Below are 144,179 nucleotides of genomic sequence, written 5' to 3'. Positions count from 1 at the left end.
ATTTAAAAAAATACTATACTAGACCTATTCAGACATGATTTAGCAGTTCAACAAGACCTATTCTACAGTAGAACACTTTGGTTGAGATTCTGCACTCTTTTTTCAGGCCTGGCTCTCCTCTGGCCAGATGTCTGTTGGGATTTCTTTGACTACTTGATCTGATAATGCTCTGCTGGGGGCACTGACATCTTTAGAAGCTCCTCAGATGACAGGCATCAGAGCCCTTACCTAAGACAATTATTTCTGGTTTATTTATCTATCTTCTCTTGATGTGGCTCAGATGGTAAAGAATCTGCCTGCAATGCAGGAGACCCGGGTTCAATGCCTAGGTCAGGAAAGATTCCCTGAAGAGGGTAATGGCTACCCACTCCAGTATTCTTGCCTGAATAATTCCATGGACAGAGGATCCTGGTGGGCTACAGTCCATGGGGTCACAAAGAGTCAGACATAATTAAGTGACTAACACGCTTTTCTTGAGGGCAGGGACTGTGTCATACTCTGCTCTACATGCTAGCTCCTAATTCAGCAAGAAATGTCTTCTAAAGGAATTGATGGGTGGCATGAGCCAGGTCAGTGATTCACATCCACCAGCCCTGCCCTTGAGAACATCACAGTTAAGTGAAGGATACAGATACCTGCAGATAAACTGCAGGATTAAGTGATAAAATGGCTGTGATTACCTAAATCCAAGTAGCATTTGATGAGGGCACAGGGAACCAGCAAAAGGTGCTGCATAGGTGGCTGTATGGGGTGGGAAACCATGCTAGAAGAGCAGGCAGGGAGCTTAAATGGGCTGAATTGTGTCCCCCTCAGAAATTCCTACATTGAAGTCAAACACCCTCCTCTCCCCCACCAGAGCACCTCAGAATGTGACTGTATTGGAAACCGGGTCTTTTTAACAGGTAATTAAGTAAAAAATGAGATCATTAGAATGGGCCCTCATCCAGGAATCTGACTGGTGTCCTCATAAGAAGAGGAAATTAGGACAGAGATGCACACAGAAGTAAGGGCATGTGAAAACTCAGGGAGAAGACAGCCACCTACAAGCCAAGGAGAGAGGCCTCAGAAGAAACCAGCCTTGTCAGCACCCTGATCTGAGACTTCTAACCTCCAGAATTGTGAGAAAATAAATGTCTGCTCTTTGAGACACCCAGTCTGTGGTACTTTGTTATGACAGCCCTAGCAAAAAATATAGGAGCAGATTGTGAAAATTTACTAAGTCAAACTACAGAAATTAAACGCTATCCTTTAAGCTGTCAGAAGCCTCGAGAGAGGTCTAAGCATCAAGGTGACATGAATAGGTTTGGTTCCAGAACATGATTTGGAAACAGTGGATATCAGGAAGTGGAGAAGGAAGGTGGAGTTGGCAGATCCATTGCTCCAATGAAGAATAAAACAAGTTCTAAGGGCCCTGGACAAAAATCATTGACAATGCGAATGGGTATCAGAGGTCCTATCAGAGAGATATTTGTGGGGCATAAGCAAGACAGTTTGGGGAAAATGAAGTGTAGGAGAAGAGTAGGTAGATGAGGATAACATGAAGAAGTGTAGTTTGGGGAGTTGAGGGATGCCTCAGATCGCAACCAGTGATACAGAAGGTGAAGCAGGCTTAAAGAAGAGGTGAAAAGATAATAAATGTCGTTTGGGATGAACGAAGTTTGAGACAACTGCAGAGCGTCTAGCTGGGTGTGTAGGATTCCACCAGTCACGGGCGGTGGGGTGGTGGGAAGGGGTCGGCGGACCTCACGCGGAGTACCACTCATTCAGGAGCCCCAAGACCATATCCTTGGGGTCCCCACAATGTGTGGAGAGAGAAGCCAACCAAAGAGCCCATCCAAAAAGCAGCAGAATCGGGGCGAGGAGGGCCGCCCTCCAAAGGCCAAGGAAGTCAGCGCTAGGAGTTTGTCGGTATTGGTAGTTTTCAAACGAAGGAAAGATTTTGCCCCTGCTGCGGACATCAGTTCAGGCTGGATCGCGTTTTTTCTCACTATCCCATAAAGTGGTTTACCTCTCTCCCGCACTTTGGTCAATCGAGGTAGAAGTGGCTGGCGGGTAACGGGCACCCAAGCATTATCTCAAGTCACGCAGGCAGTGACAGCTCCTGAAGCCCTTTGCCTGCGGGCAGGCAAGCGGGCGGGTCAGCGACTCCCACCCCGCCCGCGCCCTTCCACCCGCATGGAATGTGGGCGCCCGCGCCCGGGCTCCGGCTGCACTTGGAACTCCGGCCCGGACGCCGCTCCCCGAGCGCGCCGGCCGCGGGGGCGGCCTCCTCGCGCCTCCCCCTGCAGCGCGCCGCGGCCGCTGGGCGAGGCGAGGCGAGGCGAGGGGGAGGCGGGCCGAGGGGGCGGGAGAGGGACGCGGGACCGCGGGGAGGTCGGGGGCGGGCCGCGGGAAGAAAGGAACATGGCTCCTACGGCAGGCGGCGCCGAGGACGGCGCGCGGGGAGGGCGCCCCGGGCACCAGTGACCGTGATGGTGAACTCCAGCCGCGTGCAGCCGCAGCAGCCCGGGGACGCCAAGCGGTCGCCGGCCCCTCGAGCGCCGGGCCCCGGGCGGCTGATGGCGGGCGGCGCGACGGCCGGCGCCGGCCTCGCTGCCCCGGGCGGCCTCCGCGAGCAGAGGGGCCTGGAGATCGAGATGGAGCGCATCCGGCAGGCGGCCGCGCGGGACCCCCCGGCCGGAGCTTCGGCCTCCCCGTCTCCTCCGCTCTCGTCGTGCTCGCGGCAGGCGTGGAGCCGCGACAACCCGGGCTTCGAGGCCGAGGAGGAAGAGGAGGAAGAGGAGGTGGAGGGAGAAGAAGGGGGAATGGTGGTGGAGATGGACGTCGAGTGGCGCCCCGGCAGCAGGAGGTCGGCCTCCTCCTCGGCCGTGAGCTCCGCGGGCGCCCGAGGCCGGGGGCTGGGGGGCTACCACGGTGCGGGCCATCCGAGCGGGAGGCTGCGTCCGCGAGAGGACCAGGGCCCGCCGAGTCCCAGCCCCGCCGGCGGCGGGGACCCGCTGCATCGCCACCTCCCCCTGGACGGGCAGCATCCCCGAGTGGCCTGGGCCGAGAGACTCGTTCGCGGGCTGCGAGGTAAGAGCGCGACCCTCAGCGGCTGACGCACAAACCAGAACTGCGGGCGCTGTGGGAGCCATCCCCGCGGAGGGCAGCTCTCCCGGGCTCCAGCTCGCATCCCCTGGGCGTCCCCGCCTCCCTTGGAAGCGTCTTCCCCACCTCTGCTAATTCTGGTCTATTTCCGGTACCTAGCGCCGAATTCCACGGCGCCCTTGTTGGTGCAAATGTATTGGATACCTCCTTCTAAAAGAAAATTTGTCAGCTTATGTTTGCCTTTGGAAATAAGTTGAAAGTCGTATTAGAGTGAAGAGGGTACATCTGAAGATTTTTATCTTGTGGGGGAAAGATATTCTAAGGCTGCTAATGGTGGTTGCAACTGCATATTTGCTAATTTCACGAAATAAAAACGAAAATTCTCTGCTAGCACCCATGGTCCTCCACTGGCCTGGATGCCCTGTTGCCCCTTATCCCGTTCTGGAAAGGGTAAGCAACGCAGTGTCCCGGTTATGGGAGGGGTGTCATTGTGTAGTCACTGATGTTGTTTTGGTGATGTCTGTGGTTGTTTAGGGGAGAGGGAGCTGTTGAGAACACTACGAATAGAATAAAATGCTTAGGAAAACAGTTATTTGGCCATTTCTAATTCTAGGCATTTTTTTCCCTAAACAGTTGCAAAGTAAATGTTAACATTGTTTGAAAAACTTGAAAGTATGTTTTTTAAATAACTAAATTAATGTTCTTTGACATTCCAATGAAACAGTGAAGTCATCAGATACCAGCTGTGTGGAAATATGTCAGAGTTCGGTGAACCCAGCTCTCCAAAAGGCAGAAAAGGAATTTTCAAAAATTGCCAGTGCCTTTTAAGAGGACACACATTTTCCAGGAGCAGATGGGATCCTGTTTTTGCAAAGTTTTGTCAGAGGCATCCTTGGAAAAGAGTTGCATTCGATCTTACCATCCAAATGATTTTAATCTCTGCTTTTAAGAGTTTTTTCCATTCTCAGTCTTTTGAAATTCCCCCTTCCCTTCCGTTCCTGTCAGTTTTGAAAATGTTGCACAAAAAACTATCCAGGTATTTTCATAGCAACATGATTAACAACACCAAGTCAGGCTTATACCCGAATCCCAGTTCTACCACACGTTGACTGAATGACCTTTAGCAAACTGCTTAATTGCTCTGATCTCCAATTTTTGAATTTTGTTTTAAAAAAGAGATAATCATAATACTTAGCTCTTAACATGGGAGAATTAAATGAGATGAGACATAAAATATGTAGCAATGTTGTTGTGATTGCTTCACAAGAAGAAATTAAATCGTGGATTCTAAAAGTGTACCTTTTGGTGCTCTTACATAGTGATTGTACTAGTTTAATTGATTCAGAGCGTGGTGGGGACCAAAAGATCCTTTTTAGTCACCTGTGTGAGAAGATTAGTAAGAAAAAACTGATTAGTACTTTTTTAAGGTTCCAAATTGTATTCAAAGTTTATTTTGTTGAATATTTTTGAACTATATTCAAAGTTTATATCACTTTGTATTAACTGTGCTTTTTAAAATCTTCACTGAAATGAGAGGTTTCTTATAAGTTAATAAGTAATGGAAAGTCATGATTCTTTTAACTCAGCTTAAGTATTTAATAACACATTTCATATTGTCTGAAAAGGCTCAATAATTGAATATAATTAAGTGAAATATGTGAGTGCATTTATAAGTTTATTTCTTTTAGAGAAAAGTTTCAGAAAATTTACAGTGAATAAAGTAATAGTAAAATTTCTGGTCCAGCCTTATCAGTGGTTGATAAGATCTCCTAACCTTATCAGTTAGGAGAGTAGAATCATGAGAATCTTTTTTTATAGAAAATTTTACAAATAAATTTTAATTCTTTGTGAAGGAATATGATTGATATCCTGTCACTTATTAAATAACCTTTGTTAGATAATCAGTAGTACCTACTGTGAAAATAGACTGCTAGTTGCCACAGAAAAAAAAAAAAAAAAAAGAACTAAAATAACACATCACCATTTACCTATGGACAGAAACCCAGAAATGTGAAATGAGTAACCGTGAATGAGTTGTGATATTTTTTTCCCTCATGGGCTATTGTTATTGTTGTTTAGTTGCTAAGTCATGTCTGACTCTTGTGACCCTGTGGACTAGCCCGCCAGGCTCCTCTGTCCGTGGGTTTTCCCAGGCAAGAATACTGGAGTGGGTTGTCATTTCCTTCTCCAGGGAATCTTCCCGACCCAGGGATCAAACCTGAGTCTCCTGCATTGGCAGGCAGATTCTTTACCACTGAGCTATCAGGGATCAAACCCCCGTCTTGGGATACAATGATAGAAATCTTTAGTGCATTATATTAGTGCCCAGAGTCAGAAGAGAGAGAGTGACTTGGAATTTCTAAAGATAGGAGCCAAACTCAAGTTTGGCGTTTTCAGGCGCTCCCCTGGAGGTCTCACATCAGACTTCCTAGCCTTAGTCTGTCATTTATAAAATGGAAGAGTTGAACCTAATCTTCAAGGTCCCTTCTAGCTTCAGCATGTTGTTTAATGACACGAATCTGAGTTGGAAAACAAATTATCATTTCTCCTTGGACACTGAATAGATCTGTTCTCTTAGCAGGAGTAAGAAGGCAAAGAAGAAGTTTGAGGCCTAATTATGGAAAGCATTGTGTCTAACCAAGGAATTAAGAAATTACCTCTAAATATTAGGAAGCAGTTGAAAGTTTTTGAGCAAGAGCAGAACATGCCGAAAGGGAATATGAGTCAGGCCTGGTGTTGTGCAGGAGAGCTTACAGAGGGAGGTAGGGAGGCAGGAGACCAGGTAGGGGGCAGCCAGTGAAGGGGAGATTGGTGACCTGGACCAGAGGCAAAAAAAAAGAAGGCTGAAAGATTGAAAGACTTCTCCAAGCTTAAAAACATCTCCAACCCAATGATCTTGTTTACTTTTTTCTTAGCAAACACTTTTTAATGCAAAGATAAAATTTGAGATTCTATATGAGTTATCAGATTTTCTGAATTTCCAAAGTTGAATGTGTTTTATGGATGTATCAGTTTATTAAAGTCATTTTCTGTTTACTGTTTCAGACAAATGTCATCACTGTCCACGTCCAGAACTTTTTCATCATCCCAAACAAGCCTGCCCATTAAATACTAACTCCCAGCTCCCCTCCTGTTCCCTGCCCTGCAGCCTCTCTGTCTTGATGAATTTTCCTGTTCTAGGTACCTCATATTAGTGGAATCATACAGTACTTTCACATCTGGCTTATTTCACTTAGCGTAATGTTTTTAACGTTTACGTATGCTGTAGCATGTATCTGAACTTCATTTGTTTTGATAACTGAATAGTATCCCCTTGTATGTATACACTACATTTTGTTTATCCACTCATCAGTTGATGAACATTTGGGTTGTTTCTACCTTTTGGCTATTATGACTTTCCCTTTATTTTTAATCCAACCCTCACTCCATAATTTCTTCCTTTTTACCTTTTTATTTGCACTATAATTGTGAACAAATGAGACTTTGTATTTTCATTGTGAAGGGATTTTGTTTGAGGGAGGGCTGCTACTCTGTGGGGTATGATAAGACTCTGCTAGTAACAGAATTTGTGCAGGCAACAAACATTTATGGAGCATCTCCTTTGTGGTAGGTAGTAGGGATACAGAGATGAATAATATAAGATCCCAACTCCCAAGGAGTTTAGAGTTTAGTAGGGGGATCACAGGTGTAAGTAAATAATTGCAGTGCCAGGTCCCAGATATGGCAGGTACCCAAAGAAGAGAAGACCAGTTCTATCTGGGGAGGTTAGAAGTAAAACTTGAATTACGTTTTGAAGAATTCAGTGCGGGGAGTTGGGAAGGGAAGAATAGCAGAAGTAAAACCAAGATGGCCAGTACCTCACTGGTATTAATACTTTTTCCTATAGACAGAGACAGTGAGGGCTTCAAGCAGGGGGCTGATACAGTCACATGCCAACCTGAAGATGATTCTAGCAAGGATGTAGAGAATGGGGTGTGAAGGGGAACAGGTTAAGAAAAGGTGACAAAGGCTGCAGCCAAGGATTGTGAGCTGGGATGGAAGAAAGCTAGATTAAAGAGAGGCAGAAACCATCAGAATTGTGGACCAGCCCCATGTGAGGGTTATGAAAAGAGCCTATTCTAGAATGAAACCTATGTTTCTGACTTGGTACCGTTAACCCACCTATTTAGCCACAGGGAAAACAGTTTTCTAGACAAAAGGAAAAAAGAGAGACATCTCGGTTTGGGGCATGTGAGTGTGAGTTGTCTGTGGAATATGCGTGTAATCTGTGACACATTCCTGTCTTCACCTCAGGAGGAGGCTGCCTAAGAATTGGAGACTCAAAAGTCAGTATCATTTAAAGTAGCAACTGACTGTTCTATAGAAAATGGACCAATAATAAAAAGTCACTTCCCTTTCTGAAGATCTCCGAGCAATTCAAATGACTATTAGGAAGGATTGTATTCATCTTTCTAGCAAGGTCCACATGTGTCCAAGCACAAAAATGGAATTCTTTTATGACATGAATCCAATGAGAATTCGGTCAGGCTATTCACAGTGACTTCAAAGTCTATATGGATTTGGGTCTTCACACCAACTTAGCATCAGAAGTAGGATGTCTCACAAATTTGAACCTATTTCTGAAACCATAAATGGGCCTCTTCCAACCACTCTAAATGCTGTACATATATAAAATTTCTTATTCCCAGAGCAACCACAGAGAGGTACTCTTATCCCATTTCCAAATGAGGAAGTGAAGGCTCATGGTTTGAGGTAAGGTCTCATAGCTCCTAAGGGCTGATTCTTCATTTAAACACAGCTCAGACTCCAGATGGAGAAGGCACGGGCAACCCACTCCAGTACTCTTGCCTAGAAAATCCCAGGGACGGAGGAGCCTGGTGGGCTGCCGTCTATGGGGTTGCACAATCGAACACGGCTGATGCGACTTAGCAGCAGCAGCAGACTCCAGACCCCCCACCACACCTTGTCATGATCAAGGTGTCCTGAGGGGTTATTGCATTTCAGATGAGACAGGGTTAATGTGAGGCAAAAGATCCACACTGAATCTTTTTACCATAGTACTGAGAGATGTTATATTAACAAGATGAGATGATATGATCACTGCAATTAGTTTCAAAATAATTGAGGAGGACTTCCTTGGCAGTCCAGTGGTTAAGGCCCAGCCAGTGCTTACAATGAAAGGGGCGTGGGTTCAATCCCTAGTCGGGGAACTAAGGACCCACATGCCCTGTGGCATGAGCAAAACAAATACAAAGAAACAAAAAAAATTGAGGAGTCGGTGAGGGTTTTGAATAATCAAGGTTAGTGTGGAGTTGATGGTAATTGTTAAAGCTGGGTGAGGAATACCTGAGAGTTCATTATATTGTTCTCTCTGTGGTACTTTTTATAAATTGCAAAATAAAAAGGGCTTAGAAGCATTTGGGCTTCCCTGATAGCTCAGTTGATAAAGAATACGCCTGCAATGCAGGAGACTCCGGTTCGATTCCTGGGTCAGGAAGATCCTCTGGAGAAGGGACAGGCTACCCTCTCCAGTGTTCTTGGGCTTCCCTTATGGCTCAGCTCGTAAAGAATCCACCTGAAATGCAGGAGACCTGGGTTTGACCCCTGGTTTAGGAAGAGCCCCTGGAAAAGGGAAAGGCTACCCACTCCAGTATTCTGACCTGGAGAATTCCATGGACTGTATAGTCCATGGGGTTGCAAAGAGTCAGATATGACTGAGCGACTTTCACTTAGAAGCTAAGTGAATAAAAGAGTTGCAAAATGGCATTTTTTTCAAAATCTTTTTGTTGGCTGTGCCACACAGCCTTTGGGATCTTAGTCCTCCAACCAGGGATCAAACCCATGACCCTTGCATTGGAAGCCCGTAGTTTTTTGTTTTTTTTTTTTTAAGATTTTTTGGTAGACTTTTTTTTTTTTTTTTACGTCTTTTATTGAATTTGTTACAATATTGCTTCTGTTTTATGTTTTTTGACTGCAAGGCAGGTAGGATCCTAGCTCCCCGACCAGGGATCAAACCTACATCCCCTGCATTAGAAGGCAAAGTCCTAACCACTGGACCACCAGGGAAGCCCCATCAAAGTCAGTTATGTTGGAGACTTTTTTGGTGTTTTGGATTATTCATCTCAGAATTCCCCCATATGCATATTAATAGGGAACACTATTTAGGTAATGTGCTCTGACTTTGGGCTCTGGCATTGACTAAGCAAGCACCTTCTCACACAGGAAGGAAATTGCATATTGCCCCGTGTCCTCTTAGATCATATTCTGCTAACAGATGGAGACACGTTATCTATAGAACGTGAGTGCCTTCAGGCACTCCCTCCACAGCTGGGACAATGATGGGAAAAGACAAGAGTTACTTTTGAAGAATGCTGCCATTTTGGACAGCTACCCTTAACCATTCCTATTGTATCATTCCTGCTAAACATGGGAAGTAGTTGGCTGTAGGACAGCTATTTTTTCCATTTGTAGTTGTAGCCATTTCTCACCCATCAAGATGTGAGGGGGTCCCTGTATCCGAAGACTGACCCTACATATACCCCCAGTGGGGAAACTCTGAAATTTTTATAGCAATACATATTTGAGGAGTTAGCTGTAGTAATTTAGAAAAAGCAAATGCATAGAAATACACTTTTATAGAATATAAATAAAAGGGCTTGTTTCGTTTTTTTTTTGAAATGTTTCCTTCAAGGGCTAGAATTAAATTACCATTGACCATTACAAATTTAGCTTAAAGAAAATTTGATAGGAGTTTGGTTTTTCTATTTATAGGTCAAGCAAAACCATTTGTAAATATTAAGAACTATGACTTTTCCTTAGTGCATAATTGTTTATAAACCATGGGAAAGAGTGAACTCACTGACCAAGTGAAGCAAGGCAGCCGTCTCTCCTGATGGTCAAGGGACTAGCAATTTCCGCTTAGGTGTATATTTTAGGCCTGGCCTCCAAAAGAAATACACCCAAAGAAATGGTGTGGTCGTGTCCAGGGCTACTGAGCCTAATATTTGGCTGCCTCTGTGTTATTCTGAGTTGTAATTTTCCATGTCATCCAAATTTGTAATAATTCTTTAATATGATAGAGCTTCAGCGAACAAACATTCTACTTGCTGCATTTCTTCTGAGTGAGTAATTCCCTGACAACTACCAGATCTTGGCAGAAGCAAACCTTGTCATAAGTTATGCTCCACTTTCGGCGTGGTGAAACCTGGGACGCGTAACACAGTGTCTTTGAAGGCAGATGCTGATTTTTCCAAAAGAAGTTTGGGAGAGAAAAAGAGAAGGAAATGAAATACCCCAATTTAGGAGGAGAACTAATGTATGATTATAAGACTTAAAAAGTACATAAACACTAGCGATGAAGTCATTTCTTCCAAGTGCAAGACCATATACCATTTCCCCCCGTTCTCTGTGGCTTGATTGTGGCGTCAGTGGCTATGTGAGTTTCCATGAGGAAAGGGTTAAAATCTGTATACTCAAGTGGGAGGCAATTTGCCATTAACAGCCGAGTTAATCTAACAAAAAGGATGGAGAGGTTTGTCTTTTTTGGAAAATGCTAAGGCTCTTCCAAGTAACCAGTAATGTGACTTGACCACACTCTTCACTAGCGGGGGTTTGGACGGCCACCATGTCTGTCTGCTGGCCGCGTCCAAAACTGCGGGATCGCACTCCAGCCAGCTCACCAAGGCTTATGTCATCTTTGCTCAGCCGGCCCAACACTTTTTCCATCTGCTAAAAGTGGAGCACGGTTGCTGATTTTACTCTTTCTCCAAAGAGAGAGAGAAGGCGGATGAGTTGTTGCTTTTAATTCAAAAATCATATGCTACTTGAAATTTTAAAAATCTGTTCAACTAAGCATGTTTAGTGTAATCAGTCAGCATTGAATTTCTTAAAGGGCAAAAATGGGTACAGAGCAGAGATTTTACACCAGTATGTTAGAATATTGATAGATGTTTCCACAATGAAGTGATGCTTCAACCAGGACTTCTTTTTATCAGAGGTGACCTAAAATGTATCATTTACAATGCAGTTACTTAAGAGGATAATTAATTTAGTAGTACGAAAGTTCCTCCTGCATATAGGAAGAGCTGATGTGTATGCATAATTATTTAACCTCCTCTCATAGTCTGCCCAAATTTCCTCTTCTCTTTCTAATTTTTTACTAAGATATTTTCTAATGAGATTGGGAGCTTAGATGGTGATCAGACTGTTGCCTTGTGTTTTGCACATCTTGTGGGGGTGAGACAGTGGAGACTTATGTGTTCCCAAATTAAAGGTACTTCTACTAAAACCATTTCTCAGTTGTTTTTAGAGCATGCTTAAAAAAAAAAAAAATCAGGAGAACCTCCCTTAAAGTACACTATTTTTTATGTGTTTTTTTCTTTCGCCATTCATGAGATTTTTGAAAAATAAAATGACATCTTTTATTATTATTTTAAAGGTCTCTGGGGAACAAGACTCATGGAGGAAAGCAGCACTGACCGAGAGAAATACCTTAAGAGTGTTTTACGGGAACTGGCCACATACCTCCTTTTTCTCATTGTCTTGTGCATCTGTAAGTAGAACATTTCCTTCCAATAGAGGAAAAGTTTTCAAAATAATTGACCTGTCAAAATCATGACTGAAAGGAACTAGGGATGCACCTAAACAGTTACTTCAGAAGTCCTCTTCTCTGTTATTAATTCTAGTTTAGAATTTGGTAAAGTTCTCATCTCTCCTCAGATAAACATTGCTCAAATTTTGGCATTATCTGATTGGCCACTTCATTATCAGTTGTGACCATTTTCACTATGACATGCACGGAGCAGACGCCAAGATTCCCAGACATCAAGAAACCAAGTAAAAGGACTTTTGTATTAGATGTTTTAGCAACAGTTATAGTGTCAGTATCATTACATCAGTTAGTGTAAAGTCTATGTAGGAATTAAGTAGAGTATGTAGTTTAACTTTCAGAAAATACATATAGTGTCACCTAATACTGCTTTTATGGTTCTATGTATTTAGAAGTCCCCTTTTTCTGGATTTGGATGTGTTGTGTGAATGCCTTCATTCTCATTCTTTCTTCCAAATCTTCAGTAATTGTGGCTTTTCACTCTACTGGAAACTTAACTGCAGACTCATCTCCTTCTTTCAATACATACCCACATCCTCGGAGAACTGGGGAGGGATGCCTTAGCTAGAAACATGTCTTTGAAACCATGTGCCTCAAAATCCAGAAAGTCACGGGTAATGGATTACCTCTGAATCAAAGGATGTTGGATGATAGAGTGTTGTCCTGTCCCATATAAAACCCTTTATGAGAACAGAGAGGAAACAGGTTTATGACCAACAGGCCCTCTTGCCATATTCCTCAGGGAAAGGAGTTTGTTCTTACAGTGTCCACTAAGAAATGCTTAAAAACCGACACCACCTTTGGAAAGTGTTCCCTTCTTTGTAAATGGACAGAGTTAGGATTTAATCAATACTTTAATAATGCCATTCTTATTATATTAAAATTGACCACCTTGAATTTAACTGAGTACTAAAAGCTTACTTAAAAAATGGTTTGTTTTTTTTTTTTTACTAGATTTATAAAAAGATGTGTAAGTTGAACATAAAAGATTAAGAAAACATTTAAGTTTTGATATTTATAATTTTAAGAAATTAAATATTGACTTATTTAACATCCCCACACTGGTTTTTATTACTACTAGTAAGCTTTTAATGAGCTTCAACAGAGCATGACTTCGTCTTACACTTTTGGAGACTTTGCCTATCTGAATGGGAACTTAAAGGGGAAGAAAAAGTTAGTTAAGCTAAAAAGTGTATATGTATGAGGGGCTTCCCTGGTGGTTCAGTGGTAAAGAATCCACCTGAAATGCAGGAGACACGGGTTCGATCCCTGGGTCAAGAAGATCCCCTGGAGAAGGAAATGGCAACCCACTCCAGTATTCTCACCTGGGACATCCCATGGATAGAGGAGTCTGGTGGGCTAGAGTCCATGGGGTCACAAGAACGTTGGACACAACTTAGCAACTAAACAACAACATATATGTATGAACAACATCCATCTTCTTGCTTTTTTCTACCTAATTATCTGAAAATTTCTGTTATTTGTTTAGGAAAAAATCTTTCATTACTTTTGAAAAAACATGTTATCTAGCAGTGCTGAAAATCTAGAAATGATCTATTCAGTTCTTTAAAGGTTATAAAGCAAGAGATGGGATATTTTGAACTTTTATGTTCTATGCTGTTAGAATAAATACTAAAGTCAAGTTTGCTTCCCCTGTAGAAATGGTGCTTAAATATTAAACTGTGTTGTTTTTGTCCAGTCACTCAGTCATGTCCAACTCTTTGCAACCCCATGGATTGCAGCATGCCAGGCTTGTCTGTCCTTCACCATCTGCCAGAGCTTGCTCAGACTCATGTCCATTGAGTCGGTGATGCCATCCAACCACCTTGTCCTCTTGTCATCCCCTTCTCCTCTTGCCTTCAATCTTTCCCAGCATCAGGGTCTTTTCTAATGTGTTGACTCTTTGCATAAGGTGGCCAAAGTATTGGAGCTTCAGCTTCAACATCAGTCCTTCCAATGAATATTCAGGGCTGATTTCCTTTAGGATTGACTGGTTTGATCTTGCAATCCAAGGACTCTCAGGAGTCTTTTCTAATACCACAGTTCCAAAGCATCAATTCTTTGGTGCTTAGCTTTCTTTATGGTCCAACTCTCACATCCGTACATCACTACTGGAAAAACCATAGCTTTGGCTAGACAGACATTTGTGGGCAAAGTAAAGTCTCTGCTTTTTAATATGCTGTCTAGGTTTGTCATAACTTTTCTTCCAAGGAACAAGTGTCTTTTAATTTCATGGCTGCAGTCACCATCTGCCATAATTTTGGAGCCCAAGAAAATAAAGTCTCTCACTGTTTTCATTGTTTCCCCATCTATTTGCCATGAAGTGATGGAACCAGATGCCATGATCTTAGTTTGCTGAATGTTAAGCTTTCAGCCAACTTTTTCACTCTCCACTTTCACTCTCATCAAGAGGCTCTTTAGTTCTTCTTCACTTTCTAGCCATAAGGGTGGTGTTATCTGCATATCTGAGGTTATTGATATTTCTCCCAGCAATCTTGATTCCAGCTGTGCTTCCTCCAGCCCAGCATTTCGCGTGATGTACTCTGCATGTAAGTTAAATAAGCAGGGTGACAATATACAGCTTGACGCACTCCTTTCCCAATTTCGAGCCAGTCTGTTGTTTCATGTCTGGTCTAACTGTTGCTTCTTGACCTGTATACAGGTTTCTCAGGAAGCAGGTAAGGTGGTCTGGTATTCCCATCTCTTGAAGAGTTTCCACAGTTGTTGTGATCCACACAGTCAAAGGCTTTAGCATAGTCAGTAAAGCAGAAGTAGATGTTTTTCTGGAACTCTCTTGTTTTTTCTATGATCCAACAGATATTGGCAGTTTGATGTCTGGTTCCTCTGCCTTTTCAAAATCCAGCTTGAACATCTGGGAGTTCTCAGTTCATGTACTGTTGAAGCCTAGCTTGGATAATTTTGAGCATTATTTTGCTAGCATGTGAAATGAGTACAATTGTGAGGTAATCTGCACATTCTTTGGCATTGCCCTTTCTTGGGATTGAAATGAAAACAGACCTTTTCCAGTCCTGTGTCCACTGCTGAGTTTTCCAAATTTGTTGGCATGTTGAGTGCAGCACTTTAACAGTGTCATCTTTTAGGATTTGAAATAGCTCAGCTGGAATTGCTTCACCTCCACTAGCTTTGTTCATCACTATGCTTCCTAAGGCCCACTTGACTTTGCCTTCCAAGATATCTGGCTCTAGGTTAATGATCACAGCTCATGGTTATCTGGGTCATTAAGATCTTTTTTTTGTATAGTTCTTCTATTTATTCTTGCTACCTTTTCTTAATATCATCTGCTTCTGTTAGGTTCATATTGTTTCTGTCCTTTATTGTGCCCATCTTTGCATGAAATGTTCCCTTGGTATCTCTGATTTTCTTGAAGGGATCTCTAGTCTTTCCCATTCTGTTGTTTTCCTCTGTTTCTTTGCACTGATCACTGACGAAGGCTTTATCTCTCCTTGCTGTTCTTTGGAACTCTGCATTCAGATGGGAATATCTTTCCTTTTCTACTTTGCCTTTCACTTCTCTTCTTTTCCCAGCTATTTGTAAGGCCTCCTCAGGCAACCATTTTGCCTTTTTGCATTTCTTTTTCTTGGGGATGGTTTTGATCACCACCTCCTGTACAATGTCATGAACCTCTGTCCATAGTTCTTCAGGCACTCTGTCTGTCAGATCTAATCCCTTGAATCTATGTGTCACTTCCACTGTATAATTATAAGGGATTTGCATTATGTCATACCTGAATGGCCTAATGGTTTTTCCTACTTTCTTCAATTTAAGTATGAATTTTGCAATAAGTAGTTCATGTCTGAGCTACAGTCAGCTCCCAGTCTTGTTTTTGCTGACTGTATAGAGCTTCTCCATCTTTGGCTGCAAAGAATATTATCAATCTGATTTTGATATTGACAGTGTGGTGATGTCCAGGTGTAGAGTCGTCCCTTGTGTTATTGGAAGAGGATGTTTGCTATGACCAGTATGTTCTTTTGGCAAAACTCTGTTAGCCTTTGCCCTGCTTCATTTTGTACTCCAAGGCCAAACTTGCCCGTTACTTTAGGTATCTCTTGGACAAGGAGGCCTGGCATGCTGTGGTTCATGGGGTCGCAAAGAGTCGGATACGACTGAGCGACCGAACTGAACTGAACTGAACTGACTTCCTACTGTGCTTTCCAAATACTAAACTATAGTGGCCTTAAAGTTCAACAGGTAGATTAGAATCATTATTATTATTGTTGTTTTTTTCAAGCATGACACATATTCATACACATATGTTATGCAAAATACAAAAATTTGTATAAGCAAGTCTAAAATTTCAGTGTTCCCCAATTGCCTGAACATCAGAATCACTGAGAGAATTTTTTTTTATATAATTATAGCATGCCCAGATCTGCTAAGTCAAAGCCTTCCAGTTGTGGCTCAGAGAAGTGAGTTTTCAGATACACTGACAAGGTTTGGGAACTAGGCCAGATAAATAAACTAAATAGCTAGCTAGCGTTTTAGGAAACAAGCTTGTCGTATAACTAACTTGTCATTTCTTGTTTATTTTAGAATTTTTATGCTTTTTATTCATTTTCATACTCATCACATTTTTTTCTTATATCAGCTACCTTTTATTTATATCAAAGTTTTATTTTTACATCAAAGTTTATTATTTTTAGTTTTTTTATTTTTACATCAAAGTTTATTGTAGAATCTCTGGGTAAGAGGGAATTTTGGCAGTCATGGATCAAGCCTCCTCTGAATGGTAAAATTCCCTCCTCTGCCTGGCAACATCTTTCCTAAAAGGTCAGTCATCCTGCCTCTGACTGAGCAAGAGTTCCAGATTAAGGAATTGACTCCTTTGAAATAGTTCATTTCATTTTTCTATGACTGTGTTGGAAAGTTTGGAAAGTTCTTCCTTATGCGAAGCCAAAGTCCATCCTTATCTAACTTCCCCTCTTAGTTCTGCTCTCCAAGCCCACCTAATACCAAGGACTTTTTCCTTGTCTCTCCTTCAGCCCATCAGAAGTTTGGAGACAGACATTCTATCTCCTCCAAGTCTGCTCTAAGTTAAACCTTTCCAGTTCTGTTAACTATTGATCATGTGATTGGGGACATGCTTTTAAACAACCCACGTGATAGAAATTCCCTCCAGTTTATCATAGTCTTTGAATGTACAGCAGGAGCCTCACCACGAAAGAGTGGAGACGTGCGGCCATGGGCATTCTCATCCAAATACTACACAGCAGTCTGTGCATCCCACCATTGCCTGACTCTTCGGATACATCATTCCTTAGTCTCTTCACCACAAACTATAAAGCACTGTGTCCCCTAGCTAGTATTTGAGTATTTTTCCTGGAATGTAGTGAAGGCCTTCCCTTTCAGCTCTGTTCAATTTTAGCTCATTAGGATCTGCTCATTCCAATCTGTTGAAATTATCTTGGATCTAGATTCATCCATCTCATGTATCAGTTAGCCCTCTCAGCTTTACAGCATCAACAGAGTTGATATTATCCAAGTCCTTATCCTAGTAAATTAATAAATCAAAAAGGTTTGGTCTAAGAACATCAGTCCATTAGTCAAAGCTTTTTGGGTGGAGTTCACTGAATTATATTATCCTCTAGCTCAGACTGCTCATGAAATAAGATAAGAAAGATTTTTTTCAAATGCTTACCTGAGAAGCATTACTCAGAAGAACATTACCGTTCTTCTGATCTGTTAGCCAGTCTATCCGCTGTTGACCAATTTAAAAAGGAAGTGAGGATAAGTAGGCATGATTTACTCCAAGCAGAGCATTACTGGCTCCTAGTGATTGAGTCGTTTCCCTTTTGTTCAAAATCATGTTTTTAATTACCAGTTTTAAAACCTTACCAGCAATATCAATATCAAAAGACTACTACTAATATCCATCTCTTTACTCTGTGGGTAAATAAGATAAGTACTTATCCTTGTGCCTTGCATATTGGAAGCCCTTTATATGAGGTTGATAGGGTTCGAGAAGGCAGCCTAAATGGTAGGAAATGTGATTCTTCGGCATCACAGAGATCTAGGTTCAAGTCCCACCACTTACACACTAGGTGAACCTGAGCAAGTTATTTAACCTTTCTGAGCCTTTGTTTTCTCATCTGTAGAGTACTTATCTTGAAAGATTCTTGTTTTAAAAGTGGCAATTAGGAGTAATACACAAAAAGATCTGGGATGCTGTCTGTCATTTATTATATTAATAATAGTAAATAAGAGCAAGATTTGTCCCAAAGATTGTTGACAACGGCTGACTTCTCTCATCAGTAGATTCTACAGAACTGTAGGTTCTAATAGATTGAACATTCATTTGGAGCAGTTAAGTGCCCATAAAGAGCTTATTTTCCACCTTAGCAGTGTTGGTTCTAGCCTCTGTGGCTTTAAAATCAGTCTGATTAACCAAGAGGATAGGAATACCATGGAAATACCAAGTATTCCCACTTTCCCTGTAATTTAGGTTTTATTCTTACATGAAACCTAAGACTCCTATGAATTGGTCATCAAAGTACTTCCTTATATATATGCTGTTGTTCACTCCCTAAATTGTGTCTGACTCTTTGTGACCCAATGGATTGCAGCCTGCCAGGCTTCCCTGTCTTTCATTATTTCCCAGAGTTTACTCAAGCTCATGTCTGCTGAGTCGATGATACAATCTAATCACCCCATCCTCTGCCTCCCCCTTCTCCTTTTGCCTTCAATCTTTCCCAGCATCAGGGTCTTTTCCAGTGAGTTGGCTCTTTGCATTAGGTGGCCAAGACTTGGAGCTTCACTTTAGCATCAATCCTTCAAATTGTTCAAATCTCTTATGTTTAAACATAATAACAGAAATCACACAAGAAGTTGAGTCAACATCATAGAAATTAATAATTTCTATATGTCAAAGGAACAGACAGAATTAAAAGCCAGGAAACAGTTGTAAAGAATACTTACAAGAAATATAACAAAGGATTAACATTTTAACATGTTTCAGTTCAGTTCAGTTCAGTCGCTCAGTCGTGTCCGACTCTTTGCGACCCCATCAATCACTGAGAAAAACACTAAGATTACACTAAATATTTTGCAGAATAGAAAATAAAACCTATTTCACAGAGTAGAAAGTATAAACAATTAGTTTGGGAAAGTCTTTAATCTTAACTCTCTAGTAGCTAAAGAAGTAATGAAAATGGAGAGAGAAACAGCACATCATAATCCAGTATGCTATGTCCTAGGATGGGCTTCCCAGGTGGTGCTAGTGGTAAAGAAGCTGCCTGCCAATGCAGGAAACACAAGAGCCAAGGGTTTGATCCCTGGGTTGGGAAGATCCCCTGGAGGAGGACATGGCAATCCACTCCAGTATTCTTGCCTGAAAAATCCCCATGGACAGAGGAGCCTGGCAGGCTACAGTCCATAAGATCGCAAAGAATCAGACACAACTGAAGCCACAGCATGCCCTTTTAAGAAGAAACCTAGGAACCTCCATTTCTATATCTTTGAAAGAAGGAGACTTTGCCTTATATTCTATAAAGAGAAATAAATAGTATCAAATCCACACATTGTACGCCTTAAACTTACACTATAGTATTTGTTAATTATATGTCAATTTAAAAGGGAATGAATGTTTTATTTTACTTGTAAAAATCTTGTAAGCATGATAGTATACAGATAGGTTTCTTAATTCATAAGAGAACCTATGCAGATTAATTGTTGACAACCAGGTCAGTGAAGTGGAAGTCAATGGGTTAATCATCACACTGGCGGGAGCTAATTCCATTTCTGGTGACAGTCAGCTCCCCATGGAGGTCCCCATAGCAAACATGTGCAGTTTTAAGTTCGCAGGCTTCAGTCTGTGGGAAGTTACTACTGAAGACCCCCTGTGGCTAGAAAGCTGTTTGTCATTTTTGGTAAACTAGACAAAAACTACAACAGCAAGAAATGTATATCTTCATATAAATATTACTTTAAGCACGGCCTTTACGTGCATAGCTTTCTTCGTGGTAACTTCTTTGTAAATATTACATATCTTTCTCTCTTGTTTTTTTTTTTAAAGTTACACTACTTAATATAGGCATTCACTAAAGCACTTGCATTGACAACCTCTATCCCTCAGAGATTTCCATCATAACTTCTTACTTACAAGTTCCTTTGAATGTTAACCAAAACTGGATTAAAATATTTGGGAGTTGTACTAACTTTAATTCACTAACATTTTAGTGACTGAATTTTACTAACTTTTTCTGCAGTTTCACTCTGCCTCCTGAAAGGCCCTCACCCAGGTCACCAGGAACCTCTTAATCACCAAATTTTATGGGCTGCTCTTAGCCTTTCTCTCACATCTGGTCCTGTGGCATTTGGTACTCTAGAAACTTCCCTCTCTGGCTTCTGTGACTCCCTCTCTTTCTGTATTCCTCCTTGCTCTATTCATTTTCTTAATTTTTTTCTTCCCAGAATGTGTCTAGACAGAGGATTTTCTGTGACTGAGTCTTTGGCTTTCTCTTTAAGGGATCTTTTCCACAGCTTCAACTGGTCCTGTGTGCTGCTGTTTCCACATCCGTCTCAACCTCTCTCGTGAACTACAAACCTCATGCCGACTTTTACTGGACCCTCCCCTGCTGCATCTCACAGGCATCTCATCCTTAACATTCCTCAACCTGGACTCATTATCCTGTCCTTCCAAACATGCTTCCTCACATTCTCTAACTAGATTAAAGTTAATTTGATTACTTAATATTAATCTAATTGGATTAATAATGCCTGAACATGGGTATCATCCTAGATGCTTTCCCTCACTCTTCTCCTGAGATTGTTCCACATAATTCTTCCTCTATGGTGCTTCTCAAATCTGTCTTCTTTCATACATTGCTGTTATCTTTTTTACCTTAATCATCTCTTTCTTCACTCATTCATTTATTGATTCAATGGACTGTTTAGTAATTTAATTAAAAACATATATAGCCCTAACTTTAGATGTGGTAGTAAGTGATAAGAAAGACAGTTGGGGAAGAGGGTTTCCCTACAGGGAAGGCCTCTCAGACCTGAAGCAAGAATGGGAGCCAGTCAGTTGACGAAGGGACAGCAAGAGTGAATAGTATGAGGCAGGATAGGGTTCAGAACATTCTGGAAGCTGAGTGCAGTGACTGGAGAGAGTGCCATCAGATGAGGATGGAAAGGTGGTCAAAGGTCAGGCCCTGCAGGTCCAGTGGGCTTTGGTAAGGGAAAACCAGGGTTTTGAGTTGGGGGCTAATAAATATACTTAAATTTTAAGAAGATGGCCTTGAACACCATTGGAACACAGGCTGGACAGCACCCGATGTCTGGACTTTCAACTCCCAGGTACTGCCTCCAGACTTCCGTCTCTGACCCAGGTTAAACCAGGTCATTCTTCCATTGAACATGCTATAATCACCTCACCTTCCAGATAAAGTCCGAATCTTTATGTAATAGATTTCACTGTATGGTCTTTGCTTACTTCTTCCAGCCTTCTATTCCTTTTGAATATCTGGTATTTTCAGTTCAGTTCAGTTGCTCAGTCATGTCCAACTGTTTGCAACCTCATGGACTGTACCACGCCAGGCCTCCCTGTCCATCACCAAATCCCGGAGTTTACTCAAACTCATGTCCTTTGAGTTAGTGATGCCATCCAACCATCTCATCCTCTGTCGTCCCCTTCTCCTCCTGCCTTCAATCTTTCCCAGCATCAGGGTGTTTTCAAATGAGTCAGCTCTTTGCATCAGGTGGCCAAAGTATTGGAATTTCAGCTTCAACATCAGTGCTTTCAATGAACACTCAGGACTGATCTCCCTTAGGATGGACTGGTTGGATCTCCTTGCAGTCCAAGGGACTCTCAAGAGTCTCCTCCAACACTGCAGTTCAAAAGCATCAATTTTTCCGCACTCAGCTTCCTTCACAGTCCAACTCTCACATCCATACATGACCACTGGAAAAACCATAGCCTTGACTAGATGGACCTTTGTTGGTAAAGTAATGTCTCTGCTCTTTATGCTGTCTAGGTTGGTCATAACTTTTCTTCCAAAGAGTAAGTGTCTTTTTATTTCATGGCTGCAGTCACCACCTGCAGTGATTTTTGAGCCCCCAAAAATAAAGTCTGTCACTATTTCCACTGTTTCTCCATCTATTTGCCATGAAGTGATGGGACCAGATGCCATGATCTTCGTTTGCTGAATGTTAAGCTTTAAGCCAACTTTTTCACTCTCCACTTTCACTTTCATCAAGAGGCTCTTTAGCTCTTCTTCACTTTCTGCCATAAGGGTGGTGTCATCGGCATATCTGCGGTTATTGATATTTCTCCCAGCAGTCTTGATTCCAGCTTATGCTTCATCCAGCCCACCATTTTGCATGATGTACTCTGCATATAAGTTAAAAAAGCAGGGTGACAATATCCAGCCTTGACATGATCCTTTTCCTATTTGGTACCAGTCTGTTGTTCATGTCCAGTTCTAACTGTTGCTTCCTGACCTGAATATAGATTTCTCAAGAGGCAGGTCAGGTGGTCTTGGATCCCATCTCTTTCAGAATTTTCCACAGTTTATTGTGATCCACACAGTCAAAGGCTTTGGCATAGTCAATAAAGCAGAAATAGATGTTTTTCTGGAACTCTCTTGCCTTTTTCATGATCCAGCAGATGTTTTGACAATTTGATCTCTGGTTCCTCTGCCTTTTCTAAATCCAGCTTGAACATTTGGAAGTTCACGGTTCATGTATTGTTGAAACCTGGCTTGGAGAATTTTGAGCATTACTTTGCTAGCGTGTGAGATGAGTGCAGTTGTGCAGTAGTTTGAACATTCTTTGGCCTTGCCTTTCTTAGGGATTGGAATGAAAACTGACCTTTTCCAGTCCTGTGGCCACTGCTGAGTTTTCCAAATTTGTTGGCATATTGCGTGCAGCACTTTCACAGCATCGTCTTTTAGGATTTGAAATAGCTCAACTGGAATTCCATCACCTCCACTAGCTTTGTTCATAGTGATGCTTCCTGAGGCCCATTTGACTTCACATTCCAGGATGTCTGGCTCTAGGTTAGTGTTCACACCATCGTGATTATCTGGGTCATGAAGATCTTTTTTGTACAGTTCTTCTGTGTGTTCTTGCTACCTCTTCTTAATATATTCTGCTTCTGTTATGTCCATACCATTTCTGTCTTTTGTTGAGCCCATCTTTGCTTGAAATGTTCCCTTGATATCTCTAATTTTCTTGAAGAGATCTCTAGTCTTTCCCATTCTATTGTTTTCCTCTATTTCTTTGTACTGATCACTGAGGACGACTTTCTTATCTCTCCTTGCTATTCTTTGTAACTCTGCATTCAAATGGGTGTATCTTTCTTTTTCTCCTTTGCTTTTCACTTCTCTTCTTTTCACAGCTATGTGTAAGGCCTCCTCAGACAGCCATTTTGCCTTTTTTGCATTTCTTTTCCATGGGGATGGTCTTGCTCCCTGTCTCCTGTACAGTGTCACAACCCTCCGTCCATAGTTCATCAGGCTCTCTGTCTATCAGATCTGATAACTTGAACCTATTTCTCACTTCCATTGTATAATCGTTAGGGATTTGATTTAGGTCATACCTGAACGGTCTAGTTGTTTTCCCTGCTTTCTTCAATTTAAGTCTGAATTTGGCAATAAGGAGTGCATGATCTGAGCCACAGTCAGCTCCCAGTCTTGTTTTTGCTGACTGTATAGAGTTTCTCCATCTTTGGCTGCAAAGGATATAATCTGATTTCGGTGTTGACCATCTGGTGATGTCCATGTGTAAAGTCTTCTCTTGTGTTTTTGGAAGAGGGTGTTTGCTATGACTAGTGCATTCTCTTGGCAGAACTCTATTAGCCTTTGCCCAGCTTCCTTCTGTACTCCAAAGCCAAATTTGCCTGTTACTCCTTGTGTTATTGAACTTCCTACTTTTGCATTCCAGTCCCCTATAATGAAAAGGACATCTTTTTTGGGTGTTAATTCTAGAAGGTCTTGTAGGTCTTCATAGAACCTTTCAACTTCCGCTTCTTCAGTATTACTGGTCGGGGCATAGACTTGGGTTACTGTGATATTGAATGGTTTGCCTTGGAAACAAACAGAGATCATTCTGAATTTTTTGAGATTGCATCCAAGTACTGCATTTGAGACTCTTTTGTTGACTATGATGGCTACTCCATTTCTTTTAAGGGATTCTTGTCCACAGCAGTAGATACAATGGACATCTAAGTTAAATTCACCCATTCCAGTCCATTTTAGTTTGCTGATTCCTAAAATGTCAACATTCACTCTTGCCATCTCCTGTGTGATCACTTCCAATTTGCCTTGGTTCATGGACCTAACATTCCAGTTTCCTATGCCGTATTGCTCTTCACAGCATCAGACCTTTCTTCCATCACTAGTCACATCCACAACTGGGTGTTTTTGCCTTGGATCCATCTCTTCATTCTTTCTGGAGTTCTTTCTCCACTGTTCTCCAGTAGCATATTGGGCACCTACCGACCTGTGGGGTTCATCTTTCAGTGTCCTATCTTTTTGCCTTTTCATACTGTTCATGGGGGTCTGAAGTGGTTTTCCATTCCCTTCTCCAGTGGACCACATTTGTCAGCACTCTCCACCATGACCCGTCTGTCTTGGGTGACCCTACACGGCATGGCTCATAGTTTCACTGAGTTAGACAAGGCTGTCCTCCATGTGATTAGATTGGTTAGTTTTCTGTGATTGTGGTTTTCAGTCTGTCTGCCCTCTGATGGAGAAGGATAAGAGGCTTATGAAAGCTTCCTGATGTGAGAGACTGACTGAGGGGGATACTGGGTCTTGTTCTGATGGGCGGGGCCATGCTCAGTAAATCTTTAATCCCATTTTCCGTTGATGGGTGGAGCTGTGTCCCCTCCCTGCTGTTTACCTGGGGTCAAACTATGGTGGAGGGAATGAAGAGAATGGTGACCTCCCTTAAAAGATCCCAGGCATGTACTGCTACAGTCTGTGCCCCCAACCCTGCAGAGGCCACCACAGACCCACCCCTTCGCCGGAGACTCCAGACACCCACAGGCAAGTCTCCTGTGGGGTCACTGTTCCTTTCTCCTGGATTCTGGTGCAGACGGTTCTGTTGTGCCCTCCAAGCGTCTATTTCCCAGTCCTGTGTAAGTCCTGGCAGCTCTGTGCTGGGGTGAATGGCGACCTCCTCCAGGAGGACTTACGCCATACCCACACCCAGAGCCCCTGTCCCTGCGGCAGACCACTGCCGGCCCGTCCCTCCACAGGAGACGCTCAGACACAGTTCTGTCTCCGTCTCCGTGGGGTCCCTGGGCCCTGGTGCACACGAGGTTTGTTTGAGCCCTCTGAGCGTCTCTGGCAGGAATGGGGTTTGATTCTAAACGCGAATTCGCCCCTCCTACCATCTTGCTGGGGCTTCTCCTTTGCCCTTGGACGTGGGGTGTCTCCTCACAGCCGCTCCAGTGTCTGTGGTCTTACTGGGGTTTTTCTGACCTTGGACGTGGGGTGTCTCCTCACAGCCAGTCCATCGAAGTGCAGCGCCTGCTCCTGACCTGGGACATGGGTTGGGGGGAGAGGTTCCTCTGGTACTTTAACCACATCAAAATGCTTACAGGTCTCAAAAGGGTTTGGACTGTGCTGTCCCCTTCCTATCGGTCTGTTTAGTTCCTCTTCATCCTTCAGGATCAGCTTGACAGCCAGATCTCTGGAGAAGCCTTTATCAACCAGCCCCCTCCGCCCCGTGTCTGCCCCTCAGGCTGGGTCGTCAGACTCGTTCACACACCTCTTCCTCAGTGCCGGGAGGCAGCAAGGCAGCGGGAAGGTGCATCTCAGAGATGGCACATCAGTGTTCCCACTCAATGTGGATGACTTTGCCCATTTTCATTTTCTCTCACATTCATTAGCACTTCTTTTCCTTCACTGCCTGCTAAGTCACTTCAGTCGTGTCTGACACTTTGCAGCCCCATGGACTGTAGCCCCCTAGGCTCCTTTGTCCTTGGAATTCTTCAGGCAAGAATACTGGAGCGGGTTGCCATTTCCTACTCGCGGGGATCTTCCCGACCCAGAGATCAAACCCACAACTCTTACGTCTCCTGCATTGGCAGGCAGGTTCTTTATCACTAGTGCCACCTGCGAAGCCTCTTTCCTTCACTAATACAGAGCTTTTCCTAATATAACAACTGAAACTGTGCAAGCCTAAACTTTCTTTGATTTCTGTGTAGTACTTTGCGTTTGTAAGCACTTTTTAGTTTGTAGAGTCCCTTCAAATATCTGTTGCTATTTAATTTCTACCACATCCCTGTGAGGATACAGTACAACCAGAGGTAGCAGAGAAGTCACGTTTCCTGTTATTCATGATGGGGTTACTCCCTCTGTGGTAGATGATCTGGAATACTGAGACTTGAACACATTGGTCCTATTGCCTTTACATCTGGTATATTTATATTTGTGTGACAGTTTTTTATTTCCTCTTTGGCTGGCCCAAGAATTATTAAGAGAAAACATTTTAATTTCTACGTGGTTTGATTTTATCTGTATCTTTGTTCATCCTTTAAAAACAAATTTCTGCATTTATGGTCTAAAACCATAAATTTGGTTGGTTTTGGGAGGTTTCTTTGACGGGGGTTGTTTATTTTAGAGGTTTTTCTTTGCTTCGGGTTTTTTGGCTTTAAACAACAAAGCTACTCTGGAGGATAGAAGTCTGAAATCAAGGTGCCTGCAGAACCATGTTCCCTCTGAAACCTGCAGGGAGTTCTCCTTGCCCCTTCCTCACTTATGATGGTTTGCCTGCAGTCTCTGGTAATCTTGGCATATAGCTGTATCATTCTAATCCTCCACCTTCACAGGCCTTCTCCCTGGGTCCCTCTTTGTTCACATGGCCATCTCCTTGTAAGGACACCTGCCTGGTTGATCTTTTTTTTTTTCCATTTATTTTTATTAGTTTGAGGCTAATTACTTTATAATATTGTAGTGGTTTTTGTCATACATTGACTTGAATTAGCCATGGATTTATGTATTCCCCATCCCGATCCCCCCTCCCACCTCCCTGTCTACCCAATCCCTCTGAGTCTTCCCAGTGCACCAGGCCTGAGCACTTGTCTCATGCATCCAATCTGGGCTGGTGATCTGTTTCACCCTAGATAATATACATGTTTCAAAGCTGTTCTCTCGAAACATCCCACCCTCGCCTTCACCCACAGAGTCCAAAAGTCTGTTCTGTACATCTGTGTCTTTTTTTCTGTTTTGCATATAGGGTTATCGTTACCATCTTTTTAAACTCCATATATATGTGTTAGTATGCTGTAATGGTCTTTATCTTTCTGGCTTACTTCACTCTGTATAATGGGCTCCAGTTTCATCCATCTCATTAGGACTGGTTCAAATGAATTCTTTTTAATGGCTGAGTAATATTCCATAGTGTATATGTACCACAGCTTCCTTATCCATTCGTCTGCTGATGGGCATCTAGGTTGCTTCCATGTCCTGGCTATTATAAACAGTGCTGCAATGAACATTGGGGTGCACGTGTCTCTTTCAGATCTGGTTTCCTCAGTGTGTATGCCCAGAAGTGGGATTGCTGGGTCATATGGCAGTTCTATTTCCAGTTTTTTAAGAAATCTCCACACTGTTCTCCATAGTGGCTATACTAGTTTGCATTCCCACCAATAGTGTAAGAGGGTTCCCTTTTCTCCACACCCTCTCCAGCATTTATTGCTTGTAGACTTTTGGATAGCAGCCATCTGACTGGCGTGTAATGGTACCTTATTGTGGTTTTGATTTGCATTTCTCTGATAATGAGTGATGTTGAGCATCTTTTCATGTGTTTGTTAGCCATCTGTATGTCTTCTTTGGAGAAATGTCTGTTTAGTTCTTTGGCCCATTTTTTGATTGGTTGATCTTTAATTTTAAGGACTTGCAGGTGTTTTCTTTGTGGCCTAGAATATTCTTAAATGTACCATGGAGATTCAAAAAGAATGTGAGTGATCTCCTTTGACACAGTATTAAGTTTTATATATATACATTAGGAATTCTCCTGGAAAGAATACTGGAGTGGGTAACCGTTCCCTTCTCCAGGGGATCTGCCCAACCCAGGGATCAAACCCAGGTCTCCTATATTGCAGGTGGATTCTTAACTGAACTCCAGGGAAGCCCATACATTAGGTAATCTATCCTGTTAAAACCCCTACTATCCCTTGATCATTTTTATCTTTTTTTTTCTCTGTCAAAGTTTGAGAGAGAAAAATTGTTAAGTTTCCAACTACTATTGTGGTTTTGGTAATTCCCTTCTATGTCTCTTGATATTGTATCTTATGTGTCTTGGTATTGTTATTCAGTACATAAAAGTTCACTATAGTTAAATTATTGTCTAAAGTATCAGTTATCAACATAAAATAATCTTTCACTTTAACTCAGTACTCACCTTATAATCTCCTTATCAGATTATTGTACCACTTTACACCGTTTGTATATATAATGTGTATTTTCTCACTCCTTTATTTTTTAATTCCTTTTGAATGGGTCTCATAAAAATTCTAAAGATATATTTAAAAATTTTAATTAATATTTAAGACTTTGTCATCTGGTAAGTTTAACCTCTTCACATTTCACGCTTTTGTCCAATATTTCTGCCATCCTATTTTTCCTCTTTTTTAATGCTTTCCCATTACTTTCCATTTTCTTTTCTTGTTGTTATTACATTGGAAATTTTCTCTTTGCTTTTTATTCCACTGATTTGAAGTTTATACAGTGCAATCCCCTTTATATAATTGTTAGTATTTGAGCCAATATTGTTTCAACCATATTAAGAATAAAATGGTATTTATAGCCTATTTTGAAATGCAGCCATGTTTTAAGAGAGATTCAGTTAGTTTACAGGCTGATTATTTGGTGATATCGTGATAATATTTTTTATTCTGGCTTATTTCTTAGAAAATCGAATTTGAGAATTAAGGACTAAATGGCAGAAAAAGATGCATGCACATGGGGTGTATATGTGTTCTTTACCTTATATTTTAAAATATTTTCCTCTCTTTTCTGAGCTTCACTTATGGTTGTTTCAGGCTATAACTTTTTTTTCTTTACAATTCAGTTCCCTTAAAGAGCATATGTTACCTTCCATGTGGGCTTTCCCTATCAGAAACTGAAAGGAGATAAGTCTTACATTTCTGTTATATTTAACAGTATGCAAAATGTGTTAACATGCATTATTCCAGGTAAACTACACAAAAAGCCCTAGATGTTGTTATTCCTATTTTCTAGATAATAAAACTCAAGCTCAGTAAAGTTTAATACTTGTCCCAAGATCCCAAGATACTGAAACCCACAATTAACAACATAGAGGCTGACTTAAGAGTGAAGCAAATCTGAAAGTCACACCCAAATCATTCTAACTCCAAATCCCAAATGTCCTTTAGCTACAGCCTAGGTAGACTTAGGGGGCAGCTGACCCCTGGAGAGTGTGGAGCTGTCCCCTGAAGATAACCAGCCCACTGCCTGGCACAAGGGAGGGGCTGAGTTCCTGTTTGCTGATTCAAGGTGTTAGAATCGTCATCCCCTTCAATGCTGGGTGGGCTTGTTCCTCTGCATGCCCAGCAGGTGGCGCTGCGTAGCCAAGACGCTGTATTACTTCCCTTTAGTTAAACTGTTAGGTTCCATACAGGTCCTGAGAATTTCAAAAGCAGTCTATTAAAAATAGAGGCCAATAAAGCAGATACATTTAAAAATCAATGGCTAGATATATATACATATCTATATACGTATATATATATATATACACGATATTTATAAATAAAAACATTTAAATAGTTTGTCATAATTCTTTTTCAACAACCAAAAAACCCATATGTAAAAAATTTAAGCATGATCTACATTAACCAGCCAATCCAAAGCAAATTGTGATTTTAAGTAAACTGAAAAAAAAATCAGTTTAATAATTGTTTAGTTGACTTTGGGGAGCCTTCACACGTCCTCTTGAGTGTGGTATCTGCTTTGGATCTGAAGGCCTTTTGTAGAGTACGTTGTACTTTGTCCACCCCTGTGTGGGGGCTGGTAGACAGCATGCCCCTTGGGGACACCATGAGCTCCTCTTCTTGAGGACAGAGATCACATGTTGCTCATCTTCATGTACAACATCTTGTCCCATCAATGTGAGTGGATTAAAAGTCCAAACCTGTAACTCTGGTCCAATATGGTTTTTAAGAGATGGCAAGCCATGTAACACTGAAAGAGGAGTATTCTTGTCCTAATTAGTGGGTCATAGGATGACGCGGAGGGAGACTAAGGGAAGGGACTGGAAGATGTCCCTACCCGTCTGGATATAGCACATGAGCCATGTGGTTGTGTGTGTTTATTGTTCCACTGACTGCTTGAGTTGGACTTGCAGACTCATTCATGTTTGGATCACTGTTATCCACTCCTCTTTTAATTCTCTGTTATGCTTGGGTGGGAAAGGGACCTAGGTGAGGGAAAGATTTTACTAAATACCATTTAAACCCCTAATCACTTACTATGAGGTTTTAAAATGCATTTTATGCTGTCCCGAAGATTATTACAGAGTCAACTAAGTATTCATCACTTCCTGAGTGTTGAGAACTCTGGTCAAAAGACATATAAAACCTCTGTGATCAAAGGAAACATAAGAAGTATTTCCTTCTTCTTGAAGTATATAGGCATGCTTAGGTATTAGAGCGTATTATACCTGTAGTCATTAGGGTTCAGCGCAAGACAGCACTCATTAAAATGTTGAGATTTTTAATAGATTTGTTGTAGCGGTTTGGTTAGGGAGGAAGTGGCACCATTACTAGACTCTTAAGTGTCAACCACTGTACTGGACAAATTTTAGTAATTTTTTTTTAAGTACCAAAAACTCCCATGAGATAACTCATTATCTCCATCTTATAGAAGAGGAAATTGAGGCTTAGAAAGTTTAAGCTACTTGTACAGGTCACAAGCTACTTGTACAGGTCACAGACCTGATTTGTACAGATCAGATTCAAATCCTAATCTCCCGTGACCTACTCAGACTGTGTATGATCTCCCCACCTTTCTCCAAGACCATTCAGAATGGGCTGGTAAGATCAGCAAGTCTTCATGGCAGGGCTGTGGCTTGAGTTTAGAGTGTGCCGTATAAGATCTGGTGGGTGGGTGGGTGGGAGGCAGATGTGTCTGTGATAGTCAGCATCCCAGAAGGAAAGACATGGGAGACACAAGTGGTAATTAAAGAAAGTTTAACAGAGGGGCTGTTTACAGAGGTGTGGCAAGGTTGCAAGAGTCAGCAAGGGGACATGAGGTGCTGGGAAGGATTCCCACCTCCAGGCCTTCTGAAGAGACAGGAGAGGGAATGGCATGGCGTGAGGCCAGCGTGACTGGAGAAGAGATGCTCCCAGCAGCTATGGCCACAGTGAGAGGGTCCTGCCAAACTGCACCCAGGTAGTGAGGGAGAGGGCGGAGGGGGAAACCCAACTCCTGGGCCCCCCCCGATCTCCTGTCCTGCCTCCTGTTGACTGAATGCAGGGGAGCCCAGTGGTGCGGTCTGTAGGGGTCAGCCGTGAGGCGCAGAGTAGAGCAGAGAAGAATGGAGAATTTATCTGAGAACAAAGGGCCTGCCCATCCTATTGTGGAGAGAGTGAGCAACAGCCCACAGCAGGGGATGATAAGCTCCAGGTGGCCTCTGCTGGGGGCATCAGGCTCACTGGTGTGGAGAGTGTTTCGGGAGGTGGTGGGAAGTGAAGTTGCAGGGCACGCTGGAAGTCCCATGTGTCAAGATCAGAGATGCCCGATCTTAATCTGATATTCAGTAGTAAGCCAGTTATGTTTCACATAAGCCAATGTTAATTTATTTCTTTTATAAGCCAGAGAACTGGGGAGGAACCCTGGAGGAATGATGAAGGGAAGGAAGGCAGGATGGCTATCAGCGTGGCCACTGGGATGGTGTGAGCAAGTGTGCCGGGTTCTTTGCACAGTTCATTTGGCTTATTCTGTCTTCCAGTGACCTATGGGATGATGAGCTCCAGTGTGTACTACTACACCCGGATCATGTCACAACTCTTCCTGGACACCCCAGTGTCCAAAACGGAGAAAACTAACTTTAAAACTCTTTCTTCAATGGAAGACTTCTGGAAGGTATTTGCAAATGACCTCTTTATCATTGAAAATCATTCATTTGGCTTCATAAATTCAGTTCAGTGGTGTCCAGCTATGCACTTAACACTGGGTGAGATGCTCTAAGTTATGGTGAGTTGTTAGCACTTCCATTGAGAACCTTGCATGTACCTTGTCTCATACCTTACCTTATTTAACCCCCATTGTAACCTAATAAGATAGGTACAAAAATCATGTCCCAGATTGTAAATGAAGAAACTAACATGCAGAGTGTTTACATGTGGCTAAGAAGTAAGAAGAATGGACTTCTCTCTAGTGTGGACTTCCTCACCCTAGGTTGTCATTCATTCAGTCATTCGTGATGCAGTAAATATCTGTTGAGTATCTCCTAGGATATAAGGCCCATGAGGGCAGAATTTGATTGTTTTGTCTTGTCTTACTTCTGTTTTTGTCTCTTGTTGATGGTGGCATGTACCCCTGAACAGGGATTCATGTGCCTAGTACAAGGCAGGCACATTCTTTCAAAGATCTCTAATGTAAAATTCAATCCAGCCCCTCCCCAAATTGTCACAAATTCCAACATTAACATTAGAGGATAAGCAATGAGCGATATTATAGGAAAAATATTAAACTGATCTCAAAGATATATACAAAATCTAATATGGGGGGGGCGGAATTTGGAGAGAAAATGCTTGTTACCTCCTGGGGAAATAGTTTCTAACATTCTTCTTAAACTCTGGCGTCACAGCTGTTATTTTAAAGATAGAGGAACAGGATCACAAGAACCAGAGTACACTAAATAATGCCTAAAAATTCTTGGAATCAAAAAATCACATATATAAATCTTCCCCATCTCAAGAAAGCAACGCATTCCATCTCAGTTGACCATCTGATAAAGATAAGATATTGAGAAACAGCTGGGTTTGTCATCCCTAGAGGCAAACTAATAAGAGATACGTCACATATACACAGTTCTGTGATGATGAATGCCAAACTCTAAAAACAGAGAGGAGGAAGAGGTGGTGGGCAGTTAGAGAGTTCACAATATGACAGAAAACTCCAGACAATTTAAAGATCCACCAGAAAGCAGGCTGGTAATCAAAGCGATAGTCTTTTTTCTCTGCAATGATAATGAACCATGATTACTGTGTGGGATGCTGTTTTAATAAGGGAAAGTGACATTGATGATGGTTATAGATTTATGCAAATGACACCATCCCCCCCAGCCTTTAGAACTCAGGTAAAAATCCAAGTTACTATTTATGAAGTGCCCACTCTGCCAGGTATAGCAACCACACAAAAGATAGATATTACAGGGACTTTCCTGGTAGTCCAGTGGTTGGGACTTCACACTTCCACTGCAGGGTGTACAAGTCTGATCCCTGGTCAAGGAACTAAGATCCCACGTGCCACATAATGTGGCCAAAAAATAAAATAAAAAAAAAAAGATAGATATTACAGACGCTCAAGTCCTCGCAGCTAGCAATTAAATGGTGGAACACGACTGGAGCAAGATCCAGTTTTTCTGACAGCAAAACCCACCCTTGTCACTCTACCCTATTCACAGAGTTGTCAAACTATGGGTCACACAAGCATTCCAGGAAGAAACAAGGCAGCCTCTGAGCTTGAAGCTTTTCAAAAACATTGCCTTTGCTTTCAGTTCGCAGAAGGCGCCTTGTTGGATGGGCTGTACTGGAAGATGCAGCCCAGCAACAAAACGGAAGCCGACAACCGAAGCTTCATCTACTATGAGAACCTCCTGTTAGGGGTACCACGTATACGGCAACTCAGAGTCAGAAATGGATCCTGTTCCATCCCCCTGGACTTGAGAGATGAGATTAAAGAGTGCTATGATGTCTACTCCGTCAGCAGTGAAGACCGGGCTCCATTCGGTCCTAGAAATGGAACTGCGTAAGTGTCTGTGACTGAGGACCTGGGCCCTGGCTTCTCATGGACATTCATTCCATCATTCTCTGACCCCTTCACCAAGGAGAATATGCCTTTAACGCTTATATTTAAGACTGTGGCCAAACTTTGGCTTCTTAAGTTTTCTTTACTTTTTACATGCTTCAGCTTCCACATACATATTTTTCAAAAGAGTTAATTATTGACCACATCCCCACAGGCACAAAGCTACCTGGGCCTTCAGAGGTTTCTTTTAAGATGCCGGGATCCTGTGTTTATAGTTCCAATGCCATGGTTCACTGGGTTGTTACTAGGAAGTTCTTTTGATACAGAAATTCTTTTTTATTAGCTGTTAGAAACAAATTTGTGTTCAGAGTACAATTATTTAAAGTGTATAATAAGTTTTTGAGGCCGTTTTTCTGTCTGGTTTAAAACCTGTCCTCAAATGTGTGTTTATGATTTTGAGTACATATCTACGTTGTGTGTATTTGCAGGGATTTTTTTGGTGCTCTTTGATAACCATACTTAAAACATCTTGTGTATTAAGGGAGTGCAGTCATTATTTCTAGAATTATTATAAAAAGTGAGAAGAGCTCTTGGGCTGTCCCAAGGTGGATCTCTTGGGTCATGGGCCCTGGGTAAGTCACTATGGTTAGAATTTTCTCCTAAGCTTTATTAAACTCTTTCAGTTTATCTAGATCCCTTTGTTGGGAACTAAGACACCAGAATCCATATTAGTTGACACATATGAGGGCAAACACCTTTTCGATAACCATGTTCTTTGTTATCCAGTGCACACCCTCTTTAATGCCCCGGCCCATAAGAAACAAACTCACTACACATCAGATGTAGAGAAAAGGGACTGAATCCTCAAAACACAATTTTTCCAGGTGGTGACAAATGAGTTTGTTCTCTAATGCTTCATTTTCTAGTTCCTGCAAAACACAAGCATGAGTTTAAACTGTGGCTCCTTATATTATTTATTTATTTATTCTTATCTCATATTTTATTTCATGTCATTGGTAAGAGAGATGTATGCAACCTCTAGTCCATGCCAGATGCTATTTAAAAAGTGAATTCCTGCATTATCTCCTTTACTTGTCACAGAACAACTTTGAAATAGGTGTCAGCTCCACTTTATAGGTGAAAAGATGGAGGCTCACTTACCCAAAATGTTTCTGCTAGTAAATGGAATCATGCTAGGATCTAACCAGCTTGACTCCAAAGCCCATGTTTCTTCTGTGATACCACATTGCTTCTTCCATATTAATTATGTTACTCTGGTCGCTGCTTGTTGCCCTAAGCTTTCTGTCAGAATTCAAGCTTCTTGATGGCAGGGACTCTGCTTTGTTCAACCAGTATATTTCCAAAGCTTTGAACAGTACCTAGAACATCCAAAATGTTCAGTAAATACCTGTTGGATACACAGTGAATTAGTGATTTTCTATGCAGGGTGGGCTAATGAAGGGATCCTTCCTGTGTGTAGTTCTAAACCATCCCTGGTCCTGCCAGAATCTGAGTTATTCCCATTTCTCCTTCCCTTCATCACCATACTTCTTGAAAGAAGAGTCTTCACGGCTTCCTCCTTTTCATTACCATTAATTCACACCTTAACGCTTAAGCCTTTGCTTTTGACATCTCTCTTGGAAGCTACTAGTGGGTTTGTTCTATTTGCCGATCCACGGATCCATTACCAGCCTAATCCTCATCAACTCCTCTGCAGGATACGGTCTTGTTAATTGCTTGTTCTTTTGACTTTGGTGAGTGATAGTGAAATAGAGTTTCTCTTAATTCTACAACCCCCTTCCTCTCTCTTATTTCCAGGTTCTATATTCAGATATCTATCTTTTCTTTCTTTATACTCTCTCCTTTGATATTCAGATGGCTCCCATTCTCATCTCTGTTTGATGATTCATTGTTTCTTCAACAAATATACTGAGTGTTAACATGCGCCAGGCATGTTCCCAGTGACTTCTCCCTTTTCTAGGAATGCCCTTGGTGCTGGCTGGAGTGAAAAAGCAGCAGTAAACACAACAGAAGCATACGCGTGTCTTGGCACTGCTAACATTCGAGTGATAGAAGATGAGTCTGCATGCCCCCTGTAGCTCCTGTAGTTCAAAATGCCCCAAACTGAACTCATCACTTTCTTGTTGGAGCTGAACGCCCTCCTGTACGTGGCACCACCATCTTTGAATTGTCCAAAAAGAGACTCAAGTCATTTTTCAGAGGTCCCTTCTCACTTGCCCCAACTTCCAGATCAGTGCCAGGTTCTGCTGACTGCCATGGCCCTTTTCCTTCCCACCTAGTTCAGGCCTCGTCACCTCTTGGTTCTTGTAGGGACAGCTGACTCAGCTGTGTTGGGGTCCCCGGGACGACCCCCAGGTTCAACAAGCTGCTTGAAGAGCTCCCTGGATTCAGCTTATATTCACAGCTGAGGTTTATTGCAATGAAAGGATAGATGGAAAAGCAGAGAAAGGGATAGGCACCTGGGGCCGAGACTGGAGGAAACCAGGTGTAGTCTGCGAAGGTCCTCTCCCAGCGGAGTCACACGGGGCATGCGTCCTTCCTCCAGGAACACACGGGGACAATTCATAGGAAACGTTGTCTGTTCAAGATGCTCATCAGAGACTTGGTGCCTGTCCTCTTTTACTGGGTACTGGTCACATAGGCAGGCTCTGCCTGGCACATCCTCAAATCCCAGACTCCCAGAAGGAAAGCAGGCATGCAGCATAAGCCATCTTGTTTGTATAGAAGCCTCGGTACCTCAAGCCACTGTTTCTGGTCAGAGAAAGTTTTTTATCAGTGTAGGGAGCTATTTATCACCTAAATTCCATATACCAACTGAGGACCAACCTGGCAAGTAGGGCTTTTTAAGAAAAGGTGGTCTAAGAGCCACTATATTGACTCTTTTCTGCCCATGAATTCTCTGTTCCTCACCACTTCAGGCTTGTCCTCACCTCAGCCCCCAGAGTAACCCTGTTCTGTGCCTCCCAGAAACCTTCTCTTTGGTGACCCTGTGAGGCCTGCCCCTCACTACCTGACCACAGTCTATCTTTCAGCCTTCTCTTCTTCATCATATGGGAGCCAAACCAAACTACTTAGCAGATACCTTGTACTTCCTTGGCTCTGCCAGGCTCAGGCTTAAAAATACTATCCCCATCTCTCTGTGTAAGTCTGAATCCTGCTTACCTTCCACAGCCTATGTTCAACATGTTTTCTTCCCAAACTTTTCTCTCATTCATGTTTCTCTTCATCATTGAAGCTTCAAAGAAGGCTAGCTTCCCTCAGATTGGTCCAGGCAATCTCTCTATGCTGCTTCTTTGGTTCTTATTATCTGCTACCTTGTATTTTCATGGTTTAATTCCAACTTTTCTCTCCCTACTTATTATAAATTGGGGAGAGAAAGGATCTTGGTTCATCTTTCTATCCTCATTAATGCCAAAGGATCATCTGCTTCCTGAGAGCCTCTGTAAATGTCTGTGGATTAAATTCCCAATGCTCCGTGGAGTCTCACTTAGTTCGGTGGCTGCCGGTGGCACTTGATGAATTTGTACCTGTTTTGGCTGCAATTTGGGGGAGGCCTTGGGTCATCTAGTCCCAAAGTTACCCTGGGAAGGCAACCATATCAGCTGAGGACTAAAAGAATAGACCTCTGAATACAGACAGTTCTGGGGTAGGTTTCTGACTTTACTGTAAAAACATTTGAGACAGAGCTGACCTCACTAAGCCTCAGGGCCCTTATTCCTAGAAGGGGATAATAGCTATGCCAGAATTATGTAAGAAAACACAAAGCACAGTGGAAAGCACATTACCCAGCTTGATGAGACTTGCATTTATTTTTTATCAATACCTATTCTGTCTTACCAGGAACCAGTTGTCTCTGTAATTGCTCCAAGTGTTCCATTGATTTTACCTGTTTGTTTTGTTTTTTAATTAGTTGGATCTACACAAGTGAAAAAGACTTGAATGGGAGTAGCCACTGGGGAATGATTGCAACTTATAGTGGAGCTGGTTATTACCTGGATTTGTCAAGAACGAGAGAGGAAACAGCCGCTCAAGTTGCTAACCTCAAGAAAAATGTCTGGCTGGACCGAGGAACCAGAGCGATTTTTATTGACTTTTCAGTATACAACGCCAATATTAACCTGTTCTGTGTGATCAGGTGTGTATGAAGGGCACTCATTCCTTCTGCTTGTGTATTTGTAAATACATCCTAGTCTGGATTTTAAGTCAGAAAACCATTGCCTGCAGTTGTCTGCATGAGAGTGTCAAGGATCAGAACTGATAACAAGGAGATGAAAACCAAAAGCTTATTGGGATGGGGACATTTAGGGGAAAGGAGTTAGGTTCCCTGAATATTGCAAGTTAGGAAGAACCTTAAGTCTGGTCCAAGTTCATCCCAAAGCTAGAACTTTCTCAGATAAAGCACTGTGTTTTGCTAGCATTTATCCTTTCCCATTATGAAGATGCTCTGTTACCAAGGAGCCCTGGGCATCAAATCTTGTCTCACTTTCCTGAGTTTCCCACTCTCATACGATGTGCCTGCTACCAGAACATAAGCCCAGTAGTCAAGGGCTATGCCTGGGTTGAGCAGGATACCTAGGTATCTGCTCACACTTAAAAAGATTTACCAAAGACACATAAAGTTCCTTCTACCCATTCTGTGATGTCACCATCATGACCACTCTGCTGATAGTGAGGAAACTAACAAAATATCTCACTGGCTTGTTTGGACCTCTCATCCATTCATTCAACAAACCTTTATTAGACACTTAGTATATGCCAGGCACTGTTCAAGTCTTTTGGCCTGCATCAGTGAACAGAATAAATTTCCCTGTCCTTGTAGAGTTAGCATTCAATCAGGAGGAGATAATAAATGATAAACAATAAACAAAATAAACAAATAACATGTTAGAAGGTAGTGTGCTATAAAAAAGCAGAACTCTGGAGATTCAGCATCCACCCATTTTAATCCTCCTTGTGAACATGGTGGCAACATCCAGACACTGCCAACATGAATTACTTCCGCATACGTTTGTTTGTCTGTGTTGTGTGCTCAATCACTCAGCTATGTCCGACTCTTGCGACCCCACCAGGCTCCTCTGTCCTTGGGATTTTCCAGGCAAGAATACTGGAGCAGGTTGCCATTTCCTACTTCAGGGGGTCTTCCCAACCCAGATCGACCCACATCTCTTGAGTCTCCTGCCTTAGGAGGCAGATTCTTTACCACTGCGCCATCTGGGAAGCCCTGCACATATGTTTACCCACCACATCATAAGGATAAATTGTTGTAGTAGCTTTATTTTTGAGACTAAACTCAAACTCTACATTATATAGCCAAGTGGATTTTCTCAGTCTTTATATCTAACAACTTTTATCACGTTAAATCACACTGTGATTTGCATTAAATCAAGTAACAGATATTACTAGAAAGGAATGAACATTTGCTGCAATTATTATTGAACATCTCCTAATGATTCTAGTGAACACAGAAAGAGGATAAACACAAGCAAGCAACTCTGGTTGACATTTAAGGAAATAACATATATATAGAAAGTATAAATGAATATGTCTCACTTCCTCCCCATACTTCAAGAGCGAATATTGTCAAGACAGTTGCTTCATTTTTCTGCATTGTTGCCTCAGTGTCTGGAGGGGTTGACCATGCAGAACCACAATGGGCAGAGAGAGATGACTCAGCACACAGGCCACTTCCTGCCCTTGTGAGTTTACACTGAGGCTGTCACAAGGCTCTTCATTTCAGTATTGCTCTCTGGTTTGTGGTTCTCACCCCTATTCTCTAGCACATCAAATAGGAAGGAAACAGGATACTGATACTACGAAGGAAGGAAAATGTTTCACGCTTCTGTGACCAATTCTAATTTGCTATAGTCCCTGCATGGACTTGAGTGTTGCTCATGCTTGAACCTTAGATACTCAGGTTCTAGAGGTCCTGTCCTGTCCATCCTGTAATGGGACAGATATGCCTAATAGCTGACTGGAGGTCTTTTAAAAAAATCTTAGAGTTAAGGGTCTAGAGAGTCTATTTCTAGTGTGAAGGGAAATTATACTATTAAGTGAATCATTTAACCTTCTCACTGTGACACCTGCAAAGGTGAATTTGGCAAGAAGCATCTTCATTTCAATTATGATAAAGCACTAAAGACCAGGGCCTTCAGTGTGAATGTAAAAACATATGTTACTGTTTCAGACAATCAGACATTTACTAAGCACCAATTCACTATAAGGTTCTAGGAAGTTCCAATAGCAGAAAGGTTTTCCTAGGCAAATATTTGATGCTGATTCACCAGATGCATGAATGAGAAACTCGGTCCCTATCTTTATCTGTATACAAAATAGACATCCTACTTCTCAGCTGGGCCATAGGTGTTTTGAAAGATGACACAAACTTCTTATGTTCTTCATTGCCCAGTTGAATGACTTACATTTAATAGAAGTCTGAGAAAGGCTTGTTTGATTAATTTCTGCATTTAAAAAACAATTATGCAGCATTCTGAGTAGTATGAATACCAGAAAGGTAAATGGGAGACTGAGGAGAAATAATCTCTTTGGTCTGGGAGGATTTGGGAAGACAAGATTTGTTCTTCTTGTGACACAGAATTCTATAAGGAGGGGGTTACTGGCTGTGATAAGAACATTTTGTCACTTGTTTGGAGTGACTTGTAGTGGTCATCCCAAACTAGGATGACTAGGGCTTCCCAGGTGATGCTAATGATAAAGATCCCACCTCCCTATGCAGGAGATGCAAGAGTTGCAGGTTTGATCCCTGGTTTGGGAAGATCCCTTGGAGTAGGAAATGGCAACCCACACCAGTATTTTTGCCTGGAAAATCCCATGGACAAAGGAGCCTGGTGGGCTACAGTCCATGGGGTTGCAAAGAGACACGATTGAGCACACACACACAATTGGGGTGACTTGTGGTTGCAATTTTATTACCTTCTAGTGCAGGGACAGAGTAGATGATGTTCTTCCCTGACTGCATCCATGGGTTGTTATTGATGTTATTGTTTTAATTGTTCTTATCACAATGCAGGTTACTGATCGAATTCCCAGCAACAGGAGGTGTGATTCCATCTTGGCAATTTCAGCCTGTAAAGCTGATCCGCTATGTTACAACTTTTGATTTCTTCCTGGCAGCCTGTGAGATTATCTTTTGTTTCTTTATCCTTTACTATGTGGTGGAAGAAATATTGGAAATTCGCATTCACAAGCTACACTATTTCAGGAGTTTCTGGAATTGTCTGGATGTTGTGATCATCGTGGTAGGTTGGAGAACAACACCAAATCTCCTCTCTGTTATAGAAACATGTTAGAGTCTCTGCTGTCCTCACTATTGTGGATCTTTATATTCCTGAAGGAGAGTCTAAAGTTCTCCTCCGTAATAACAGCTTCAGTGTTCCTAATTGTCTCATTTTGCATGAGTAACCCTTCTGCATATGAAGTGGAGAGGCATTTACAATAGGCTGTCGTTTGGCCACACTAATAATAAGAATAGCTTAGTAATTCATATTTGGCTTTGGCATGCCATATGAGATGGAGAGAAAACAATATTTTGTTTATTCTGTTTTGGTAGTGGTGTAATAAGTACATTTGCAAAATCATACACATCATAGAATTTTAAATGTTTGGATAAAAATAAATACAAACAGAATTCTAACACTTTATTATCACTGTGTAGGAGTTTTAATATTTTATTTCTTGTTGATATCATGGAAGTTGAGGCTAGTTTTTTGGCTCAGCAGCCACAGAATTTTGCAAGTATTTTCTTGGAAACTTGCTTCCCTATGCTATTGTTGTTATTTTTTTTAACTCTTAGTACTGACAAGACAACAATTCAGACAGTGTGCTTTTTTAAGTTCAGGAAACAGTTACTGGAACTCTACTTCTCCTTTGAAACCATTTCTGACCCTGTAGAAATAGGGCATGCTTTCTGTGAAGCTTATATCCAAAAAAGAAAATTCTTCTGTAGATAGAGCTGAGAATCTCAAAATTCAGAGTCACATAATGACCCAAACTCTCATAAATTCTCTTTCTTCCCTTTACTCTCTCATTCTCTATTTTGAAGGAAGAGTCTCAAGGAAATTCAGTGTCTTTCTATGATATGATATTAATGGGCTTCCCTGGTGACTCAGCTAATAAAGAATCCGCCTGCATTGCGGGAGACCTGGGTTCGATCCCTGGGTTGGGAAGATCCCCTGGAGAAGGGAAAGGCTACCCACTCCAGTATTCTGGCCTAGAGAATTCCACGGACTGTATAGTCCATGGGATCACAGAGAGTCGGACATGACTAAGTGACTTTCACTTCACTTTACTTCCAAACTTTTGTAAACATTTGCCCTGGGCAGAGCTAAAACAAAGGGTACCTAGTGAGAGTTGATAAAAGTTATTTTTAGATTCAGTCAGTCAGCCATTTTTTTTCAGGTAAGTCTATGCAGAAAACACTTATCTGTGTATTCTAAAAAGCTCAAAGGAAATATTCCTACCACCAATGCTAAAAATACTAGGTTAAGACTGGAACTCCTTTACAGAGAAGAAAAGGAAGGTGGTGAGGTGGTCGTTTTCATCTGTGGCTGGCAGCCAGTCAGGTCTTGACTCTGATACAATCACCAAGACAGCCACCCCCGGAAGGGCTGATGAAGTGGTCTGTGATCATGAGAAAAGAAAGAGAATGAACAGCAAAGGTCACGGCACTTGCCACAGCCCAGCTGCCATGGATTCAAGATCTACGTGAGGGCCAGACATTTATGGTTGACCATTAGCACTTTCCACACATACATGTTCGTCCATTGATGATGGATGCAAGTAGGGCCCAGTATTCCCCTCAAACCTGGTTTTATAGCCCAGAACCAAAGCAGATATGAAGAATTGTATGGTCGTGAGTTAAAGGACAGAAACAGGCAAGGGGGACCTCTGGGCTACATCTTCCCACTGCAAGCTTTCTCAAGCCCTCTGTGCCCATCATTCCCACCATCTAAGACCAAGCTCCTTCTTTCTTCTCGTGAGCAGTCCTTTTAATACGTCTTGATTCACCCTTCACCTGTGTTGTATGATGTCAGCTTCTTCGAAGGTTTTTGTACTATTTGTCTTTGTGTGTTTATTTGCTCTGGAACCAGAGCTTAAGTTTCTCGAGGACAAGGTTTGTACTTCTTACTTCCATTTGTTCCTCTTGATCCCTGCCACAGTGCTGTATGTGCAGATATCTATGTATTTGTTGAATAAAGGAAAGGATGGATGGCTAGAGAGTGAGGAAATAGCCCCACAAATGAAAACAGAGAGTGAGATGAGGCCTGAGAAAGAAGAGTAAGTGATTTAAAGGAAGGTGGCAGAAAAAACAGAAGGCGTTCCTGTGTGATTTGTTTTGTAGTAAAGTGACATCTCGGGTGGGTGCACACACGTGCTCTCACTGAAATTCTGTTTCTAACTAAGGAAGTGCAAGCAGTGTATTGTTTCACTTTTTATGGCAGTGCTTAACACCTTCTCTTTGGGTATGTGAGTGACTTTTATGAATGCCATTGGGTGAATAGAGTGGTGAGCCCTGGAAATAATACACTGATGAAGGAAAATAAACTAGTCATTTTAAGGTGAGCTATAGATTTCTAGAACACTGTAATAATATCTTTATTTACTCTTTTGTTTTCCAGCTATCAGTGGTCGCTATAGGAATTAACATATACAGAACATCAAATGTGGAAGTTCTGCTACAGTTTCTAGAAGATCAAAATACTTTCCCCAACTTTGAGAATCCGGCATACTGGCAAATACAGTTCAACAACCTAGCTGCTGTCATAGTGTTTTTTGTCTGGATTAAGGTAATTTATAAATCTCACCTTCAGATTTTTCATATTTTTCTTCTTTTTGTTAGTGTGAGTCACAGAAAATGTTGAAGGACCTGCATTTGTTTCTGGCCAGATTGAAGTAGCCAGAGCTGCTCCATGTATTATGACTGAAACAAATGAGCAGGACTCTCATGATCTTTTATCTCACTGTTGAATGAGGCTCCTGGTTGCTTGTACTCTTGCAAGAACTGTCTTTGTAGGTTTTGTTTAATAAATGCATCAAGAGCCCTTTTCAGCGTGTCTGCTGGCCTAGGGCCCCTGGCTTTACGGAGACAGAGACGGGTTCAAATGTTACCTAATGTGGGGTGACCAGGTGAAGTAAAAGGAACTAAGAAGGGGGAAGGGTGGGGAAGTGGAAGGGAGAGAGACTGCATTGGAAATGTTCTCTGGAAACACAGCCTCCTTTCCAGGTGGAGGTCTTAAGGAAGCTTTACCTAGAATTGAGATTGGACGGACACCACCTCCAAGTAGTGCCTTCAGGACTCATTTCCTTCTAACGCATCATGTGCATTTCCTTATATGTGAAAGCGTGAGTCATGTCATATACAACAAGCCTCAATTCTGGAGATGCAGGAAATTTTAGGTCTTAGACAGCTGCCGGACTGTCACCAGTTAAGTTCTATGATTGTGCCATCCAGATAGTAGCTGCTATAAAGTCACAAGTGACTAGATTTTAATTTAAATTTTAGAGTTCTATTGAAGAGCACCTTTACAGAAGGTACTTTCCAACAGTTACTTATTTTTCTGGATGGTATTCATAGCTGGAAGGCCTGAGATTTATCAGGGGGGTTAGACCTTGTCCTGAGTCTCTCATGCCATTTTTTCATTTACATATTTGTTCAAGAGAAACCATCACTAACATACCAAGCCCTTATCACAAATTGCAACAATGATCACAATCTCATAGAAATACTTCTGGGAGCTGTATTAAGTAATGTTTCAACAACCATCAAAAATGTCTTGTTATGGCCAGAAACAGTTTATAAGAGGTCTTTAAGTAAAATGCTAGATATTTTCTTTCAGTATGTGCCTCAGGCTGAGTGTTGAATTTAGTGCTTCACCTATGAATATTTTATTCCCAAGACCATGGGAGCCATTAAATTCTTTAAGGCAGGGATTAGAACTCTATTTCTGATGGATCTCTCCACGTCCTTCCACCAGGGCTCCTAGCTAGAACTGTGTGGGATTCATGCCCTCTGGGCTGGAGCTGCCCAATTGGGGCAGCATCCTCAATGCTTTGTCTACAAAAATGCACAGTGTGGCTATACAGTCAGAGCCTGGTGCAGATCCTTACTCTGAGCCCTGGCCAATGCCTGGCACACAGCTGATGCTCAGTAAATAATAGTTAATAATATTCAATAAGTATTTTCTGGAGTTTTTTTAACTAGTGTTTTTTTTAGGTTAACTCTTTTTGTTTTTTTGGACTCTAGTTAATTTACAATGTTGTGTTAATTTCAAGTATGTAGCAAAGTGATTCAGTTATATATATTTATTTTCAGATTCTTTTCCATTATTCCTAGAGAAGGGAACAGCTACCCACTCCAGTATTCTGGCCTAGAGAGTTCCATGGACAGAGGAGCCTTGCAGGCTGCAGTCCATGAGGTTGCAGAGTCGGACACGACCGAGCAACTTATACTTTTCCATTATAGGTCATTGCAAAATATTGAGTATCACTCCCTGTGCCTTACCTAGCTAGTTTTCATTTGTGGGTTTTTTCTTTTTTCTTTTAATCTTTCTAGGCGAAAAATGTCAATGATCATTTTAATTATAATTGAACTTGTTTTCTCTGTGTTTTAACCAACATGTGAACTATAAGTGACATGAGGGCAGGGGCTTTGCTCTGGTCACTGGTGTATTCCCAGCTCCACAAACAATACCTGGTGTGTGGTAGTCCCTCAACAAATACTTCACGAATGAGATTTGGGGAAAAAAAAAATCTTTCTCGTCTCTCTCGTTTTTTGTTGTAAAATATATGTAAAAAGTTTACCATTTTAACTACTTTTAAGTGTATAGTTCAGTGGTATTAAGTACCTTCAGAGTCTTGTAAACCATCACCACTCTGCATTTCCAGAAGTTTTTCATCATCTACACTGCAACCTTTTTATCCACTCAACACTAACTCCCTGTTTCTCGCTTTCTGCAGCTCCTGGTAACCTCTATTCTCCTTTTTGTCTCTGTGAATTTCCCTATTCTAGGTATAAGTAGAATCATGTAATATTTGTCTTTTTGTGTCTGGCTTATTTCACTTAGCACAGTGTTTTCAAAGTTCAAATTCATGTTGTAGCATGCATCAAAATTTTATTCCTTTTTAGGACCAAATAATGATCCATTGTATGTATATACCACATTCATCTGTGGTATATTTTGTGGTAATGGGTAATGTGGTATATTACCCATTCACCTGTGTGTATTTTCCCTCTCTTTTGCAGCTCTTCAAATTTATCAACTTTAACAGGACCATGAGTCAGCTCTCTACAACCATGTCTCGGTGTGCCAAAGACCTCTTTGGCTTTGCGATTATGTTCTTCATTATTTTCTTAGCATATGCTCAGTTGGCATACCTTGTCTTTGGCACTCAAGTTGATGACTTCAGTACTTTCCAAGAGTGTATGTAAGTATATATGAAATTAAGAAGACAAATTGAATCAGAGAAAACACTGCCTTCTCAAGGTTAAAGAAACCTTCATGGTGGCTGTGTAACTACCAAATATTTAAAAGTAGTGGTTTAAAATGAGAATTAATTGTCTTTCCAAAAACATTAACCCACCAATGCAATTAGGACAATAATTTCTGAAATGCTAATGTTTAAAATAGAGCCTATAAATACCATAGTAAGATATAGAATAACAGTTATCATAAACCAGCTCTGTCCCAAAGAATGAGGTCTTCTCAGCACCAAATGCAGATGGTAGCATCTAAGACACAATTTGCCTCTATTTTTATACCTATCAAATATTGTTGCCATACGTTTAAACTTCAGCTTATTTTCTAAGAAAAAAAGCTATTTCCAATATTCGAGGAGAAGCACAAACCAATACTGGAATTTTCAGGTTTTTTCTCAAAATTCATAAATATTATGTTACAAACAGGTAAAGTAGCCAGTATCATACTTCCATGGCCTGTAGAAAGGAGTTAGTTAGGAAAGATGATGGTAATGATAATAGAAGTTAATAGGGCTTTGTGTACAAGAATGCCTAAATAATGTTATTGTTTCATGAAAGTTGGGAACGAAAACAATTTTACTGATTAAGACCCAACATCTGGCAACACACAGCAGTTCTTGACCCCACTTTAAGTGCATTGAGAATATTGGATCTTCAAACACGTACAATTTTGGCTATCCTTCAAAAATCTTTTTTTCTTAAGAGATTTAAAATTCATATGCAGGGTGACCATTGTGAAGGTTTAGAGTTATCATCTTTTACCTAGATTATGTATTAAATTCTTATAGTCAATTGCTTTATAAGTCATCTAATAATAATTATTATGTTTTCTTTTTAACCAAATGAAAATAACATATTTTGCATGAAAGCATATTATTTTTATTCTAGAAGGTTTTTAATTGCTCATATAAGTAGCAAAAGTTTTCCCAAGGGGTTGACAATTTTCTGTTATTTGGCAGCTTTCCACATTGATTTTTAAAAAAGTTCCAAAAGTATGAAATTATCTTTTGGGAAATGTTATGTCAAAAGAATGCTGGACACTCTTTGTTTTTGTATTGTGGTGTTGTGTTTTGTTTTGTTTTTATAGCTTCACTCAATTCCGTATCATTTTGGGTGATATCAACTTCGCAGAGATTGAGGAAGCTAATCGAGTTTTGGGACCAATTTATTTCACTACATTTGTGTTCTTTATGTTCTTCATTCTTTTGGTATGTACACTTTTGTTTATAGTGAGGTGATTTAAACTTCATAAATCACCGTCATAAATCATCATCTTTTCTTTTCTCTCACACTTTATTCTCTATCAGTTTTTTAAAGACCTGAGAAGTAGAAAAATGTAGATATTAGAAAACATGTTTTGTTTTATTTCTCATTCATTCACAGTTTTAAGTCTTCACCAACTATCTTTTCCATGATCTTTCATCTCTCTCTCTCTCTCTCTCTATATATATATATATATATATGTACTCAATTAAAAAAAAAAGTAGTAAATCAAGTGCAGATTTAAAGTTACCTAAAATAGTGCTTTGCCTAAGAAGTAGAATATGCTTGCATGCTTTTTTTTTTTTTTAACACAAATGTCAGCACTTTCATGATCACTTGCTTGCATGACTTTTCATTTCTCTCCTTCTTCTTTTCTTTTTTAAAAATAGAAAATGAAAGAGCAAGCCAGATGCAGGGTACCAGGAGTGACCTTTGAGTGAATTGTTGCTTGTTGAGGTCAAGATAGGTTGTTTTAACTTATTCATATTTCATATATCTAGAGACTACATGCAAAGACTATTTCAAATTTTAATTTAAAACTAAATCTCACAATGAATGGAAGTTGTTTTAAATTTTATTTTTAAAAATATTCCTCTTATTCTCTTGGTTTGGTACAAATTCAGGTTTTTAGCATTTTGGCCTTTAATTAAGTTTTTTGAAAGGCATTTTGTTCTTCACCTTAGCATTTATACATTTATTTGTCCACTCTACTAAGTTTTAACTTAGCTTAATCTGGGCAGTGAGTATTTTTCATTTTAAACACTATCACTTAAGATTTTCCTTATATTAACTATATCTTAAGAAAAAGCAATGTTTCCATTTTTAATTGATTTTGTAAAGATCCTTTGTATCAAGTTCATTAATTCAGTTGTAGGAGCTCCGGAGTTGGTCCAGGTATTTAGTGGTCAAGTATATGGTGTTTACTGATTGAGAATTAGATGTACTTTAATTGGACTGAAAGAATCAGGAATAGCATTTATATCTTGCTGTCTGTATGTATCATGATTAGTTTTAAACTTAAGCCTCTTTAAAGTTTCTGTTTTCTGTCATATATTAAAGAAAAAAATAGACAAGTAAGCCTTTGTCACTCTCTTACATTAGTAATATTTTGAATTCTGAAGCATCTGAATCCAGAGTCTCTACTAAGAGAACAGAAATCAGGAATTGAGAGTTCTGTGGCAGACCCTTTAGTTTACTTCAGGCCACTAAGTTTTCTCTGTACCTCAGTCTGCCAGAGAGGGACATGATCATGGCAATTGGAAATGCTCAAACGCGGACATATTTGAATGTTGGCGTCTAACAGGAAGTGCCTCCTAAATTGTTCAGCCATTTTATCAGATCAGTGCCTGGAACATGAAAAGCTCTTAGTTTTTGTCTTTATACTGAAATATTTATTTGTACTGCTTCACAAAAAGGAATTGTTCTCCGTGTACCTTCCAGAGAGAGGGGAGGCTACTATCAATACAAATCTTTTTTTTTTTTTTTTTTTTTTTTATTCCTTGTAAATGTTAAGCCAAGGGCAGGGCTGGCCACCGTTCTGAGATGACTGCCAGGTCTTAATCTATTGCCCCCTCTTAAGAAACCACAGTGGTGTAAGCTGGCTTGGCTTAGCCAGGAGCAAAAGCCCCTCCATCAACAGGGAAAGACCTCCTATGCAAGTCTGCCCCTCAATCAAGTGATAGGGAATACAGAGGCCGTGAACCTCCTTTCCCCACACCTTCAAGAACCATTCTAGCCACTTCCCATTTTTTGAAATCTCTTCAGAAGACGCACACTGTAATTTATTTCAACTGACATTTGCAGATGTTAGTTATTGATCATTTGGAAAAGAGACATAAAACATTAGATGCCTGTGTGGGAAGAATGAAGGTGGGTTACCGTCCACTGACTGCAGCTGTCTGCCCTTATTATTGAGCATTAAGCCACAGACGTCTGTGTCTTTTATATTCTGTTCTCATTTCTGATACAGAATCCTAAATGATGTTCCTCCTTAATTCATAGAGATTTAGTAGCTCATTAAAGTAATGGAGCTCTGATTTGTTTAGTCATCAGTCATCAATATTTATGGAGCCACCACATTTCAGGCAATATACTAGGTACTGGGGATGCAAGTAATAAGGAAAATAGATACCAACTCTCCTCTCATGAAGATTCTGTGGACTTGTATGGAAAACAGACATAATACACAATTGTATAGTCACAAACCATAGTTACACGCTAAAAAGGAAAACCAAAGGAAGAGCATGTTAAAGAAGGACCTTATCAATTAGGTGTGATACTTTGAGAAAATCCATTGGAAACAGGCATTGGAAATGCAAATCATTATAGTGGGGGAGGGAAAAGTCAGGAAAATGGACTAACCACTACTGAATGATAATTGCTATAAATAATGTAGCACCTGCCATCTGTTAGATTCTGTCTTAAGTACTTTACATAGATGAACTCATTAATCCTTACCACGAATCTGTAGTGAAGATACTACAATTTCTCTCATTTTATAAGTGCAAAAACAAATTTTAGAATGAAGAATATAAGAATGAATACAGTCTTGGCAGTGCCATGGTAGAAACCCAAGTTTGCTTGACTTCAAAGTCTATGTCTTTTCCACTGAGCTTTTCTTGACTGTCTTTTCTGCTAAGCCTACCATGTTTCCGTTTGCGGAGGTATTTTTAACTACTTAAAATATGTTCTGTGAACCTCAACTATTATAACAGTATTTGAAATGAGCATAGACTCCACTTGTCTGGCTTGACTACTGAAATTTGAGAACCTATTTGGAGTTCTACACCTCTAATAACTTATGTCAAGTGAAAAATGTACAGAACATAGATAAGCAAAAGTAATAAAATAACCCCACCATTCCTAGGTAAATATGTTAATATTTTGTTGTATTTAATTCTTGTATCTTTCTGCAAAAATGCATTTGTAAGCAAGAATATATATTGCATTTTTATTTGCCATAACAAAGGAAAAACTAATTTTCTCAAAGAATTTGGTAGCAAAACTATTCATTGATGACTTCTTGAAACACTCAGATTGTTTTAAAAAAAGGTCAAATGTATCAAGTTTTAGATTGATGTTTACAAAATATATTTAGGTTTCTTCTTTAATCTCTACATTTCTTTGATTTACAAACAGAATATGTTTTTGGCCATCATCAATGACACTTACTCTGAAGTTAAATCTGATTTGGCCCAGCAGAAAGCTGAGATGGAACTCTCGGATCTTATCAGAAAGGTATGACAAGCCCTAATTCTCAGAATCATTTTCTTTTCTACATGAAATAAATGTCTTTTCAGCCAGATTGCCAAATCAACATGATCCACTGCCTAAAATAAAGAGTAGGTTGGTATGTTCCAGGAATAAGTTAAATGTTCTCTATGTTGGAGATAGAGATAGATATACTGCTATCTTGGACTTAAATTCTGGGAATCCTTTAATGCCCTAGAATCGAATTCTCAATAATCTCTTGCCTCTTAAGAGCTTAGCTGCTGGGTTCATCCTCTTTATTTATTTTGACACCTTCTCTAGTCAGCTCTCACTTTTAGATCCAGAGTTCAGAATAAATGGGAAGAGAAGATTATATAAAGACATTTTCCCTTCTTCTATCTTAATTTTGATTTTTAGAAAAAGAAAAGAAGTTTTAGAGGCAAATATTTTGTTGTTCATGCTTTACCCTTGACCTTCCAGGGAAGTTTTAAAATAGTCAAAGGAAGAAGTCCTTGGACCAAGTCCACAGCCTAAGGTCCTGAGAACTTTCACTTACGCACCTTCTCAGGAAGTTTTTAATTGTTAAATGGAAGGGCAGGACAGGAAATCTGGGCAACTTTGTTCTTCTCCATGTGACTTCTTTACTTGATTTAAAGTATAAAACTTCAGCAACAACAAATAACTACATCTGAGATACACAGCTTGTTGCCAGTCCTCATTCTGCTGGATACAGTGGCTCCTTGACCATAATATTTTTCTGTTTGGTTCAACCCACAGGACAATGTTGTCTGTGAATCATGTTGAAACAGAGAACTTCCGCTTTGTAAAACAAAGACCTTTGGACAACACCTAACATTTGTGTTATCCTGAATTTTACATAACAGTTGATTATATTCTAGCAAATCCCCAGGGTAATTACAAGCAGTCTTCACTTTGCTCTTTGGGTCTGATGTGACTTCAGTTAAATAACACCAACCTTTCAACACAGTTCAAATTTCAGTTATTGCAGTATACTGACCAAGTAACAGCATACAGTACAAACTTCACTTTCAGTTATCATAGTATATTTCAGTTATCATAGCATATTAACTGTGAATAATAGCAGGAAGGACAAACTTCACTACCAGCTCTGTAAGTCATTATATAAATAACAAATGTGCATCATCATCAGTGACTCCTAATGTCACTTCTTTCAGAGTCAAGGGTTGGTCCCTGATCATCTGCTATTCAGTTTATGCACAAAGTTTATAGTCATATTGCCTCCTAATCTCCCAGTGATAAACCCATGTGATATTTTCTAAATATGCATAATTAAAAGAATAGGCCAGCAAAGAAGAAAGTATAACAAACAGACAAAGAATGATAACACTGGAAGTGAAATTAAAAACAAGCAATGGATTTTTAAAAGAAATACGTAGCTGGCCATGGGAGTGTTGACATTGCTACCTCTCAAAAGCTTGAGAGCAGCCAGAAGGACTAGTGAAGGTATATTTATCAACATAAGTGAGGAAAGAGATTGTGACAAATAGGATGAAGATGTCTTGATGCTGGCAAACTAATTTCACTTTAAAGGGACTCTCAGAGATATTTCACAACTTTGGAAGTGCAAGGGATAAAATATTGGAAGCTGAGCCAGGTTAAGAAAGGATTATAACTCACCAAGACGTAGAAAAGATGTTCACTTAATAGTGTATGTTATACAGTAACAAGAAGAAGGCAAGTATTGTTCGGAGTACTCTGAAAAAGTTTCTTACAAAGGAATAAAACTTCAGTTTTCAATGTTTCTACTGTTTAAAACGTCAGTATACTAAAATAATCATTTTACTCTTTTTAAAATTTCCCCATAAATTTATAGCCTACACTGAGGGAGTTTTTAATGTTCTAACAAGAGTTTCAAAGGTCACAGAACAGTCATAATTTTTCTCACTGATTACTTAACATTGCCTCACACAGTTGCGCTGTCCTTTGTACAGCCCCGCATTGCCATGTATAGCAAGGACTGCAGTGTATAGTGAAAAACCCTCATCTCCTTGTCACTGAAGTGTTTTTTACACTCATGACCTACGAAAGGAAATTATCAACTGTAAGATAATATAGAAAATAATTAATCTATGACTCAGATTTCTTAGTTTTCTTAAGAACTATTGCACATTCCTGCATACTCTGAGGCAGACAGCTGTGGAATGTACTGACTTTCGTTCTGTACACTAAACTTGAATACAAACCAAAAGATCCCTAGTTCTTCTTCATTTACTGAAAGACCTGACTCTTGCCACATAACTCTCCCACATGAACTTCATGGAAAACTCAGGATGCGTTTGTCGTTTATCCAACCCGCACCTGTTTTGTGGTCCATTTATGTCAGATACTGTTCTGGTCACTTTGTTTACATTAGTTACCACTGTAATTGACAGACAGAACAGATGAAAAAGGAGGATAAACTAAAACAGTCTTTCTTTCTGGCAGGGTTACCATAAAGCCTTGATCAAACTAAAACTGAAGAAAAATACTGTGGATGACATTTCAGAGAGTCTGCGGCAAGGGGGAGGCAAGTTAAACTTTGATGAACTTCGGCAAGATCTCAAAGGGTAAGAATCTCAATTTGCCGGTGCTGGGAAAGTCTTTATGTAAAGATAAATCCTTAGTGCTAAGTCTCCTTCTAGCCCAAGTACTCATAGAGACACGTTTGTTTCAGAGGTGGGTGTCTTTCTGAAATGTATTGTAAGAGGAGGACTGGCCCTGACTCAGCAGTTTCTCCTTTCCTCCCGAACGTGAGTGTGTCTGTGTTTGGGATGGATCGTGTGCATGAATGAGTTCATCTGTAACCTCTCACTAATTTCAGGAAGGGCCATACTGATGCAGAGATTGAGGCAATATTCACAAAATATGACCAGGATGGAGACCAGGAACTGACTGAACATGAGCACCAGCAGATGCGAGACGACTTGGAAAAAGAGAGGGTGGGTCTGGTTTAGGAGAACGTGATTGGTTCAGCACCTGCGACATTTCAAACCGGTTATTAAGTAGTGGGTTATTGGGAGCATGTGTGTGTGTGGCTCTCGCTCTCCCCTCTCCCCCTCTCCCCTCTCCCCTCTCCCCTCTCCCCTCTCCCCTCTCCCCTCTCCCCTCTCCCCTCTCCCCTCTCCTCTCTCCCCCTCTCCCCTCTCCCCTCTCCCCTCTCCCCTCTCCCCTCTCCTCTCTCCCCTCTCCCCCCGACCATTGATACAGTAGTACCCTGCCTACTCCAAAAAGGATATATAACACCATAATATATTGAAATGCATTACGTTAGCATAAATGTAGAAAAAAAAGAGTGAAGCAGAACAAAGCTGAGATATAAAGGCAAGCCTGAATGAAACTAAAAAATGCACTTCACAAAAAAATATACTTTTTTAAATTTATTTTTAATTGGATGATAATTACTTTATAATGTTGAATAGGTTTCTGCCGTACAGAAGCATGAATCAGCCATACGTATACATATACCCCTCCCTCCTGAACCTCACTCCTGCTCCCCATATCCCACCCCTCCAGGCTGTCACAGAGCACCAGGTTGAGCTCCCTGTCATGGCTCATAAGATTGAGCAGCAGGAAGCTCTAAGCTTTCTAGTTACCCACTTGAGGAAAACTTTCAGTAGTTACATACTTCACAGTGTCCAGGAGAATAGGGAAAAAAGATTTCTCAGAAGAGATAAATTTAGTTGTTCTTTAAATTATCATGTATAATAAAACTAACCACTGCCTTCCATTTGAATACTTACTATGAAACTGTTAAAAATAAGCTTACATGAGCTTTTTTTTTTTTTTACATGAGCTTTTATAATCAGGAAAAATAATTTAAAGTTTTAACATTAACTTTAAAAATAAATAGTTAAACACACCCCAGAAAATCCATGCTAATTGAAATACAGAGAATACAAATGAATGTTACACAAAAGTTAGTTCCTATGAGGAGACAATATGGAACAGTGGTGTCAAAATGCTACTCCACAAAACAATGTCCATAAGTGGAAAAACTTCACCAGTCATAGTGAAATATGAGCAAGAAGACAATGAATAATAGTTTCACATGGCTGTATTCAGTCAAAATTCTTACTCTGAGATGGTATCCTTCCTTACTTTTGTAGCTATTACATGTGTTCACTTTTATGAAAAGGTGAAAACATATTTCTTCATTTGCTTTTTTCTTTGCTTTTCTGTATTTTTACTCTTCTTTCTTGTCCAGACAAGAAGTTAGCAACTTCTTGCTGGTCATTAAAATCTATTTGGAACATTTGCCAATACATGAAATTGAAAAGTGTGAGGATCACAGTCTGGTGTTAACCTCACGGGAATCCTAGGTAAATGGCACACACCCATTTCCCGTTTGCCCCAGTCCTCCATGAAGCTTCTGTGGGGCCGAGGGGTTCCTGCCCGTCACTCAGTGATCCCGTGTTGTTCAGGAGGACCTTGACCTGGATCACAGCTCTTTACCACGTCCCATGAGCAGCCGAAGTTTCCCTCGAAGCCTGGATGACTCTGAGGAGGAGGATGACGACGACAGTGGGCATAGCTCCAGAAGGAGGGGCAGCGTCTCCAGTGGGGTTTCTTATGAAGAGTTTCAAGTGTAAGTATTGAGGAAATGATAATTTGAGTTGACAAGGGGCTTCCCGTTTGGCTCAGCTGGTAAAGAATCCACCTGCAATGTGGGATACCTGGGTTTGATCCCTGGGTTGGGAAGATCCTCTGGAGGAGGGCATGGCTACCCATTCCAGTATTCTGGCCTGGAGAATCCCTTGGACTGGGTAGTGTGTGGGGTGGTAAAGAGTCAGATACAACTTAGCGACTTTCACTCACTCATTCACTTGAGTAGACAAGAGTCAAAATGACACTAACTAGCTTCTCCCACCACTCTCATTTTGTCTTTTCCATGACTAATTGTCAGTTCTTTTTAATAAATATTATTGGTGTTCTTTTCTCTTTATGAAAGTAATTTGTTTATTATAGGAATTTTTCATTTCTTATTCTTTTCAACTCCAGAATTTCTGTTTAGTTCTTTTTAACAATTTCTCTTCCTTTATTGATACTTTCTATGTGATGAGGCAGTGTCATCACAGTGCCCTTTATTTTTTATTTTTATACATGACTTAGTTTAGTTCTTTGGATATATTTATAATAGTTATGTGGACTGCTTTGTCTACTGAGTCTATCTGGGCCCTCTCAAAGGCATTTTCTGTTGCCTGCTTTTTTTCCCCCCTGTGCTTGGGTCACATTTTCATGTTTCTTTGTGTGTCTCATAATTTTTTTTGAAAACTGGAGATGATAATAAATACTTATAAATTCCCCTTCCCCTCGGAGCTTGTTTTTGTTGTCATTTGTGTATTTGTCTTTTAGTGACGTCTAGTTCCCCCACATTGTGAACCTCCAGTGTCACTTCTCAGAGGTCACAGCCTGGACCACGCACACAGTTATCCTGGGGAGACAGGACTTGCAGGTCTTCCCCTGGTCTCTCTGTTAAGCCTTCTGCCTCTGTTATTTCTACGTCTGCCTCTTCAGTTCTCATAATTGTTGGCTGATTGGTCTGTGATTTTCATCAATGCCTTGGGATACAAATTGCTTCACAGTCTGATCCAGTGAAATTCAGGTGCCTTCTCAGGGGGAGTTTTTGAAGCCAGTCTTTGGCTGACTTCTCTTTCTGGTTCTCTCTGGCAAACTAGCTGGTAAATGGTTTAACTTGATGATCTCGTGAAGTGACCAGCCTCCTCTTAACTGCTTATCACCATAGTCTCCATTGTTTTCAAGAACACCTTTAAGCTTAAATTTCCCGAAAGTTTGTTCCAAATAAAGCCAGTTCATTTGGGGAAGCTTTGGAGCTCCGTTCTGTGGCCTGACTCTCCTTCCAGGCAAAACCTTGGTGTCACTGCTCCAGAGCTAATGGGCCATTTCTCTCACAATGACACCCCTGCTTCATGAATAAGGCATGAGCCTTTGGTGTTCTCAGCTTACTTTTCTGGGCCTGGAACAATCTACCCTCCAGCTGGAAGTTGAGTGGAAGAAAAGAATCCCAACTCTTCAGCCATTCTTGTCTGAATTAGAGTCTCTGCAGTGTAGATTTGGAGGTGGAGATACAGGAATGAGAAATACTGACAGCCTGACCTTTCCTGGGAAATAAGTATAGCCCTCCAATAGGAGCTGACACTAGAGGGGTGGGTGTTCTTTGCTGACCCACCCTTGGAGGTGGTAAAGAATCCCTTTGCTGACTCAGGAGACACAAGTTCAATCCCTGAGTCAGGAAAATCCCTTGGAGGAGAGCATGGCAACCCACTCCAGTATTCTTGTCTGGAGAATGCCATGGACAGAGGAGCTTTTCGGATTTGAGTCCATGGGGTCACCAAGAGTTGGACATGACTGAGTGAGCACGCATGCGCCCCTAGAAGAGCTCTGTCACGCTGAGCTAGGGAGCAGGAGAGAGAGCAGATTGTAGTTCAAATATTACTCAAAAAATAAAAGCTTCTTATTCTATGCCCTTAAGAAAATTTCCAGCAGTTTTTTAAAAAATTAGTAATTTTCAACAGTTATGGTTGTTTCAATGGGGAGAGGTCCTCCAGGGCCCTCATGCTACCATTCCAAAAGTTTTGTCTCCTTTTTTAAAAGTATTTATATAACATTGTGTTTATTCAAAAAAATGGTATCATAAGTGAGCATACTATTTTCTAATTGCTTTATTTACATTATAAATAATGTCATTCTATTTCATGATGAGAATGTGAACACCATTCTATTGCATGAAACATTCTGTCACAATATAATTTCTGGTGTCTTCGAATTTTATTGTGTACAGAAACAATAATATATTTAAGCAATCTTCTATAAATGTTTAGCCATTTTAATGACCTACTATTAATAAGCAGAACCCCAGAGAATATCCTTGTAGTCAAAAATTACACATATACTTATTTCCTTTAAAACTTCTCAAAGGACAGCCTGGATAGGAAGAGCGTTTCAAGGAGAATAGATACATGTATATGTATGGCTGAATCCCTTCGCTGTTCTCCTGAAACTATCACAACATTGTTAATTGCCTATTGTTGTTTAGTTGCTAAGTTGTATTGGACTTTTTTTGTGATCCCATGGACTATAACCCACCAGGCTCCTCCGTCCATGGGATTTCCCAGGCAAGAATACTGAAGTGGGTTGCCATTTCCTTCTCCAGGGGATCTTCCTGACCCAGGGATCGAACCCTTGTCTCCAGCATTGGCAGTTCCCCCAAAATAAAATAAAAAGTTAAAAAAAAAAAAACTTTTCAGAAAAAAATGGAATATCTGAAAGAAAGGATAGGCATACCTTCTATGGTAGACATACTTCTGATAAAATCTTGATTTGCAAAAGAATTGTGCCAGTGGGCATTCCCACCAGCAGTGTATGAAAAATCTCTAAAGTTCTAGACTATTTAGAAAGTGTTTTAGATTATAATGTTGTTTAAGGAAAAAATCTTAGCATTTCCATTTGATATGCCAACTGGGCTGCTAAGTCAACAACACAAGATGTTTTTGTCCCTCTCAACTGTGGTTTCCTGCAGCCTAGTGAGACGAGTGGACCGGATGGAGCACTCCATCGGCAGCATCGTGTCCAAGATTGATGCTGTGATAGTGAAGCTTGAGATCATGGAGCGAGCCAAACTGAAGAGAAGGGAGGTGCTGGGAAGGCTGCTGGATGGAGTGGCTGAGGTTAGTGGTCATCTGAAACAGAAACACCCTGATTCTATAAAATATCAAGGTCATAGTTTAAGTAACCCTTAATCTAAGAGGATGTTTTTCTCCATACGTGCAAATCAGTGCAGATAAAATGATAATCCAGAGGTGTTGCTTTCTTAACACTCTTCACACTGATGATACTGCCTTCACTGGACCCTCCTCCCCCCAAAAAATTGCTCCAGTGATTCTGAGAATTGCTGTTAAGACTGGTTTTGTTCTAGCCTTACCTAAGTGGGATTATTGGATCCCCAGACTTCCGAAGGCAATTCCTAAATCAAAGAGTATACATCAGTCCACCTCAACATCTTGTTTTCTTTTTCCTTCATTAGGATGAAAGGCTGGGTCGTGACATTGAAATCCACAGGGAACAGATGGAACGGCTTGTGCGAGAAGAGTTGGAACGCTGGGAATCTGACGATGCAGCTTCCCAAATAAGTCATGGTTTAGGCACACCCTTAGGACTAAATGGTCAGTCACGCCCCAGGAGCTCTCGCCCTTCTTCCTCCCAGTCTACAGAAGGAATGGAAGGTGGAGGTGGAAACGGGAGTGCCAATATTCATGTGTAGGACATGTGTTCTTAATAGGTGAGAAGGTGCCTGTCCTGAGTTGCCATAACAAGTACACTATTTATATGCCCTGACCACCATATGATGCTGGTCTTTGTGACCAATTATTAATTCTTCTGCACTTTAATTTATTTTAGATAAACTTTGCCCATGATCAAAGAAGATGTTTCTTTTTCTCATGTAAGAAATCCAGGTGTAAATATTGAGTACGGAAAAAAATTCTTTGTAAAGTATATCGAGTGGTGTGCCCACTTGTTACCATGACTGAGTCTCCTCAGTTGACAATGAAGTAGCCTTTTAAAGCTAGAAGAGAACTGTCAAAAGGCTTCTGAGTTTTACTTCCAATCACGAAAATCAGTATTGTCATTTTTGCTAAGTGTGTGAAGGGAAAATAGGGGCATTCCTTTCCACTCAGGCTTAGCTCATAGGCTTAATGCATAGCTTTCTTTTAAGAAAGGAGGCTTCTATTTTAACTACCTTCCTGGGGTACACTTTTCTAAAAGACTAATTGGGAAAGAACCCCAAACCATAGAATGGGTATGTAGTCATTATGCTAGAATTTGTATGAATGGTTATGATAAATGTTGAACACTTTTTTTTTTTTTGTTATTTTATCATATCTAATGCCTGTGGGACTAACCATTTCACTTAATTTTTACACTCTTTTCACTCTCATTTAAAATGAGCTGCATGAAACCATCAAAGATCAATTGTGAGTTAAATGTCATATCTGACAATAACAGGAGAATTTGAAGGCACCAAATCATTAAATTTGATGTTTTCCTAATAATTAGTGTAGTATAAAGATTTATCTGTATAGTCTTTTGCTCATGTGGCTAAACTTATTTGCAACTAATCTAGGAAGATGAACTTACTAAAATTTTTAGGATGTATCAAAAGTTTTGATTCAGCAAATATGCTCATTTTAAACAAAATATTAAGAAATTTTGAAATTCATATAAAATATTATAAATCTAAGACTTGAGTTTTAGACTGTTTTAAGAATACAGAACTCAAATACTCTTGATCCTGCATTTCAAAATTAGAATTTATAACCTAAGTGGGATTCATTTTAATGAAAAGGAGTTTTGGTTATTGAAAGTTCAACCATCATCAGAAGGTATCAGCCAAAGTTTGAGTTTGCAGGGGTTTTTTTCCTCTCTTTTTTTCATTAGGAGAGGGGCTCACCAAATTTATGGGGAATAAATCTGTTTCTTAACAAAAACTAAAAATCTTATTTTTCAAAATTGTTATGTATGGTGACCTTTTGAGAGCTAATGAGACAAGCAAGAGAGAATGCACTGGTGAATAATTCTCACTTGGAGAATAGCAAAGAGACCTGTTTCTCATACTATAGCTTAAATTCACATAGTCGCTTATTTAACTGGTAGACTTTGTCAGTCAAATTTTCAAAGAAAACATGAGCGAAAAAACCTTTTTAGCTGTCTTTTACAGAAGTGATATAGGTAGCGTTTCTTTAACAGTTATTTCTTATGGCTCATCTCCATCTTTGCTTTCTTTTGAATATTTTTTTTGAATAAAGTTCTTTATTATTAGGTACTAAAATTTGCATTCCAGGGATATTGAGTGTACGTATTTATGTATGTGTACCATGTTGTTACATGTAAACAAGCTTCAATTTGAAGTGCAGCTATTATGTGGTATCCATGTGTATTGACCATGTGCCATATACCAATTATGGTCACTAGAAAGTCTTTTTATGATACTTAATATTATTCTGTTTTTTCACCTGTAAAAATTTGCAAAGTTCTTTCTTTTTTCCCATAAGTTACACATTTTTCTTCTTTAGTCATAAAGAATTTCCACCTCGTCCCTCCCCTATCATCTTCCTCTTTATATTGGTACTATTAAGAAACTGTTACATATGTAAGTCTCAATAATTGGGAATTTCATTAATGTGTAATGCTGAGCACTTTACTTCTTAATAAAGACTTGATATAATAGCAGATATAAGAGTTGGTCTGTTTCTTAAGTAGAAGCAGTTGGGTAATTTGTCTTCTGTCATGAGACTAACAGTAAAAACTTAAACTTTGAAAAAGGTATCTTTTTATGTTCAAAAACAACAATGGACACATTACTTTTTCTGTAGGATGTACCTCTAGTAAATTATTCTAATGATTACATAATATTTCCTAGTGTACAGCCACCACAGTGTACTTAACCATTCTGATTGGCGCCAATATTTCTGCTATTTCAAAATCTGTGTTCATAATTCCCTTGCTGACTTTTCACTCTTTCCTCAGTGGCTACATGAAAAAAGTTGGAATGTTGAGTCCCCGGCACATATTTAATTTTACCCAGGACTGTCAGGTTGCTCTCCAGAATAACTGCAGTAGTCTACAATTTCACTACAAGCATGAAACTACAAGTTCTACCCACACCCTTACCAGTATTGATACCATCCAGCTTCCCAAAATCTTTGTAATGGAATGGTTTTGAAATAGGTCTTAGTCTATTTGGCATTTCTCTGATTCTTAGTAAGACTGAACACTGCCTTATATAGTTGTTCAACATTTGGATTTCCCTTTTTGTAAATTGCCTGTTCAAATCTTTAAAATAGTACACTTTGATCTAACAGGAAACAGGTGTGTTTTTTGTTCAGTGCCCATTTTTCACTGAGTCATGATCTTTTTTGTTGATTAGCGTAAGTTCCTCATGTGGTTTAATTATTAATCCTTTATTGGTTTTGGACTCTTAATATCTCTCATCTGACTGATAATTGTTTCGAGGTTTCCTTAGTTTTCATGTAGTGATGCTTGTCACTTATTTGTTAGTTGCTCAGTCGTGTCCAACTCTGTAATCCCATAGACTGTAACTCACCAGGCTCCTATGTCCATGGAATTCTCCAGGCAAGAATACTGGAGTGGGTTGTTATTCCCTTCTTCAGGGGATCTTCCCAACCCAGGGATCGAACCCAGGTCTCCCGCATTCCAGGCAGATTCCTTACCATCTAAGCCACCAGAGAAGTTACTTATCACTACATGTAGTGATATCCATCAAAAGAAATTTCTTTTTGCTTTATTGTGTTTGGGGATTTTAAAGAGACCTTTGTAAGGTCACAAACTTATTAAACATATAGTTTTATTTTCACATTTAATAAATCTTAAGAGTAAGTTTGCATAAGGTCCATAGGAGTTTTTTACTATATAACTGAGCCAGTTTGTCAACACTCTACTAAATTAATAAAGTCATTTTCCTCATTATTTCATGGCATCACTGATGTATTTCAGGTCATGTTAATATACATGTGTCTATTTTTTAATCCTTTAAACTGATCTATGAATGTTCCTGTATAGTAGTTTTTATTATTGAGTTTGTAGTGTATCTTCCTTCATATGTACTAAGGTTTTCATATATATTCTCCTCTTTGGCCCTCATTTTATCAACTAGACTATTTTCATCAACAGTTATTTTTCCATATAAATGTTAGACAGAGTTTGATGGGTTTCTGGGCATTTGAGTTGGGGAGGAGGAAAGAAAGGGGGAAAAGTCCTGCTTAAATTTAATTGAATTGCATTGAACTTATTGATTAGTTTGGGGAGAACTGGCCTCTTTATAGCATCAGAAACATAACTCTCCATTTTTATTTATTTATTTGGCTGTTCCAAGTCTTAGATGTGGTGTGTGAACTCTCATTTGCAGCATGTGGGGTCTAGTTCCCTGACCAGGGATAGAGCTTGGGTCCCCTGCATGGGGGCACAGAGTCTTAGCCACTGGACCACCAGGCAAGTCCTGATGTAACTCTTCATTTATTCAGAACTTCCTTAATACCCTTTGTTTCTTTAAATTTCTTAAAGATTTTATGCATTCTTTAATGAATTTATTGCTACCATGAACAGTATCTTACCTTCCATTAAATTTACAAGTTTGTTATTGATGAGATAAAGGAAAATTGCTACTTTTTTTTTTTTACAAATTAATCTTACATATATCATACTTGTTGAACAGTTGAAGCACTCTTAAGTTGAATGCAGGGGTCTGCAACCTTTTCTTAAAGGGCCATATAGTAAACATTTTAGGTTTTATAGGCCATAATGTTCTCTCCATTGCAACTACCTTGCCATCATGGTGCGAAAGTGATCACAAACAATACAAATATGAATGAGCAGAGCTATGTTCCAGTAAAATTTTATTTACAAAAAATAGGCAATGGGCTTGATTTGACCCTGATTTGATGCATAGAACACATCCTGGTGGATGGCACTACTCCAGTCCCTGCCACAGAGGTCAGGCATGATCTGGCATTAGCATGATGCCAATAACCATTGTGATGTCCTATGGAATATGATAGTAATCACTAAAATGTATTGAGCACATCCTATGTGCCAGGTACTTCTAGTCACTTTACATGGATTACTTTATTTAATCTTCACACCTCTATGGAGGTAGATGCTATGAGGATCCCTATTTCATGGATAAGAAAGATACAGACTAAGTTAAATTAATCAAGTCCACAGACCTGATAAATGGAGAAAGGACAAAGGGGGAAGTAGTGAAAAAGTTTGCATAAGTAATTGTAAAGATAAACAGTTTTGCACATGTTTGGCTTCTGCATGTATTTGCAAAAGTGACACCCCGCCCCACAGACTGGGTGCTGGTACTATTGTAGTATGTTCCAAATCTCAGCAAGGAAATATTGCTCATCTGTCACAAATTATTGGGCTAGTCACAGTTTCTGAAACTCAAATTTCCTCATCTGCAAAATGAAGACAGAACAGCTTGAGATTTTCTAAACAGTGTGCGGCCAAGCCCAAAGTCCTTAAATCATTCCCTTTAATCATTGAGATGATGCCTCAGCTTTACTGCTTGGAAAGGGGGGCAAACCGAGAGGCCACATCCTCACTGAACTAGAGCAGTCCTCCTTTCAGCTCTCATGATCAGAAACCCATACCTGCTGTTCTGTGGGGTTTCCAGGTAAAAGAATGATCCTGCAGGTTAAAAAGATTTCTGAGCTCACTTAGTTCTAAATGTGATTCTGATACTTAGGTGGATACAAGATAGATGGCTTAGAACACAGACATTATACAGTGATTCTTGCATCAAAATTAAATCATCACAAATGTAGGTTAAATGGTCTTAACTCCTTATTACAACCCTCAGTATTTCCCGAAGAATCACCTGGAATTTCCAGGTACACTCAGAGAATCTAAGTCAACAGGGGAAAAAAAAAAAAAAATAGTTCTTCTTTCCTTTTTTCCTTTCTTACATAAGCATCTCAGATGATCTTGATTCTTATCAGGCAAGCTTGGGAAACCCTGCCCTGCTGCTGCTGCTGCGTCACTTTAGTCGTGTCCGACTCTGTGCAACCCTATAGACGGCAGCCCACCAGGCTCCTCTGTCCCTGGGATTCTCCAGGCAAGAATACTGGAATGGGTTGCTATTTCTTTCTCCAATGCATCCATCACACTAAGTCGTTTCAGTCATGTCCGACTCTGTGCAACCCCATAGACGGCAGCCCACCAGACTCCTCTGTCCACAGGATTCTCTAGGCAAGAATACTAGAGAACCCAGTATTCCCCAGGATTATTTTATTTTATTTTTTTGCTGTTACCCTAAGTAACAGCAAATAAATAAATAAATAAATAATGTCAAGAAAATATCTAGAAAATGAGTTATTTTGATTTAGAACATAAGTATTCTATGTTCATATTGCTCAGACAAAAGGTTACAATCACCATGTGAGTCAACCACTTTTTTTTAAATGTGCATATAGAGACAGAAGGCCAGGAGGTACATTAGGTTGGTAGCCATGTTTGGTGGAGTTCCAGGTATTTTTCCTTTGGGCTCTTTAGTCCACTGAGGATAAACACATACCTTTGAGGGTGAGGTGAGGATACTGATTTTCTCCTGCACTCTTTTCTTTTCTTTTTTTAAAGATGCTCAGTTATGTCTGACTCTTTGCAATCCCATGGACTGTACAGTCTGTGGAATTCTCCAGGCCAGAATACTGGAGTGTGTAGCCGTTCCCTTCTCCAGGGGATCGTCCCAACACGGATCAAATCCTGGTCTCCTACATTGCAGGTGGATTCTTTACCAGCTGAGCCACCAGGGAAGCCCAAGAATACTGGAGTGGATAGCCTATTCCTTCTCCAGTGGATCTTCCCAACCCAGGAATCAAATCGGGGTCTCCTGCATTGCAGGCAGATTCTTTACCAGCTGAGCTCCCAGGGAAGCTGTTGCAACTATTCAGGTTAGCTTAACGAATTCCTATGAATGGAGTCGATATCCCTTGAATTAGTCTTTTTTTAAAAATTAGTCTTAAATCCTCAGGAATAAATGAATGTTGGCTATTATTTTTACTCCTTCATTTGCTCTGTGGGGCTTTCAAAGAAGAGTGCGAGATGACTTGCTCTAGAAGGTTCTGTGGCATGTTGGATGTTGTTATAAAAAAAGGATGGAAGGAAGAAGGCTATTCATGGGTTTAACAGCCTGGTGGCTTTTATTTTAAATGAAAGTAATTTATTTATCCTTTTCATTATTAACTAGTTCTTCTGACATGCAAGAAAATAAAATCAAAATTCAAAAGAATATAGACATATTCTGAAATAAACCTCTGTAAAAAATTTATTTTCTACTTTATAAGACTTACCATTTCACTACATTTTTAAAAAGTGTTTATTTGACTGTATTGGGTCTTAGTTGCAGCCTGAGGGATTTTAATGGTGTGCAGCTTGCGGGTTTGTGGGATCTTAGTTCCCTGACAAGGGGTTGAACACATGTCCCCTTCATTGGAAGGTGGATTCTTACCCACTGGTCTACCAGGGAAGTCCTATACTTTTTAAAATGTTCCTCAACTTAAAAATGGTTAAGATGGTAAATTTTATGTGTTTCTTACCATAATAATTTATAAAAGAAAAAAGATAATCGTAATACAAAGGGAGGGTAAGTAGGACAAGATATATTTAAATTCTTACTACTTTTAGAAGTAGGTATTAATATTTTGGCTTTACTCTTTTATTAAGTATATTTTGTTTATAAAGTATAAGTATGTATTTCTGTCTGTACACAGAGAACTGTGTCTATATGTTTCTTCCTGTGTAAGGAAGAGTATATACAGAGAACTGTGAGTAAGCCAGGGTTATGTAAAAAGAAAGAACTATACTAAGAAGAGGAAAAAACTCACTAACCCTATCAGTTCATTCATGCACTCAGCTGTGTCCAACTCTTTGCGACCCCATGGACTACAGCACGCCAGGCTTCCCTGTCCATCACCAACCCCCAGAGCTTGCTCAAACTCATATCCTTGGTGTCAGTGATGCCATCCAACCATCTCAACCTCTGTCGTCCCCTTCTCCTCCCAACTTCAATCTTTCCCAATCAGGGTCTTTTCTAATGAGTCAGTTCTTCGCTCAGGTGACCAAAGTATTGGAGCTTCAGCATCAGTCCTTCCAATGAATATTCAGGACTGATTTTCTTTAGGATTGACTGGTTGGATCTCCTTGTACTCCAAGGGACTCTCAACAGTCTTCTCCAACACCAGTTCAAAAGCATCAATTCTTTGGCACTCAGCTTTCTTTATAGTCCAACTCACATCCATACACAACTACTGGAAAAACCATAGCTTTGACTAGACGAATCTTTGTTGGTGGTCCTATAGTCACACAATAATCAGGTAAAAAGGGGGTGTGATGATGTATTGCAAGATGATGTATTAATCCAATGTCATAAAACAAGAAAAAAATTCCTTAAAGTTCAAAGATGAAACTATAATGCTATGTCCCTGGATTGATGTTGCAACAACATGGCAGGGCACCCACTGACATGAACTGATATTCCAAGATGACCAGTCATAGCAGGTCTACACACTGTTTCCTCAGCTTCACTTACTCCCTATAACACTGAAAAGTATTTACTTTTACAAAGGGAATAAATTAAACAGAATATCCTGAACTGCATCCTAGAACAATTAAAGAATACTGATAGAAACGTAGTGAAATCTGAATAAAGTGTGTAGTTTAACAGTAATGTATCAATGTTAATTTCTTAGTTTTGACATGTATCATGGTACACAAAATGTTAACATTAAAGGAAGCTGGGCAAAGGATATACAGGAACTTTTTGCATGATTTTTGCAACTTTTCTATAAAACTAAAATAATTACAAAATGAATAGCTTATATTAAAGAAGTAGGGGGCTTAATTAAGGATATATTTATACACACAGAAACACAAAACTGAGCTGTAGTGATATTCGGATAGTAGCAACAGACAGGAGTGCACAAGTGTCATTTCAAAAATAATCCAGAAAGAAAGGAGAAGTAGTCTTGGGAGAGAAGCCCAAGGTGGGCTTCTGTGCACTGATAATGTTCTATTTCTTGATATGGATTAATGCTTGTACAGGTCTGTTCTTTTTATAATTCACTGGATGGTACCTCTCCCTATAAAAAATGTTTAAAAATACTCCCCTATTACTGGTAAATGTTAGAATAAAGAGAAGCTGTGTAAATATATGAGGTGTATATGTAGGAAGGTAAAAAACCTGGATAGAGCCAGTTACAACAGTTCTTCTATCATAAGTCTAAAATTTTTAGAGCTGGGAAAGATCATGGGAATTACCAAATCCTGCAGTGGACAGTTCTTTACACAGGTAATCCTGGCAATTACAATCCAGTAGGGCTCATAGGACCCTGAAATCTATGTTGGAGCAAAATTCCTCAAGAGATTATGATGCACACCAAGATTACAGACTACTGAACTACTCAAGAAGGGTAAGTTGCCAGAATCCTGGCCCTCTATACCTGGGGTACAAAACCCAGCTAAGACTCTTGAGATACTCTTAATTCCACTAGAGGGAAACCTCAGTAAATTCTAATAACTTTAAAAAGCTTATTAAAGTGCTTTCTATTATAAAGGCTTTTTTATCCATATATGACACCATGTTTTTCCAGCATGGTTTGGATTTCATACTTCTACCATGGCATCAATGTATTTGTTATTTATTATTTATAAAATAATGGAGGACATAGGTTTATATAATATTGAAACTGGAGGGCCACTAGCCTGCCTATTCATTTTCAAGGGAAGGATACCAATACCAGATATATTAGTAACTTAACACAAGTTTCTAGAACTCATTTCTTTTTCAGGTCAGTAAATTAAATTACATTTCTTTCCTATGGTTACTGTCTGACAAGATAAACTAATATGTAGGACATAATATCACTAGTTTATGACTTGGGTTCTTTCAAGTATAATTTAGTTCATTGTGATTTCTATAAATGTTTCTGTTGAAAATAATTCTTGCTGAACAACAGTATGAGGCAAGTGAAAAGAAGACAACCAAAAATAATAAAACACATGGGCATAATATAAATAAATAAATAAAAAGATGAAAACAACCAAAAAAACTTTACTGGATATGAAAATCAAGATGTCCCTTTTTAATGGGGGGTAAATCATTGAAATTAAAGAGGAATTTAAGAAAATTTTTTAAGGAATAACAATTTCAGGTAGGCAATTGTAAGGAAGACAATAATCATGCATGCCAAGGCTACGTGATTCTTCCATAGGCCCCAAGGCGAGATATCTATGCCCTGGTCTGTCAGGAATTCTTCGCCAGTACATCTGAAATTCAACAGAAAAAGAATATGACTTCATTTTTAGCATCTGTCAAATTTTACTCAATATATTCAGTGTTCCTTAAAGAAACCTACAGGTTACTAAGTCTTAAATAACCATCCCTTCATTTATAATAGAAAACAGTTTTAGAGGGGTTTTGTGGTGTGAGTGTGTGTGTGTGTATGTGTGTACGTGGTTTTAGCTTCATCATTCTATTTTATTGGGATATAACACGGGTTCATAGGTCAGTCATATGCATCATAAAAATATACAGAAAACAGTCATTGAGTGCTTATAATTCTGTTAGATACTATGAAGCAACCTGCACATAATAGTTTGTGTGTGTATGTGTTTAGTTGCTAAGTTATGTCTGGCTCTTTGCAACCCCATGGACTGTAGCCCCCCAGGCTTCTCTATCCATGGGACTTCCCAGGAAAGAATACTGGAGTGGGCTGCCATTTCTTTCTCCAGGGGATCTTCCTGACCCAAGGATAAAACTCACATCTCTTGTATCTCCTGCATTGGCAGGCGAATTCTTTACCAGCGTGCCACCTGGGAAGCTCCCATATAACAGTTTAGTTAATCCCTAAAACAATCCAAATTTAAAAGATAAGGAGACTAAAGTTTAAGAAATTTGGTCAACTTCACAGATTCACACTTTGAATCAAGTTGCTAGTCTCCCCAAATAGGCTGGTTTCCAAGTCTATGATGCTGCCTCTCTTCAAAGGACAGAAACATTTATCAAGTAATTTTTCACTCACCCCTAATGGGGAAAGTCTCAGCTTTAGCAGATGATACTGAAGGCAGTTACAAAGATGACCAAAGCTGTTTATAGGGCTCATTAATCACAAATCAGCCATACCAAAAAAAAAAGAAAAAGAAAAACCACAGGGTGAGAGTTCTAAAACTAGGGGAATAGGTGAATAGAGGTTTCCTACCAGAGTTGCACTCTGTCAGCTCTTACACCAAGACTGGAATGAGTATCATAGATGTTCGGCTCTAAGACATTACCCGCACGTCAAATTATCAGGTATGCCTTAGTGGGAGCTGGAACAGAGCAGAATAGGATGGAGTGGGCCTGATAAGAAAAGCACCTGGTGTTAAAAATATCTGGCACAACCATAATTATTACCTGATTCCATTTTTCTGCTACTCTTGGAATTTAGCAGATTGGAAAAAAAAAAATGTTATACTCAGATCAAAAGAAAGGGAGTAGGCAGGATAAGGAAAGCTTCTCTTCATAGAGGTTTTCTGGCAATACTTCTAAATAGCAATTTGTCCTATTATTAAGAATTACTTCTAACCCACTTGAATATTCATGAGATTTAGGATACCAGCATTCTCTTTTCTCTCATTAATTAACATATCAAAATCAAACCATAAACAACAATCATCAAAAGGAAGTGTTACTTAACTTTAAAACAATAGCTTTATTTCTGTTAAAATCTGGTTTTGCTTATTATACCAAAAAAAATGAGATTTCCTTCTCAAGCTTACTGAAATATATGTTCCTTTCTTTAGAGGAAATATCCTTCAGTAGCGAGTATTCCAAGCCAGTCAAAAAAAAAAAAAAAAGGTTGTGAAGACTTTGATTTCATGTTGTCTCCTGGATACTGGAGGAAGAGGCAAAAGCCAGACTGAGGCAGGAAAATGTTCCCTCCTGCTCCTAATGCCCTTTTAGCTCTTACTACTAGCCATGGGTTGGGCTTCCCTGGTGGCTCAGATGGTAAAGAATCCACATGCAATGCAGGAAACCTGGGTTTGATCCCTGGGTCAGAAAGATCCTCTGGAGAAGGGAATGGCTACCCACTCCAGTATTCTTGCCTAGAGAATTCCATGGATAGAGAAACATGGCGGGCTACAGTCCATGGGATCGCAAAGAGTCGGAAATGACTGAGCGACTAACACTTTCACCCTGGCCGAGGGTTGAGCTCACAGGAATCCTAAATTCATGGGTCCATACACTTCATGTAATCCATACAGTTCCAGTACTGTTAAGCCTTGATAAAAATACCAAAGCAGCTCTCAGTTCCAACTCAAATGTTCTGAAAAATAGAAATCCAAACCCATAATCCAATCTGCAAAAGGATCTTTCAAAAGACCCCAAACAAATAAGTAACACATAAGAAATGATTCTCCAAGTAAAATACAATTTTGACCTAAATAGAATACCCAGGAGTTGTAGAGCACTTTCACATGCATTAATGTATAACTCACTTTATCAATGAGAATATTCAGACTCAGAGAAGTCAGTGTCCGTGAAAGGCCTCAGCCCAGTGGTATTTCTGTATCATACCACAACAGTAAGCAAACCCATTATGACACTGTACGCAAACTTACGTTGCATAGTTACAGGTATTGTTTGTTGTTACATTGACTCCTGGGCAGAAGTTTTGTCCCAAAAATTCATTATGCTGCAAAGCCTATAACATAAGTGGGAGCAGGATAAAGAAAACAGTTTTAAATTTCAAAAGGTTCCCAAAGAATTATTACAATTATGTCCACTAAGTTTAACCTCTGTTGTTATCTCTAAAAACAAACTTTCACATTCACAGTCTTTGTCATACCAAAGCTAAAATTATTTTTCCTGGCAATCAAGAGGCCTAGGGTTGGGATTTTTGGCTCTAATACAAAAACCAAGAAGAGAGATCTCTGGCTATACTATCCCATAGCTCTTTCCTTCTTCTCTCCCCATTTTCATGGGTACTGTAATTAAAATGATACAGTGATACTCAATGATTATTGTTAATTTATAGTAACAATCTTTGTATTTTTCTTGTTCTCATCAAAATCAGTTACAATTCTTAGGAGTTAGAAATCTAATTTTACTATATTAAGGCACATTTTTCTCTGGAGTTGATTAGCTTTCTAAAGTCAATAGTAGCTGTGAGTATGATATGGTTTTTCTTCTAATTTCCCTTTCAATTTAAAATATGTATTCTAGGCCCTCATCTTCTCATTAATTTCTTTGATGAACTGAAACACTATATTTTTTTATATCAATTAGTCAATCTTTGTCCTTAACTATGAGTTATCTCCCAATCCTTCAGCTCCCTCAGACAACAAGGTGACTGGAGAAATCCCAGGTGATTATCAAGTTGACCCAAGGCTTAATAGGAAACTCTCCTTCATTGTCCTAAAACTTGCACAGCTCATGACCAGGGACATGAGAGACTTTATTCTGGTTGTTTCCAGCATGGGGACAATGAACCAGCACAGTGACAGACAGGGAGAACATACCGCGTAGCCGTAGCGAGGAATGCTCAAGTACTGAAGCCAAGACAACCAAGGCACGACGGTTTTGAGATTTACCAACAGCCCTGCAAATATCTACAAAAAACAAATACCAAGAATCAGATCTGGGGCCATGATTTCATGAAGAATTCTAGCAAATAGCCTCTTTAAGTCCCTGACAGTCTCAGGAATATTTCTGCTAAGGCCAACTCTTCTTTGAAATTCTTTCCACTACTCTGAAGACTTACCCTATCCTCTTTGTATGTGTATATCTCTCTGGAGCTGAGGTTGTTTAGGGTTCTAAATATATTTATAATATGCATTTTATTTAATTGGGAGATTTCTAATTGTTGAGGCTTTTACTTTCTCTGTAACTGCACACAATGGAAGGTGAATAGTACTGATTTGCAATGATACAACCAACTATATATTCCCACCAATAAACACACCCAAACGTAATCTGAGCAACTCGCGCCCTGATTTCTGTAACTCAGTAATATTTGTTATTTACAAGGGTTTACATTCTATCTCTGTATGACTTCAGGAATAATTTTGGGTTCAGTTCGCATGCTTAAAATAACCCAAAGACTGGAACTGGTACACAGCATAAAATATGGTCAATTCTTCATTTAAAGCTGCAAAAAGGAGCATTACAATGAAGATTCCAGAAATGACTGCTGCAGCAAGAGATGACTACATGAGAAAATGTTCTCATAAAACACTTCCTACCTGGCACAAGGTATGCTGGGATGGACATAACAATGACAATGTTCCTGGTGTGACCACATAGCTTTAAACTTCACCTAACCAAGTGCTTAATGCATAACACACAATATCTGAGTAAAATACGGTCTTATGGCTAGTTTCTGAAGTTTTATATATAATACAAATCCTTAAATAATAATAAATCAAAGTACCTAATATATCAAATAAAACATTTTAATTTTGAAGAACACCTTATTTATTACATGACACTATAGAAAACATACATAACATTGACCATTTTCTCAATAATGTTTAGATTGGTAGTTTTCAAACTCAGTAATGGAAGAATTAAACTTTGGCAAGAGTTTGTGCTAATACCTACCTTTTAAAGACACGTACTGCTACTCTAGCAGAAATGGCATGTGTATGAAGTAAAGAGGCTACACATTTCTGTTTATTTGATGTTTGTGGGAGAAAGTAGTAACTGGTTCCCTTCACCTACTGATTCATCATTGTGTGTGCAAAATGTAGGGCCATGTAAGGTTATGATTAAGTAACTATTTTAAAAGGTAAAGAGAAATATATTGATATAAAGAAATGTCAGGAACTCAGAAAGGAGAGGTCTTAATACTGGAATTTTTTAGTATTTTTAAAACATTCCTTTTCAAAATATAGGAGGGGCCCAAGACAGACCCATGCACATGTTGCTCTATTTTCATGGGACTTAGGTTTTTCCCTCGGAGAGTAGTAGATTCATCCAAACCATCTCAGCTGCCACTTAAACAAGCCAGCAGTTCTCTCCCACCAGCAGAAAAGTCAGACAATGGACCTGTCATTTCAACATTTTTTTTTAATTCTAAAAATAAAAATTTTTTCTGGTTTTCAAAGTTCCAATTTATTGAGCTTTCATGGTATGTCACCAAGAGGCCTCTTTTTAAAGCCCATCAGTAACAATACATTGACTAATGTTTTAATAACTGTATTAGAACAGTAGCAAAATTAGCTGGGTGAGATCAAGAAAAACCTGATACATTCTCTAATAATGTAAGCTATATTTCAATATACAGCCTCCTTGAAGCAAAGAGCCCAATGTACAGAATCCTCAAGCAGATCTTACAGGATAGGCAAGTTTGGGGGGAGGAATAAGGGGCAATGATAATGCCTCAGGGAAGCACAGTTTGTACTTACCATCATAAACACAAAAGAGATGGTCATGAGCAGAGTTGCTATGGATACCACACTCTGACCTGCTGCTATAGCCAATGCCATCGAACTAGCTGAATAAGCCACCATCATCAGGGTAAACATCATGATGAAGAAGGCCTCCACCTTTGGTTTCAGTCCTTAGGGAACAAAGAGCGGGTTAACCCAACACTGTGTATCAGGGATGGTTTGTTATGCAAAAAACATTGTAACACTTCGAGAAACTACTATCACAGTGAAAAAATTCATCCTTTATCTAACCACCCAATATAACCATACAAAGTTATATGCAGTTTTCTTCTTTATGCTGACTTGTATAAGCACTTTTCCATGTAGTGCTCTTGCTTCTTTATTGTAATTATTAACAATTTCTGAGTGTCTGAGATGGAGAGCTGTAGACAACTAGCCAGAATTCTACTGCTTTCTCTTCTAAGAAGGAAACCTGCCAAGAGCACATTCATTTTACCTAGATATCACATTACTCACTCTTTGCTATAAAAGCATTATTGCAGATAACTGGTAAGGTCAGGATTATATGACCACTCAGTGGTTTTAAAATCTGGAGGAGTGGGTCCATAATCCACAAGACAAATCACCCTATAACTCTGGGATTGAGGATGGGGTTAAATAAGCTTCATAAAACTGCTTTATAAACTAAAATGGGCTAATCAAACAAGAATCTGAAGACTTCAGAACAGCCATAAGAACACCAGATAGGAATTTAAGAATCTAGGTTCTATGCCTGATTCTTGATGACACACCCTCTTATTTGTAAAATGGAAGTTTAAACTCAATCAGTAGTGCCTTGTCAAAAAAGAAGTATTTCTGGAGTGTGTGTATGTCTGTGTGTGTGGGCATCTGTGTATGTGGGAAATAAAAGAGAATTCTGATACAATGAGCCTGGGGTATAGGCTAAACAAAATATACAAATCAATCTTTCTATATCTATCAAACAAATATTTTATTACCAGTAAGCCCCAGAAGTCACTATCTTCATTATCTTTATATATTCATACACAAAAATAAAAACATAAATAGATAAGTAATAAATATCCCAGCTCTAGCTCCTCCTATATAGTGTAAAGTAGTTTTAGGAATTATTTCCATGTTTATATATAACACACAGTATGTCTATATATATAATTTTATAAACTTTTTTTTATATAAACAGCTTTAAAAGTTATTTTGGAGAAAGCCTTGACAAAAATCTCTTCGGAGAACAATTATTTCAGAGTGTGCATAATGAACAGATGCTTCCAAATCTCAGGACTTGCTTTATAGTTTTGAGAACCAAAGCATGTTTACAGAAAGTCCCCTCCCATCCAAGACTAAAGACACCCATCTTTTGTCTTATTGCTTACCTAATAGGAAGTATGTTATACAAGTAAATAGAATACTTGGTAACATCCTCATGGGGAGTAAATCAGATAACAGTTTTCCAAAGAAGTAAGATGACACTCTATAGTATCCACTGATATATTCATGTCTAGAAACAAAAATTCACATCATACATCCTACATTAGTTTAAGACCAGGAGATTAAACCATTTGCTATACAGATGTCCTCCCTGCTATACAGATGAGATTGGTAAAGAATCCTCCTGCAATGCAGGAAAACGGGTTCAATTCCTGGGTTGGGAAGATCCCCTGGAGAATAGGGGATGCATCCCAGTATTCTCGGGCTTCCCTTGTGGCTCAGCTGGTAAAGAATCTGCCTGCAATGCGGGAGACCTGGGTTCTATCCCTGGGTTGGGAAGATCCCCTGGAGAAAGGAAAGGCTACCCACTCCAGTATTCTGGCCTGGAGAATTCCATGGTCTGTAGAGTCCACAGGGTCGCAAAGAGTCATACAGGACTGAGTGACTTTCACTTTCACTTTCACACAGATTTCCACTGCTACCAGAGGTCTAATAAGCACCGCGTCCCCATCTTCAAGGTTAGCCCACCACCCTTCTTCCCGGTCAGCATCAGGCATGTCTCACGTGTGCACCTCCCCTCGGACATCACCCCCGAAGGCTCTGTGCAATCACCCCTCTTGTCGTTGCAGAATTCCCTCCAAATGCTGGCCAGTTCACCTCTGAACACCCACTCCGGGGGAAGAGGTCCTGCATCGCCTCCCTTTCTCCAGACACTGGCTCTCTTTGAAGGCCAGCCTGTCAGGAGCTCATTTCAGTGGTTCCTTTCTCCCTGCTTCTAACTATGAAGAAGGTGCTGTTGCTGTTCTCTAAGCCTCAAATGCAGCTTTGAGTCACTCATCTCTTTTACTTCTTCCACTCTCTTGATAAAAAAAGAAAATGGCACTTCTCTCCATGATCATGCCTGCCAACCACAGTGCCTGCCAACCTGTCAGTGATCAAATTCTCTTTTCACCCCTCTTAGATTCTAGATCCCTCCTTTTCCTGAGATCTTCCTCCTATAATTTCTAACTATTCCACCAAGATCTTCATTCTTTCCCTCTCTAATGATTCCTTTCCTCAACATGTAAATATGCAAATCTCTATGAAAAACAGAAGAAACAAAACAGCTTACATTTTTCAAATCTGCTCTCTGGCTCCTTCACTCCCCCTCCCACTGAAGACTTGGTCTGTATTCTTGGTCACCTTTACCTCCTCACCTTGAATATACTGTTCAACGCACTACCTTCTCTCTACCAAGTCCCTCAAACTTTTCTTGTGACAGTCATCACAACTTCTTATTTGCTAAAAACAAAAGATCCTTTTCAGCCTCTTATTGCTTGCTTTCTCTGCGGCAAGATTTCTCTGTAGATTTGTGGACAGTGCCCTAATCTTGAAACTCCTTTCTCCCTTTTGTATCAGGCCCCACGTGCTCATGGTTTTCATCCCAGACTCTGGCTGCTCTTTCCCAATCAACACTGGTAACCCCCAGGAACCAAGCCACGGCTCGGTTCTGGATGTGACCAGTCTGACCAGCAGCCGCCTTCCTAAAACAGAGAGCTACTCACATAAAGAGCTTCTTCTCCACCACCAGGAGCTCCACGGCTGACACACTGGTGAAACACTGGTTGGTCGTCAGGAAGAAGAGCACCCCGGCTCTGTGACGTGAGAGAGGAAACCAAAGCCAAAGCACTGCAGTCAGTTAAACATTCTCAGGTCATTTCTCTTCTTGCAAAATTCTTCCCTCAAATGATATCTCAACACGTTAAACACACAACTGTTCTGGTTAAAACAGAGAGGGAAGCATGAGCCCCATCAGGTCACTCCCATACCCCTGCATCTCCACAGTGGTACCCTTGGGACTCCACATAGCACAGTCTGAAATTCATGACCAAGTCTGCTGTAGATTGAACTGCATCCTCCCCAGTTCCTGTGCTGAAGCTGGAATCCTCAATGTGATGGCATTTACACTCGGTGACCCTGGGAGCTGGTTGGGTTTAGATGAGATCATGAGGGTAGGGCCCTCACTATGGATTAGTGCCCTTAGAAGAAAAGGGAGAGACATCAGAGTTCTCCTTCTCTGCCATGCAGGAACATAGCAAGAAGGTGGCAAATCAGAAGAGTATCCTCTTCAGAACCCGACCATACTGGTAACCTTATCTCCAGAACTGCGAGAAATGAATTTCCGTGGTTTAAGCCACCGGGTCTGTGGGTCTTTGCACCAGGGCTTCCCAGGTGGCGGTAGTGGTAAAGAACCTGCCTGCCAATGCAGGAGACATAAGAGACATAGGTTTGATCTCTGGGTTGGGAAGATATCCTGGAGGAGGGCATAGCAACCCACTTCAGTATTCATGGCTGGAGAATCCCTGGGACAGAAGGGCCTGGCAACTACAGTCCATAGGGTCACACAGAGTCAAACACAACTCAAGTAACTTAGCAAGAACACACAGTCTGTGGCAGTCAAGCCGATGATTATGTATTCCATAAAAATACTATCACCTTGGATTTTAACTAACAAAATGCCAATTATAGTTCTTAAAGTAGGAAATGAGAAACAGTGAGCCAAATAGCCTGCAAAGGTTAAAAACCTCTATCAGCCACTTTTTTAAAAGTCAAGTAAAGCAAAAACTAAGACAAGGCAAAGTGAAAGCCAGAGGAGGGAAACATTGACCACCACCTGATCATATACATCCATTGCACCACCACCAGCACAGACTTGATACTCTCCTTGACCACCCCCTGCTAATGGGGTCTCTTTCTAATGAGCTCAAAACAGAAAACAAAAAAGAATGCTCATAAAGAAAAAATTAATCTGTGTACCTGTGAGAAAAAGGAGACTATTAATGCTTGTCTCTCAGTAAAATAATCTAAGTTTAAAAAGGAAAGTACTCAGTTAATCTACGCTTGGGTAGATATATGAATTTAATGAAAGCACGCCAATATTCCTGAAACATTGCTGAGCGTTCCTTCCTAACCAAATGATTTAATTGACATTGAGAATGTGAGTTGAAACTAAAAGAGAGAGGAAAAAAAAAAGAAACTAAAAGAGATACGGTGGCACATCATTTAAATGATACAAGAGAATTTTGAAAAAGGTAAACCCAAGTGTATGACCTTCTTGAAAAAAGAGTCCATAGACAGTCAGTAATTGTTTTTAAGACTTCTTTCTCCCAAAATAAAGAACTTGGGGAATAGGTTGTTTTAAAAGTAAATGTTTATACAATAAAGAAATGGGAAATAGCCAGGCCTACGACACAAGCAACTATGCTACTTGCTATACACAAATAAGCCTAACATCAACATGAAAGCTGATTTCAGAAAGTGGGACATAGCAATGTTCAGCTCATTTGTTAAGTGTAACATCTAATAGTACAATAATGTTCACAATGATTTTGAACTAGCACATAATGAAATTTCTTCTAAATCACAGAACAATTTATTTTATACTAAGCAGATTTTATTGTTAAAGAATTTAATGTAGTCCAGTTCTTTCCCAGGTGGTAATTCATGTCTGTAATACCTATTGATTCAAATATTCTTAAAGTAACTTTTCCCTTAATTAATTATGATTTGTTTAGCTATCTCCACAACTCTGTAAGGTAGTTGTTAGGTCACAGAGCTCATATTCTATACATCATTATACGGGTTAAGAAAAAGAACAGAGAGAATTTTTCTGGAATAATTCACTACCAAAAAGGAGAACCAAACCACAGTGGCCTCCAGGGCAACTTCAAACGATAAAAAGTGGCAGTAAGCTTAGGTCAAAAGTACAAATTAAAATAGCTCCAATGCTTTATTTGTCCAGAAAACATTTGAAGAAACAGTTAAGGATCTTCTATATTTCTCTGCATTCTTTTACCAAGAGCTTTAATAACCAGATTTCTTAAATCCACTTGAGGACAGGTTTCCCAATTTTTTTTTTTCCAAATGCTTCCTGCTACACAACACAAAAGTCCCACAGGCTCTAGAGTCCTGTGATTACAGGAATCTGCTCTGTGCTTCACAAAAACACAGCATCTACAAAGGGTACACACTGCCTTTTACTAACAAATTTCCAAACAGGTCAGAGAAGAGCACATCCTTCAGGAAAGATAAAAAGAAAAACAATGACATAACTCTGGAAAAAAAGAAAACGAAACTCCAAGAATTATCTCATGATCTGCTGCCACATAGGAGATATTTTACTTTACGAGGCACTGACCTTTATGCTTGTTCCTTCTTAACAGTCACCCTTTTCCAGATATCAAAACAGATTCAACTTAAACCACTGCAACTTTGCCCAATAGTGAAATGGGGATAAAACCATCCAGCCCTCTGGCTGGAAGGGTAACCTGAGGACCCCAGATGTAAAGCCCAGAGGACAGTGCCTGGCCCAGAACAGCTCTCAAAACTCAAAGCCAAGGAGAACTCTACAGTCTTCCACTCTGCTCAGCTCCTTTATTCAGACTATACTGCAGTCCATTACAGAGTTTCATCAGGGAATATAGCTTTAACAGCATGTTGTAACCAAAACCAGGTAAGGTAGTACTAACCCGACAACAGAAAAAACTTGAGTCCCAACCACCAGCCCATGTCAAACAAATCAAAAATCAAAAAGAAATTAACTCACATGAAACAAAAGAAAAAAAACAGATAAACTGGACTATGTCAAATTTTAAACTTTTATGCATCAAAGGACACACCAATTGAAAGAAAAGACACCCCACAGAATGGCAGAAAATATGTGCAAATTTATATCTGTTAATGGTTCATATCTAGCATATACAAAGAATTTTATAGCTCAACAATTTTTTAAAAGCCCAATTAAAAAGTTGGTTAAAGAACTTCAATAGGGCTTCCCTGGTGGCTCAGTGGTAAAGAATTGGTCTGCTAATGCAGGAGACACAGGTTCTATCCCTGGTCTGGGAAGATCCAACATGCTGTGGAGCAACTAAGCCCATGCACCACAACTACTGAATCTATGCTCTCAAGCCCAGGAGCCACAACTACTGAAGCCCGAGTGCCCTAAAGCCCATGCTCCACAATAAGAGAAGCCACTGCACCAAGAAACTCACACATCGCAACTAGAGTAACACCCCCACTTGCCACAACCAGAGAAAAACCCATGCAGCAATGAAGACCCAGAAGAGCCAAAAATAAATAAACAAATAAACAAAATTTTAAAAAAGAACTTCAACAGACATTCTTCCAAAGAGGATACATAGATGGTCAAGGCACATGTGAAAAGATGCTCAACAGCACAATAATCATTAGGGAAATGCAAATCAAAACCACAATGAAATACCATCTCCCACTAATGAAAACAAAACAAAAAAATAAGTGTTGGTGAGGTTGGGAAAAAACTACAAGCCTGAGCACTACTGGTAGAAATGCATAATGGTACAGCTGCTATAGAAGAGAGGATGGCAGCTCCTCAAAAAATTAATGGAATTACCAAATGATTCAATAATTTCACTTCTGGGTGTATATCCAAAAGAATTTAAAGCAGAGACTCAAACAGATATTTACTTGTATATCCACATTCATAACAGCATTAATCACAACAGCCAAAAGGCAGAAACAGCCAGTACCCATGGTCAGATAAATCAATACACAAAATATGGTATATCCATACAATGGATATTATTCAGTTTTTAAAAAGAAATTCTGACACATGCCACAACATGGATGAACCTTAAAGATACTATGCTAAAAACAATAAGCCAGTCACCAAAGGAAAAATATTCTAAGATTCCAATTATATGAGGTACCTAGAATACTCAAATCTAGAGACAAAATGTATAACAGTGGTTTCCAGGGGCTGGGAAAAATAGGGAGTGGGGAGTTGTTATTCAATAGGTACACAGATTCAGTTTGGGAAATGAAAAAGTTCTAGCATTGGGTGGTGGGGATGGTTGCACAATAATGTAATTAATGCCACTGAAGTGTACACTTAAAACTGGTTAACAGGGTAAATTTTATGTTCTGCCTAGTTTAGCACTATATATATATATACATGTTATATATGAATATGAAAACTCTCATTTGGCTTTCAATTCACTGACTTGTCCTACTCCTCAGTTTACCCTGTGCTTGTTTCAAATTCCAATTCTTAATGTAATTTCATAAACCTGAAAGAAAAGTAACCACACACTCTCAAAATCAAGACCCAGATTTACTCACCTGTTCTGGATTCCTGAAGGATCATTTTTTAGACGATAGAAAATGGCACCTAAAACCAGTCCCAGGATGACTGTCACAATTATCTTTTCAAAAAGAAAAAGGAATTTCAATTAAAGGTAAAAACTTAATACAACCTTTATTATTAAAATATATCTGGCTACATAATCAAACCTCTCCACTGATACAGATATTTTAAGTGGCTTGAACACAGTCCTCAGGAAAACATAAAATGTACATGTTACTAGACTGCTTTTTAAGTTAAAGTAAAAATAATTTATCCATGTGTTCAGGAGACTGACAGGAAGACAAAGTAGAAAAGCTAAGATTCCCAGCGTTTTAGCAGGCACTGCCAGTTCAGGTCCTGTTCAGGCTATGGGGCCTGGGAGTGACATACAATGAAGCAGAACAACGCAAGCACCCAGAAAAGTAGTTTGGGGAGCAAAATAAAGCCCGACTGGCTAAGAGTTGTGGCTTAAACTCTCAACCATTGTGCTAATGAACATGCATGGTGTGATACTTCAAGAGGTTCCAATAAAAACAGGATATCCTTACTCTTAACATGAAAAAACAAATAAAAATAAATAAAAACTTTAAAGTACACTTAAAAAAATTCTAACAATGGAACTTCGCACAGTAAGAAAGGAGGGGTAAGCTGAGGTCATCTATCCAAGTTGGGGAGTCCACACCTACAATGGAAAAGTGCACTGCTGCTGTCACCAAAGCATTCGGCCAGCTCTCTCTGAGGGCACCCGAGTGCTTCCATTACCCACCCTCCTGTCACTGCTTCTCCAGCAACCTCAGCCCTGAGTGTCACCACCAACAGCTGGACTAAGCTGCCAATTCTTTGCCATTCTTACCCACCTTCACTGACTCCTAAGAGTGTTTGATGACTCCTAAGACTGGATAAACATCACTTTCATTTTTAAGATTTTTAAGGCTGATAAAATATCTCTTAAAGATACTTTTATAAACAAAGGTTTAGGGTTATGTTATAACTTATACAAGGAAATTATATTTATTATACTTTTAATTAAATTTTATTAAATGTATAAATATAAAGATACAAGATATGATCATCCAAAGAAAACAAAATATCCTACTATATACCTTGGAACCTTCAGAGTTAAAAAAAAAAACCACACCTCAGCACTACAACAGTGTAATGGTATCAAGGCTTATAGTAACCTGTCAAGACACTTATGGCATGAGGCAAACAAAATTGGAAAACAAGATCATGATCTGTGAAGACTAGCTTGTGAAGACGAGTCTGGAAAGAATATGATTTAAGATGTACTTAAAAATTGCCTTGCTAAAAAACACAGTCAGAAATTTGAAAAAAAAATTTACTACCCTGGCTTATCTTAATTACCTTCAAAATGTATTATACTTCATGTCAACAGATCAACTCCCAAAATAAATAATGATGACCCCATTAGCATGTGTGCATGCACATGTATACAAATCTATACTTTCACACTGTAAAACTCCAAGAATATTCAGACTTTTAAAAGCAGACACTCTACATGCTTTGCTTCTTTTGCATTCAAACTTAGTAACATTAACAGACTGTCAGTTTTATCATTAAGATGTTTCTTAAAGGTTTCAAAGCACTAAAATACTTTCAAGGAAAGTTTTCAAACACTGACAAAGTGATTAACCTCATAATTTTAGCATGCTTTTACAAGGTGTGTCTATGTTATCCCTTTTTCCATTAAGGAAAAGAAAACAAACAGGAAGACTAAATTTTTCTCATTGGAGCAAAGAGACTCTATCCTATGAGTTCTGTGCAGCTGGAGTCTTTTGAACAGAAGGGGGAAGAAAAGGAAATTTCCTAAATATGTAATTCTAATTTTGTTCAATTCTGTTTACCAACATTTTTCAAGGTGAATTTTGAGGGATGTTTATGGCTGTTGCTGAAAAAATTAATCCATAGTCAAATGTTAAATGTGCTAATAGAAACTATGACTCTCCCAGAGACATGCTAGTGTTTTCCAAATTGATTTGACCAGGAAAACTTTGGGACATTAAATGAATATTAAATCTTATCAACAGGAGCCAAGATGGCAGAGGGATAGGACCAGGAGTCCACTTTCTCCCCCTACAAATTCATTGAAAGAACAACTGAACGCTGAGCAAACTTTGCAAAACAACTTCTGATCGCTAGCTGAGGACATCAGGCGCCCAGAAAAGCAGCCCATTATCTTCGAAAGGAGGTAGGACCAAATATAAAAGATAAAAAGAGAGACAAAAGAGCTAGGGACGGAGACCTGTCCCAGGAAGGCAGTCTTAATAGAGGAAGTTTCCAAATACCAGGAAACCCTCACACTGGCGGATCTGAAGGAAGTTTTCGAATCTCGGAGGGCAACCTAACTGGGAGGAAAAATAAATAAAACCCACAGATTGCGTGCCTAAAAGCAACTCCCAGCAGAAAAGTACCCCAGACGCCTGCATCCGCCACCAGCAAGTGGGGGGCGGAACAGAGAGGAGCGGGCGGCATTGCTTAGGGTAAGGACCGGGCCTGAGTGCCCCGAGGACAATCGGAGGGAGCTTTTGTGAGTTACCAACTTAAACTGTGGGATAGCAAAAGAGAGAGAGAAAATTAACCGGCCGGAACACACTGCCGGCCGTTCGCAGAACAAAGGGACCGAGCAAGTCCAGAGGAGCTAGCCGACTGCGGACCGGCCCATCCCTGCCAGAGGCAGGAGGCAGTGGGGAGGGGAAAGGGGTAAACTCGGCCCCAGAGACGGCATCCTCTACCGCACTGCAAACAGGCCTCCAGTTTCTAACCAAAGACCTCCTGAGATTCTGGATGGTCAACATCCGCAGGGAGGGTCGCGGCTAAACACAAGGCGCACGCACCCGACTGGCGCGGGCGGAAACTGAGGCTGGGGCCGCGGAGGGGAGAAGGCGCGCCGCACCGGGGAGAGCGCGCCCGTCAAGCTCCTGGCTGCCTGAGCTGCTCGGCCCGGGAAGGCACAAAACGCAGGCGCAACCGAGTCCGCGCTTTTGTGGAACACCCGAAAACTGGAACCGCGCGCATCGCAGGGCCCACTCCATATGGAGCAGCCGGGAGCCTGAGCAGCATAGATGGGGAGAGCACACACCCAGGAGCGGGGCAAACCCAGTGTGGCCAGAACACTGCGAATGCGCCCCACACACAGCGATATCTGCCTGCAGCGCGCCCCTCCGTATCCACAGCAGGACTGAACTAGCGAACCTGAACAGGAGACCACCTCCGCCCGCCTGTGTCAGGGCGGAAATTAGACACCAAAGAGACCGGCAAACAGAAGCCAAATAAACAGAGGGAACCGCTTCAGAAGGGACCGGTGCAACAGATTAAAATCCCTGTAGGTAACACCGACTACACCGGAAGGGGCCCATAGATATTGAGAAGTGTAAGCTGGAACGAGGACCTATCTGAAACTGAACTGAACCCACACTGACCGCAACAGCTCCAGAGAAATTCCTAGATATATTTTTACCTTTTTTTTTTATAATAAAAAAATTTTTTTCTTTTCTTTTTTATTTTTTCTCTTTTATTTTCTTTTAAAATTCCCTATTACTCCCCCATTACTCCTTAACTTTCATTTTCATATATTTTTACGATTTTTTTAATTAGGAAAAAAAAATTTTTTTTCTTTTTTTTTTACTTCTTATTTTCTTTTAAAGTCCTCTACTCCTCTACTACTCTTTGATTTTCATTTTCATTTCACTATAACCTTGCAAAAAAAAAAAAAAAGAGAAGCCCTATTTTTAAACCGAACTTCATATATATTTCTAAAATTTTTTGTGATTTTTTTTTGTTTTTAATATTGTATTTTTAAGAGTCTAACCTCTACTCTAGATTTTTAATCTTTGTTTTTCAGTATGTGATATAAATTTTGGACATTTAAGAATCCAATATTCAGTTTACTCAGGAGTGTGTTGATTACTCTCTCCCACTTTTGACTCTCCGTTTTCTGCCTCAGAACAACTCTATTTCCTCCTTTCCCCTTCTCTTCCCAATCCAATTCTGTGAATCTTTGTGGGTGTCTGGGCTACGGAGAACACTTTGGGAACAGAGAACTGCATAGATGTGTCTCTCTCCTCTTGAGTCCCCCTTTTTCTCCTCCTGCTCATCTCTATCTCCCTCCTCCCTCTCCTCTTTTTCATGTAACTCTGTGAACCTCTCTGGGTGTCCCTAACGGGGGAGAATCTTTTCACCATTAACCTAAAAGTTTTATTATCAGTGCTGTATAGTTGGAGAAGTCTTGAGACTACTGGAAGAATAAAACTGAAATCCAGAGGCAGGAGACTTAAGCCCAAAACCTTAGAACACCAGAAAACTCCTGACTACACGGAACATTAAGTAATAAGAGACCATCCAAAAGCCTCCATACCTACACTGAAACCAACCACCACCCAAGAGCCAATAAGTTTCAGAGCAAGACATACCACGCAAATTCTCCAGCAACGCAGGAACATAGCCCTGAGCGTCAACATACAGGCTGCCCAAGGTCACACCTAACACATAGACCCATCTCAAAACTCATTACTGGGCACTCCATTGCACTCCAGAGAGAAGAAATCCAGTTCCGCGCACCAGAACACCGACGTAAGTTTCCCTAACCAGGAAACCTTGGCAAACCAATCGTCCAACCCCACCCACTGGGTGAAACCTCCACAATAAAAAGGAACCACAGACCACCAGAATACAGAAAGCCCACTCCAGACACAGCAATCTAAACAAGATGAAAAGGCAGAGAAATACCCAACAGGTAAAGGAACATGAAAAATGCCCACCAAGTCAAACAAAAGAGGAGATAGGGAATCTACCTGAAAAAGAATTTAGAATAATGATAATAAAAATGATCCAAAATCTTGAAAACAAAATGGAGTTACAGATAAATAGCCTGGAGACAAATATTGAGAAGACACAAGAAATGTTTAATAAAGACCTAGAAGAAATAAAAAAGAGTCAGTTAAAAATGAATAATGCAATAAATGAGATCAAAAACACTCTGGAGGAAACCAACAGTACAATAACAGAGACAGAAGATAGGATAAGTGAGGTAGAAGATAAAATGGTGGAAATAAATGAAGCAGAGAGGAAAAAAGAAAAAAGAATAAAAAGAAACGAGGACAACCTCAGGGACCTCTGGGACAATGTGAAACGCCCCAACATTCGAATCATAGGAGTTCCAGAAGAAGAAGACAAAAAGAAAGGCCATGAGAAAATACTCGAGGAGATAATAGCTGAAAACTTCCCTAAAATGGGAAAGGAAATAGGTACACAGGTCAAAGAAACTCAGAGAGTCCCAAACAGGATAAACCCAAGGTGAAACACCCCAAGACATATATTAATCAAGTTAACAAAGATCAAACACAAAGAACAAATATTAAAAGCAGCAAGGGAGAAACAACAAATAACACACAAAGGGATTCCCATAAGGATAACAGCTGATCTTTCAATAGAAACCCTTCAGGCCAGAAGGGAATGGCAGGACATACTTCAAGTAATGAAAGAGAATAACCTACAACCTAGATTACTGTACCCAGCAAGGATCTCATTCAGATATGAAGGAGAATTCAAAAGCTTTACAGACAAGCAAAAGCTGAGAGAATTCAGCACCACCAAACCAGCTCTTCAACAAATGCTAAAGGATCTTCTCTAGACAGGAAACACAGAAAGGTTGTATAAACGTGAACCCAAAACAACAAAGTAAATGGCAACGGGACCATACCTAAATCTTATCAACAAAATCCATTCATTCCAAGACCTTCCAAAGACAACTTTTGGTTAAATGCATTACCAGAAGCAAAGTCTAGCTCATGTAAATGACTAGTTCAAAACTAACTATGGCTATAAGACTATCTACACCAGATTTATCAACAGGAATCCATAAAACATTTTAATAGCTCCACATTAAAATACTTAGAGAAGTAAAAGACAGACTCCCAAGATTAAAAAACCCTAAACCAAAGTCAGCAGCTATGGCCCCTAGGCGTATTTCTATTCAGTCCAGGAGCTATAACTGGTTTGTGGGGTTTCTTGACCACTTTTTTAAATGGCAAAAAAAAAAAGAACAATATTTCTTATCATGTGAAATTCATATACAATTAATATTTCAGTGTCCATGAATAAAGCTTTATTGGAACACAGTCATGTTTATTTTTTAAATGTATTTATGGCTACTTCCTTGCTAAAATGGCAGGGTTGTGATCCTTTACAAAAAAGTTTTGCCTATTTCTGGCTTAAGCTAACTTTTCAGTACTGACTCATCTGAAGAAGTTCCCGCCCCCCACAGGCAGATGCTCAGGGAGATGCAAGATTCTGTCCTTGTTCTGTGAGATTATCACTGCTGTGAACATTGTTGGGATTCCTTTGGTGGAGCTGAGTTCACTGAAGAGGAAAGTAGGCTGAACATGCAACCTGGAGACACTAGGCCTGCCTGGAGCTGGAATCTGAAGAAAACCTAGCATCAAAAGATGCAGAAACCTGGTGTACTATTAAACACAGCCCCACATTCTAATCACCCCTGCCCAGAACTACCACATAGAGTCATTTCCTGGTATCAGCAGGGGGATTCCCTTGGATATCAAAATCTACAGATGTTCAAGCCCCTCATATAAAATGGAGTCATACAGTCAGCCCTCCACATCTGTGAGTTCCTCCAACCTCAGTGGGTGCAGAACTTGCAGATACTGAGGGCTGACCATATGTGACTTGGACAAGATATTTAGACCATGTTCAGAAATAAGAGAAATTTCTTTTCCAAATAAAAAAATCTAATGCATAAATCACACTAAAGAATCAACACTCTTATATCATTTTACTGTTAAACAATGTTGATAATGAGGTTGACTTTATTTACAGAAGTTGTTCCCAAATGACATCAAATCTACTAAAAGAATTAAAAAGTATCCTTGATTGAAAGTACATAAAACTGTTCATGTTCTGACAAATGCCAAATAACAAGTAAAAAGTGTCTGGAACAGTATGTCTCGAGGGATATAGGCTCTCGAAATTAATATTTAAAAGGCAACAGTACCACAGTGTGAAAATGATGGTATGTATAGTAAGAAATCAGTGATATTTCATTAGAGCCAACAACACGCCATCTTTCAGTACTCAGCAGAAATTCAATGAAAATAAAATCAGCTACTCCAAAAATAACTGGTTAAATTGACTTCCTTAGAAAGGATGAAAAAACAAGGGTTTTGGATGACAGAGGGTTTAAGAATAACAGAAAAATCAAAAGGAGTAATCATCAACAACTATCAATAAAGTCAGGTAAAAGAGAAAAAAACATTAATTCAACTTAATTAAGAGAAGGTGAGTCTGACAGTGAAGAGTCTTATTGAACAGAATTCCAGTCTGCTTGCTACCTTTGTGCTAACTGCACACTGTTTTAGGTATTTAGTACTCTCCTAAGATCAGAACCCCTAAATGAGGAAGGTTGATTAGAAAGGACAGCATCTGTAAACAGGCTCTTTGAGAAAACAGTGAGCGGCCCACTGATTCCAGGGGCATTCAGCTACACCAAGCTGAAGGTGTCCCTGCCACCTGATATACGATGCAAACCAACCAACCTCTTTCCTTTCCTTCCCTCTTCCCTTCTTCCCTTCCTTTCTCATTTCCTTTCTCCATTTCTCTGCTTAAACTCTCTTCCCAGCCCCTTTTACCATCTGACATGCTATTTATTTCTATATTAATTTATCATCTGTCTCTCCTCATAAGTAAGCTCCCCAAGAGCAGGGATTTTATTTTTGATCATGGCTATATACAAGCTCCAAAATGCAGCACATAATCAACAAGAACTTACTGAATGCATCAGGAAATGAACATGTGCAGCCATCAGAAAACCACAAATGTGGTCAAACATTTTCTTTACTTCACAATTTTTGGAAAAAAAAATTTTTTTCTACAAAGATTATCCATTACAGCTTGTCTGAACCAAAAAAATTCTGAGTGGGTGATCCAAAAAAACTAAAAACAAAGTCTTTCTAAAAGTAAAAACCTAATTAGATTTTGCTTGTTTCTATACCCTAAATGGAATGGGGATAAATAAATACAGCGTGGGCAGAAGATAAGCATAATGTCCCCCAAATGAGTAATTTACAGCATAATTAGAGACTCCAGTAGGTTACCTGAGCTATAGAAGCCTGGGGATTACCCAGTAAATTTTTGAATGAACGCTTGGAAATCCACCTGAGCTGATGACAGAAGGAGGTAGCATAAGTGATCTCCTTGTAGGATGAAAGCTTCTTCCTTTTCTGACTCCCTGAGAGTTTATCTAATTCAACTTTTGTTTCCTTGAAGAAGGAGGAGTTGACATAAAACTCAGCTAATTTTTCTATGAGTGGAGTATCTTTGTTGGAAGGTTCTTTGGTCTCATTGACTGTGGAATAAAAGCAGATAAAAAGGAAACATTATTAAAAAAAATAACAACAGATTTAATCCACTTTTCTATAACCCCTTTCTTAGATTCTACCCTAACACCTTCATTCTAAAGCTTGAGTATAAAAAAATTATGGGTTCTGTCACTGCTTTACAAGGTAAGAAAACAGACTAAATTGGTCTCCCTCCATAAACTTATGGATACAGCAAATTCACTGACCTTTTCCTAATTATAATATTTGGACCCTAAATCTTTCAAAATAGACTTCTCAAAATTTGGAGTTATAATTCCTAAAACAAAACAAAATACCTGGTCCTTGCTTTTTGCAATGAATAAATGCAAAAATTACCAAGTTTCTTATTTCAAAACACTACACAGTTGGCCCTCTAAATCCACAGACATGGAACCCAGGGATATAGAGGGCCTATGGGATTTGAGCATCCTTGGATTCTCATATCTACAGGGCACGGGAGGAGGGGGTTCTGAAACCAATCCTCCATGGAAACCAAGGGACTACTCTGTAAACAATGGGCACTTCTTTTAAAATGGGAACTCCTGTTAGAATTGACATTGTCCTATCAGTGCTCATTTACAGATTAAATAAATAGCACTCCCACAGATGAAAAAGAATCTGCGTTGACTGATGCTATTAGATTGAACGTTTGTGTGTCCGCAAAATTCATATGCTGAAACCCAATCCCCAGTGTGATGGTATTTGAATGGAACGACTTTGAGGGATGATTAGGTCATGAGGCTGGAGCCCTCAGGAGGTGGGATTAGTGCCCTTATGAAATAAGCCCCAGAGAGCTCCCTCCCCACTCCCACCACCTGAAGAAGCTATAATATGGTCACCCATCTATGAACTAGGAAGCAGGTCCTCAACAGACACTGAATCTGCTGGTGCCTTGATCCTGGACTTGCTGTCTCCAGAACTGAAAGAAGAAAATGTCTATTGTTTAAACCATCTGGCCTATGGTATTTTCGTTGCAGCAGCCAAACAAACTAGTACAACCAGTATCAGGAGATAACACTGTTATAAATTCACACAGCCATGGTTTAACAAGCTACCACATTGCTAAACTTCAGCCAACTCAATTAGAAAATAATCTGTGATTCTCAACAGATTTGCTTACCTTCATCACCTGTGTCTTCTCTATTTAACACCACAGCAGAAGAGTCTCCATTAATGATGTCCAAGAAGAAGTCTGCAGGGTTATTATAGGGCTCACAGTGGAAACCTGCAAAAGAAGGTAATTCAGGTACACAAAATTGGTAGTGCTGGTAAACACAGACTGTTTTAGAGAGTGAGGGAGGTGCTGCTAGGGAAGACAGAATCTAATAATTTCTCCCTCATTTTCCTTCTCTCTTCTCGCCTCATTAATTCACATTTTCCTTTTATATATTTAATCACACACTATTTCAACAATTTTCTGACTCTGCACAAAACAACATACTCCAAACCAACCTTGGACTATTAGAAAGTCTTACATTAGAGCTTGGTCCTTACCCATCATAATTCATGAGACCTGAAATAGCTAGCAATATGCTGTGGTGCTTAATCAGAACTTCTTCAAAAATCTAGACATGGGTCTAAGAAAAAAAAAAACCACATTGAGATAAAAAGCCATGGAAAGACTAGTGTTCTTTAAAGCAAGACAACAAGCAAAGCCAGCTAAGGCACAGAAGGACTGTGTTCAGGAGAGGCCTGGGGCATGTTCTGCTCTTCAGGTTCACTTAGAGACTGCTAGAATGCTAGTACCCACTTCAGCAATGATTATTTCTGCCCCTACTAAATGCAGGTCCAAATGGTTATTTATCATGCTATTATAATTCCAATATAGAGAACAAATCACCAGACCAACATTTTCAAGAGAAGGTAGTGGCACAGCACAGCTGAATGCTTACCTTGACCTCTCGTGGCGCTGTAACAGGGAAGAACAAATCTGACTCCATACTGGATCTGTTTCTGTTACTTTAACCTTTGCATTTGATCGCTTTTGCTACAAGTTAAGAATGTTGCCTGTAGCCTGAAATATATGGGACGGCCCATTCTCCAGGGTCTGATCTCTAAAGGTGTAACACTTTCCCATTCATATAGAGATAAAAAGTTGTAGAACAAAGAAAAACATTTGTCTTGTTGGAGGTTTATAGGAACACCATGACCAGACAGACACAGGCAGATGCAAGAACAAAGGATTCCAACACCAACAAGTTTGCAGCAATCAACCACACCCCCTTTACTTTTAGTATAAAAGAGGCCTGATTTATAATATGGGTAAGATCGTTCTTTGGGATGCTAACTCATCATCTTCTTGATCTGCTAGCTTTCTGAATAAAGTCACTGTTCCTTGACCCAGCAAATTATCTCTTGATTTATTGGCCTGTTGTGCAGCAAGCAGTATGAGCTTAGACTCAGTAACAACATGATCATCTGAATTCAGCTTTGCCTGTAGTCTGACCCTTAGGTTCATCTCCCCAAAACTCTTGACCCATGTAGGCTTATGATAGAGATTAAACAGACATTTTAAATTATGGCTGGCAAATATTTTACACTATATTTGAGGTCATGGAGCATCACCTATAATCATATCCAAGTACCTCTAAAACAAAGGAGACTGCATGAGTCATTTAAAAAATTATATATTTCCAATTTAAACAGGCAGTCCAGAACCATCAGAGATGTTGGCCCATTGAAGTCAGACTTATGACTAGCCATTGTATTGACAGGTAAGTTCCATACATGCTAAATCCACAACCTAATATCACTAGAAAATTAAATATACTAACATCTCCATGAACCCTCACCAAGGAAAACCAATATCCCATGGATAAGCCTTAATCTGTATTAGCTAAGAAGACAAATAATTTAGGGACATTAGATCTTTCCAAAAATATCCATCTGATGGATAACTGGCCATGAGATCAATACATTTATTGAACTGTTAGGGAAAGGTCACCAGAACTGAGGACAAGAGATATAGCCCCGTTAGAAATGCACACACACACACAAAACATATATGTGCATGTGCATGTACGCAAACAGGACAAAAAAGAGTCATAAATAACAAACTGGCACTGCAAAGTAAAGAAAATTCTAGCACCAAACTAACCGAAGATGTTTTGGAGCAGTGGAAACTGTGATACATGTATATCTACTCAAAGATCAAACAGCACTCCAAGTGACCCCTTTGTTCTCTTTTAGGATACTATTAATGAAGGATCTTAACAGCACAAAAAAGTCAACCATACCGATGGATTGAAAGTAATCCAAGGCCTCCTGAGCAGGCCCATGGAACATCAGTCTTCCTGCGGCCAACAAGGTGAGGCTATCAAACAACTTGAAGATGGAATAACGAGGCTGATGAATGGAGAAGATGATTGTCCGTCCTTGTTTAGACATCCTAAATTAATAGTGAGAAGATAACAATGAGTCATTAAACATCTGAAACTTACATTTCTTGGTACCATACTTTATTACTCCTGCCTTTAGATCATTTATTCCTCATTCAACTTGATTTTCTCTTACTAACTTCTCATCTCATATAATCATCTCTATCTGATATTTAGGGAATCTAAACTCAATGTTTTCATGAAACTAGAGTTTCTAAAGTGTTTTCCACGGGCAAGCTAGAATCAACCAGAATATTAATTAAAAATGTATATTCTTGGACAGTCTACTCAGACCTGCTGGGTCCAGGGAAGCATATTTTAACAAGCACCCAGGTAATTTGTAAGTACACTCAAGTTTGAAAACTTATTTGGAACTAAATCTTAAAACAATGGTCATATGCCCCATCCTTATTGATCATTTATTTAAGTCTTCTGGCTCTTTCAGAACTAGTTTTCAATTCTCTGCCTTAATGACACAATTAACATTACTGAGTACTGACTATATCTTTGTTTTTATAGATGACCTCATCTAAATTCTCATAATATTGTTACAAAACAGTACCAATAATTTTACCTTTATATAACAGATAAGGCTCAGAGAACTAAGCAACGGCTCAAAGCATCACAGTGAGAAGGGGCAGGGCTGGGATTTGATCCCTGATCTAATACCATGGCCAAAAGATAGTAACTCCTATCTTCATACAGGAGCTGCTACTTATGGATAGAAGAAAGAAAAGCCAAAATCACCACTCAAAAACTATTATTGAAAACAATAAACTACTATTATTAGTGGCAGTAAGAGAAGAATCACATCAATTTAAACATTTTCTGAGTACTATATGCTAGCCATAGATACAAGTTTGTTCTACCTCAAAAAGACCAATCGTTTTGATACAAGGAGGAATAAAAGTAGCTGAAGGTGACTTGTAAGCCAAATAGGAGACTATAACCCATCTGAAGATGATGTAAGTAGTGTATCAGAGGGACTGACAGGGAGAGAAAGTGGAGGAAGACAGCAAACAAAATGTGCCATAACAAGATCTACTCCAAAAACTGCAAGTAGTTCAGTGTCATTGCACAGCTGAGGTATATGTGTAGAGGCAGGGACTGGAGACTGCAAAAACGACAGCAACAAAAAACAGGCCCATGATGAATCCTGTCACTCAGAGTTGGCTCATTAGTCAGTAGACAGTAAGGAGTCAGTAAAGGACTGGCAGCAGGGAAGTGGACTGGTGTGAGAACTCTGTTCTCCATGTGTGGTCTGAGGTATCAGTATCAGTATCCCCTATTAGAAATGGAGAACCTTGGCCTCCCATTCAGAGATCTAGAATAAGAATCTGCATTTTAATAAGACCCCACGTGATTAGGATACACAGTGGAACTCTAGACAAATGAGGTTAAAGCTCTCCAATGTGAGGAAAGATGCTTGTGAGCTAACTAGTTCAAAACATAATGAAGCATAACACTGTATGATATTCTCTGTCAAGTCATCATTGCAAAAAGAAAAAAAAAACAAAATGGCTGTCTGAGGAGGCCTTACAAATAGCTGTGAAAAGAAGAGAAGCAGAAAGCAAAGGAGAAAAGGAAAGATACACCCATTTGAATGCAGAGTTCCAAAGAATAGCAAAGAGAGATAAGAAAGCCTTCCTCAGTGATCAGTGCAAAGAAATAGAGGAAGCAACAGAATGGGAAAGACTAGAGATCTCTTCAAGAAAATTAGAGATACCAAGGGAACATTTCATGCAAAGATGGGCTTAATAAAGGACAGAAATGGTATAGACCTAACAGAAGCAGAAGATATTAAGAAGAGGTGGCAAGAATACACAGAAGAACTGTACAAAAAGGATCTTCACGACCCAGATAATCACAATAGTGTGATCACTCACCTAGAGCCAGACATCCTAGAATGTGAAGTTCAGTTGGCCTTAGGAAGCGTCACTACAAATAAAGCTAGTGGAGGTGATGGAATTCCAGTTGAGCTATTTCAAATCCTAAAAGATGATGCTGTGAAAGTGCTGCACTCAATATGCTAGCAAATTTGGAAAACTCAGCAGTGGCGACAAGACTGGAAAAGGTCAGTTTTCACTCCAATCCCAAAGAAAGGCAATGCCAAAGAATGCTCAAACTACCGCACAATTGCACTCATCTCACATGCTAGCAAAGCAATGCTCAAAATTCTCTAAGCCAGGCTTCAACAATACATGAACCGTGAACTTCCAGATGTTCAAGCTGGTTTTAGAAAAGGCAGAGGAACCAGAGATCAAATTGCCAACATCCGATGGATCATCAAAAAAGCAAGAGAGTTCCAGAAAAACATCTATTTCTGCTTTATTGACTATGCCAAAGCCTTTGACTGTGTGGATCACAATAAACTGTGGAAAATTCTGAAAGAGATAGTATCCTAGACCACCTTTCCTGGCTCCTGATAAACCTGTATGCAAGTCAGGAAGCAACAGTTAGAACTGGACATGGAACAACAGACTGGTTCCAAATAGGAAAAGGAATACGTCAAGGCTGTATACTGTCACCGTGCTTATTTAACTTATATGCAGAGTACATCATGAGAAACGCTGGGCTAGAAGAAGCACAAGCTGGAATCAAGATTGCTGAGAGAAATATCAATAACCTCAGATATGCCGATGACACCACCCTTATGGCAGAAAGTGAAGAAGAACTAAAGAGCCTCTTGATGGAAGTGAAGGAGAAGAGCGAAAAAGTTGGCTTAAAACTCAACATTCAGAAAACAATGGCATCCGGTCCCATCACTTCATGGCAAATAGATGGAGAAACAGTGGAAACAGTGGCTGACTTTATTTTGGGGGGCTCCAAAATCACTGCAGATGATAACTGCAGCCATGAAATTAAAAGACACTTACTCCTTAGAAGAAAAGTTATGGCCAACCTAGACAGCATATTAAAAAGCAGAGACATTACTTTGCCAACAAAGGTCCATCTAATCAAGGCTATGGTTTTTCCAGTGGTCATGTATGGATGTGAGAGTTGGACTGTGAAGAAAGCTGAACACTGAAAAATTGATGCTTTTGAACTGTGGTGTTGGAGAAGACTCTTGAGAGTCCCTTGGACTGCAAGGGGATCCAACCAGTCCATCCTAAAGGAGATCAGTCCTGGGTGTTCATTGGAAGGACTGATGTTGAAGCTGAAACTCTAATACTTTGGCCACCTGATGTGAAGAGCTGACTCACTGGAAAAGATCCTGTTGCTGGGAAAGATTGAAGATGTCAGGGAAAGTTTAACAGGATTCCTGTGTGCTGTTGCCTATCTCTCTTGAGCCCTCTGTTCCTTATTAGTCTCTGTCAGGGGCAAGAGGATCAGGCAAGCCGCTCCCAGGAGGGAGATCAAAAAGATGGGATGCTTGCATAGGATTTCCTTCATTAGCTTTTCCATTTGGTGAAAGGAATTATATACAACCCTCTTTTGAAATGGATTGCCTTTTGGCCTTGTGGCCTCTATTGCTCCTTGCTTCCTTGGTAACTTGTAAAGTCTGGTCTCTTAATCTTTATCTGAAGAAGCTACCTTGTATTACGGTATATATACTCACACAGAATTCAATAAAGCACCCTTGCTCCATCAGAGACTTGGGTCTCCGTGTCCTCCTTTCTTTCTCTCTCTCTCTCTCTCTGTCCCTCTATTTCTGGCTGATTCCCCAGACTGCGAAGGCCGGCTTTGTAACCCAGGGAATATCAGCCTCTTTCCTTCTTTCACTTTCTTATGTCGACTCCGGACCACCAGATTCTGGTCCAACAGAAGGCAGGAGGAGAAGGGGACAACAGAGGATGAGATGGTTGGATGGCATGACCGACTCAATGGGCATGAGTCTGAGTAAACTCTGGGAGTTGGTGACGGACAGGGAGGCCTGGCGAGCTGCAGTCCATGAGGTCGCATGAGCGACTGAACTGAACTGAAGTCATCATACTCTAATGAACACTGTTAATATAATTAATTACAGATAATAAAACTATCATGGATGTATTCTCTAGCTGATCCTGAATCCCAGACCTGTTACTTGACATCTTCACTTATATGTGTAATTGATATCTCAAACTTAAAACGTCTAAAATCTTAGACATTTCTATCTTCCCGTTCCTTCTTACTCTAGCATAGGGGCTTGCTTACAAGGGCATGGACATCAGAAGAAGCAAGGTAGGGTTTTCCCTGGTAGTCCAGTGCTTAAGAATCCACATGCCAAAGCATGGGACATTGAGTTCGATCCCTGCTCCAGAAAGACCCCACATGCTGAGGGGCACCTAAGCCCATGTGCCACAGTTACTGAACCGGTGCTCTAGAGCCCATACTCCACAATGAGAAGCCACCTCAATGAGAAGCCTGTGCACTGCAACAAAGTGTAGCCCCCACTTGCTGCAACTAGAGAAATTCCCCATGTACAGGAACAAAGACCCAACATGCCCCCCCCTCAAATATATATATATATATATATATATATATATAAAATAAAGAAATAAAACTTTTAAAAAAAGATAGATAATGATAAGGAGGGGATGCCATATAAAGATGGTATGTCCAACAGGTTTTTAAAAATGGGGAGTAGTGGTAATTGTCCCAGAGGTGGTGAGCATAGGGAACCACCAGAGTGACTGGGAAACTGATTAAATTGAACAATTAAGTTAGTTTACTGAGGAAGAAAGGAAACATACTGAGATAATGGGAGCCAAGTTTCACATTGTCTGAAAAGTCATTTAAAAACACAGAAAGGTGGAAGGCTAAAGAGAGCACTCAAGTGTTAGATCAGGATTAGAAATAATATAAATCCACTTTTTAAAAAAAAATATGTACACACTAATAGCACAATAGCACACTAATAGCACAATACAAATATGCTTATACATGTAAGTTCTATTCAAACTATGACACACATACATATAACATATTTATAGTAAATATATTTCCAAATAAAATACACATATGTATTTCTATGTTATATACACATACATACACATACACATTTCCTAGGCCTGTCTGCTAAGTGGATCTAGAAGCAAGGACACTCCCATAGCAGTGAGCACACCAAGTAATCAGATCTTGGTTTTCAAATCATAGCTAAACTGGGAGGAACCAGGACTCCATGAAGAAACATCTGATACAGGAAAAGTACACGATGAGCCTGGAACATCTTGCTGACCATAAGGTAAAGAAATGCTTAAAGAATGACAGGGACATGTAAAAACGACACAAAGGCAGACTGAGGAGGCTTCCACTGGCCAAATCAGGGTGAATTTTGTCATGAAAATAAAGAAGAATAACAGATTATAACCCACTTAATAAAAGGAGAAAATGAGTAAACATATGAACAGAGAAGGAAGAAAGTTTCTTTACAGTAAAAGACCAATGAATACATGTTGAATGAATGATGTAAAAAGAAAATCACCACTTGGTTACCCTCATACTCATAGCTGACAGAGGCAGTTTGTGAATATAGGCTAAAACTGGTGCATGGAAGATTTGATGAGGAACAGGATACTGGCCTAATATCTGATTATCTCCCCTAATAAAATACTAATCAATTACAAAGGGAAAATAGTTATTTCATAGCAGACAAAGCCAGCAGATACCAACATGACCAGCTGATGAAAGGTTAACATCATCCATGATGGGAGAAGTCAAAATCACACAGCCTGATGTTATCACTGAGAATACAGCATCATTTCTGCAGCATCCCTGCCAAGAATTCATGGCATGAGTCTGATCATGAGGAAACACTGGATGGATACAACTTGAGGGTCGCCCTATGAAATGTACTTTCAAATATGTGTGAGGATGTGAGAGGCAGGGAAAGCATAAAGAACTGTTCAGGATTAGAAAAGACCAAAAAAAAAGGGGGGGGGGCGCTGCTTCTGGAGATAATCCTGAGCCAGAAAAGAACAAAAAATACACTTCTGGGGCAGCTCGGAAAGTATGACTGGAGTTCATGGACTGGATGGTGTGGCTGGGAGGTGTTTAAGGTGGTAACGTAGTACTTGGTGCTACTCTTGTAACTGTTCTGTGAGGTTGAAACTTTTTAAAAGTTAATTTTAAAAAAGATGTCCAAAACTTTTGAAATTTCTCCTATAACCATGATTCTCCTCCCATCTTCTTCGTAAAAGTAAATGACATTCTTTTTTTTAATGAATTTATTTTTACTTGAAGTACAATTGCTTTACAATATTGTATTGGCTTCTAACAAACATCAACATGAATCAGTCATAGGTATACCTATGTCCCTCCCTTTAAACCTCCCTCCCCATCACACCCCTCTAGGTTGTTACAGAGCCCCAGTTGAGTTCCCTGAATCATATAGCAAATTTCCATTGTCTACCTAGTTTACATATGGCAGTGTATATGTTTCCATGTTACTCTCTTCATACATCCCACCCTCTCCTTCCATCTCCCTCTGTAAATGACATTCTTTACTCCATTCTCCCATTTTTCAGGCCCCAAATCTCAGAAGTTATTCTCTCAATAATCACATCCCACATCCAGTTCTAACCTAATCCTGCTGATTCTATTTGGAAAACAGATAGAACCCACTCACTTCTTCCCCTCTTACCACTACCATCCTAGTCAAAGCCAGCATCATACCTCAGCTGTGCTAATATAAATAGCCTCCTGACTGGATTCCTCCCACTCACCCCTGACCAATTATACAGCCTTTTCTCTACAGAACTGCCAGTCCTCGGTTCCCACATCACCCAGACATTAAAAGCCATAGTTCTTAGAGTGGCCTGTAGTCTATATAATCTGCCAACCACTCAATCCCATCTCATATCCTTTTCTAACTGTTATGAACTGAATTGTGTGTCCTCAAAGTTCATGTTGAGGTCCTGACCCCTAGCACCTCAGAATATAACTGTATTTGGAGAGAGGCTCTTTACTATAAACAGGCAATTATGATAAATAAGGTCATGTGAGTGTCATCATTCAATCAGGACCAGTGTCCTCATAAGAAGAGGAGATTAGGACATGGATACACGGAGAGAAGATGAAGTAAAAACACAGAGAGAAGACTGCTATCTACAAGCTGAGGAGAGGGACCTCAGAAGAAACAATTCTGCTGAATGCCTGATCTTGGACATCTAGACTCCAAAAACATGAAGAACTAAATTTCTACGTTAAGCCATCCAGTCTGTTATACTATGCTAAGGTACCCTGAGCAAAGTAATCAATAAGTAACACCCACCCCCCTCCACAGCTTACTGGGTTCCAAACACAGGAAGCACACTCTGCCTCAGGGCCACTGGCTGTCCCTTCCACTAGAACTCTCTACTCCCAAATATCCAGGTCTTGTTCACTTGCTCCCAGCTCAAGACCTCTTTGAGGTCTTCCCTGATCATTCTATATATAACACAGTATCTCTATTCCACCATAGCCATATTTTGCTACATTTGCAGCCTGCCTCATTTTTCATGGAACACTTACATTTGTTAACTGACTTTCCCTGCAACCAAGGAAGACATTTCTGTCTGTTGTGCTTACTGATGTATCCCTTGCACCAAGAATAATACCTGGTACATACAGGTGACCACCCAGTGGATGAGTGAAAGAATAATGTTCTCATAGCATTTACCTCTTCAGGAGCAAAAGGACAGCATTTGCTGTGCTTGAATCTAAGCCAGTTGTGGGCTCATCCAGGAACAAGATGGATGGATCAGTAATAAGCTCCATTGCAATACTAGTCCTTTTTCTTTCTCCTCCAGACACACCACGGGTAAACTGAGTTCCAACCTAAAACACAAATATTAGTATTACCAATAACATCCTCAGCCACTGTCATTTATTGAGCTCCTAAAATGTTCCAGTCCTATAAGAGGTACTTCATCACATCATCCTTGTTTATTCGGAATAGCAAATAAAAACTATATGGGAGAAGAGGTAGGCTTCTCTTTAACTTGAAGAGTAAACTGAGGTTTAGGTCAGAACTGGTAAGATATGAAACCTATGCCTTATATGTTTCTTATCAAGCCAAACATTTAGTTTTAAGACAGTTAAGCTAGAACACTGAAAGATTTGGTCTGAAATCACAGACCAAAAAGGGAGACGAAGATAGGAGCAGAGAAGTTGAAAGCATCTATAATTGTTAGTCTTCTTACAGCCTTCTGACCATCGCCCCCCCACCACCACCCCATCCCCAAGAAAGTCATCAGTGTGTCTTGGTAGCTAGGAAAGTTTACCTTCTATTATACCACATTAGCACCTCTTAAATCATCATAAGTCTTCCCAAATTGAGCCCTCCTGTACCTTAACTTACGAAAGAAGTCCTGACTCATGCTACAGGGCAACTGGATGAGTAGACTATTCTAGAGGGCTATTATGTATGGGAAGGTAGACTATTCTACAGGGCAATTGGCTGGGTCTTTTCAACCAGTCAGCATTACTGTGTGGTGGGGGACCAGGAAGGTTTTGGGGGAGAAAGGAAGTAGGAAATAATTCTTATATTAATAGTCATCAATAACCTTTTGTAAAAGATGTAGAGCCAGCATGACTAAGCACAGGCAACAGAGTATACAGGTTAGATCTAAAGGAACAGATTTAATATGAAGTCAAGTTAAATCATATTATCACTTCAATTCTTATGAGTCTTCAAAAAGATAATAATCAAGTGCTACTCATGCCTGTGATTGGATCCTCTAACAACTGACCTGTAACAGACATTTTGGAGACAAATGAGGAAATGTGAATGAATATGGTTTATAGCCCATACAGGATAGCCCATTCTCAAGGATCTGACCTTTAAAGATCAGAATGATTAGATTTTTCCATTCATAACAGAGAAAAACATTTGTCTTGTTAGAGGTTCATAGGAACATTGTGACCAGATCCACATGAACAACTGCAAGAACAAAAGATTCCGACATTAAGAAGTTTGCAACAACCAATCACACCCTCTTCCTCTTTTAGTATAAAATAAGTCTAATTCTAATTTGGATAAGATAGCTCTTGGGGACATTCATCCACCATCTTCTCAGTCTGCTGACTTTTCAAATAAAGTCACTTTTCTTTGCCCCAACAATTCATCTCACAATTTATTGGTCTGTACATGGTTACTGTACAAACTTGGACTCAGTAACAACTAAGTAATCAGACTATTCTCTCTACATTTGTTATGCTTAAAATTTCATAAAAACTAACAACACTAAGTGAAGTATTTCAATTAATTAGATAAATAAATTCTAAGTCAACAAACTGTTTCAGCTTATTTTCCCTGGAAATCCATACAAGGAATGGGTAATGACTGCCTATTGGTAGAGAACTTTTACTTAAAGGTAAAGAATGGTAAATACCTTATTGGAAAGACAATATCAAATAAACAGAGCTAATACAAAGGAAACCCAATCACTCCCAAAATGAATTTAGTGGAATATGGTGGCATCTCAAAGTTATTTTTCCAAACAAAATATAGCAAAATATACTTTACATTAAATAATGTCAGGAAGTATCATCTGAAACAGCAGCCAGCAAAATATCCCCATTCTTTGTTACTTCTACCACAAGGGGACTAAACTAGAGCCATCACAAGCTGAAAAGCTCATCTTCACCAAAAGATACAGATGTTTTCCAGAAAAATTTTTTATACCTAGTCATCTACTGTAAAGGTCACTTATTTATCTCAATTCTTCTTTCTAAACTTGTATAACTCACAAAAGGAGTTACTTTACTCTCCTGCCTACAACTGTTATCTCTAAAGCCTAAAATAGACCAGCACGTAACAGTCTGTAAGTAGATATTGGGAGAAGAAAGGGAGAGGGGAAGTGAGGGAGGGAGGGTTGGGAGACAAAAATGTCAAAAGAAAGGCTTCAGAAAAATAAGTTCGAAGCTACACAAACTACAAATAAATCCCTAGTTTGACTGAATATAATTTCGGAAGCCAACTGACAGCAAAGTGAAACATACTGAATCCTTGAATTTTCATCATTTATGAACTCCAGAAATATAATTCTCAAAAGCAATGGAAGAAAGCCTCGTGGAAGGACAGAAAAAGAACAACTACAAGGGGAAAAGAAAACAGGAAGAAGTAAAGTTAGTGTGAAGACACTGAATGAGCTCTGACAATCAACCAACCAGAGGTGGGAGAGGATCAAGAGTTGTAATCACAGAAAGGGTCACCTGTTCACAGCAAAGAACACGTCCACATACTAGAACACACTGCTACACTTCCTGCCTAAGAGTTAATCACTTTTAGTATTTTTTAACCTGGTTAACTTCCATCTTCATGTCAGGTAACTTCCATCTTCATGTCAGGTAACCAGTCACTTTTCTCATGGCTTCAGAAAGCAGCCAATCTTGACCATACGTATTACAGAAAATCTCTGAGTAAGTTATACCATCCACACAGGTGAGGTCCTATTTGCTGACTATGATATTATCAGTTTTTTCCACATTACCTTGGAATCTGCCACTTTATCCAGACCTAACTCTTGAATAACCATGTTAATCCGTTCATTTTTTTCGTGATTTTTCATAGTTGTTGGAAGCCGAAGGGCTGCTGAGAACTGTAAGTTTTCTCTCACTGTCAGAGTTCCCATCACGACATCATCCTTAAAGAAAAATGGCATTTTAACAAGATATGTCAGGTCTTTTCTAATACCACCACTCTGTAGTATATGTAACTTATCCACAAAAATAAGGTAGGTACCCAAGTTCTAGCTAATAATGAACTTGTTGTGTGTTGTATGCTCAGTTATGTCCCACTCTTTGCAATTCTATGGACTGTAGCCAGCCAGGGTCCTCTGTCCATGGGATACTCCAGGCAAAAATACGGGAGTGGGTGGCCATTCTCTTCTCCAGGGAATCTTCCTGACCCAGGAATGGAACCCACATCTCTTGCATCTCCTGCATTGGCAGGTGGGTTGTTTACCACTGTGCCACCTGGAAAGCCCCAGTAATGAACTTGCAATTAAACAAATTACAATAACTCCATGTTCAGAAAGTTGCATAGCCTGATGAATTAATTTTCATTTCTAACCTGTATACCCAAAGAGAACACAGGTAATTATGATTACTACTGGCAGACATTTATAGACTGCTTTACACAAGGATTATATAACACTGTTCTAAGCTAAGGGAAGGAGAGAGGTGAGGGTAAGGCAAAAAAAGTAAAATAGTAATGTGTTTTAGAAATGATATAATAAGAGTTGATACTATTGCCCTTACAAGGGTCATATTCCAGACTTTCTTTTCATTTAATACTATTCTGAATCTTATAGGAGATTATGAAAAGTTAGTATAAAGAAAAGTTGTTTCTATGATTATGTCATGTAGTCAGCTGGAAGCACACTCAACTATCAGCCAAGGCACTTGCCCATATGAAAAATCAAAAGAAATCTAATAGGTAAGTAAAGTCACAAATACTTACTTGTACCACATAACCTGAGTTACATTTAAAATTGGCAGGTCGAGGTGCTCCATTGATCAAAACATCTCCAGATAATCCACGTGGATCCTTCCTTGCAGCTAAGACATCTAACAACCTATAAAAGACATACATTGTTGGTTTTTTTCCCCTCCAAATCAGGCTTTACCTCTTAGCTAATTTTAATCCAAATTAACAGATCAAGAAATTATATGGTTTAACTAAAATTATATACATATATTTAAAATCTTACCTTCCTTTTAAAAATTATATACTATAATAAAGCCCAAAAATATGGAAGTAAGCTCTCTTGCCTGATTCAGCACAGACCACCCAAACTGCACCCTAGGTTGTCTGACCTTGGGGGTCTCCAGGCAGGCTATGTGCTCCTTTGCTTAAGATACAAGCCTTCACTATGCTGTTGGCTCCTCTCCCCACTTTCAATTTTATCCCCTACCTTTTCCACTCCATATGGCTCAAATCATAGCTGACAGCTGTATGCCAATCACCTTATCATGTCCCGTTAGTGTCCTCTTAGTAAAGCTGACCTAATAAGACTTCCTCAGGACACAATCACAAGCCAGCACAACTGCATCTTATCCATAGCAACCAGTACCAAACTAGACATGTAGAAAATGTTCAACAAAGACCTGCTCATATGAAAGTGTTTTTTAAAAGCACCTTAAAACTGGGGGTGGGGAACAGGTGAAGGAGATTTGAGAGGGCCAAACCTCCAGTCATAAAATAAATAAGCCACAGGGATGTAACACACAGGATAAGGAATAGGGTTAATAATACTCTAATAAACTTTATACGGGGACAGATGGCCTGACTTATCATGGTGATCAGTTGATGAATGCAAATGTCAAATCACTATGTAGTACACCTGAAACTAACATAATATTTATATTGACTATAATTCAGTTTTTTAAAAACCACACATGAAAACTACAAAGAAAAAGCTTACTTATACTGTTATACTCACGAAGATTTGCCTCCACCTGTGGGTCCCAGAATGGCATTGAGGCCAGGTTTCATGACTCCACTATAAATGCAGAAATATATCCAGTTACTGACCCAGTTTAAAACCAGTTCTATAACTTAGGGCTTGTATTTAATACACTCAATGAAGGTTAATAAAATGATAGGAGGGGGAAAAAAGCACAAATCAACTCTTAAAGGAAAAAGAAACTGAACTGCTGAGTAATAAAAATCTAGCATACTACAAAGAATGTTAATCACTAGTCAGAACTTAGAATAAAAATGACTTGGGTTCCTCTAAACTCCTTTCACTTATTCTCTACACCATTTAAATTTTTTTAGAAAAGGACACAAGATCTTTCAAAGTTCCCTGACATAACAGATGTTGGTGAAGCATCTCTGTTACACTTACTTTCCTTTCACAGTGTAAAATAAAGTGCATAATAAGTCTTGAGTGATGCTTGATGATTATTATCTTCACATCATGTGACTCGCTACCTTGTCAAGTTCTACACAATTAATGTCAATGGATTTCTAAAATCATCAGTAGTACTATTCTCCTTGCTCAAATCTAGTCAGACAAGCCATAAACCTGCAATGAAAATTCAATGGCTGGAATAAAGCACCTCAAGGGGGTTAAAAAGAAAATATCACCAGTTCTAAACCCTCACAAAATTCCTAATCAAATTAGAAAAATAAAATATATACCCTCAAGATATATCATTCTCTTTCTTATAAAGTATAAGTAGAAATTTATTCCTATTTCTCAGTTTAGAAGTGGTGAGAGGGGATACATATATATATTTTCTGGTGGCTCAAACGGTAAAGAATCTACCTGCAAGGCGGGAGACCTGGATTCGAACCCTGGGTTGGGAAGATCCCCTGGAGAAGGTATAGGCTACCCACTCCAGTATTCTTGGACTTTTCTGGTGGCTCAGATGATAAAGGATCTGCCTGCAATGTGGGAGATCTAGGTTTGATCCCTGAGTTGGCAAGATCCCCTGGAGGAGGGCATGGCAACCCACTCCAGTATTCTGGCCTGGAGAATCCCCATCCCCATGCCCCACTGTAGCATGGCAGCTACAGTCCATGGGGTCACAAAGAGTCAGACACAACTGAGCGACTAGGCACAACGTTTGTGTGAGTGTGTATGTGTGTGTATATACACACACAGTATATATAACTATACTGATTTGTGTCGATATATGGCAGAGACCACCACAACATCGTAAAGCAACTGTCCTCCAATTAAAAAAAAAATGGTGGATGCCACTTCCTACAGTAGATAACCTTTAAGGATATACAGACATGGTGTACACACAGCATGTTCCAAACAGACAAGGCAGATGTTTGAGGGTAGTCAATATTCAGACAGAAAGCAGGAGGGAGGGAAAAATTAAGGTAGTGTTGACAGTTCTGAGTCACAAGAAGAGGGCAAATATTTTGGATTTAATCCTATAGGTAGCCGGTAGAATGGTTAAAGAGGATGAATGGGAGAAAGAAGAATTAAGGGTAAGGCCTCCACAGTTATAAAGGCACAACTCTGATGACTAAGGCCAATCTCTCTTTGAAACTGGTAGGCAAGTCAAAATTTATTCCACAGAGAAAATGGCATCTATTCCAAGTGGAAGGTCCAAAACCAAAGGGTATTTCATTCCCACATATTTTCACAGAAACAAATTCTTTGATTACACAAGTGTTGTGAGCGATAAACTTTACAATGTGCCTCAGTGCTTCCAATCAAGAGGACCTCAGCATTTATTGACTTTTGAGCTTGCATCATCAAAACTGTGAAATGGCTGATACTAGGATGACATGCATGTTTCACTTTGCTCATTAGCTGAAACACTGGCAAATAAATGAGTTAAGTAAACCAGGAACAAACTGTAAAACAGAAAAATCTCTTATTTTTCCAATGACCTTTCCCTACAGATGTAAAAAGACATGCTAATGGTTGGGTGAACTTTCAAGATGCATTTATCAATAGCTCTTAATGTACCCGATATAAGCTTGTTATTCATTAGGACATCATTGTTTTTTTTTTTTTTTTTTTAATTATTATTATTATTTTTTTCCAGTGGGTTTTGTCATACATTGATATGAATCAGCCATGGAGTTACATGTATTCCCAATCCCGATCCCCCCTCCCACCTCCCTCTCCACCCGATTCCTCTGGGTCTTCCCAGTGCACCAGGCCCGAGCACTTGTCTCATGCATCCCACCTGGGCTGGTGATCTGTTTCACCCTAGATAGTATACATGCTGTTCTTTTGAAATATCCCACCCTCACATTCTCCCACAAAGTTCAAAAGTCTGTTCTGTATTTCTGTGTCTCTTTTTCTGTTCTGCATATAGGGTTATCGTTATCACCTTTCTAAATTCCATATACATGTGTCAGTATGCTGTAATGTTCTTTATCTTTCTGGCTTACTTCACTCTGTATAAGGGGCTCCAGCTTCATCCATCTCATTAGGACTGGTTCAAATGAATTCTTTTTAACGGCTGAGTAATATTCCATGGTGTATATGTACCACAGCTTCCTTATCCATTCATCTGCTGATGGGCATCTAGGTTGCTTCCATGTCCTGGCTACTATAAACAGTGCTGCGATGAACATTGGGGTGCACATGTCTCTTTCAGATCTGGTTTCCTCAGTGTGTATGCCCAGAAGTGGGATTGCTGGGTCATATGGCAGTTCTATTTCCAGTTTTTTAAGAAATCTCCACACTGTTTTCCATAGCGGCTGTACTAGTTTGCATTCCCACCAACAGTGTAAGAGGGTTCCCTTTTCTCCACACTCTCTCCAGCATTTATTGCTTGTAGACTTTTGGATAGCAGCCATCCTGACTGGCGTGTAATGGTACCTCATTGTGGTTTTGATTTGCATTTCTCTAATAATGAGTGATGTGGGGCATCTTTTCATGTGTTTGTTAGCCATCTGTATGTCTTCTTTGGAGAAATGTCTGTTTAGTTCTTTGGCCCATTTTTTGATTGGGTCATTTATTTTTCTGGAATTGAGCTTCAGGAGTTGCTTGTATATTTTTGAGATTAATCCTTTGTCTGTTTCTTCATTTGCTATTATTTTCTCCCAATCTGAGGGCTGTCTTTTCACCTTACTTATAGTTTCCTTTGTAGTGCAAAAGCTTTTAAGTTTCATTAGGTCCCATTTGTTTAGTTTTGCTTTTATTTCCAATATTCTGGGAGGTGGGTCATAGAGGATCTTGCAAGAATTTCACAATTTGTATGGAAATACAAAAAACCTCAAATAGCCAAAGTAATCTTGAGAAAGAAGAATGGAGCTGGAGGAATCAACCTGCCTGACTTCAGACTCTACTACAAAGCCACAGTCATCAAGACAGTATGGTACTGGCACAAAGACAGAAATATAGATCAATGGAACAGAATAGAAAGCCCAGAGATAAATCCACGAACCTATGGACACCTTATCTTTGACAAAGGAGGCAAGGATATACAATGGAAAAAAGACAACCTCTTTAACAAGTGGTGCTGGGAAAACTGGTCAACCACTTGTAAAAGAATGAAACTAGAACACTTTCTAACACCATACACAAAAATAAACTCAAAATGGATTAAAGATCTAAATGTAAGACCAGAAACTATAAAACTCCTAGAGGAGAACATAGGCAAAACACTCTCCGACATAAATCAAAGGACATCATTGTTAATACTTCCCTGGTGGTCCAGTGGATAAGACTCTGTGCTCTCAATGCAAGGGGCCAGTTCAATCCCTGATCAGGGAACTAGATCCCACATGCTGCAACTAAGATCAGTGAAGCCCAATTAAAAAAAAAAAAAAGATTTAATTGTCAAAATCTTTCCAGGTTTTAAAAATATTTCCTCAAATTAAGATCAAACAATCTGAAATAATTAATTCTGAACTGAACATAAACATTCTAAGGGAGAACTTTACAGGTTCCTGAGTTGGCCTTACTTTGGTACCAAGCCCTAGAATTACAGGAAACAATAGCATACAATCACAACTCCAACAGTTCCAGTGTGGAGCGGTGGCTAATTCTCCCTTCACTCATTCAACACAGTTGTCCAGTGTCTCCTGTGTATAACAAGATACTCTTCTAGAACATGGAACGGAGTTGAGAATACATGTCCTAGACCGAGTGGAATTTACATTCTAGTAAAGCTGGCCACTTGTCTTCTGCTTCCATAAATGGAGTGTTACTGGAACAGAGTTACACTCATTCATGTACGTATTATCTACGGCTGCTTTCATGCTACAACAACAGAGATGAGTAGCTGCAACACAGATGGACAGCCCATAAAGAGTCTATGGTCTATAATTCCCTTGTTTCCCCACCCTACCCTCTGACCTACTGTCATCCCTCAAAACTGATTCCCCACCCTTAAGTACTGCTCTACAGTATTTACATGCAGGAAAGTTCCCCTCTCTATACTGTAAAACTTTGCCAACAAGAATTATGTCATCTTGTCTTATCCCCCACCCCCAAAGTATGTAGCACAGTGGTTTACAATGGGTAGACCACCTGGATACTGAATACATGAAATGAAACCTAGCTAAAAGATTCACATCAAATGTATTACTTTTTAGTGGATAATGGGTTAATCCTTTGGTCTTGGGTTGTAGTCAATGCCATTCCCACTGCCTGGAACATGACCTTTCTCCACCCTCTACTCCCCCTCCCCCACCCCACACACACTCACACATAAGCGTGCACATATACAATTTTCACCTTTTCTCTCCCCACACCTCCAAATGGCTGATTTAGGGTTAGTGACATCCACGGTTTCTTCTAACCCTTCTATTATAGTAGAATGACACAGTGAGGTACGCTAGTTGTCTGAGTCCCCCATCAGAATAGAAGGTTTCTGAGGACACAGGACACATCTGTCACTAGCATCTTGCACAATGTCAAGTACCTAGTAGACTTTGGACATTTGATGAATAAATGAGTCTCCACATTTCCATAAATGACAATTACTTATAGGAAAATCAAAAAAAATATTTTCAATAAAAACTAACATCAATAAGTAGGAAAGGGACTTCCCTGATAGTCCAGTGGTTAAGAATATGAATGCAAGGGACATGGGTTCAATCCCTGGTAGAGAAACTAAGATCCCACATGCTGCAGAGCAACTAAGCCCACACACAACCAGAGAAGCCTGCACATTACAATGAAAGATCCTGCATGACACAACTAAGACCCAATACAGTCAAATAAATAAATATTTTTTTAAAAAGAAGTAGGAAAAGTTTATGAAAAAGAGGTATAGTCTGATTGGGAAAAAACTTAGTTATATTCCCTATTTGTTATTTGATATTCAAATACAATTCTGCTTCCCTTCTCAGTAGGAAGGTGATGAAAGTGGGTAGAAGTATCCAAGAACATAGTATCTTGCCAGTATCCAAGAACATGGGCTGCAAAGGGAGGTGGGAGGAAGAGGGGCAATAGGTGAAGGGGCAGGAGTCTCCTTAATATGGAAGAATAAGAATATTGATTGAGTAAACCAACAGGTAACTCAAAGACAATGAGAACCAAGCTTGTCACATTCTGAAATGATGTTTCACAAACATGGATATGTAGAAAGAACGTTGGCGTATTAGACAAAAATTGGAGAATGTAATAATGAGAAGTCATGGGTTTTAATCTACATACACAGATATAGAAAGTTTTAGATATATGTATAAGTACACATGTGAACATACTGAAACATACATATGTTCCCTAGGTCTGTCCACTAAGAAGTCTAAAGCTATAATACCCTAATAGCAATAAACATTTCAAGCACCCAGACCTTGGTGTGCAATTATTTCCATCCTCCACAAAAAGGAACATCAGCTGATTCCAGGTCTGACACAGGTTAAGTACACAATGAGCCTGAAACCTCTTGCTGTACCAACAAAGTATTCAAAGAATGAGAATATGTCAAAAGAATGAGTTAAAAAAAAATACAGAACCTACCATGAAAGTTCCTCACTGACCAAATCAGGAATAATAAGAGTATCAAGACAAATAATGACAATAATGCACTACTATGAATGCTATTGAATAAAATACAAATCTATGGGTCTATTTTTATACAAATGCAAATATAAGAGATGGTGAATGAAGTTCTTCCTTTCACTAGAATGCAAACTAATACATATAGAAGAGATGGATGAAAACAGAAAGTCACATTTTGGTAAATATAGAATAATTAACTACCAAAGCAGATTGTTCCTGCTGATTCAGGCAGGGGTCATCAATGGGGGCTAGAACTGGTGGGTTGAAGTTTAATGAGAAATAGAATTTTTGAATAATGTCACAGTATCTCTCTTGTAAAATTTGTCAATTACAAAGGGGAAAATGGTGACATATGGTAAAGAAGGCTGGGAGACATTAACATGACCAGATGACCAAAATTAAGGTGCTGGATGGGAATAAATCAGCTTAGATGAGACTGAAGAGACATGATGCGGTGGTCAGTCAACCATGTGAAGAGCTTGGTTGACCAAGGCTCCATAAGACCCACCATTGCATTCATTATGAAGCTACATTTCCCCTGAGCATATTATAGACAATGACCTGAGTTTATCTAATAGAGGGTCACTATTTCTAGAAAATATACACTGGAGGAGTTAGGAATACTGAAGCATCATACAGACTGCTTGCTCTCAAGTGGTTTAGAAAAATATTAGCGACAATGGGTGGATAAACAAAGTGATGCACAAATGCAGTGAAATATTCATAGCTGGGAATCTGGGTGAGAGGGTTATGTTCCCACAAGGTTGAAATTTGAAATTATCTCACAATAAATTATTAATTCAAAAAATTCCCAAATAGTATAATGGATTTCCCTGAAGATGATAAGATAGCCACATAGCCACTGGAATGGATCATTTTTTATAGAAATCTTCAGCTTTGGTGAGAAAAAGTTCAGCTGCTGGGTATGGAGAAAAACAAAGCAGGAAGATTTTTATAAGGAAATAAAATCTCACCTTTTTGAATTCATACAGTGAGATTTTATTTTAGCATCTTCTCCCCCAGAAGGAAATGAGAGTCTACATTGATTCTACAGGTGAGATTATAAAATGTCCAAAGGAAAAACAAAAAATCAAGATCCTCATCAGCTTTCCTGGAACACAGTTACTATTTTGAATGCTGATGGTGCTATCAAACACAAATCAAAAATGAAATAAATGAGAGCACCCTTTTCCCATCCCAGAAACTCTACTTAGTTGAAGACAGCAGATAGGGGGAACATAAGAAACACTACTGCCTAAACCAGCAGTGAGAGCAAGCAAGAAAAAAAAAACAAACCTTGTACCATTTTATCTGTAAAATTTGAAATGATTACAAGATTTGACTGAGTTTTTATGAACCTAGGAATGCATGTTAAGGATGAACTCAGCTGTTGCTAAAATGAACACCACTGAACCATAAAAATATTATGAAGCCTTGAACAGATGATGCTTTTAGTGTATCAAGTTACTAAGTTACTACCTTTAAAGCATAAGCAAGGTAAATGTACCCTGGAGCAGTGTATGTTTTAAATTTATCCAACCTGTACATATTCAGATGATTTGTTACCTTCCACTTATCAGCACAAAATCTGAAGTGACCAGCGTTTTTCTCGATTATTATGCTCCACCAAAAAAAAAAGTAAGCTTTACAGAAAGATCAGTCAATGCTAGTCTAGATATAGAGCAAAAGATAAAACCTTTTCATAAATTATTCCTCTCCTGATACACAGCGTTTCTCAACATAAGAAGGCAGTACAATCTGTGCTATTGCATGGAGAAAAATTTATTTAATTCTACACTGCTCCTGGCCTTCTGGCAACCTAATCGATTTTAAATCCCTCATGTTTTTTCTCAACCCACATCCCCACATTCTCTCCCCTATTTGTCATTTCCTAGCCCTCTGGAAGCAGCTGGCTGCCAATAATAGAAAAGACCACAGTCGCATATAACGCACTAAGAAAACGTGAGAAGCATCTGATTCCATACAGGTTTGTAGCTGTACCTGGACAAACAGTTCTTAATAAACCATTCCTCCAGTCTTGGAAAGCCAGAAAAAGCTGTTTTCTTTATCTAGGAATAATTATTCCCCTGTTAAACAAAAAAATTAACAAAACACACAGGCTGTGCTATCTAAGCAAACCCAGATGCACTTCCCACTCCACAGAGAGAAAGAATCCAGCTCAATTTTCTAGAATTCAGAAAAACAGTAAAACCCTAAAGGCTATAATATATGAAAAAGATATCTTGGGACCCAGTAGATACTGAGTGCTCATTTTCTCCCTCCTCTATTGCCCGCTTCATCACCATTTAATGCATTAGTTGCTGGATGAAGAAAATCAAGAATCATAGTTTTGTATTAACCTGGATTCTAAAATATAATTAAATATTAATTTGGATCCTAAATTCTCTTATCACTTTGGACTTCAACTGCATAACCGAAGCTAAGCTATAGTTGTCTTATATTTATATATACTTAACATGTGTTCCAACCCTTTCACTGCTAGTTTAGTCAAATGAACACATGTGTCTATATATCTGTACAGACTTGCACACCTTTATGTGCAATAAGCAAAACTTGCATGTCAATGAACCTACTTAAATAAAAGTTCAAGCACATACTTGATATTTGTTAGTACTTCTTTCTCAATTGTTTTCCGACAAAGTAGAAAGCCAGTCTTCACTTTTACTCGATAGCAGATGTTATGAAAACTCAACACATCTCCTGGAGTCGCCATCTCCAGGTCCTTAGAGCCTGTCCCCGGAATGCCGTTGGTTTTTCTCGACATTGGGATAGAAACCTCGTAACTGTTGGAAGACATTTTGAGCATTTCCGCCTTCCTGCAGAGGGAAAAACAACAATAAGTTGGTAGTCCAGATAAATGAGACTGTAAATAGTAGTTAACAGTACACTTAAAACTGCTTTGGAAGCTGTGGTACATATACACCATGGAATATTACTCAGCCGTTAAAAAGAATTCATTTGAATCAGTCCTAATGAGATGGATGAAACTGGAGCCCATTATACAGAGTGAAGTAAGCCAAAAAGATAAAGATCATTACAGCATACTAACACATATATATGGAATTTAGAAAGATGGTAATGATAACCCTATATGCAAAACAGAAAAAGAGACATAGAAATACAGAACAGACTTTTGGACTCTGTGGGAGAAGGCGAGGGTGGGATATTTCAAAAGAACAGCATGTATACTATCTATGGTGAAACAGATCGCCAGCCCAGGTGGGATGCATGAGACAAGTGCTCGGGCCTGGTGCACTGGGAAGACCCAGAGGAATCGGGTGGAGAGGGAGGTGGGAGGGGGGATCAGGATGGGGAATACATGTAACTCCATGGCTGATTCATGTCAATGTATGACAAAACCCAATGAAATGTTGTGAAGTAATTAGCCTCCAACTAATAAAAAAAAAAAAAAAAAAAACTGCTTTGGTGCAAACTTCCAGTTATAAAATAAATAAGACCTGGGGATATAATGTGTGGCATGGTAATTATAGGTAATAATACTGTACTGTATATTTGAAAGTTGCCAAGAGAGATCTTAAAAGTCCTCACCATAAGAAGAAAAAAATGTGTGACTTTTGTGTGTGATGGATATTAACTAGGTTTATTTTGGTGATCACTTCACAATATATACAAATATTATGTCATTATGTTGTACACCTGAAATTAATGTTACTATGTCAATTATCTAAATTTGTTAAAAATTTTAGAGATCAAAAAGGTTTAATGTAAAGTGCCTTATTGGTCATTTTATATTGATAACATGTTTATTTAAAACAAGTCCATTTTAAACTTCAATGCAATAAATAGCTCCATTTCCAATGAACAGGCCATATCACAACAACAATAACAAGCTTGGAGCCTACATTAGGGAGGTAGACACAACTCTGAATACATAAACTCTAATTAGATGTCAATTAGACATCTAACAAGTAAATAGGGAGAGTATGAAAATTACTCAAAACTCATGAAGCAGCAAAAGATGAATGGGAGTTAGAGCTGACTTAAAAAATATATTATAATATGATTCAAGATCAGGGACAGGCTACATGATCACCATCACTCCATTCTTATTTGAGTCTACGACAGAGATATTACAAAAAGGGCATTGGCCAAGCAGTCAGGGACAAGAGACATTTTTTTGAATTTAAAGCTCCTGACTTTACATCTCTGGTTGCTATGTTCCTTTAGTCAACTAAGAAGACAAACTGCAAAATTGTTTGGAATGATAAACTCATTTTCTTAATGGGCAAACATATTTAAATTCAAGGAAGATTTAGAATTATATCTAAAAATGATTGAGAAGATCAAACCAATAGTTAAGCAGTTAAAGAATTTAAAACAAGTGAGTATTAAATTTATAAGTGAAGTTTAAAATATTTCATTTAACAAGTTAAAAAAGGCCCCTTTATAAGGATTTAGAGTAGGATCTTAAGGTGAACTTAACAGCTTGTGCAATAGCTTTGAAAAATGAAACTTCCATAAACTTAGTTTTAATTCTTAAAAATCAAAGTAATCAATGAAGAACTTTCTCTCTGGCTACAGTAGAGTAGCTGGTCCAAACCAGTCATCCTCCTAAGGACAACTGTAGAAGCAGACAAAATATAAGATGCAACTCTTTGAACAATGTTTTCTGATGGGTGCAACCAAAGCAGCCAGGACTTAAGTATCTAAAATTCTGGAAAAGAGAAAAGACGAAGCATTCCATGCCCAGCATTCTTGAGTCAAATTACACATACATGGGGCAAAAGCCAGAAAAACCAGGCAGAAAGAAGCTGCTCAAAAGCTGAATGAATATATTTGAGTAGTCTCTCATTAACAGGGAGACAAAGTTTGGAGCTGTGAGTCTACCAGTTGAAAACTCCGAGTTTTTGAAATCATACCAGTAGGGCTATGACCTGGAAATACGAGCAACCTAGAAACAGACCAGCCTTTACTCAAGCAATGTGATCCATTCATATTTTGCTAAAAGAAATTTAAATCTATTCCAAAGTCATCATCATCCAAATTTTCAATCAAAAATTACCAAGCATGCCAGAAAATAAGACCTAATGTTCCAAAACAAGAAAACAGAAGTAGACCCATAAGTATTGCAGATTCAAGTCATCGGACATCTGCGTTAAAATAACTGAGTAATATGTCTAAGAAAATAAATGAAAAGATAGACTATCACCAAAGAACTAATCAATATTTTTAAAAAATCAATAGATGAGTTTAATAGCAGTTTAGATACAGACTGGGAAAGAATTAGTGAACTGACAGATTGCCATGTAGAAAACATCCAGATTGAAGAGTGTATGAAAATTATCACCATGGAAAAGAAACAAAAAACTTCAGACTGAAGAGAATGAAGAAGGAGCCTTTTTTTAACTACATGAAAGAGCTAAAGAAACATATGAGATGTGATGAAAAAGATCTGGTATACATGTAACTGGAGACCTGAAAAAGAGAGAAAAAAAAAAGAAGCAGAATCAGTATTTGAAGAAATATTGGCCAAGCATTTCCCAAAACTGAAGGTATCAAGCCACAGACTGAAGAAGCTCTAGGAACACCAAGATAGGATATGTATAAAAAAACCACACACACCTGACCATATCATTGTAGAACTTCCCCCAAACCAAATAATCTGTAATTGTTCCTATAGCCGGAAACTGCTCTATTGTTATCACATTTAAAACATATTCCATTTTGGAAACTGCAAAAGTAGGAGACCACTTATAGACTGGCACCCAGGAAATTAAAAGAGCTTAGTTTTAATCTGTGAGCACAATGAATGGTAATAATTAGCTAAAGTCCTACTCTCTGAAAGCAGTGAAAGAGAAGGCTCAAGGTACAAACTACTATAGAGACCTTGTATCTTGACTTTATAAACTTCTTAAGCCATCCCCCATGTCTTCAAAAGCCAAACTATACTAGCCTGACATGACCAGTTGCTTCTCTTGCCATTCCCCATTTGATGTTCAGGCACCAAGGACACTTTATAACACTCTCCCAAGGCTGTGTGTGTGTGTGTGTGTGTGTGTGTGTGTGTGTGTGTGTGTGTGTGTGTTCAGCATGTCCAACTCTTTGCGACCCATGGAATGTAGCCTGTCAGGCTCCTCTGCCCATGGAATTTTCCAGTCAAGAATACCAGAGTGGGTTGCCATTTCCTACTCCACAAGGCTCATTAAGAGAATCAAATAACATCCCACTTGAATTTAATTAGGCCATTTGCTTAAGATAGACATTAGTACAAAATCTTTGTGAGATTTTCTGTTAATAAAAGGCATCAACTGGAACTATAGTACCCAAGAAAGATCATCCATACCCATCCATCCATCCAAGATAGAGAACTGATAAATACAATCACAATTTTAGAAATGTGTGCATACTGAGTTCATCTTCACTGTGATAGGATTAAGTTAGTAATTCACATTGCTAGGAGGTGCTGGATTCCTCACTAGGAGCCTATTAATAATAATGTTCCTCAGACACAGCAGGGTCTTAGTAATTCATGTGTCACAAATCAAGAGATTAGTAGGCATAACTGAGATACACCATCCAGCTGAAGCACATTATACCAAAAACCAAACTTCTTTCTAACACCAATATGAAACAATATATTACTCTAAGATGAAACAAAAAACTTATAGGAATGATTACAAAATTTTAAAAACACACATCTCAGCACCATATTAACCTCAAAGTACTCAAGTCTCCAGTTTATACAGTATCCTGGGTATACTCTATACAGTATACCGGGTTTACTGGGTTTATCCAGATACTGGATTTATCCCAGTATCCTGGGTTTTTAGAGGAATCACTGAAAGTAACTGTCTCTAAGTAAACATTAATCTTTCCCTACAGATACATATATATACATACATATATGTGTGTATATATATATATACACACACACACCCCACATCTAGATTTCCCTATGACAAAAACCAACTTCCCAACTTGTTGCTGCTTCCTTGCTTCCAGAGCATGTGTTAAATTGCTTTCTGAATCTGAGAGCCACTTCGAAGACTTTAAAAATAAAAGAAGCATCCAAATGGCTTCATACAACTCGCCTGAACCAGCCTGCTCTGTTAACTGGCCTGATTATCTTTTACCAGCTGGAGCAGTCCTTCCATACATGACTGAAGGGCTTTGAATAATGAGATTATTTCCCCCTTTCCAGCTATCTCTTTTCCACCTATGTCTACCTTTGGAAAACTTTGGAAAACTCAGTAGTGGTCATTCAATCCCAAAGAAAGGCAATGCCAAAGAATGCTCAAACTACTGCACAATTGCACTCATCTCACACACTAGTAAAGTGATGCTTAAAATTCTCCAAGCCAGGCTTCAGCAATACATGAACTGTGAACTTCCAGATGTTCAAACTGGTTTTAGAAAAGGCAGAGGAACCAGAGATCAAATTGCCAACATCCGTTGGATCATCAAAAAAGCAAGAGTTCCAGAAAAACATCTATTTCTGCTTTACTGAGTACGCCAAAGCCTTTGACTGTGTGGATCACAATAAACTGGAAAATTCTGAAAGAGATGGGCATACCAGACCACCTGACCTGCCTCTTGAGAAGCCTGTATGCAGGTCAGGAAGCAACAGTTAGAACTGGACATGGAACAACAGACTGGTTCCAAATAGGAAAAGAAGCACGTCAAGGCTGGATATTGTCACCCTGCTTATTTAACTTATATACAGAGTACATCATGAGAAACACTGGGCTGGAGGAAGCACAAGCTGGAATCAAGATTGCCAGGAGAAATGTAAATAACCTCAGATATGCAGATGACACCTCCCTTATGGCAGAAAGCGAAGAAGAACTAAAGAGCCTCTTGATGAAAGTGAAAGAGGAGAGTGAAAAGTTGGCTTAAAGCTCAACATTCAGAAAATGAAGATCATGGCATCCGGTTGCATCACTTCATGGCAAATAGATGGGGAAACAGTGGAAACAGTGGCTGACTTTATATTTCTGGGCTCCAAAGTCACTGCCGATGGTGACTGCAGCCATGAAATTAAAAGACGCTTACTCCTCGGAAGGAAAGTTATGACCAATCTAGACAGCATATTAAAAAGCAGAGGCATTACTTTGCCAACAAAAGTCCAGAGTCTAGTCAAGGCAATAGTTTTTCCAGTAGTCATGTATAGATGTGAGAGTTGGACTATTAAAGAAAGCTGAGTGCCGAAGAATTGATGCTTTTGAACTGTGGTGCTGGAGAAGACTCTTGAGAGTCCCTTGGACTGCAAGGAGATCCAACCAGTCCATCCTAAAGAAGATCAGTCCTGAGTGTTCATTGGAAGGATGATGTTGAAGCTGAACCGCCAATATTTTGGCCACCTGATGTGAAGAGTTGACTCACTGGAAAAGACCCTGATGCTGGGAAAGATTGAGGGCGGGAGGAGAGGATGAGATGTTTGGATGGCATCACTGACTCAGTGGACATGGGTTTGGGTGGACTCCGGGAGTTGGTGATGGACAGGGAGGCCTGGCGTGCTGCGGTTCATGGGGCTGCAAAGAGTCGGACGTGACTGAGCGACTGAACTGAACTGAACCTTTGTTACCTTTCCTCTCTTCTTGTTGTTTTCTAACTAATGAGGTACATTTTTACTTTTTTGAAAAGTCTTCTTCCATAGACACGTACTTCTATTATAAGAATGATAACCTGCATTAAAAATACCACTTTTGAACGAACTTTTGGACTCAGTGGGAGAAGGAAAGAGTGGGATGATTTGAGAGAACAGCATTGAAACAAGTACATGACCATATGTAAAACAGATGACCAGTGTAAGTTCAATGAATGAAGCAAGGCACCCAAAATCAGTGCTCTGGGACAACTCAGAGGGATATGGTGGGGAGGGAGGTAGGAGGAGGGTTCAGGATGGGGGGGACACATATACCTGTGGCCGACTCATGTTGATATATGAAAAAAGCCATCATAATAGTATAAAGTAATTATCCTCCAATTAAAATAAATTAATTAATTGAAAAAAAAGAAGCCAAAATAGGCCTGCTGCCTCTGAAGCCCACACACTCAACCATATATAATTCTGCTCCCTATTGCAGAATTCAATAATATATGACTCACTTTTCAAAAAAAAAAAAAAAATACCACTTTTCTCCATCTTACTCTTTACCATACTCTTACTCAGACAGTCTTCTATAAACAGAGTGCATAAGTCAATAGAAACTGCACACAGGTAATAAAAGTACAGAGTTCAATTCTAAAGTCCTCAGCCAGATACCTGTGTCCATAGCTGTAAATATTGCACCTGTTGGTAGACGCCAGAGCAGCCTCAGGTCAAGAGTTCAGGCCCTCTTCTTACTTTTTTTTCCCCTAGGGATAATAATAGCAAAAGTGGCACTCTGCCTCACAGCCAAGAGGACATGCTGGGTAAGCACACCTTCTTCAGCTATTTACTGTTATGCCAAGACCTTGCTACCCTGACAAGGAATTAGGCCTCTTGGGTCACTGTCAGGAGACTGCTACAAAACTTATGAACACACAGAAATAGAAGCAGGATAGTTTTGAACATTGTTAGAAAAGGAACTCAAAATCTGAATTGAAACTTCCATAATTAATCCCTGAAGTTTATTTTTTTTTTATTCTTAATCTATTTAAGCTTGTTACTTTTTCTTTTTCCATTTATTTTTATTAGTTGGAGGCTAATTACTTTACAATATTGTAGTGGTTTTTGCCATACATTGACATGAATCAGCCATGGATTTACATGTGTTCCCCATCCCGATCCCACCCCCCACCCCCGCCTCCCTCTCCATCCCATCCCTCATCCCTGAAGTTTAAAGAGTCCTCTATCCATCAATGGGTTTTCACATCGTCTCTGATCTGACAGTTCCACCCTGAAGCAAACATCTCGTGTTGACACCAGCAGGGTAGAGTTGGAGTCAGAGGGCTGAAGTCTTTAGGTCAAGGGAGCTATCTGGCACTCAAGGCCCCCACAGCACTGCAGCAGAGTGATCTGGGGAGGGCAGCACAAAGAAGGAGGTCAGCCAGACAGACGGGAAGAAATACCACTGTGGAAGGTCTGTATAGTCCAAGAGGAGCCACTGAGGCCTTTCAAGCAGGAAAAGCTCATGATCTTAACTGTGCTTTTTAAAAATCACTCTAGCTGCTGCTGTGAGACAAGTGTGGAAGCAAGGACCAGTCAGGAGGCTACTGCAGAAAACCAGTGAGACACGCTAGGACAAAGGAACGGGCCTGGTAATGAAAACTTTTTCCTCCCCTCCTCTGTAGCTAAGAGAAGGATTTATCAAGGACTGAGTGCTGAGGATATGTTTAAAATAGTGGAGATTAGGAAGCACCAGCTAAGAGATATATAACTTGACAAGATAAAAATTACCAACTCTCTGGAATTCCCTGATGGTACAGTGGTTAGGATTTTGCGCTTCCAGTGCAGGAGGCATGGATTCAATTCCTGGTTAAGGAATTAAGATCCCACATGCTTAGCAGCACACCATCCCCCCCAAAATTACCAACTCCCTTCATTCTCACAAATTACACAACCACTGATCTTACAGATGGTAATATGGTTTCTCATGTGTAAAAAGGCTATATGGCCCAAGAAGTGATTCTCTTGAGTTCAAGATAATTGGAGGTCAGATGGAAAAGTGGCTGTGCTTCTTTCCATGTTCTTTATTAATAGGCATAGGGATAATAAAATAGTGCTGTCCACCAGACACATATGGCTACTACTCAGCACTTGAAATATAGCTGGTGAATGTTTTATGTTATTTAACTTACTCACTTATATTTAAATAGCCACACGTGGCTAATAGTTACCATATAGGACAACACAGGTCTAAAGCATTTACTTTTTAAAAATCTATTTCCTCATTCTTGGGTTACTTTATAAACAATCAATTTTATAACCCCATAAAAGACACATATACTTTACCACTATGAGGCCACCCCAGGCACTCCCATATTCATCCTGCATCACAAACAAAAGATACTTGCTATAAGCTATTATCAAAATCATTCTCAGATTTCAAAATACCATAAAACTACATGATATTTATTTCAAAAATAGGACAGTGCCATATATTTCAGGTTCAGAATAACAAATCTACAAAATGATCATGTATACAATGGCTGAAAAAAGGCAATGCTTCCATTATTTTAGAACTGTCTTTTGAACAATAACTAAATTGAATTAAATCACTTTCCTCAAGCAAAACAAACAAGATAAATCCCTGAAGAATTAAATCTGATCCCCAAACAGAATTCACATTTTACCCAAACATTTTTGACTACTGAGTGCAGGAAGGGGACCCCCTTACAGGGCCCAAGAGGGAGCTCTTGTCTAACACTCAGAAATGAATGGTCCAAGGAGATACATGAACTGACAAAGCAAAAGACTTTATTAGAGGGGGTGCCCCAGCAGAGAGCAGCAGGGGAAGAGAACCCAGGAGAACTGCTCCGCCACGTGGCTTACAGTCTCAGCGTTTATGGTAATGGGGTTGGTTTCCAGGTTGCCTCTGGCCAATCATTCTGACTCAGGGTCCTCCCAGAGTGCATGCCTCTCTCGGCCAAGATGGATTTCAGTGAGAAGGATTCCGGGAGGTTGGTAGGACAAATTGACTCCTCTCTTCTCCTTTTGGCCCCTCCTGAACTCTTTCCTGTTACTTTTTGGAGGTAGTTCAGCTCAGTTCAGTCGCTCAGTCATGTCTGACTCTTTGTGACCTCATAAACCGCAGCATGCCAGGCGTCCCTGTCCATCACCAACTACCGGAGTCCACCCAAACCCATGTCCATTGAGTCAGTGATGCCATTCAACCATCTCATCCTCTGTCGTCCCCTTCTTCTCCTGCCCTCAATCCTTCCCAGCATCAGGGTCTTTGCAAATAAGTCAGCTCTTTGCATCAGGTGGCCAAAGTATTGGAGTTTCAGCTCAGCATCAGTCCTTCCAATGAACACCCAGGACTGATCTCCTTTAGGATGGACTGGTTGGATCTCCTTGCAGTCCAAGGGACTCTCAAGAGTCTTCTCCAACACCACAGTTCAAAAGCATCAATTCTTCGGCACTTAGCTTTCTTTATAGTCCAACTCTCACACCCATACGTGACCACTGGAAAAACCACAGCCTTGACTAGACGGACCTTTGTTGGCAAAGTAATGTCTCTGCTTTTTAATATGCTGTCTAGGTTGGTCATAACTCTCCTTCCGAGGAGTAAGCGTCTTTTAATTTCATGGCTGCAGTCACCATCGGCAGTGACTTTGGAGCCCAGAAATATAAAGTCAGCCACTGTTTCCACTGTTTCCCCATCTATTTGCCATGAAGTGATGCAACCGGATGCCATGATCTTCATTTTCTGAATGTTGAGCTTTAAGCCAACTTTTCACTCTCCTCTTTCACTTTCATCAAGAGGCTCTTTAGTTCTTCTTCGCTTTCTGCCATAAGGGAGGTGTCATCTGCATATCTGAGGTTATTTACATTTCTCCTGGCAATCTTGATTCCAGCTTGTGCTTCCTCCAGCCCAGTCTTTCTCATGATGTACTCTGTATATAAGTTAAATAAGCAGGGTGACAATATCCAGCCTTGACGTGCTCCTTTTCCTATTTGGAACCAGTCTGTTGTTCCATGTCCAGTTCTAACTGTTGCTTCCTGACCTGCATACAGGCTTCTCAAGAGGCAGGTCAGGTGGTCTGGTATGCCCATCTCTTTCAGAATTTTCCAGTTTATTGTGATCCACACAGTCAAAGGCTTTGGCATACTAAATAAAGCAGAAATAGATGTTTTTCTGGAACTCTTTTGCTTTTTTGATGATCCAACGGATGTTGGCAATTTGATCTCTGGTTCCTCTGCCTTTTCTAAAACCAGTTTGAACATCTGGAAGTTCACAGTTCATGTATTGCTGAAGCCTGGCTTGGAGAATTTTAAGCATTACTTTACTAGTGCGTGAGATGAGTGCAATTGTGCAGTAGTTTGAGCATTCTTTGGCATTGCCTTTCTTAGGGACTGGAATGAAAACTGACCTTTTCCAGTCTTGTGGCCACTGCTGAGTTTTCCAAATTTGCTGGCATATTGAGAGCAGCACTTTCACAGCATCATCTTTCAGGATTTGAAATAGCTCAACTGGAACTCCATCACTTCCACTAGCTTTGTTCGTAGTGATGCTTCCTAAGGCTCACTTGACTTCACATTCCAGGATGTCTGGCTCTAGGTGAGTGATCACACCATCATGATTATCTGGGTCGTGAAGATCTTTTTTGTACAGTTCTTCTGTGTGCTCTTGCCACATCTTCTGTTTCTGTTAGTACCTCCTTCTTTACCGGGACCTCCTATTGTGAGACAACTCAGGCAAGCAATTTTCATCATGCCTGGCCAAAGTGGGCAATTCATGTTTCCCTAACAATAACATAAATTTCATAGCATTTTCATGGTAAATTTCAGACTACTTTATTCCGAATTTCAAATACTGAAGGTGGGCTGATGAAAGAAAAATAATTAATTTAAATAAACTATAAACCTTCCAGCCACCCTCCAAAGCTTTCCAATAATAGTCACAAAGCTTTCTCTAACAATGTATGACCAGTATTTGGATCACAGCTCATCAAGCAAATTAGCAGTAAAATGTTTTTTCTAGCCTTAGCTCACAGTGCAGGAACATTCTTCTCATGCCCTTCTGACCTTCAGCCATCTCCCAAATTATAAGTGAAATAATAATATTTTAAAGTTATCTCCTTTGGACTTTATTGCAAAGCTGCCATTTCAGAAAGCCATATATGCATATGTAAAAGCCGGGATCTAATGTCCATTAGTTTTGCAGCCTCTGGAGTCACTCATATCATGTTCTCAATTATTCCCACTGAATGAAAGACTAAATTACAATATGCCACACCCCTGTAAGCAAAGTAGCTTCATAAAGATATTCTGACCACAAATAAGAGGAAGTCACTAACCACCCTATCTAGAGAGGTCATCTAGAGAAGTTAAATTCTGCTAGGATTAGTAAACTACATGTACAAATTAGAAAGGACACAAAAACCACCGAAGATTTCATCTGGACTTTGTGAAAGGTAAGGACAAAACCTAATGAATACCCCCTAAAAACTCACGTATTAACCCAAGTGGAGTTGAGAGAAAATATAATTATCCTGTTTCAAAGCAGAATTTCCAGCCAGGAATGTCTTCCCAACCCCTTTGCCTAGAGCTTCAAAATTACTTGAGGGGTTAAAACCAGGTTCATCTCTCAAGGAGTACATGGCTTGGGGCAGGGTAGGTGGGTGGGGGTTGGGGGCTCAGAGTGGTTAGAAGTGGCCGCCTAAAGGAGACTAACCAGTTATATGGGAAGGAGAGAAGAGAAAAGAAAGTTGTCCTAGTAAAGGAAAGCAAAATCACTAAACTGAAAGAGATTGCTCTGGGAAATGCACGCAGTTTGAGAAATAGAGTACTTCCTGCCGTATCAGTAAACAATGAGGTCACAGTCACCAGAGACCCAGCCCTCCAGGGCACCCAGGAAGGAGAGGAATACCAGCAAGATCTGGCAGCCCCCAGGCTGCAGCCACTCCCTATGGGGAGCTCAGAAGAACTCCGGATGTGAAAAACCACAAGATACTGGCCCCAGATAGCTGAGATACTTACAAAAGGAAAGACTTCAGTGAGCTCAGAGGCTTGCATCTTGCCATATACAGAAAAGTGCTAAATTCCTTAACTTGAGATAGCTGGTTTTCTTTAATTCACAAAAATACTTTTAATGTTCAGACTACCTGTCCTTTGTTGCAAACATCTATATAACCTGACTCCTCCACCCTACCTCCTCGGAGTTCTCTCAAGGCTGCTTGAAATGCTGCCTCCCAGGCCTGAAGTCCTAAAAATTCCCACCAAATACAATATAACCCTCAACTTTTAGGCTTTGACTTTTTTTTCAGTTGATAAGTTCATTATATTAAAGTTTAGCTTTAGGGAAAGGGCAGTAAGAAAATTAGGCTGGAGAGGCAGGAAAAGCCCTTAAGGGTGACGTATGCCCTGTAGGGAGCTAAGACTTGACTGTGGAAGCTCCACAGGTCCCCTCAGCCATCTCCTCACTCATTCTACAGATCCCCGTCCTTCCTGCACTGAGGAGATACACAGTAAGGCCAATGACGGATCCACGGAGAATTGGTGACTTATGGCTCAGATGGTAAAGACCTGGGTTTGATCCCTGAGTTAGGGAGATCCCTAGTAAAGGAAATGACAACCCACTCTGATATTCTTGCCTGGAGAATCCATGGACAGAGGAGCCTGGTGGGCTACAGTACATGGGGTCACAAAGAGTCGGGCACAGCTGAGTGACTAACACACACACAACACACACAACAGAGGAAAAAGGAACAGATAAAAACAAGAGGGGGAATGTTTTGGTACATATAACATTCCTTCCAACATAACACCAGCTCTACTCATGGTTCAGCCTAATCTCTGTTTTTTGTCATGTTTTATTCAAAACGTGTCAATAGTAAACAGTGTTGTAGACAGTCAAACATCCTCTTTAAGTACAGTTTTTGGACTTTGAAGATGCATACAGTCATGTAACCATGAAAAGTAGGACACAGACCATTTCTATCACCCCAAAGAAATTCCCTCTCCCACCCTAGTCCATGACAACCATAGATCTGTTTCCTGTCCCTTTTTAAATTTAATCTTTAAAAAAAATTTTTTTATTATTACTATTTTTTTACTTTTTGGCCACACCCTGAGACATCTGGGTTCTTAGTTCCCTGACCAGGGATTGAACTCACACCCCCTGCATTAGAAGGCAGAGTTTTAATCACTTGACCACCAGGAAAGTCCCTCAATTTAATCCTAACCCTCTCTTTAAATAGATACAACTGTACATAATAGAACTACAACTGACCCTTGAAACCTGGTGGGATCCTGTGTGGCCCTCTTGCATACAAAAGTCTTTCTGTATTCCCTGTTTCTTGTTTATAGGGAAAAAACTTCAGCTTCTCAGACCTTCCCTGAGTTTCAAAGGGCAGATACAAACGGTCGCTAATTAGAAGAGTGAAGGAATGCAGAAACCAAGGAAAGGCAGTCAAGAAACAATATTACAGCCATGGAGCAGGGTCCTGGTTCCTCCTCAAGGGATATACATTACAATATCTTTGAGTTTTTCTATAGGAACTAAGGCCCCCACCAGGATGGACAATGGTAACTTCAGGCTGAGCACAAAATTCCTGAAACACCACCATGTTAACTCATCACCAACCAATTAGAAGTTACACCCTGCAGCTCCCACCCCAAATTTTGCCTATAAAAACTTCCCTGAAAACCATCAGAGTTCACATCTTTTGAGTATAGCCACCCATTCTCCTTCCTTGGTCCTTGCAATAAACCTTTCTCTGTTCCAAACTCCAGTGTTTCAGTTTGGCCTCACAGTGTGTTAAGCATATGAACTTGCGTTTCGCTATACCTTGAACAAACAGATTTGAACTGTGCAGGTCCACTTGTATTGTGGATTTCTTTTCAATAAATATATTGGAAGATTTTTTTTTTCAAGATGTGCAACAATTTGAAAAAACCTGAAATACTGAAAAAAATCAAGAAAGATATGTCATGAATGATAAAATATATGTTGATATGCATATAACATGCAAAATGTGTGTTAAGTTTTGGAGGAGTCAAAAGTTATAATGGATTTTTGACTGCATCGGGGTGTGTCCCTAACTCCTATTCCTTTTTCCTTTTGATGAAAATGTCAGAGTCAGCAGGGCTAAAGAGAAAAAAATAAAAGTGAAGGAGGAAACGAAGTCAGGGAAGGCCTTCCCAATGAGGCCTTTGAGCAGAAACCTGAGGGTGGCTCTCTGGAGGTGTGATGCCAAGATCAAGTGCTAGCCTAAGGAGTAGCACAGCCAGTGGGACTGAAGCAGAGGGAGGGAGAGTATAGGATGTGAAGTCAGAGGTTCAGGTCAGCTCTGGCAGTGTCCATACCTCAGGCCACTGTAAGAACTTTGCTTTGGCTTCTGGGTGGAGGAATAACATAACCTAATTATGTTAAAAAAAGATCACTCTGACTTGGGGGTGGGGGTGGGGGTGCTGGAGAGAGGAACAGAGCAGGGAGACCACATAGAGGCTACTGTAGTCATTCAAGAGCCAAGATGGGGACACTGTCCTGCCTATGACAGCTAGGTCCTGCAATGCAGGCACATTCTTTGCCATCTGAGCCACCAGGGAAACCTCTTAAATACAATACCAGACACAAAACAAGCACTCTGAAACTGTATGTAAAAACATTACCTGGTTTCTAAGGAAGAGTGTATTCAGATATATATCTTAGGATGCCAGAAGTACCCTTGGTGTGCAGCCTTTATCCACAAGAGAGTGGGGCTGGGAGAGCAAGGAAGATCCAGCATTCCAACAAGCAAGAGGCACCTATACCCAAAGCCAATGGAAGTTTTATAATGACTCTCTACTGTTTGCCCCATTCCAAAGCAACCCCACTCTCTACCTCCCCCAGATCTGCCCAATTAAGGGAAAACAAGAACAAGTATAATGGTCCAGCTTTGGGTCCATGGAAACTCATTTACACTTTATATTCATTTTACATTTACATTCACACTCATGTACATTTAAGAGGAAACTGACAGACATGGACAAGGAATGTTGCCTGCCATTCTAGTAAACAAAGAATGTTGCCTCTTACTCCAGTAAACAAGGATCAAACCATTAGCCACTGCAGCCACATTTCCCAAACCCCCCTGGTACAGCTGAGGAGAAATTGGGATAGAGAAAAGAGGAAGCATTATGTGTTCTGGGCACTGGCCCTAGATAGTTAAGGTGCATATCTCAGGAATCATTACAATGAGCCCAGAATCTTTTATCTTCTCATACAGAAAAGCACCTAAATCATTAACTAGTAATGTCTATTTTTTGTGACTATCAGTTATCTTTGATGTTTGACTACATGGTTTGGCTTTTCCTGTTGTTTTTCGTTTCAGCAAAATCTCCTAAATATCCTGGCTACCCCCTTATTCTTTTGTCTTTGGAGCAGTTCCTCAAAGCGATCTGAGAGGCTGTCTCCCGAACCACAGTCCTCGGTAAAGTCCTCAAATAAAACTTAACTTGCAATTTTTCGGTTGTGCGTTTTTCTTCAGTCGACTGCTTTAGTTAGCGACAAAGGGACCCAGAACAAACTTCTCTCCCTCATCCAAACTCTACAAGAATCTGGAGCCTTGGTACCAGCAAAGACCTCTTGTGCCTAGCCACCTCCTCAGAGTCCAGATGAATTTAGGTAAGTCTCTTCTGGGTCCTGGATCTCCACTATTGGCTGATTATCCTTAGTTTTATTTGGTGGTGAATAAAATCCTCGCTGGAGGAGTAGGTTTTCCTTGAACTTATTTTCAAGAAGAGGTACCTGGGTTATCCCAGATGAACTGAAAATGGAAAGATTTTGCTCAGTTGAAAACCGGATTACCACAGTTGAGAGACGGTGGGAAGACTGTATTATGTATGTACAGAATTTACTCCCACAAGTACCTGCTTTGTTGGGAATTAAAGAAAATCTCACTTTAAAAAGGACCAAATGTGGGTTCTTTTAACACTCCAAAGTTAATTTTTGTGTGCGCGTTTGCAACTAGAAAAAGCCAGCTTGGTAAAACATCTTCTCGGAATTCTGACCTTAAAGGAACAAAAAACTTTTCAAAGGAGGAACTAGCATTTCTCCCACTGTGTCTTTGAGATATAAATGTTTTACCCGATCTTCTTAAGACTTTTTTTTCCCTCCCTGTGTTATGAGAGCTCTGACAATGGCCAGACAACGGAGATTAAAATTGAAGAAACTTCTAAACTGGTAAATTTTTAGAGAACTCTATTAACAGCTGGATTATTGGCACCTATGAAAAGACCAAAGTATAAAGTGGATACAAAAAAAAATGTAATGGCTAACCTTAATAATTCCCTTAGTTTAAGACAAACAAAGAGCAACAACAAAAAAAGTTTGGGAAGCTGAATCTATGGTCAATTTCCCTTCAATGGGTCTTACAGATGCCAATAAAAGCATTAGATTGTTAATTAGGTTGATTAAGAGGAATAGAAAAAACTGCAGAGAAAGTCTAGAGACATCTTCCCAATAAGGTAGAAATTTTAAAGGGACTTGTTCCAAAACAATAAAAATCTTTAGGTGATTAAGAAATGGGATAAATAAAACAATAAATAAATGTATCAAAACAAACATTTTGATACATTGCTAAGGTTGGATGGCCAAAGGGACTCCCTATTGGTCCCCATCATTAAAGAACCCCAAATAAGTCCATTCTATTTACCCCAGTTTGGGCTCCCCTGGTGGCTCAGACAGTAAAGAATCTGCCTACAATGCAGGAGACCTGGGTTCGATCCCTGGGTTAGGAAGATCCCCTGGAGGAGGGCCTGGCAACCCACTCCAGTATTCTGGCCTGGAGAATACCCCAGGGCCAGAGGAGCCTGGTGGGCTACACTCCATGGGGTTGCAAAAAGTCAGACACACTGCTCAATTAAGCACAGCAAAACATACATATTTAAAAGGCTGCTAGAAAATTCAACTGCTTGGGGCAACAGTTAGGCCAATTAATCAAGTTAAAATATCAATGAAAGGTCCTGAGTCCCTTGGCTCAACCCCTCAGCTGGGAAACCCAAAGCCTTTTACATAGAAATAGATAATGTGGTCAGGAAGATAAAAAGAAAGATTTCTGGGACTCTGTATAAGACCAAGATAGGTTGATAGGGACTTAATGGAGGTTAAAATTACAGATATAAGAGCGGAGAGAATTGGGATGAATATGTATAAAAGTTGGTATGTTTAAATGGGCTTTATATAAGATGGTTAAATCTCTTCTGCCAATTACCTTATGGGATAAACTTAGGTCTCCCTTGCCTGGTGTAAGATAGGGCTTATAAATCTGCCCCTCAGGCAACATTGATTAAACACACTAAGGAAAATCAATAGGGTTACCTGAGCCCACACAATATGAAATAAAACTGGGGGTTAATATTCAGAAGTTAATAAAAAGAATGAAGACTTTTAGCCACTAGGGTAAACTGCTCTGGGTTTAATTTATACACTCAAAAAGAGGGCCTTTATTGAATGGCTTGTGCAAAGTTTGGAAAGCAGGATAAACTGCTAAAGTTCTAGAACATATAACTCTTGATTTTCACAGTAGTTGGAAATCTTTTTACTGATATAAAGAAGCAAATAAAGAAAATGTAGCTGGGCAAATCAATCTTTCAGTACCGTATAGGTGGCAGACCAGTTCTCTGAGGAATTAAAAGCAACTGTCTTGTCTTACAAATCTCTACACATCAGAAACATAAGTACATCCCACAAGGACCTGGGACTGAGCTGAATTAGTTCAATCAGGTAGAACCTGCACCAAAAAAAAAAAAAAAAAAAAGAGAGAGAGAGAGAAACAGGCTTTGCTGAACTCAAACTGCTGGAAAGCATCCCTCACCAAATCTAATTCACAGCCTCCTTCAGGATTTATCAAGGACAAATACAAACCTTAAAATATTCTCCACAAAACAGTGAAAAGCTTTAGTCATCTGAGCAAATATATTTAACTTATTCAAATTGTTATTTATAAACTAGTAAATTTATAATGCAATAACTTTCAAATGAAGCTATGAGGGCTCTATTTATGCCTTTTTATATTTCTGTGTGTACATTATACATATGATATGTTCCTAACTCCAGATAATATTATCAAAATTAAACATATAAAAAAGCTGTATTTAACTGATGTAAAAGTTCAGTTCATTTGCTCAGTCGTTTCCGACTCTGCCACCCCTTGGACTGCAGCACACCAGGCCTCCCTGTCAATCACCAGCTCCCAGAGTTTACCCAAACTCATATCCATTGAGTCGGTGATGCCATCCAACCATCTCATCCTCTGTGGTCCCCTTCTCCTCCCACCTTCAATCTTTCCCAGCATCAGGTTTTTTTCCAATGAGTCAGCTCTTTGCATCAGGTGGCCAAAGTATTGGAGTTTCAGCTTCAACATCAGTCCTTCCAATGAACACTCAGGACTGATCTCCTTTAGGATGGACTGGTTGGATCTCCTTGCAGTCCAAGGGACTCTCGAGAGTCTTCTCCAACACCACAGTTCAAAAGCATCAATTCTTTGGCGCTCAGCTTTCTTTAGAGTCCAACTCTCACATCCATATATGACTACTGGAAAAACCATAGCCTTGACTAGACGGACCTTTGTTGACAAAGTAATCACTTACAAATTGATATTTTTAAAATATAATAAAAAACTAGCCTGCAAGTTCCCTGGCAGTTCAGTGGTTAGGACTCTATGTGCTCACTGCCGAGGGGCCTAGGAATGATCCCTGGTCAGCGAACTAAGATACCACATGCTTCAGGGCTTGGCCAAAAAATTAAAAATAAAAAATCTTAAAAATAAAAAAAATTTTTTTAAGTTACTTAAAAGAAAGCCAACCCAAATAAATTTCAAGTTCCTGTGATCTGGGAAATAGTCAGTATTATACTAATAATCAGTTTTAAAGTTTAAATTTGTTGGTTTAACGAATATAGACCATTCTTACTTTTACTGCACCTAGGTTTACCAAAAGTTAAATAGGTCATACTATCCCTGTTATAAAATTCTCAAGAAAAATATCTTGAAATGATGGCTTATTTTGTGTAATGTCTCATTAGTTTTCATGGGTAATCTAAACATACTATAATTCAACAGATACAAATGGAGTAACAATTTTTAGGTAAATTCTTTAAGAATAATTTATGTCTTACGGTTTGTCTACTTAAAAATAGTTTCTCCAGATTTTTGGTGATTTAATATTTATAGGTTTGCTAAATTAAGTAAAATGATGGAAATTATTAAATATCTGCTGCTGCTGCTGCTACTAACTCACTTCAGTCGTGTCTGACTCTGTGCGACCCCACAGACAGCAGCCCACCAGGCTCCTCTACCCCCAGGATTCTCCAGGCAAGAACACTGGAGTGGGTTGCCTTTTCCTTCTGCAGTGCATGCATGCATGCTAAGTCGCTTCAGTTGTGTCCGACTCTGTGCAACCCCATGGACAGGAGCCCACCAGGCTCCTCTGTCCATGGGATCCTCTAGGCAAGAATACTGGAGTGGGTTGCCATGTCCTTCTCCGTTTAAATATCTAGATCATTCCCACATAGCTAGATCATTCCCAAATAAAATAAGATACTGGAACATTAATTACTCAACATAGGCTGCCTTTTTACAGAGAAGATATTTAGGTCTATTAATAAAAATATCACATTGAAAAATTTTCTATTAAAAAACCACATATTTTTTAGAAATCATAAACAGTATTTGTGATTTTGCCAATCTACAGAATAATAATGTGAAAAACAGTTTATAACTGCATACTTCTTAGTTTTCACTAGAAATTAAGGATTTTAAAAATTTAGAATTCTGGTTAATGCATGTAATTGAGACAACTAAAATTGGTAAGGAAAACATCTTTTCATGAAAGGAAAAAAGGTATAAGAAATGAAAATACAATTTGTTGAGGGAAAAGAAAATAATTTTATCCTAGAGAGAGAGAAAGGAAAAGCATAGGAGAAAACCTAACAGTAAAAAGAAAGTTAAAGAAGCTTTGTGGAAATAGAACCCTTAGAAAAGACTTCTGTACATGGTCTGGATTGGCTGAGATTAAAATAAAGTTTAACTGAGTAAATTTCAATATTAAAAGTAAGCTGGCATGATGAACATAAATCAGATCTGAAATTAAACTGAATCTTTTAAACCAGTGAACCAATAAACACACACTAAAATTATAACTAAAATATAGAGAAAGGGTCCATAATTTCTGGATATTAAGGGGTCCTCTGAGCCCACTAAGAGACAAGAGAAATGAAAATCTTGCCTAAAACCTTTCTTTTCAGAATGAGAAAGTAGACTCAAAGACTTACCCAGAAATCTTTGTTGTGTGGGGAAGTGGGGGCCAGGATCTCACAATTCATTTAAAGAAATTTTGCATTTCTGAAAGATATAATCTATGCATATCTCACCTTCACATACAGTCAGTAAATAACAAGCTACTTTCTTACCAGAGCCTGAGTAAATAAAAATTAATGTGTTTATGCTACTTGATTTATAAACACTTACAGGTCTTCATTTGAGAAAAACTGGGAACTTTTAAAATTCTAGCCCTTCCAATTTTATTTCTTTCTCATAAGAGACTGAATGCAAATTGGCACTATGGTCTCTAGAGTCTTTGAAATTTAAAGCATTACTCCTCCTGTAGATATGCATTTGCTAAGTCACAAATCTATGAAACTTAAAAAGTTCAAAGCAACTTCAGTAACACACCTAGTACCCAGATCTTAGTTTCTTATAATAACAGCCTCCAAAACAAGGAAACAGAGTGCCTTGGAAAAATGGTTGATGCCAGGGTCAGGGCATGGAAAATAGAAAAATGAGCCTGGAGCATTTCATGATACCAGAAAGCAAGGAAATGGTTTTTTAAAAGGGAGGATGGAGAGGTGGTATGTCAAAAGGGCACAGGGGCCAACCTGAAAGAAGAGCTGCCAGTGGCCAATGGTAGAACCATTTGATCAGCAATTAAATAATGACTGTATTGAATTATAACTTACACAATAAAATAAATATCCATGAGTCTATATTTATACAGTTGAATAAATAAATGAAGGAACAGCTCTTGCTTATAAAATTCTCATTAATAAAGAGAAGTAATGAGAAAAACAATCTTTAAGTCACTGTTAGAACAACACAGTACCATATACATCCAGTTACACCAATGGCCTAAAACTAGTGAATAAAGACTTAAGGAGAAACAGGATATTTGCAAGGCCCAAGTTTCTCTCCCATGATATATATTAAATACAAAAGGAAAAATGTTAACCATCAGGGACCTGACAAACAGCACTTAACCAGAGTTTACATCAGTTTACATCAGTAATAAGACATCATGTACCCCTGATATGATGCACTGGGATTACTTCTAGTGAAAGTGAAGTTGCTCAGTCATGTCCGACTCTTTGTCACCCTATGGACGGTAACCTGCCAGGCTTCTCCATCCGTGGGATTTTCCAGGCAAGAATACTGGAGTGGGTTGCCATTTCCTTCTGCAATTTCTTCCTAAAATGCATAACTTCAATCTAATCATGAGAAAATATCCAGTATTAATTGCAAGACATTCTACAAAATAACTGCACTGTATTCATTATAAGTGTCAAGGTCAGGAAAAACAATAGAAGGTTGAGGAGTTGTCATAGTTTGAAGGAAATTAAGGATATACAACAATCAAATGCAATGTGAGCTCGGAGGCTGGATCCTGAATAGAAAAAAAGATAGCGAAAAGCTGATGAAATCCAAATAAGTTTATAGTTTAGTTTCAACAATGGTACTATAGTTACATAAGATGTTATAGGAACTCTCTGTACCGTTTTCTACAACATTTAAGTAAGTCTAAAAATGATTCCAAAATTAAAAATTAAAAAAATAATAACCCCAATATTTTTCGATGTTTATAATGCTAATGTAATATTAGACTTAAACTGCCATCTTTATTCTTTAAAACTTCCTCGTCAAGACCTATGCAACCCAGCCACAGCTGTATATATTTGGAAAAGCATTGTTTTATAAAGACTAATGCACCAAAGATCTCTTTTCCTAGTTTCTCATATTATAGAGGGAGAGAATAGCAATTTTATTTTTGTTGAAAAATTCAAACCATTTGAATTTACTTCTGGGTAGGGGTGGCATTCTAGGAGGCTAGATAGAACATATCTCACTGGGGGAGAGGGAAGGTATATATCTAAGTATGAAATCAGAACACAAGGAATAGCTTGTAGCTAGAGGAAAGAGTTAAACAGCACATACACTGTAGCAAATGTAATGAGTCACCTGGCCCTAGGTTGCTAGTAATAGCTGGGTATAAACATTGCACATGTCAAATGGATTATACTCATAGCTTAGATTCCAGCTGGAAGCAGTGAATGGTTTGGCATGATAATAACAGTATTATTAGAGTGAAGCGATAACTGAAATGATACTATTAGGTTTCTAACTACAGTTAGCCTGCTACTTTAGGTTTCTGAAGTATGTATGTTTATTTGGGGTAACTATTAATATCATATGAGATAGCCTAGAAAGACATATAACAGTCTCCCTATGTTATGATAAGGAGAAATGGATCAGAAAGATTCTAAATCAAAATAGATGGTTTGCAGAATCCTTTGTTGTCAGATCACATAAAAATACTAAGAATTCTCAGCATACCTAACACTTACTACTATTCTGGCAATTTCTACTAACCCATATTCCACTTCTGGACTCCTTAAATAAAATCAGACCACTCTTGCTCAAATTCCTAAATTCTTTAGTCCCATGAAGAAACTGTGGTCCAGAGAGATGAAGAGATTTCATGGCACAGTGACTAGACCCAAGTTAGGTAGGTCTGGGCCTCCCTGCACTCACAGGCTCTTTTCATTGTCCCTGCACGCCTTTACAATGAACTGTGTCGCTCTGTGAACATGGAAAGAAAATGTGAAACAAATGACCAGGCTAAGTTTAAAAAAAAAAAAAAGAAAGGGTTGGTGAACTTTAATAAAGTACTTTGTCCTGGTAATAAATAACCCTGTCAATTCTCTGCCTCCTCCTCTGTAAGTACGAAACTCTAATACCTCCATAAAAGGCTTGGTATGAACAAAAAATGAGAATAAATACAAAAACCACCTGCAGACAGCAAGCATTCACCAGTTAATGCCCATTTCCTTTTATTAATTCTGAAAACCTGGTAATTTTACCTTTGTTGTTGCTGTTCAGTCATCGTCATGTCCAAGTCTTTGCGACCACATGGACTGCAATCCGCCAGGCTTCCCTGTCCTACACTATCTCCCAGAATTTGCTCAAATTCACATTCATTGAATCGATGATGCCATCCAGCCATCTCATCTGTCACCCCCTTCTCCTCCTGCCCTCTTTCCCAGCATCAGGGTCTTTTCCAATGAGTTCGTTCTTCACATCAGGTGGCCAAAGTATTGGAGAAAAGTGTGATGGAAAATATAGCTACTGCTTCAGCTTCTCAAAATTTTTTTAATTTCAATTCTGTTCAGTTGCTCCGTTGTGTCTGACTCTTGGCGATCCAATGGACTGCAGGCACACCAGTCTGTTCTTCACATCAGGTGGCCAAAGAATTGGAACTTCAGCTTCAGCATCAGTCCTTCCAATGGATATGCAGGGTTGATTTCCTTTAGGATTGACTGGTTTGATCTCCTTACAGTCCAAGGGACTCTCAAGAGTCTTCTCCAACACCACATTTTGAAAGCATCAATTTTTCAGTGCTCAGTCTTCTTTATGGTCCAACTCTCATATGGCATTCCAAACTAATATGGGATGGTAGAGGAAAAGTTGTAAAATGAAATACTTTATTCTCCCTTTCTAAGGATTCTGTGTGGTCCCTCTACCTTTTGTGTCCCTTCTTTTCACTCCTTTAGGGTGAAGTCATTGGAGAAGGAAATGGCAACCCACTCCAGTGTTCTTGCCTGGAGAATCCCAGGGATGGGGGAGCCTGGTGGGCTGCCGTCTGTGGGGTCGCACAGAGTCAGACACGACTGAAGCGACTTAGCAGCAGCAGCAGCAGGGTGAAGTCAGGGTGTGGTCAGCGTAGAACTGCCCACGCAGCAGGACGAGAAGAGAAGAAACAGGTCTCCTGTACAAAACATCTGAAGTTTGGGTACCCCCTCAGGCAATCTTTCCTCTTTCCTTGTAAGACACTCAGCTCAAGTATCTTCAGAGGGAGCGAACAGGGCTTGCTGCGTTCTAGAGACTTTCGTTTTTTTGCTTCCAGATAAGAACTTAAATCCTGTGAAATGACAGAGAACTACCTACTGTTGACTGCATCTAAGCAGTAATTTCCAGCCAACCATTGCTCTAAAGAGTAACAGGTCCTTTCAGTTGCAAAGGGACTGAGCTAGTAATCAGCATTTTCAATGGAGTTTTAAGATTTCATTCCACCCTTCTTTGCCAAAAACAAAACTTCTTCACTGGAATTGGGATGCAGGCAGCACTTCTGCTGCACGCACACCCATTTTAAACAACAGAACACCACTAACTTTCAATGCTACGATTCTCTGAATATTTTACTTATTTCTATAAACAAGCTAAGTATGTGGCTCAAAAATTAGATGTCCACTTTCTAACAGTCTCCTTGTGAAGCAGAACACTGGTTTCCAAAAAACTACAGGGGTTAAAGGGATTATGATGAGAAGAAGGAGTGAGTGTTAATTGGTTGTTAGGGACGAGAATGATGAAAATGTGAAGACTGCAGAGAATGTACACTTTAAATAGGTATGAACTGTATGATATGTGAATTAGATCTCATAAAACTGCTGTTGGAAAGGAAAAAAAAAAAAAAACTATGAAGCTAAATTCATCTAGATACTCCATCATTATTGGTTCACATCCTGAACTCAGAACTGATTTTTTAAAAGGATAAACTTTAGCTTACTGTAGACCTATATGGGCTTCCCTGGTAGCTCAGCTGGTAAAGAATCCACCTGCAATGCAGGAGACCCTGGTTGATTCCTGGGTCAGAACAGGGTTCCCAGAGAAGGGATAGGATACCCACTCCAGTATTCTTGGGCTTCTCTGGTGGTTCAGACAGTAAAGAATCCACCTGCAATGAGGAAGACATTGGTTCGATCCCTGGATTGGGAAGACCCCCTGGAGGAGGGCATGGAAACCCACTCCAGTATTCTTGTCTGAAGAATCTCCAAGGACAGAAGAGCCTGGCAGGCTACAGTCCATGAGGTCGCAAAGAGTCAAACATGACTGAGAGACTAAACACAGCATAGCACAGACCTATATATCCCGTATCAAGGATGGTCATTCAGGTTCTTTAAGTTTCACTAAAAGAGCTCAACCTTAACTTCTAACCCCAGTAAGCAACACAGAATAAAACTTCTCACTTGATATAACCTTCAACTGATACCAAACTTCTGTCAGAAATGCCTGAGAGACACAGAGTATCTGAAGACATGAGGTCTACCTGCCACTCTATAAAATCCAGATTTATTCCCAAACTATCAAACCACAGCATGTGGGACCATAGAGGCTTAGCATCCTACGAGTGTTTCTCACAATACTTAAGGTAAGGAGAATGACAACTACAGCAAGCAGTTCTAGAAAATGCACGACTGCATGTACTATGGGTGGGCACACAGGAGACTCTCCCACCACTATACTTCAGTCTCGGCTGTAGCTTCTGGGATATAAGACATTTCCCTCAGACGTAGATGCCAGGAAAAGCCTCTCTAAGGAGCTCGTGTATATTTCCTGCCTTTGTCCTCACTGAATTGTGTGACTGATTGGTCCATTTTTATTCTAGCTTCCAAGATATAACTTTAATTTGCTGTCCACGTACATTCAAATGTACTCCCCCACAATAACTCTTTTCTTGGTGCATGTCCCTTTCCATTTGTAATACTTAGGCTTGCCTCAAAAGCTCATGAATGCTTAACACAAATAAATGTAGAAATTGATTTTGGCTGTAAGTGTATTTTAATATTATTTTAATGCAACAGCACTTAAAGGAGTTCTAGCTAAATGTTCAGGGTCCAGAACAAAGATGACCAATAAGCATTTGTTACTATAAATCTTTTATTTCCTGAAAGTGGAATGAGCTTTTATATTTCTACCACTGAGTGAGAAAATCAAATGAAGCAACATCATGGGTATTTTTTTTAACTGTTTGCTAGATTTACAATCTAACTTTTTTGGTTATATATTTTTCTGTATTCTAACTTCAGCAGCATTTTTAGTAAGTATTTTTAATAAGCTGGTTAATTTTTTGAAGTTAATCACTGAGTCAACTATCCACAGATAAATTACAAAAGGCAGCTCAGTAACGCTTTAGCACACCAACCAAAGTTGTGGACAAACTTTATGTCCTAGGAAGAAAAAATAGGCATAGAATATATCGGCTAATCCCTTTAAAGGTACCAATATTAACAAGTTTCTCTGCTACCTCCATACTCAGTAACTTTTTATCTATGCAATATCATACATTTGGGGAAAGGTAAGAGTTTTACCAACTGGCTAACACACACTCAGTTCAGTTCAGTTCAGTCGCTCAGTCGTGTCTGACTCTTTGGGACCCCATGAATTGCAGCATGCCAGGCCTCCCTGTCCATCACCAACTCCCGGAGCTTACTCAAACCCATGTCCATCGAGTCGGTGATGCCATCCAGCCATCTCATCCTCTGTCGTCCCCTTCTCCTCCTGCCCCCAATCCCTCCCAGCATCAGGGTCTTTTCCAGTGAGTCAACTCTTCGCATGAGGTGGCCAAAGTACTGGAGTTTCAGCTTCAGCATCAGTCCTTCCAATGAACACCCAGGACTGATCTCCTTCAGGATGGACTGGTTGGATCTCCTTGCAGTCCAAGGGGCTCTCAAGAGTCTTCTCCAACACCATAGTTCAAAAGCATGAATCTTCGACACACAGTACCAGACACGAAATCGGTTGCACCAAGGAGCTGTTTTCTTGGAGGGTCGGGGGGGGGGGGGGGGGGGAGTCTAAATTTTCAGTCTGTTTCATACTCACTTTCAAATGAAACTGAGAGTGAATAATTAAAACCCAGTCATTTCAGTTGTACAGTTTTCTATTGCCTACCAAACGCACACGCAATAGCCACGAACCTTTCATGCCACATATTCCAAACGGTTTTCACAATTTACTCACTCAGTTAGCGGTTCAGTTGTAACCGAGGGCTTCAATCTCAGGAGCTGTTGTGCTCAGAGGCAGAGCACGAACATTCATTTATATAAAACGCTGAGTCAGCCGGACCCTCCAAATATATCCTACGGAAGCAGCTCCTACTTAACAATGACATCAGGCATCCGTACAGTGCTTCCTAAGTGGTGAAAAGCCTTTACAAAAACTCCCTGGCTCCTTTCCTCCTTCCAGCGTCTCCCCAGTCCCTGTCTGACCGCCGGGGACTCCCTCTAGCGTCTCGCGCGCTCGGGACTCGCGCTCGGGACGGCGGGGGATTCAGGACACAGTCCGCGCTGGCGGCAGAGTCCGGCCGGGGGCAACTTGCCCGGACCGACGCCCACGGCCCCGGCGGCAGCCCACCCACCGCGCCCGCGCGCCCCCCTAGCGCCCCGCACTCACCGGCGCAGCGGCTGACCTGGGAAGGCACTGGCCCCGGGTTACCGTCACGTCGGAGAGAGCGGGCGGCGAGCCGGCGGTCTGGGGCCGACGAGCGAGCGCAGGCAGCACCGGCTGCAGCTTCACTTGGCAAACTTTAGACTGCTGACCCGGACGGCGCCCGGCAGCGGCCCCTCCCTCGCGCCCGGCTCCCTCCGGGTCGATGCCCCAGGGCCCGTGGAAGGCGTGGCGCTGCCTGCCTGGCTGCGATAAGCGCCCGGCGTCTGGGCTGAGAGCACGCTAGTGTCAGTAGTGGACCCCGCCAGGTACTGGACCTGACCGTCACCCGGCCTCGGGGAAGGGGTCAGGGAGAAGACTGTTCCTGGGCTTGCGGGGACAAAGCTACAACTTCTGCTTCCCGGGCTGGTATGAAATAGACAGTGGGGAGTACCCCTGGAGACCAGAAAATGCTACCCCGCGCGGATCAATACCTGGTCTGGCCTGGGCGGATTTGGCCACTGCCAGAGTCCCACACCCCTAAGTACCAGGGGACCCTGGCACCGAGGTTTTTTCCTGTCACACATATTGTCCACCCCCAGGGCAAGTAGGCAGTCTCTAATGAATGAGCTTCTGAGAAATGAGGTCCCTGCGCCCCAGGGCCAATAAAATCAGGAACTGAATCTAAGGGTGTCCGGAGGGGTAAACAAAACTTTTTGAATGAAAATATTACAACGAATAGTTTAAAAAAAAAAAAAAGAAAGAAAGTATTACAACGAATAGTTTAAATATGTTCCTCACAATCCTGTAATACATGCATCTGTTCAATAGTCTGATCGTGTAGAAAAGCTGTGAGAGTGTGCAGATTCAGGAAAGGAGTTCATAACCTCTTCCTAACGCTTTCTCAAGCGGATCATTGCCATCAAATTCTGTTCGAAAATTTAAGATTAAAGCCAGCATTTCACAATTGCATTGCATTGTAAAGAAATGAGTCGTTTTAACTTTTAAGTTAATATTTTATTTTGGGCTAAGCTTCACAGGTGGCTCAGTGGTAAAGAATTTGCCTACTTAGTAGTAAAGAATCCACCTGCAAGCAGGAGGCACAGGTTTGATCCCTGGGTCAGAAAGAGCCCCTGGAGAAGGAAATGGCAACCCACTCAATCTTCTTGCTGGAGAATTCCATGGACAGAGGAGCCTGGTCGGCTGCAGTCCATGGAGTCAGAAAGAGTCAGACACAACTTAGAGACTGAACAAAATCAACTATTTCCAAATGCCTGTTTTCTCATTTAGTGTTTGGGTATTTTAGGTAACAGAATATTAGGGAGGAAGGAACCTAAAGACTACCTTCCTAATTTTAAGATGACCCACCTGGTCCAAATGAGGCCATTTTGCACAAGGTCAAAAGTTAGGAGGATAAATGGGGACTCAGTTTCTCAGACCACTGCCCTCTGCTCACCCTCTCTGAACAAAATAACTGCCCAGTATTCATAGTGCCTGGTTATTGGGACAACTACTAAGTGTGTTCTCTCTTTTTTTGACCCCACAGCACCCACTGTTTCGGCCAATGAAGATCTTAGTTCCGGGCAGGGATCGAACCAATGCTTCCTGCAGTGGGAGCACGGAGTCTTAACCACTAGACCACCAGGGAAATCCCTAGATGTGTTCTTAATCTAACAGTCTTTCCTTTCCATTTAACTAAGCTTTTTGTCCCTCTGTTATTACATATCAAGAAATAGATGAAAATCTGTACCCATCAGCCACAAACCATCTGCTTTTAGTCTTTTTCTCTGCATACATATTTTCTTAAAAAACAAAAATGGGCTTGTATACAAAGTACAGGGATGAACATCATCATCTCTGGAGTCAGATAGTCTGTGTCTGAATTCTGGCTCTCCCAAACCCTGGAGACCTGAACTAGTTCCTTAGTCTTTAAGTGGTTATTGGTAATCAGGGGAAAGGCTCTCTCGGGATAGTTACATTAAATGAGATAATGTGTGTAAAGCACTGATAATGTATGTAATGTCATTAGATAGCACTTAATAGATGCTGGGGCTTCCTAGGTACCTCAGTGATGAAGAATCCGCTGGCCGATGCAGGAGTCCATCCTAAAGAAAAGCAGTCCTGAGTGTTCATTGGAAGGACTGATGTTGAAGCTGAGTCTCCAATACTTTGGCCACCTGATACGAAGAGCTGACTCATTTGAAAAGACCCTGATGCTGGGAAAGATTGAGGGCAGGAGGAGAAGGGGATGACAGAGGATAAGATGGTTGGATGGCATCACCAACTCAATGGACATGAGTTTGAGTAAACTCTGGGAGTTGGTAATGGACAAGGAGGCATGGTGTGCTGCAGTCCATGGGGTCGCAAACAGTCGGACACGACTGAGCAACTGAACTGAACTGAATGCAGGAGAGGCAACAGACCAAGGTTCAATCCCTGGGTCAGGAGCTCCCCTGGAGTAGGAAACAGCAACCCATGCCAGTACTCTTGCCTGGAAAATTCTATGAACAGGGAAGCCTGGTGGGCTTGTGGAGAGTCGGCACAACTGAGCGTGCACACACACACTAGATGGTAGCTATTACTATTAATATTTTGTAAAACTGCTATTTTGCAACATGTTCATGGTTCATGGAATGACATGGTTCCCTGTCATTCAAAATCTTTCTACAACTTTATATTTAATGGGCACATGGTATTCAGTGTTTGTTATGTACTTTAACCAAACTTCCTATTATTCACAAAATATCTTTATAAGCTCTGTCATTACACACA

At 39.9% G+C, this 144,179-nt stretch overlaps 2 protein-coding genes across 6 annotated transcripts; one reads left to right on the top strand and one right to left on the bottom strand.

The window, feature by feature from the left end:
* The first annotated feature begins 2,421 nt into the window (after positions 1-2,421).
* Positions 2,422-60,907, top strand: PKD2 (polycystin 2, transient receptor potential cation channel). The gene is made up of 15 exons (XM_061164434.1): positions 2,422-3,072; positions 11,525-11,638; positions 31,631-31,764; positions 33,404-33,654; positions 37,586-37,810; positions 40,703-40,931; positions 43,311-43,478; positions 45,935-46,116; positions 47,256-47,376; positions 50,570-50,668; positions 53,108-53,229; positions 53,484-53,601; positions 55,084-55,247; positions 58,200-58,347; positions 58,704-60,907. The coding sequence occupies exons 1-15, from the start codon at positions 2,472-2,474 to the stop codon at positions 58,938-58,940; spliced, it is 2,913 nt and encodes a 970-aa protein (XP_061020417.1). The 5' UTR covers positions 2,422-2,471; the 3' UTR covers positions 58,941-60,907.
* A 7,380-nt stretch (positions 60,908-68,287) lies between these two features.
* ABCG2 (ATP binding cassette subfamily G member 2 (JR blood group)) lies at positions 68,288-141,594 on the bottom strand. 5 transcript variants are annotated; one of them, XR_009696511.1, is made up of 17 exons: positions 141,435-141,590; positions 113,945-114,163; positions 105,333-105,392; positions 104,351-104,465; positions 103,380-103,532; positions 100,565-100,722; positions 92,845-92,996; positions 90,729-90,833; positions 89,345-89,595; positions 81,215-81,297; positions 76,621-76,710; positions 75,022-75,146; positions 73,646-73,800; positions 71,759-71,848; positions 70,859-70,941; positions 69,457-69,565; positions 68,288-68,524 (listed from the first exon to the last, which is right to left on the bottom strand). XR_009696511.1 is itself a non-coding variant. In XM_061164430.1 (17 exons), exons 3-17 carry the CDS (start codon positions 114,151-114,153, stop codon positions 68,377-68,379), a joined length of 1,977 nt encoding a protein of 658 aa, XP_061020413.1. In that variant the 5' UTR covers positions 114,154-114,163; positions 122,245-122,280; positions 141,435-141,573; the 3' UTR covers positions 68,288-68,376. The 5 variants fall into 5 exon arrangements, 4 of the variants coding, with proteins under 4 accessions (XP_061020413.1, XP_061020414.1, XP_061020412.1 ...); XM_061164430.1 differs by lacking the exon at positions 69,457-69,565 and adding an exon at positions 122,245-122,280 and having other exon boundaries at positions 141,435-141,573; XM_061164431.1 differs by lacking the exon at positions 69,457-69,565 and having other exon boundaries at positions 141,451-141,594.
* Between the last annotated feature and the right edge of the window lie 2,585 nt (positions 141,595-144,179).

This window comes from Dama dama, chromosome 17, assembly GCF_033118175.1.
Source record: "Dama dama isolate Ldn47 chromosome 17, ASM3311817v1, whole genome shotgun sequence".
Classification (NCBI taxonomy): Eukaryota; Metazoa; Chordata; class Mammalia; order Artiodactyla; family Cervidae; genus Dama; species Dama dama.
This window is presented reverse-complemented; position numbering and strand designations above follow the sequence as displayed.

Excerpts from the sequence above, each read along its gene's own strand:
- PKD2 (XM_061164434.1), top strand. The coding sequence starts at position 2,472 with ATGGTGAACTCCAGCCGCGTGCAGCCGCAGCAGCCCGGGGACGCCAAG. Across the intron at positions 46,117-47,255 it reads AGTACTTTCCAAGAGTGTAT|CTTCACTCAATTCCGTATCA; the intron begins GTAAGTATATAT and ends TTGTTTTTATAG. Across the intron at positions 55,248-58,199 it reads TCTTATGAAGAGTTTCAAGT|CCTAGTGAGACGAGTGGACC; the intron begins GTAAGTATTGAG and ends GGTTTCCTGCAG.
- ABCG2 (XM_061164431.1), bottom strand. The coding sequence starts at position 114,153 with ATGCTCAAAATGTCTTCCAACAGTTACGAGGTTTCTATCCCAATGTCG. Across the intron at positions 76,711-81,214 it reads CCTTCAGGAATCCAGAACAG|AGCCGGGGTGCTCTTCTTCC; the intron begins GTGAGTAAATCT and ends CTCACGTCACAG. Across the intron at positions 68,525-70,858 it reads AATACCTGTAACTATGCAAC|ATGTACTGGCGAAGAATTCC; the intron begins GTAAGTTTGCGT and ends GTTGAATTTCAG.